This window comes from Callospermophilus lateralis, chromosome 16 (assembly GCF_048772815.1).
Source record: "Callospermophilus lateralis isolate mCalLat2 chromosome 16, mCalLat2.hap1, whole genome shotgun sequence".
Taxonomy (NCBI): domain Eukaryota; kingdom Metazoa; phylum Chordata; class Mammalia; order Rodentia; family Sciuridae; genus Callospermophilus; species Callospermophilus lateralis.
In genome coordinates, this window is record NC_135320.1 from 69,782,105 (window position 1) to 69,926,283 (window position 144,179).

General features: G+C 35.7%; 3 protein-coding genes and 1 pseudogene across 3 annotated transcripts; 2 read left to right on the forward strand and 2 right to left on the reverse strand.

Moving 5' to 3' along the window:
- Positions 1-13,159: 13,159 nt before the first annotated feature.
- On the reverse strand, positions 13,160-103,968 carry Eif3h (eukaryotic translation initiation factor 3 subunit H). The gene is made up of 8 exons (XM_076835905.2): positions 103,809-103,968; positions 83,301-83,457; positions 28,269-28,436; positions 26,652-26,751; positions 25,260-25,409; positions 17,601-17,721; positions 14,979-15,111; positions 13,160-13,417 (listed from the first exon to the last, which is right to left on the reverse strand). Exons 1-8 carry the CDS (start codon positions 103,938-103,940, stop codon positions 13,320-13,322), a joined length of 1,059 nt encoding a protein of 352 aa, XP_076692020.1. The 5' UTR covers positions 103,941-103,968; the 3' UTR covers positions 13,160-13,319.
- On the reverse strand, positions 77,243-78,200 carry LOC143381885 (large ribosomal subunit protein eL6). The gene has a single exon (XM_076835678.2). The coding sequence runs from the start codon at positions 78,154-78,156 to the stop codon at positions 77,290-77,292; it is 867 nt and encodes a 288-aa protein (XP_076691793.2). The 5' UTR covers positions 78,157-78,200; the 3' UTR covers positions 77,243-77,289.
- Positions 103,969-108,374: 4,406 nt separating the features above from the next.
- On the forward strand, positions 108,375-109,047 carry LOC143381963 (inositol hexakisphosphate kinase 2-like; annotated as a pseudogene).
- Positions 109,048-118,874: 9,827 nt separating this feature from the next.
- Utp23 (UTP23 small subunit processome component) lies at positions 118,875-124,394 on the forward strand. The gene is made up of 3 exons (XM_076836122.2): positions 118,875-119,140; positions 123,102-123,276; positions 123,907-124,394. Exons 1-3 carry the CDS (start codon positions 118,953-118,955, stop codon positions 124,288-124,290), a joined length of 747 nt encoding a protein of 248 aa, XP_076692237.1. The 5' UTR covers positions 118,875-118,952; the 3' UTR covers positions 124,291-124,394.
- Positions 124,395-144,179: the final 19,785 nt, after the last annotated feature.

Consider the following 144,179-nt stretch of genomic DNA (forward strand, 5'->3'; position numbering starts at 1 on the left):
TAGCTTTCCTGTGGTGCTAACCCTCCCCAGATCTTGGTGACTTAAAACTATGGTATACAAATAGGAGCTCTGTTTAGATACCCTGGTTCCTCCTTTTCATCTTCCTCAAAGGAGGAAGCTAAAAAGGCTTCTGAGGACAGAAGGTGTGAAGTTTGATCTCTGATTCTGGAGTAGGTGAGGCCTGAGTTGGCCTCAACCTCACATCTCCCAGGAACACAATGGCAGGTTTGGTGGAATTGAGATGCAGGGACCTGCGGTCCTGTCTGTAGATTTGCTGTGTACTGAGACTCTCTTCTTTCATCAGCTCTGGCAGACCCAAGTCAGCTGGCTTTTCAAGCACAATGCAAAGCCCACTTGCTGATCCATTCTTGTCTCTGAGGACAGCTGGAATTCAGCAAAGATGTGGCATTTTATTATTTTCTGTCTTCATCTTATCGCTGTGACTATGTCCAGAATTCTCTGTTGTGGGCTTGTTGTTTGAGCGAGGGAAGCAGAAAATAGTCTATTTTCATGTCATTCAACCTCTTATTTTGTTTTAATCTGTATCCACTTTTGATAAACATTAAAATTATTTAGTTTCTCAGATTTTTTTTTTTTTTTTTTTTTTGTTAGAACAGCAGGTTATCCCAAATGGCCAGGAAAGTTCAACTGAGCTTCATTTTGGGTAGTTCACTTTCAGTAAATGCCCAGATGGGGCAAATCAGAACAGGTTCTCTTTAAAAAAAAAAAAAAAAAAAAAAAAAAATCATAATATAAAACTAGAGTATTAAATAAGCCTTTTTCAACTGCACCTAAGACTCCTACTCCTTTGCCCCCACCTGCCACCTTAGGAGATTCTGATGTGCCCCAACAGTTGGCAACCACTGTCCTCCACGGGGGATGAGGGATGTTTTGCTCCAGCTCTGGACAGGTCTGTGACAAATGATTCCAATCATGTAGACAGGAATTCATTTGGGTTCCAGAACACCCCTCCACTGAGACAGCCTTACCATGGGCCCCTCAAGGGACAGAACTAACCAGCTCATGAAAAGCAGGAGAGACACAGCTTGGATACTGACAGCTCACCTCTGACTGCCTGCAGCCTTCCAGCTCACAGCTCCGATGCTGCCAAAGTTCTTTCCCACCGGAAACAGCATCTGGTTTCCTGATTCGGGGTCTCCTTTGTCAAAGCAGGTCCTCTCCCAGCAGGACCTTCAGTCCCTGAATTACTTCTGAAGCTTAATTGGAGTCATGGGTCTGAGAAGCCCCAGTCACCCTGAGAGGAAGGCAGTCCTAGGGAGAGAGACCTTGGTCCCCTGACTAGGGCCCACCAGTTGTGTTGGCCTGAGTCCTGCATCTAGCATCCAGTGGCTGTGATCTGATCCAACCCCATAACCATATCAGTTCCTCAGTTTCCCCACCCATAAAACTCTGCTCTGAGACTTGGAGTCTTAACAAGCCTGAGCCTTTCCTGGATAAATTAACCAGGTGCCGGAAACATCTGTGGCTGGAAGCGGAATCTGCTGTATAAACAGAAGAGAGCATTCTCATACACAAGGCTACAGTGAAAGCTCAAATACCAAGCCTGACTGCATCCTAGCTGTCTGAAGTCGTATCTCAGGCAAGTCAACTTCTTCTTTAGTCAAGGTTAAATTTAAAGTGACTCACCATCTCCTGTACCATGCTCAATGCTACTCAGGACAAAGGGTTTTCTGTAAAAAGTGGAGAATCAGTGTTCCTTGCAGCACTACAGCACTTTCCATCTAAATCATATAACAATTCTTAAAAAAAAAAAAAATCCAGAATAAGGTACATGCCATATAGTCAAGGACAAAACTTGTCTTATTCGCTACCATATCCCCAAAGCTCAACACAGTGCTAATTCATGTTAAAAGAACTTGTTGCATGAATGAACAATTAATAATTCTGGAAAAATAATACTGTATGTTTGGACAGGATTTTAAACAAACTTTATAGCATCTGTCTCCATATTCTCCTTAGTGTATGAGTTTCTTAGGACAGAAAATACTAAGTTGTGTGGTAAACCAGTTCATTAAACCTCAAAGAAGTGAACCTGACATATTCAAGTTGGTAAACTCAGAATCAAGACTTAAGTCTCCAACATCCAATCAAGGCTTCTCACCTTTACAACTCACTGCTTCTGTCTATAGTTAGGGGCAGAAACCTACAGTACTTGGCCAAATCCAGTGAGGAATTTCTGATTTTTCTAAATAAAATTTTACGGAACACAGACACACCCACTTACTTACATATTGTCTACGACTACAATCCCGTTAATATAGCAGAGTTAGTAGTTGCTATAGAGATCACATGGCCCACAAAACCTGAAATACCTACTACCTGGTCCCTTGCAAAAACAGCTGTCTGAAACCTGCTCTATAGCCTCCTTTCCATGGGTGGAATCCCATATGAGTTCTAGGGGCTTCTGTTAGAAATAAGGGCTCCCTTGGGGGTGGGGATGTGGCTCAAGCGGTAGCGCGATCACCTGGCATGCATGTGGCCCGGGTTCGATCCTCAGCACCACATACAAAGATGTTGTGTCCACCGAAAACTAAAAAATAAATATTAAAAAAAAAAAAAATTCTCACTCTCTCTTAAAAAAAAAAAAAAAAAAAGAAAGAAAGAAGGGCTCCCTGGGTATTGCTGTTTGGTCATGCAGCCCACACAAATACCACATCATCTTATTTAATTCTCCTGGCAACGCTATGAGGTCTGCATTATTTATTACATGCACATATAATGTAATAATAAAATTGGCCTGAAACATGAAATGGCGGGAGGTTTTTTTTTGGGGGGGGAGGAGGTTTGTAGGTTTCATATTGGCAGTTTCATATAAAGCAAACTAAGATTATCATCTCCATTTTTTAAAATATTTATTTTCTAGTTGTAGGTGGGCATAATAACTTTATTTCATTTTTTAAAAATGTGGTGCTGAGGTTTGAACTCAGTGCCTCACATGTGCTGGGCGAGCACTTTACCACTGAGCCACAATCCCAGACCCATCATCTCCATTTTTTTAACGATGGAACAAATGAGAAAGTAGAGTAACTGGCCCCTTGGCATAGTTAATAAGTGAAGTTAATTTTAGATACTAGCCAGCTCTGTGTCCAGGGCAACTACTTTATATTTTTCTTATTAAAACTTTACATTTCATTTTATATGTTAAATGTTTTGTTAATTTTGAAGTGGAAAAAAAAAACAGTCAAATTGTGTTTAACCAAGTCTTTTTCAGAATTTATTTGACCAGAAAAGTGTTTTCCCCTCCACAAGTAATATCTATGAATATTACACAAAACTAGTGTTCCTTGGAACAGACATTGGGAAATACCTCCACTCCTCCATCCCCGTAAATAACCTACCACATTTCATAGGTACTGCAACACCATTCCCAGTGGTACAGCAACACCATTCCCAGTGGTACAGCCATCTCCTGCCTCCCCAGAATGCCCACATAATTGCTCTGGGCATGCCCAATTTGAGACACTGTAGCTTTCTCCACAAGCAAATGAAATTCCATTTTCACTAAAATAAGCCGAATGGTCCATGCCATTGCTGCAGGCTAATTCCATTTATAGAAATAATAAGGCTCCATCCTTGTGTGGCCTGGGATGTTTATTTCATACACCCATATCTCCCATTTGTGATGCAAATAAACTGCATCTTCCATCAAAACTGCTCGCTCTTCCTCTAAGTACAAGTTCTTTGGATTTATGTGCTGAATCAGTTGCAGGCTTTTTTCCAATAGTAGCATCCCAAATCTGAGACTCTCTTCTAGTCCAGGTCAATTAAGTGGCATGGAATATGCTCATCTGATTTTTTTTTTTTTTCCTTTTTTAAAGAGAGGACCATGACTTTCTATGTAAAGTTGAAATTCTGGGCTCCTTTTACTACACACTTTCTTTAGCAATAATATAAGACCATAACTTGTCACAAAAATCCATTCCTCCCTTTCCCACTCCAAAAATATTAACTTGATAGGGAGGTTAGAAATCTATCATAACCAATGACAGACATCTATGCACAAAAATAGCAAGTCTTGAGTTTAATATTTTATTGCCATATTTTGAAACAACTGGCTAGGCAGCTGCTACTGTTATCTTCCAATTACTTCTCATTTTTCCAGAGTTTTAAATGCATGCTGTGACAAATTAAATCTAAATTTCTATATGCTCTTTGAAAAAAATGACTATTTCAGAAAGCACTGCACGCACACACATACACACACACACACACACAAATTGAGATGTAAAGGAAGAAAGGGATACTGGCAGAAGATGAAAACATTATTCCTGATGCTCTAATAGCTTCTTTCTATCTCCTTAAGAGATGCAGATTTGCTTCCCCTAAGTGGTCCAGGTATTCTCGTTTTGAATAAGCTTTTAGTACCAAGACTTTGCAGTTTGCTAAAAATGCACTTTTCCCTGCAATTTTATAAAGGTGCTCAGGAAGAAAATCCTTCATCATGCATGCTCTCATGTCTAACACTCCATCAACAGTGCTCAAATATACAAGAAATCTCTTAAAGAATCAATGGATGGTATTTTGAGGGATATCAGATCAAATACAATTGCACATGATTCCAACAGAATATCAAGGCATAGAACACTGTGACTATTATTTGCCAACATCAACATACTTTTCATCAGAAAGTATGGGGCTTGTGTTTAGAAATTACACTTTTGCTAGGAAAAAGCTCACATATTCTAGTCTTGTTTTCATTTTTTATCTGACTCCTTAATCCTGATTTGGGAGAGCTGAGGCCGAGTGTAGGAAGCAGATTGTCATAATCTCTTTCCTCCCACTGATGGGATTCAACAGATTTCAAAACTGAACTAAGGTCACTGAGGCTTTGCTCAGTGTATGGTTGATGGCAGAGTATCACTCACTTGCTATCCTTTTTGACTTAGTACCTATATGGCCAATGCACAGTGACCACTGTAGTCAGCAAAGCCAGGTCCATGAAGCCCTGTCTCAGGTTCCTGGCATATGAGCTCTCTGGACCTGTGGATCTTTCCAGATTTTGACCTTCCTCTACCTCCTCCTCTTCTTCCACCTCATCCTCATCTATCTCCATGGCTTGACTTCAGTATTCCTCTTAACCTCTAGGTAGAGGCTTATAAAGATTTATGGCATTAAATCTTCCCAGTATCATCTGGCAACTTTAAAAAATATTTCCAGACCTTCAGATTTGATTTTTAAAAATTGTTCCAAGCAATATAGACAGGTGCCAGAACCACTGTTCTAGAGCAAGCTTGGGCAAGTGGCAGAATGGCCCAGCTGGTGAAAATACAGGGAGTGATCAGCTTCCATCTTAATTTACCACATCTGCAGTAAGTCCTAAGAATTTGCATTTCCAAGTTCACGGGTGATGCTCACTCAGGCCACACTTTATGAATCACATCTTGGTTAAGCCTCTTGAACATCAGGACCCCTGACCTTTCAACTCCAGTGCTGAGCAGTGACTAGCACATGTTACTGAACAAACATCATCAGAAAGTGCTCTAAGAGTGATATGAATTAAGAGCAAAGCCCACAATGATCACCTTTTTCTAAGTGTAAGTTTGTAATTCTACTTAAGTCTCACAGAAATGCTCCATGTGCAACACTAAATCTCACTTGCCAGATTAGTGGTGAAAGAGAACTGAAGGGTGAGAGCAATATCAAATTTATTTATTTATTTATTTAAGGAAGCCTGCCTCTCCTATTGTTTGGCTGGCTGGTTGGCCAGCTGGTTTTTCTCCTGGAAGTAATGAGAGGTACATGTCTAGCACATAAGAGCACAGAAGAAGATAATCTTTTGTCTAAGTGTGCTTTAAACTGGAAACAGTGATTTACTGTTAACACTGAATATGCTCAAAATTCATGGAGGATTTGCATTCCCAGCTTCTAATCACTTCTCAGCAGAGCCCCCCAAATTGCTACAGTCCATGGATACAAGATGCAAGATTGTCATCTGAGATTTGCCACATCAGGGCTTCATCAAAATGCAAAATCAACACCTTCCCTTTCTCCCTTCCTACCCCAGATGATTTCTGAGTTTCTGTACATTTGTGAATTCACAGAAGCATGAACAGAATGACAGGAACATCACAAATGCAAATGTCTTTGTTCCTAACAAATTACTTCAGTTGCCCTTCTTTTCTAAGTTAGGGAGTGGGAGGGAATGGGTTACCATGGCTAACTCAATGTTAAGTTTAGAAGCCAGAGGCAAAGGTAACTTAAAGGTTTTCCAAAGTTTTGTTTTCTTTTGGGTCAAAAGTAGCTCTTAAACATATATACACAAACCTCAAGTATTTTTTTTCAAATGCTGATTTGTGCTTTAATAAAACTGACATCTGCATCTCTAAAGAAATACTTCACTGTCAGAAGAATGTAGCTTTATTTTGTTTGCTTGAAATGTTTTCATCTCAGACCAAATTTAGAATACCCTGCCACCTGTTTATACCACCAATGCAAAAGCTCACCTCTTCCATCCACTTCCCAGCTGGATCAGACAAGGCAGTGGGGAGATACAAGAGGTTTTTAATTAGCTCCTAACTCCTGTTCATTCTTGAGTGTGCAATCTTTGTGCTTAAAATGCTGCAAAAAAAACCCACATCACAATCCCAACGTGCATCAGAGTGCATCTTGCAAACAGAAAAGGTCAGTCATATAAGCAGCAACATTCAAGTTCTTTGAGAGATGCTGAGGCACAAAATAATACAAGAGAAGGGTGAGTGATCTATTTTGTAAACCATACCTAGAACTCTTGCTACCTATTTCCATATTTATGAGTGGAGATGTGAATGGTGGCAGAGATAGGGCCACCTAACTCTGTTTTAAGATTCTATTAACATATTTGCAAAAATACTTTTACAACCCTACTGCCTCTTAATGCTTTACCTCCTCAAATCTGTGTTGAAGCCTAATAGCAAATAAACTTGGCATATACAAAAGTTTCATTTGCTGCCAGTTGAAACAGAAACCAATTCAAAATTGCTGAATAAAAAAAAAGTGGGGGCAGTGTTATTAAGACTCGGCATTTTAATGAGATCCAAGGGCAAGAATCTAACCAGGACTCAAAAAGGGACTAGAAACAGAAAACCCAGTGTTAGAAACTCAGGAAGCAGATTTACCTCTCATTCTGGCTGCTTCTTCCTGTGCTATGTTACTCAGGCCCAAGTTATATAATCATCAACATGAAGACAATCTCTATGAAGGAAATGAGCCTAGCTGGACACTCGAACACCCTTAACTCTTATCAGAAAAGGGTCACTGATTGGTTCCATTATAAACATCCCAGTGGGAGCTCACAGAAGCAAAGACACCATGTGAATGCAAAAATATCCTGAAATAGGAACTATTTTTCACAATGAGGAAGATGCTGTGCCATGTACTGGTAAGAATAAGATGATGATACAGGAGCACAAGACCTGACCTCCAGCGCAGTGCTGCTGCCTAGTGTGTTAAGGGCCAGCCATTCATCACCACCTACCTGTCTGAAAGGTGGTTCCAACATCCTGAGCAGGAGCTTTCTCACTCCTTCAGTACTGTTAGTACCAAGTACACTGGCTTTCTAATGCATTTGTACTCCTTCCTCATTCCAAATGAGAAAATATACGAGCAAGTACTTTGTGAACTGTAAAATAATATACTAATGAAGGAGATTGCTCTTAGAACCTGTCTCAAATACAACGTAACTTGTCTATTCATTTTCTTCTCCAGGTACCTGGATTGTCTTTCACCATAATGGAGCTCCTTTTCAGCATGTATGAAATGTCAGAGATGGTAAGCCAAAACAAAACCTCCCATCCTTTAAGTACTTATGAGATATTTTATGTAGGCAGCACATGCATTTTGTATTTCTTCGGCCCATTGCCTCCTGAGAGTGCATTTCTGTTATAGTACAGTGAGCTAGAAGTGGAAACCATCAGCTGCAATTCCTCTCTGTATCTCATTAGAGGTCTAGTTTCCCCTTAATGCACATGAAGACCTTTCATTAGCAATAATGGGAGCTGCACGCATCAAAGAGAAAAATAGACCCTCACCATTGTGATCTGAGATGAGGTTATTGGGACACTTGCCTGCCTGACTGGAGAATTATGACATTCAGACATGAATGATTGGATCAGAGAAGAAATTAAAACCTTTGTGATTATTTTAAAAAATGAAATGCAATTTTAAAACCTCAAAATAAAGGGCAAGAATCAAAACCAAAGAATTCATCAGCAGACTGAAATTAGGCGTTAAGAAAGTGAATGCCAAATGACAAGATAAACAAAGGTGGGAAAAGATGACCCAGAGGATTTGACAAAATAAAAACCATTTCCAATACACACAAAGTAAGACATTGGCAAGAGACCACAGTCCAAGAAGAGAAGGCAAGGATCATTTACCATCAGAGAGGTAAACACTGCCGAAAGTTAAACAAATCCTTGCGTCTATGTCTACAAAGGAATATGGAAGATGCCAGATGGCTGTTTTGGAGACGGTCAATGAAAAAATATTACTGAATAAAAGTGACTCCTGAGTTTATGTTTTTAAGTTGACAAATACCAAGAGCAATATTTTCCTACTGCAATCAACTTTAAATAAGGACATTCGTAGAGTGACCATTTTGTATTAGAGGTCAGATGAGGATGTTGAAGAGTCCCTTCGCGTTTGTTAAATGTAAAAACATTTATTGGATTAAAGAAGAAAATCATCTTTTCTTTAATAGGACATTAGAGAATTAGAATTTTTTCTTTTTTTTAATGAAGAGTGGGGAAAGCACATAGAAGAAACCAAACATATATATGAAACCTATTTAGAAGGACTTCCAGTAAGCCCTAGAGGAAGCACAAATTCATCACATTCACTACCCTTAATTCATGATGGTTTTAAGGAAAACTTGTAAGACTCTGAGATTGTATTCAATCTTGGACAGTGGGTTGTCCAGGAAATTCAGTGAAAGGATTGAAAAACAAGATGACTAACTCATAATTGATCTCAACATCCAACCTCAGGGAATCAAACTGCGATTCTAGCAAACTAACCGCATGACAACTGAAGTGATGGTTTAACAGCCTCTGAGAACACGGAGGATATAAGTACTCAGGTTAAAAAAAAAAAAAAAAAAAAAAAAAAAAAAAAAAAGGTCTGGGGTAGATCAAACAATTCCCAAACTTGAAAACCATTCCTGCATCCATGGACTATATTCCTAAAATGACCACTGAGGTTTCTGCAGTCATGCTGGGTTCTGCTAGTAGCAATGAGCCAAATGGAATCCATTTATGTAAAAAGTCTCAAGGCAATGGGAATTAGGCCACAGCAGTATGCTCCAGTGATCTTAATTTCCCAGCAACTCTGGCTCCCAATCCCCCACACTACCCTGGCCTTGAGTAATTTGGAGATCAACCCCTGTTCCAATCCATCTAAAAGAGGTTTGGAGTCTAATATGGGAATTGCTGTCCACTGCACATGTTCTAACTTCCACTACAGCACTCCTAGGCTATAAGGATTCAACAACCATGCATCCTTCTCCACCTTCGTCAACAGCAATAGGATCATATCTCCATTCTTCCCTTCACCCCATTTTTACTACCCAAAGTCACCACTCTATAACCTAAGTGAGGAAGGCATTCTGTTGAGATGGCCTGAATTACTCTCCAAGGTATCACGACTAATATTAATAAGCTCAGAGACAGAATCTGCATCCTATTTATCTTTGTAATATTGGAAATGCTTGACATATCATAGCTACTTGGTAAATGCTTGTTAAATGAAAAATAGAAAAAGAAGTACATAACTGTCACCAAAAAAGATGCCCACAGGTTGGGATTGTGATTCAGTGGGAGAGTGCTCATCTAGCACATGTGAGGCCCTGGGTCGGTCCTCAGCACACATAAAAATAAATAAAATACAGGTATTGTTTCCAACTACTTTCAAAAAAAAAAAAAAATTTTTTTTTTTAAAAAAAGATGCCCAGTGAGAAGGAAAAAAACATTAAAGGACAAATGGTATATTACATAATTTGAGAAATGTTTACAATAAAAATGAACTTTACAATTAAAATAGGCATTTTATTTTTCCCCTAAACATAACATTCTGGTATCCATATACCAGAATCAATGCCAACATGGTTTGAAAGAGAAGATGACAAAAGCTTTCTAAAGGCTGTTACAAAACCATAGCAGTACAATGTAGTAGCATTTTAGAAGATACAAACATTTAAATATGTAGATGCTATGAGAAACATCAAGCTCCATTAATTAATATTAGATAACCACATCTCAACTTCCAAGCTTCCAAAAACAGAAGGAAACTTTTAAGTTTACATTCATATTAAAAGAATAAGGGGATACAACAATTCTACTTCTGGGTACTTACCCAAAATATTTGAAATCAGTATGTTGAGGAGGGATCTGCCCATACATGTTCACTATAGCATTATATGCTATAGCCACATTATGGAATCAATCTAAAAGTCCATGAATGAATGAATGGACAGAGAAAAATGTGGTAAATATACACAATGGAATACTTAACAAAAAAAATTCCTTAAAAAAGGAAGAGATCCTATCATTTGCAAACATGAATGGAATTAGTGCACATAAGCTTTATAAGATAAAGCAACATAGAAAGACAAATACTACATGTTCTTAACAACTGAACTCATAAGAGCAGACTGGTGGTTACCAGAAGCTGAGGAATAGAGAAGAGGAAAACCATAGCCATAGGCACAAAAGTCTGTCAGGGATTTTGTTGTTGTTGTTGTTGTTTTAATAGATATTACTCAGTGTGGTGAATCCAGCTAATAGCTGAATATTATATAATTCAGTCACCGGGAAGGGTGGATCTCAAATGTTCTCCTATTAAATGTTTAAGGTGACACATTATTGGCTTGATTTGGTCATTTTGCATTGTATTTCACTCTTGTGCCCCATAAATATGAACATTTATAATCTGAGCATATATAAATTTGAGAATGAATTTTAAAAATAGGGCATTTCAAGTAGGCTAAAGCAGGTGTATTCGCTTAAATAGTTTCATTTAAGATTAAGAACAATGCCAGGGCCTGGGGATGTGGCTCAAGTGGTAGTGCGCTCACCTGGCATACATGGGGCTCTGGGTTCGATCCTCGGCACCACATGAAAAAATAAAGATGTTGTATCCACTGAAAACTTTTTAAAAAATGCTATTTTCTAACATTTTGTAAAGTATTATAATGATTATAGGGTTAATATCGAATGTTTTATATTCTTAGTTCTTAACATTCAATTTCCCATTTAGTTGTTCTTGCCTTTTTCTCTTAGATAAGTGAATGACTTATTAGACCTAGTACTTACTTGGTTCATGAGATTTTCTCATTTCAACTTAAAAAAAAAAAAACTGCAAATATGTATAGAAGATGAACCACATGTATTTTTCCCTGAAAGATGTCAGAATATAACACTCAAATCAAATGCTGAACAAAAGCTATTTTGTAAGAATACATACAGTATGTGGCAATTTAATTTTCACTGATGTTTTTCTTGGCAGTTTTCCCCACATTCGTAATTTCTAATCAAAAATTACTGAAATCATCCATTAAGTGTGTACTCAGACATTACTGAGTTATAGGAATCTAGACAATCTTAAGGTATCATAAAAAGAATCACAACTTTAAGAAAACATTGAGTCAGTTGTAAAAATTACTCTCACACCATGAGAAAAATAGTAATTAAGGTTACATTTGACCCGATTTTCGTTCTATTTTTATCTCTGAGTGCTTTAACTCTAAAATAAAATTCTGAATCCAGGATATTAGAATGGAGGGAAATGAACCAATCGGAGTACATAGTCCACAAGGGCAAGAACTATTTCTGGTTTTGTTTATCAATACATTCCCTCTGCCTAACAGTCAAATACGTGTTGACTCAGATAAGAAATCATTATAGGCAGGAGTGCAAATCAGGAGAGCCTTTCTTTTTGGTTTTGTTTTGTTTTGTTTACTGCACTGCTAGGGGCTGAGGCCAGAACCTCCCTCATGCTAGGCAAAGGCTTCACCACTGAGCTACCCTCAGCCCCAACAGACTTGTTCTTGAAGGCAATTTAAGTAAAAAGCCTTAAAATTTTATACTCTTGGACCAGTAAATCTGCTTCTTTAAATTTATACTAGGAAAATAATTATGTAAGTAAGCAAGTACTTAGAATCTAGAACATTCATGACCCAAGCTTTAAAAAAAAAAAAAAAAAGCAAGACCCAACAAATAACCCCATAACCTGGTTTGCCTAGAGTGTGCCTCTTGTCATGAATACCTGCTATGCACCAACTACTATCCTACTTGCTGTATCCCAACCTTCAGTGAACTTAATGCTCAGAACCATCCCATAAAGTAATATTTTCATCTCATGTGGATAAGCAACAGAGAAGTTAAACAATTCAATCTAGCTTCATGATTCTATAGCCTTAGTGTTATCTTTAAAACAATGTTGAAAAGAAGGATTTCTTAACTTTCCTTACTCTTTATCCATTCCTTTGATAATCTGCCTCAAGAACTGCCATCTGACAGTCTTATAAACAACACCCCCACCAGCTAGTGTATCTACCTAATTTTGTTACAAAAACATGGGATCTTTAATAATCTTTCAAATATAATATTATATCTTTTTCAATGTACTATTGTCCTACCAATTTCTCCTTCCCCATTCACAACACTTGCTGTTAGCAGAACTGTATTTTGTGTTATGAAAAGATATGAAATCCTAAATATAAAAACGTATACAAAATAAATCTCATTTTCTTATAAAACATGATCCTCTGGTGAAACAATTTTTAAAAAATATTCCTGTGCATATTCTATGAGTATGGAAATGGTTTCTTGAAGAATAAAAAGACAGACTAATGGGAGAAATGAGATAAGTGATTCCATCCCAGAGACAAAAAGTGTCAGGGCAAGTGTATGAAACCTGGGATTCAGGGAAGCATCTGGAAACCAGGAAGTATAAACATTCACTGCAGGTGCCAGGGTCTCCAGACGGGAGATGGAATAGGCAGCCCCGGACCATGTGGCCAAAATATAGCACTTGAGAGGAGCAAAGTAGTAGAGCTTGCAGGTCTGAACCTGCTGGAGGCCTTGTTTTATCTATGGAAATAGACAACTATAAACAAAGTAAAAACAGGATAGATAAAATATGTGTGAAACCAAATGAACAGCAATTGATTTTTTTAAAATTTATTATTAGTTAGAAAGACATTATAGCCAAAGACAGCAAGGAATCCTCTGAGCTTTTCAATATGCAAATACAAATTCTTCCAATAGTTGCCCTAGAGTAATCTCAAGTGTCCACGATACTCCTTTTCTGAAAACTTCATTTTCTTAGTTGTTGTATTCTTGAAGAGCCTGGGCCATGAAGAGTTTGCCTAAGTTTTGGGCGGTGAACTCCTTGATGTTCTGGCAGTAAGTATTAATCTGGCCTAAAAATTTGAGAAAGAGTCTTAATGTTCTCCAAGTTGTAAAATGATCTAAAATGCTAGTCAAACAAGAAAATCAGCACAATACAGAATTCACCACAATTGTTTTTAACCAAGAATTTACAAGAATCAATTCTATTTTTCCATAAAGTTTAATAAAGAACATAATTTCTTTTGAAAAGTTGTTATCTTCAACTCTTGATTAAAATGAAGGAAAACTAGCTTTTTTTTTAAAAGATTATCAGCTGTAAGGATATATTAGGTATCAATCTGCTGAATCAGTACCAGATCTGATCAACAGACAGTACTCTAAGAAATCAGAGAAAATATTACTGTGTTAGCAGGCAGAAAGGAGATATATGATCATAGCATGGCAGAGTAGCCACATCCACCTGGTTCAGACATTGAACAGGTACAGCAGTTTACAACCTGCACTTTAGACATGTTTTAAGGTCCTTTCCCTGAGTCAAAAGCAGAAACTCCTCCCTGAAGAATGGCTCTATTACTGTTTTTGCATCTAATCTGATGCAAAAGCTATTCATTTCTTGAAAGTATAAGCACTACGGTTTTGTCTCTATCAGGCCTCAAAGAAGAACTATATCTCAGTTTCTCAAATATGTCTGTACTAGAAAGTTAAGGAATTTGGATTTTTCAACCACTCAAATATCATTATTAATAGAACTGAAAAACTAAGAACAGCTTTTCTTTGAGTACATTTTTTATTAAAGTTTCTCACAGACAAAAAGACAACTGACTTAAATAGTATCTAATAATATTTTATAAAAATAAGATTATACAGCCATATAAGAGTGTGAATATTACACATTAAAACCAGCCTATGGTTGGGCATAGTGGTACATGCCTATACTACCAGCAGCTAGGGAGGCTGAGGCAGAAGAAAAAGTTTAAGCCAGCCTCAGCAACTTAGCAGGGTTCTAAGGAACTTAACAAGATCCTATCTCAAAATAAAAAATAACAACAGTTGAGGTGGGGATGCAGCTCAACTGTTAAGCACCTCTGTGTTCAATCCATGGTACCCGCCCCCCTGACAAAACAAAACAAAAAATAAATCCCAGCCTCTAGCATAGGAAATAGACCTTAACCAGAGTGATAGACATATGCTAAGTCTCCTCAGAAGTTCACCCAGAATTATATTAATGTTGCCATGATTTCAAAGGGCAATATTTTCTTCAAATCAAAAACTTCCATTCAAGTACCCCAATCTAAAGTAGAAAATAAAAAGGCACTTGAAGCTACATGAACCTCCGCATTATTGAGACCATAAAATTTTTTTCTTCATTTTCATGAACGATGGAAAAGCTTCCCAATTTAGAAAGCTTGAAAATGTTTAGATATACACCAAGCGAAGAACTGAAAGGACCTAAGAAATAAAATACTTATCAATTCTTAAATTTCAGAAACTATACCTACTAGACTCAAATTCATCTAACTATTTAAAATACATTAGCTTTCATGGGCTATGTTTCTGTCTGTAAAATTTCTCATAGTCTTCTGCTTCCTCAAGAACAGAGAAAACTACATATCATGCTTTACATAACGATACCTGCAATGAGTAGCGAATCCATCCTGGCAGGAGCCTGAAGTGGCTTAAAGAGTTTGGACAGGTCTTCCTCAGGAAGTGGGGGTTCTCCTCGACTCTGACGTTGCATATTCTCCTGCTGACGACGCTGCTGATACTAAAATTTAAAGAAAAATAATTTGATTATTTTTCTCTGAGGGGGGGTTAAAAAAAAAAAACTCTCTCACACGACCAACAATACCCCATTGCTCTGAATTCTATTCTATGTTTAATAAATGGCAATATTTAAGAAGCTAAATATGGTAATGATAGAAGAAAATATAGATATATTTATATATTTTTGTTTTAAAATAAACTCCAGTGTCACTGTGAGCTCTAACAGTCTATATGATTTAGAAAACAAAATTGGTTCTGGAAGTAACAGAACTAAAAAGAGGCTCATGATCAGTAATTAAAAGAATACAGCATTCTGGACAAAGGGGAGAAATGGTTCATCCTAACTTAAACAACTAAATAAATACACTATGTGCAATTTTATCCCTATTGACATAAAATAATAACAACACCAATGATGTTATTACCATCAAGTTCACTGTCTTTTTTTTTTCTTCTTGGTATCAGAATTGAACTCAGGGCACTCGACCAGTGAGCTACATCCCCAGCCTTTTTTAAAATTTTTGTATTTTATTTAGAGACAAGATCTCACTGAGTTTCTAAGTGCTTTACTGTTGCTGAGGCTGGCTTTGAACTCAAAATCCTCCTGCCTCAGCCTCCCGAGCCGCTGGGATTACAGGCGTCCACCACCAAGCCTGGGAAGTTCACTGTTTTTACTATTCTTAACAGATGGTCTTGCATGTTTCAGCCCTGTAGCTAAGAATGAATATTAACTTCAAATACTTTCAAACTCTGCATTCTACAATTCTCTGAAAAGAAGGTGAGGATACGTATATAGATTCTATAACTATAAACTTATATGTCAAACAATTAAGAGCTCGTTGCTGTGAATGGCTCACAATGCCAGTGAAACAATCTTCCACACACGGTCTTTTAAAAGGTCAGGTAATAAGAAACCAAGGTGGGCTAAGAAAAACTTAAAAAGTCTTGAACTCCTATGAAAACCAAAGGCAATGACAGTTTCTCCTGAAGAAGAGGAGAAATTTGCTTTGCAGATTTCTTTCTTATTATGGGGTATGAAAGTGAAGGTGAGATACATCTAAAAAGGGTTATGAAAGATACTAGTAAGTATGAATAAATGTTAAATGCAAAAATCTTAATACATTATAACTCTGAAAAGAGTCCCAAAGATTGGCTTCTAGTATGAATTACCTCATGGGTGACAGATTATCAATTTGATAGCTCAAGTGATTCCCACCCCCAACAACAAAACAGCAAGAGAATACAATCAAACTGGGACATTCCTTTCTCATAGTTTAGAAATCTGCAGCTATCTTCACTTAAAGATACTTTATAGATTTACATATATTCTCTCAATTCAAGTGTAGCAAAATTCATTCATTCATTCATATTTCATGACATATATGAACCTGGCAGAAAAATTTGTCTTTCTTTGACTACATAAGTCTCCGAAGCACTTAGCTGTGCTTCGAATTTTACAATTGACAACACTTTGTTTAAAGTGCATTTTAATGAACACAGCAAATATAAATACTACTGCCAGGGATAAAGATTCTGAAATCAACTTATCAATCAAATGCTAAGAACATTTTAGAGCAATACAGTCCCAAAATAATATTCCCAGAACTATGAAAATCATGTGGTCCTAAGGCAATGTTAATAAAGAAAAGGTTAAATGGCCAAAACTATATGTATGTGCATATGAGAATATTCAAGTAATTCTATGATTTTTGTTGGTATTATACTATCTATTTCACAGCAGGTGGTCTATTATTTCCTATCAAAATTGCTTGCTCTTAATCACAACTGCTCAGTTTTTTAAATGAACTGAAGATTGCTAACTATTCTGCAATGAACCACCACCAAACCAATTATAGTTAGAGTAAAGAAATGAACTGTGACACTCTGGAATCTCTTTGTCTCCAGTTTTCTCCATAAATATATATCTTATTTGCATAACCTTGAGCTTAATATATAAGCTCTCTTTAAATCTGGTGTTTTTAATTACAATTTGTAAAATATTATTTACTAAAGAGCAACCTTTTAAAATATATGATACAGAGTTGTTAACTAACAGTCAATGTTTTTTTCAAAAAATATTTTTTAGTTGTAGGTGGACACAATTCCTTTATTTTATTTTTACGTGGTGCTGAGGATTGAACCCAGTGCCTCACGTATGCCAGGCGAGCGCTTTACCACTGAGCCACAACCCCAGCCCCAACAGTCAATATTTTACTAGAGATAATTTAGATAAAATTAAGATGACTCTCTTTCTGATACTAAGGTTGCACCCAAGGTTACTATACCACTGAGCTACAACCCCAATCCTTTTTATTTTTTGACCGAGTCTCAGTAAATTGCTAGGGTTGGCCTTAAACTTGTAATCCTCCTGCCACAGTCTTCTGAATCTCTGGGATTACAGGTGTGCACCACCACATCCAGCCTTTAAAATGACTATTAAAACATCACACCTAGAAGTCAATGTATATTGATTTTTTCTATAATACCAACCTGATGTTTCTGCTGCTGTTGCTTACTAGTATTCCTCATGTATGTGTTATATTTGACTATGTCTTGGCTCATTTCATCCACTCTGTCCATCAGCAACTGTAGATTCTTCCCCAAATGATTGCTGAAATGCAAAGTAAACACACTGATATGTCATACTTTAAGCTATGACTTTGCCACTGTTCTAAATAGTCAGATGTTTAAACATGATCTGCCTTTTGTTAAAAGAATTAGAAGCACACATATGCATTAAAGCAAGGGTAGAGGTAAGAATCTGAGTCAGCTTATTATTAAACGTATGTTATCACCCACAACTATAATCTCAGGGCTGTTGGAAATAGCTCAGTTTCTTATTGTTGACAGCAAAAGTAAGTTAAATAGGAACTGTTAAGCATATCTAGAGCGACATCTATAATATATACTTTCAGAAAACCAAGTTTAACTTGAGAGTTCAGTACTACTGAACCCTTTTCCTTAACATCCCTACCCCCACCCCCGTGTGCCCCAGAGTTTTAAATCAGTAGTCAAGCAAAGAGCCATGCAAACTTGTTAAGATTTCTGGCACACCATTTCTTTATCTACCTTATTCTAAATGAGCCACATCATCTGGCTCCTCATCTCTGTTCTTTCCTAGAATCTGTAGTAGTATATAGTCTTTCATACATTTTATCTCTAGAAATATTAATTCCAGCTCAGTTACTACAATCTTTTCATAAAGTAATGCTAATAATTGATACAATGACCACCTTATTCACCACCTTCTGCCTGCCAATATCTCCTATCACGCTAAAGCATGGACATCTACTATGAATGTCTAAATAGCTGACAAACTATAGTGACCAATTCACTACTTTCAAACAGGTATTTACTAAACTATTATGTGCCAGTCTCAGTATTAAAAACCAAGGAGACAATAATAAATGATGCATACAGGATCTTAATCACCTTTGAAATTAAAACTGATTAGAGATAGAGCAAGGCAGGTGGGGAGAAGAAGAGAGACTTCAGATAGCATGGTCAGAATATCTCTTTGAGAAGATGAAGGGCTAAAAGCAAAAGATTAGGAGTCAGCCAGGTTTCAAGTATTCTAGGAAAAAAGTACAAAGGCCAAAGTTCTGAGGTGGGCAACAAAAAAGCAGATCTGATTTAATTTTAAAAGTGGGGGAGGGGGTGGGAGGAGGGGGGAGAGGGAGAAGAGAGGAGGAGCAGGGAGGCCAGGCATGACTGGAGCACAGTGATTTGGCTAGGGAGGTCAGACAAGCATATATGGAAAGCCCATTAGCACCACACAACTTCACAACAAAGTGGTTTGTATGAATGAGACCACTGAAACATACTGAATTGTACTCTCGAGCTGTGCATGTCTGGGCTTAAATCTTAAAATAATCACTCTGTTGCTATGCATGTAGACTGAAAATACAAGAGCTAAGAGTCTACTGCAGACAAAATGTGGAGAAACTGAAACATTCATATGCTATGATGGGGATGTAAGATGATATTACTGCCATGGAAAACAGTTTCATGGTTCCTCAAAAAGCTAGTTACTATTATTAATAGTAACAGACAAATGTGAATGGTGAGAACAGGAGGTCAAGGAAATAAAATCTATAAACTGGGCCTACTGTGCTGACTCCATGTGCCTTCATTCAAAAAGCAATTAACCTGTGGCCTTCCTTTAGTCAACAGAATACACTACCTTCCTTGGCAAACAACCTGTTACCTGTAGGAGAAACGCAGACCCAAAAACTCCTCCCTGATAAGGGCACAAGTTACCCTGAAGGAGGTTTCTGTGACCATTATATATACCAAATTCCAGAACTCAAACAGGATAATTAAAAGCCAAGGCCCTAACCATAAAATGTGTAAGAACAAGTTCCAATGAGACCCCTTTAGCAGAGGCCAAAGTGACCCAGAGTTGCCGTGGATCTTTAGCATGTCAAAATTTTCCTTCCCCAGGGAAAGGCAATGGGAAATGGGAACTTGAAAGTCGGATGTAAAACCGCTGTTAGTCAAAGGTCAAGGGGTGGGAACTTCTCTAGGATTCCTCAACAAAACTGGAGGGCAGGAAGGGCACACTATCCCTTTCCTCTCTGAGAGGATCTACTCTCTCCCTTGAGATGTCCCACTTTTCCCTATCCCTTCTAATAAACCCATGCCTACTACTGTGTTTCATTTGTAATCTTTCCAACAGAACACAGAGAACTGATAACTAAGAATATTTATGGTCACTTTAGTTCTGAGGATGGTCTTGTTCTGCAACTTTATGACCCAAGCAATTCTCCTGAGTATACACCCAAGAGAGACTGAAAATATACGCTCACACAAAAATTTGTACATGAATGCTAACAGCTATATTATTACCCTTAAAAAGCACAAAGTAGAAACAACCCAATGTCCATCAAATAAATGATAAGTGAATAAACAAAAGTGGAATATCCATACAATAAAATATTATTGAGCCATAAAAATAGTGAAGTACAGAAGCATACCACAATTTGAATGAACCTGCTAAATATTATGCTAAGGGAAACAAGCCTAACACAAAAGGCCACTGTAGGGCTCTATTTTATGAAATGTCCAGAATAGGTAAATCCATAGAAACAAAGATGCTGCCAGGGGATAGGAGGATGGAAAGTGACTGCTTAAGAGGTTCATGGTTTCTGCTTATAGTCAAAAAAGTATTCAACAATTAGTAATGGTTGCACAACATTGCAAATATACTAAAAAACACTAAGATGCACATTATGCATAGTTGTTTATCTCTATTTCAAAAAACTCCACCACCACCACCCCAAATCTGTTGTGATATTCCAGAGTAATGGTGGCTTGCATTGGGACAGTAGCAGTGAGAACAGATGAAAGTGAGTAGAACTAAGAAATACTCTGGAAACACAACTGGTGATTTTTATTTGATAACGGGGTACAAGAGAAGAATCAAGGATGGTGGCCAGTTTCCTGGCTTCAGCAGTCAACTGGCTGGATGGTTATTACATTCGTAGAATAGGGAAAGACAGAGGAGAAAACAGAATGGGAATATTGAAACAGAAAGAAAGTAAATCCACTTAAAATATGGATTCTACCTGTACCCTGAAAAAAAAAAAAATCAGAAAGTTTGGGTTCTTTCTTAAAGAGCAGAAAAGAATACAGAACTGGTGTGTAAGTGTGTGTGTGTGTGTGTGTGTGTGTGTGTGTAAATTACCTTTTTAATCCCAGTCCAGCAGTACCCAAACAACCTTGGCCCAGTAATTTGGCCTAAAGACTTCACCTGTCTAGGAATCAAATACTTCTTTAGTATTAAATTTTATTTCATATTTATCTTATTCCACTGTGATTTTTTTCCAATCATTTTTTATTTTAAAATGTTTCTCCTTCTCTGGAAACCAATTAAGTACTTGTTTCTGTTTTCGAATTTCTTAACAGTCTGATTTTAATCCACCCAGATTCAAGTTATTGGGTATATGGTGCAAGATGAGGAATTAAAACAATTTTTTCTAGTAGCTAACCAAATATCCAGATCCACTGATTAGACAGTCATACTGCTTTCCCAAATAACTTCAGGATTAAACAATACTGTATCTCACATTCATTCTTTTGGCATGTACCGAGCATACAGTTACTCTCCCAGTCACTCTGCCAGATATTAAGAATTAAACTATATGAGATTTTGTTGCACTCAAAACATTCTCATGAGAGAGGAAAGTAAAAGTAAATAGTTAAATAATGGTGGTCAAGTGCTCTAGCAGACATTCAATGGATGCAAAAAGGACAGTTTGGTAGGATCAAGTGAAACTACCCCACTCCAATTATGTGACAATTAAAGTCTGAATTGTTGAAAAGGAGCTAAGGGTAGCTAGAAATACTGAGTATAAGCAGACCACTCAAGAGACTCCAGCATGAAAGGTGTGATGCATTTAATGAACTGCAAATAACTCAGTATAGCAGGGAACTGCTTGACTAGAAAAAAGAGATTTATCAAACTTGGGGGGGGGGGGGCCGCAACCATAACACAGGCCCTTGGAAACATGAATTATAAGTTTGGATTCTATTCTAAGCATTATGAGAATCAGCCAAAGATTTTAAGCAAAGAAGTAATATGAGCATCCAATTTGCATTTAGCACAAGCATTAAAAGAGGAAAAGGTTAAAAGCAGGAAGTTAGGGAATTGTGAAAGTAATCACGAAGAGAAATAGTGATGCCTTGGTCTGGGGTAACAAAAAATCATAGAAATAAGATGAAATCACTCCAGGAATGCACATGGGGGAAGATTAACTCTGACAAACACTGATATTTAGGGATGAACAAAAAGAAGAAATCACTGTTTGAAATAAGAAGTAACCCATAAGAGTTGTAGTTTCATAGGCTCCAAAGAAAGAATTCCAGGACGAAGGGGTTCTCAATTCTATTAAATGCTGATGAATCTCATGCAGTAGTATGGAGACAAGAAGTTTTTTGTGACAGAGTTCTAACAATAAGGAATGGAAGAACTCTGAAAAATGTCAGAGTAAGTGGGAAATGAGGAAAGACAGTGACAGAAAATTCTATTGATGGGGGCTGTAGCTCAGTAGCAGAGCACTTGCTTAGTATGTGTGAGGCACTGGGTTCAATACTATCTATGTGAAAGGTTCATGGATGGATGTTCACTGTGTTATCCTTTCAATTTGAAGTGTTGAGCATTTAAAACAATTTAATGGGAAAAAAACAAGTCAATAAGGATAACAGAAAAGTACTAGTATAAAGGAGAACTAAAAAATCTATAAGGAGAAGACAGATCGAATGAGGTCCAGAGAAGTCAGGACAGAGTGGGTCTGACCTCAGGAGGCTGATCCTTTCATTTTCACCAATCAAAGAACTGAAGCCTAACAAGCTATATTAAGTATAGAGATGCCATTAGCTACATGACTTGTTGTTAAGTCATTTATGCCATTGAGTGAAAAAGGAAATCGGGTAAAGGGAAAGCTCACCACCGATCCTGTGCCTGGGAGCAGACAGGAAAGCAGTGACACTGGAGAAACACATAGAGGAGAGGTACAACTGTCAGCAAAGGAAAATCTATTATTTGTAGAGTCCTTAAAACCTTAGCATCGAGAAAAGTATTACTAAAATAGGGACCTCTTTTTCCACTAAAAATGTCTTTAGAACACTGCCACAAGCACAAATACGTGGGCTTTAAAGATTTCATAAGAGTGATATTACACTAATGCTTCAGATATTTAAATATTTAAGTCATGTTTATATCTTACTGACTTCAGAAACAACCAATCAGAAACATTCAACACTCCTCACCATAGAGGCCTTGAAGGGCACCAGAAATTAACAATTGATAACTATTTCATCAGTCACAGAAAATCAGAATCATTATCAAGAGCAATTTTGTGAAAATCATTAACTAGAATACTCAAAAAGGGAGTTACTATTGGTGTTTCAATAACATAGTCTTTCCTTTTATTGCCAAGGAAACAAAGAGCTGAAAACAGATAACTTAAACAGATGTGAACCAAGACATAGACTGCTAAGTCAGCTCTGGCTACAGTATCAATCTATGCTTATTATCCTTAATGTAGGATGCTCACCCTTAGTTTAATTTTGCTTAAGGAAAAATAAAAACAATCGCTTTTTATGTGTGAGAAGTTAAAAGCTTATGTTATACATTTTTTAAAAAACTAATGAAGGCTACTACTAGAACTTCCATGTAATAAAATTTAAATATAAAGTTGGGATTTTTAAAAATGAAAGCAAATCATTCATAGCATAGAACAAATCTGTCAGGTAAATCAAAAAACTGGTACCCATATATGGTCATGGAAAATATCCTCAAAGTGTTTAAGGAGTTGCATAAAAATAATTTCTGAAGGTTTTTAAATTTGTTAGGACTGGCATGATTACCATCATCATGCTACTAACATTAGAAACTAAAAACTAAGATGTACATAGGTGTATTTAAGGCTTTTCACATAAAAATATGTAAGATAAACCAATAATAAAATAGTTTTCTAGATCTTAGTTGCTACGGTAAACTGAGAACAGTTTCTTGGCTATTGCAACTGCTGCTTTGGACAAATGGATATTCTAGACCAGCTCACTTGTAATATGGAAGTTTCATAAAGGATATACTTATTTTGTATGTTCAATAAAGGAGGCCTGGGAAAAGGTGAAGACATGAATTATATAAGTAATAGTTTTCATGTAGTAAATTTTAAATTATTATGTATTTTTGTACTTACTACATCAAATTGTAACCCTGAATACTGAAAAAGGTTCTTAGCTCAATGCTTTAAATACAGGTGTACCAAGTGTGTTTGTAAAAGCAATAAAGAAATATGACCTCCTAAAACAGACAAACTTAAGGACTATTATGAATATATGTTTGCAGTCAAACAGAACACTCTTTGGTTCCAAATTAGTCTTACAACCTGGCTATATCATTTAGCACTCCATTTACCATTCAGTTTCCATCTCTGCCCTGTCGAAACTTTTTAGTGGCCTTTGTGATTAACAGATGCAATGGAAGGTGGCACTTCAAGCATAGCCCTATTCATACCAGAGAACAGAGAAGACACTATGGTGTCTGGTCCTTCTGAGTTCATTATCTTCCTTGCATTACATGTGGGAAGAAGGAACTGGTTTTTGTGTTTTGTTTTTAAATAAACATCTGTCTAGAGTACTGGAAATCTGATAAACTTCTGTTTCAAACCATTGCTGAAGAAAACACAACTCTCCTTTCAGACAACAAATATATACTGATTGATTTCTCACTCTGCCCATTTCACATTATACTACTGCCAACTGCCTCCTCCTCCTCCAACAAGAACAACAAATCACTAACATCAAGCTTAAACTGCTATATAGAAGCTATATAATGTGACTGTTCACATTTCTGCTAAGAGTAAGAGACTGGAGGCTGGGTGTGGTGGGGTTGCTCAGTGGCAGAAGGCTTTCCTAACATGTGTGAGTTCCTGGGTTCAATCCCCACTATTGCAAAACATTAAAAATTATAAAAGTTCAGGGTGGAGTGGGACAACACATTAATTCCATAAAGAAAACAATCTGTCTAGCATTTTAGCAATTTAATAAATATTACCTTACCAACTGATCATCAAAAGCAGTCACACTGAAGGAAATCATGTCACTCACCTGTCTGATAGCAAAAGCCAGAAAGTTCAGAAACTCTAAAATTTTAGTTGAATACTCAAATAACTACAACTTTACTACAAAGAGAGAATGCATCTGAATCTGGGCAAGTGCAATCAATAAAAGAAAGCAGCATTTCCATTCTTCTCCTGAGCATTATTAAATATCTAGACATAACAGCGTAAGCCTCTCAGGACAGTGTACAATAAATAAAGCTGAGCCAAATAAAAAAGTCCTCCCCCACGGGTATTTACCATATCAAAGTGCAAATGAAATAGCAAGGAAGGCAGCAGTAGGTTCTTACAACAAGAGCAATTAGTATTCAAACAATGTGTTTGTTTCACTTTATCAGTTTGGCAGTTTTCCTGGGATCTTAATAGGGCCAGATAAATACTACATGCTGTTACATAGATCTTAGTAATCTCAAAATGTTCTTAAGTAATTTTTATTCTTGCTTCACAGGGAAAGTTTACGTAAAAGAATTTTCTGCAAAATGTGATAAAAAAGGTATTTTCATTAGGCAGAGCCACTTACCTACTAGCAAGGCTGAGCAATTCATGTTTATCTGCTACAGCTGACTTCTTCTCAAGCTCCCACATTAGGACATTGATCAGATGTGAATTTTTAATTACAATCGGCACTTCTTCAAACATGTGCTCAAAGGTGATATTTGCCTTTTTCAATCTGTGAAGCATGTTAAAAATATTTTAGACTGGTGGTCAGAAATAAATGTTAAATTAACCATTTCATACATTTACCTAAATACAAGCCTTCTTCAGGATTCATTAACAAGGAAGGCAGCAGGAGCAAAAAATATATATATATATATTGTGTGTGTGTGTGTGTGTGTGTGTGTGTGTACACACACGCAGGCATACACACTGCCTGGCTAACAGTCAAGCATAAATCGAGTGAGCTGAGTATTGACTTTGAAAACAATCTAATTTTTTAACTGTAAGCCCAGAAAATAAACTGGCAAGAAAACTATTCTTCAAAATCAAGTATCCTTAAACACTTCGTTGATAGTAAAATGTAATGTATATAATTATAATGAACTAACAAAATATGTATTTGTCACAGTAAGTTATGCATCTAAAATATTTAAAATAAATATCTAGAAAAGAAAAATATCCTGTTTTTGTAAAGTTTATTTTTTAAGTGTGAAGAACTAAAAAGATTAACAACTAGTTGAAAAGTTACAGGAGACTCCACAAACAACAGTGTAGGAAACGGCTTCTCAGAGTTAGTTGTAACTCTATGTACAGAAATTGTTCACGAATTACCTTTTCTTTTTAAAACTGTATACCTTAATTTTTTAGGAGCCAAATAAGAAACTACAGATAAATTGTCCTACGTGAAGCCATAATCATTAACTCTGATTTCATTTTAAAACAAATTCTACAATTAACAGAAATAATAGATTTTAATATCCAATGGCATTAAGTAGGATCACAGAATAGCTCCATTAGTTGATTCACTGCATACCTGTCACTCACAAAACTTCCAATCAGCCACATTTTTTTACTGAATCCTTAAAAATGTTCGTATCCTTCCCCCCTGTGAAAGGTGAGCATAGGAAACATGCAGGTTGCACGTAGTCTAATGCAGAGCTTACAGTCTGACAGCCGCTGACCACTCTTTCCATCTCCCTTCTATCTTTTACTTCTTCAAATACGATAGCTAATTAATTCCCCTTCTAACTGAATTCACCTATGGTGAGAACAACAGATGAGACACTCCATAAAGAATAATCTAAACGTGGTAAGGGAGAAATCAAGTGTCACTCAGCATGCAGAAATCTACAGTTCGCATGGCAAAAGTATTACTGCAGCACAACCAAGCATTCAATAGATGTGGCAAATTGACAGTTTAAAAGAAAAATACTCAGACCTTTACCATATGCCTCTTGGGCCCCCAAACACTTACGCTTCAGGGGAAAAATCCTTCTCTTTACAAACTTCCATTAGTTTAGGAGTCAATCTGTATGCCTTTAAAGAGAGAGAGCCTTGAGCAGTTTTTATAGGATCTCAAAAAAAAAAAAAATAGAGAAAATAATTACTAAGGATTCTAATGACATCGATTCTAGGCACATTCTATTATTTATCACACTGTCTTTGGAAAAATGAAGATCAAAATAAATAATGGCAACACAACCTGAAGCACATTCAAACCATTTCTAGCAAACAGTAAGCAAAGATGCAGTGGTTGTTCTATCCTACTTAAAATCAGTAGAGTAACTTCCTCCCTTAAATAAAAACAGAAGATTCCAAATATAGTTAAGATATTTTGAAATCCCTCATCTAGAACCAGTAATCTTGCTGAAAATGAAACATATCTTATTCTATACATCTTGTATTAACTCGGGAAAATACTAATAAGTATTAAACAACAACAACAAAAAAATCATTGTATGCACTACTATAACTTCCTTAGTCGATGAAAATGAATAGCCCTGCAAACAAAATTTATACAACCTAATAATCACTGTTCACATCTTTAAATTAAAAGATAGTTAAAAACAAAACCACTACAACAAAGTGCTATCACAAAAGTGTCCTTTTTTAGTTTTAGAAAACGAAGTTTTGTCAAAACTAACTGCTTAAACACTCCATGAGTAAGGGAGCTTAGCACTTGCTGCATGATAATGGCTCTGGCATGCCAATATTCAACTAAAACCTGTGTTAACATTCATGTTGTCTGAAACTTAACACAGTGAAACTTTTAGCAATAGGTGATAAAATGAAAACCAAAATAGATTGAAACAAGTGGAAAATTCATCAAGGTCTGATGATGCAATGTTTCCAGCCAATATAAGTACACTTTAACAACTTGTTCTTTACTGTAATCCAATTGTTAACATACTGAAACAATTTTGGGGCAGCTCATAAGATTGATCGTATTCATTAGTATTTTTTCTGACAGATACTCAGGACGTTACATTTACTTCTCAGCTGGAAACTATATGCAAGTCTGCCAGATATGGCAAACTGTGAGTGTTTGGGGAGGGGGAAGGCTATAAAGCTGTTAAATTGCCTACAGTTCTGATACAGCACAGAACATCTGGTCTGGAGAGCTTGAGGAAACACCATTAAATAGGCCGAAAAGAAAAAAATCTTTGTGCTAAGAAACAGTCCAGGTTTTGTACGCTGCTGTCAGAGGTATTAAAAAAAAAAAACTTGGCACACTGTGTTATGATTGGTCAGTCACGTACAGAGCCAGACACTCCAGCAATCGGGGTTTGTTAGACATCTGGTCTAGTTCCACCAGCCCCTTCAATGAGGGAGGGGAGATGGAGGAATAAAAATGAAGCAGCTACTCCAGCATTCCAAAATGTACACATCAGGGCTCTGATAGCAAGAAAAATAAACAGAAAGAAGGAAACCCTGTCTAGACTTAGCTGCTGCTGAGGCTGCTGCAGAAACAGAGTTGGTATTTACTTGAGAAAGCCTGCCAGGCTGCTCTTAAAAGCATAAAGACAGAAAGTAAAAATAGGAGTAATAATATTAAGGGAAGAAAAGAATAATAAAGGAAACTCCGACTAACCATAAATAAGAACAACAGATTCTTCAATGGCATGTTGGTAACTGAACTGAGAATCCAAAAGCGCCCGGGTGACAAACGAGCCATAGTACGTAGACTGGTACCAGCCCACATGGAGATGATCAATGTTTACATGTCGAAGGCTCCGCATCATTTCCATCTGATATTGGACTAGATGATGAAAAGGAGGGGAATAAAAGAAAAATTTTAATGATACCACCAATATTAAAAATAAGCCTAATGGAAACAAATTTCTACATTTATTAGTCATAAGGAACAGGTTTCCAGGGGGAAAGTCATTCGGTTCACACATAAAGAGAACGAAATTAAGCTTTCAAATCACTTCAAATCATTGGGACTTTCCTTTTTCACTAATGCAAACCAATTTGAAGAAAAAATAGTATTAAAACTACAATAATAATGTCTTGTTCTAAACAAAGAATTACTAAATGTGGTTTACATGATCTTTTTGAAAAACTGAAAATAGTAAAATGTTTAAGGAAAACAATATATAATTACTAGACTGGCTACTTGTAAGAAGTCTCATCTGGACCAATAGATGAGAATAGTTATCAATAGTTGTCTCTTCTTCAACACACCTTTTGGAACTGTGAACTTAAACCAACAAGAAAACTAAGGAAAAATAATCAACCACCACTTATATATAAACAGCATATAGACTATAGCCGATTTAAAACTAAGAATTCATTTTTGCCTTCATCTGGTGCCCCCTGCTGCATACACTAAATTTAATTTTTTTTTTTTTTTTGCCTGTCTTCTTTTGTGTTAGTGACACTACGTTTTCATTAGGGTAGAGTTATAGTTTAATCATCACATTCAAAACAAAAAGATTTAACGATTTTTACTTTCATCAAATCAATGACTATAATATATATTGTTAAAGTACACGCTGAACGTGTAACAAATGACATTAAAAAAGCATTACAGCCCCAAAATGCATAACAAATACATAATGAAGAAAAAAGTTTTACAGTCAATATTCAAGTTACTTCAATCATAATGACTGAATGGCCATGTGAAGTAACCATATTTGCTTAATTCTAAACCTAAGCAGCTCACTTTTAAAACTCTTAATCGGGTTTTGGTAAAACTAAAGTTTTATGCCTGGTTCCTTTAGTCAGAGCACTATGACTTTACAAAGCAAACAATAAAAGTATCTTCCTGAGATGCATGATCTTATTTTGCAACACTCTCTAGTGGGCCGAGAAATTATAAATCTGTTTATTCCATGATTATATCTCTCTTATTTATAAAAAATGGCAGTCAATTAATCAACTATTTTAAAATTATGTGTTTTTCATTTTTCTTTTTAAAAAATAGGACAAAATTTTAAGCCTATGGCAAAATTGCAACAGAGCTGGAAGGTGTACTACTGTAAAGATGTACACTAGGCAACTGTTTTGAAACCAGCAACTCTGTTTTGAAAGCAAGTTCAATCATTCATAAAAAGGGAAAAGGTATTAAGATAAAGGTAGTTTGCCCCCATTATTTCCCAAGCATTCATTTAGGTAATAGGTGAGAAGTGATACTTATACACAAGACATGTTTACATACCAGTGTTTCTGCATATTTATAATTAACACATTGGAAAACAAAGCCTTAAAGCTTATGTTATATTTTAAACCATGATTAAAAACTACAGCCCTACAAATCTAGTTTATAGACAGTATGACAGCCTGAAGCAGTATAAAACTGATGATGATTTACATTAATTTTATCTTATTATTTTATTTCTCTAGCATATAAGAGAACTGCTTCTTCCTTCAGCTAGTTTAACAGATTTGTATTAACCACACAAATTGGGACTGAGTTAGAATCATTGCTATGGTCTCCTTCTGTTTTAAAATATCTAGATTATCTTAAAGTAAAAATTACAGATTTGGCTAACAAATTTTGTCAAATTTAACTTACAAATGTAAAGTCCCAATATTATAAGTAAAACAGAAGCAGAAACTAAATGCTATTTATCTCAAAGGGAAAGAGGTCAGGAAATGAGGAGAGATTACCAAACAACTAACAGTATAAATACAATTTTATAGGACAATTTAATTTAAGAATATCACTACTTGCAACATGTGTCGGTGTGCAATTTGGCTAACATATGCAGAGGGTAGTCTATCACTAGTAGAAAAAAAGATCTGGAATCTAAAAGTGAAGGAAGGGTCTTGTGCCAGTTTTGACATCCCCTCTGTAGGTATCCTGCTGTCCAACTGATGATTCTCTGATGTTTAGTTTTACCATAGCCAAGGAGAACTTGAGAACCCAAGTTCTCAAATGCTGGGATTCCACATTATTTCAGCATTTGGATATGCTAACTATAAACAAGAATTTGTCTACTAGGTAAAACAGGGCCTCTAACATGCCTTATGATTTAAATCAAGATACATTTCTCTGAAAAAAATATTCTGCAATCTTGTTAAGACTCCCTTCAAATAACCTAAATATAACACATTTTATAAGCACATTTCCAGAATACATGAGGGAAAAACAAACCAGGGGGTGGGGGGAACCTTCCAAGATCTTTCTAGTTATTTCTTCAAATTCTTTCTTATCCAGTGTCTTACCTAATTTTACACACCCTCCAATAAGAACAAGAATGAAAATGAGTATCCTCTAAACCAAGGAGTCAGGAATATGAGGCCTGTATCCCCACGGCTGCTCAAGAAATAAATAAATACAGCTCCTTGTATTTATTTCTGGGAGTTCAGAAATTAGCTTCAGTTCCTGGGAAGAAAGAGGGAAGCATGTACATTTTCTTCTTCTATAGCTTAGAAAATGACATGCCATATTTTCAATGTTTTTAAACATACTTATTTGTAAGTCATAAGGGTTTTGTATCTTAAATGAATAACAAAATTAAAGAGTTAAAAGCAATGACAGGTTAAGTTAATAAAACTGCTTTTAATCTCCAGTGTACTGTAATATCATTATTTCACAACAAAATCTATATTGGGCCTATTCTAGGAGAAGTTTTAGGACATTCTCTATAATGATTTGAACTTTACTACCTTGATAATAAGAATCAACAGATAAGGCAAAAATCAGGAAAAATAGTGGCTCTACTAAAAGTTCTGTGTGGAGGGACCTAAAAGTCACTCTTAAAAAGGTAGGGAAGGGCTAGGTGTGGTGGTACAAACATGAACCAAACTCAGAAAGCTGAGGCAAGTGGACTACAAGTTCAAGGCCAGCCTCCACAATGTAGTGAGACTGGATCAATAAATCAATAAATCAATCAATCAATAAATAAATAAATAAATAAAAGGCTGGGGAGTATGGCTTAGTGATAGAGGGCTCCTGGTTTTAATTACCAACCCTGCCCCCCCAAAAGGTGAGGCCTGGGGTACTGAAGCACCAAAATGAGGCTGGAATGCACTAATGCCCAGTGAGAAACATGCACTATTTGAAAGAAGGTACTTTGATTTTTTTTTTTTAAGTGGTATTGTTTACACTCTACATAAGCTAAGGAACAAGAGATTAAAAAAAAAAAAAAAAAAAAACACTCACAAACAGCCAGGTGAACTGCTGTATCTCTACAGACTTGAGGTCTGTGGCTATGTTCTAATGTTGATGTAGATGTGGGACTTTCATCTCCCTTCACTCAGTTTTTCTTCCTCCTCCCACCCAAATTTTCAGAAAGTACAAAAACAGCTCTTGGACAAGTTTCCTGGTAAAACTAAGTAGTAGTAAGAAATAAACAGCTGAGTGTCCACTAAACTATACCAAAACTGTGTTCCCAGTAGCCACCACTAATCAACTGAGCTGACCTGCCACACTGACACCTATTTACCCCTCTGGCCTATAGAAGAAATGAAGAAAAAATCATGAATTGGTGACATGCCAATCAGTTTTACACAGTAAATGGAAATGGTCATTCCAGATTTCAATCTCCAAAACCTCTCTGCTTTTGTGGTTGTGCTGGTCTCTCTTGGAAGTTACATGGTGGTATAGAGCAGGTAAGGCAATCAGGAGACACAATTTAGACACTTGGGCAAATGAAGGAGCCTATGATCCCTGCAAGTGTCTGTGATGATACCATGTCACAGCCCACAGACTCTGGTAAAAGTGAGGGAATACTATCTGCCTTCTTATATCTAGTCAATATTTACTTTTCTAGCTGGAGTTTAAAGGAGGTTATAAAAGACAGAGATAAGGTTTATCTTATCCAGGGAATGGTTCACACCTCAAAGAAGAGAATCACACCAAAAAAACAAAAAGGAAAAAAAGAAGAAAAAAAAAAAAAAAGAGGGACTCCTTAATATAAAGAGCCAGAATTCCTTACTGCTGGATACATACAGGTTAATGAAGAAACAACCATTTATTGGCAACTTTGCAAAAGTTGGTCCAGGATTAGATGGGCTTCCACTTTTGTTCTAAAGTTCTCATATTTAACAGAAGCCAAAGTGACAATTCAGCCAATGACATTCATTTCTTGAGTTAATCATTAAATATCCTGGGGGAATTTCCCAAAGACAAATGGCAAGGGGGAAATCCTTTTGGAAAGGGGACTATTTTTAAATTTATAAAAATGTTCAACAGAAAGGCTTACAATCTTGTAATGAAAAGTTAGGAAAGAACCTTTTAAACATTTTTAGTTTAAAAAGTAAACGCCCTACCAACTTAGAAGAAGCAGCAAGTAGCAAATAATTATAAAGACAAATTGGCAGTTACTACCAAGCCAGCTCAAATTACTGATACAAAAGCTACACTTAGATGCAATTGAGGTGATACTACAAAATTTGGAAGGATTATAAAAATGAGCTAAAGTTTTATAAATCTTTTCAACCTCTACAACTGTTTTAATAAGCTAAGCCTCTCCCTAGCAAAGGAGAGACTGGTTTAAAACAGTGAATAACTGTCTGAAGTCTGGCACCAATATATTCATATTCACTTTTTCCAGTATCTTCTTTGCAAAATGGTCAAATTTAAAGTGCTTAGAGCTAAAACTGTCTTAACTGAGGCAGACTGCCCAATAACTATTCTTTTCAAAAACCCACCACATTTGTTGGGCTTTCTCTTGTTTTATCTTCAAATATGCAAACACTGAAAAATAATATGTTTTCTTACATTTAAATGCTGTTTCTGGAGCTACAGTGGCAATCAACCAAACTAGAGTATGAGTCTGCAATGCTCCTGAATATCACTGGGAGTGACAGATGAATTTGAAAATTTTCAGTTCAGAATAACCAGTTTTCTTTTCACCATCAATTTCTCAACTTCCTTATTAAAAAGTCAGCTTTTTCAATTTTATAATTTAAAGTGAGCCCACATGAAATGCAATTTTTCATTACAAAAACAGGAACAAAGAATTGCCACAATTTAATAGTTAGACTGGGAAGAGCTAAAAGACAGTAAAGTCGTGGAATATTCAAAATCAAAAACTTGAGATCTGCCCAACAGGTTAAGGAGAAAAAAAAAAAAAAGATTTATGATGTGATATTAGGGAACTCTTATAAGGACCAAGTTTTCTAAATTTTAAAAACTGAAAACAATTTAAAAACCCAGTGTCTTATTTCATGAGCCAAATAAATCCAAAATTATTTAAAGATATATTACAATGTAACAATTTAATAAATATGCATACTTACTACATCAGACTTCCTACGAAGCAGTCATCTACACATATAATCTAATTAGTCCTCAAAATAATTCTAAGGTGATCATGATCATTGAAAACCTTTTAGAAGCTGTTTACCATAGCTTTGACTTCAATATGACTTCAGAATCTGGTTCCAAGTGTAGAATAAATTATTTCTGAATCAATAAAAGTACAACACATAGATACAACAGAAATATATAAAAAAAATTTTAGGTTTTCAGAAACCACATCTTTTGCAGTTCGATCACTATATTTAACACTACTGGAAAGATTTTTAAGTGGTAAAACTACTGTCAAAGATTTTTAAATACCAGAGTAGATAACTATCACAAATATGTAATCAAATTCCTAAAACATCGCATTTTATGAAACTATTTGAAACCTGTGCTAAGACTACATTGAAAATAAATACTGGCTCAGATCAAAGATGACCTGCATCAGCATATCAAGTAAGGGAATAGTACACACTCTTTGCAGCAAAGAAACAAAACTCAATCAGGAAATGCAAATGGCTTAAAAAGCAAAGATGCAAACAAAATCCCACTACTTCCCTGAAACGAACGAATGATTTCAACAAATATGACAGGGAAGCAGAATGCATAAAATCTCCTATCTGTGCTGGCATGAGTGCTCAAGCAGGACTTTGAAGAAAATAATTACAAGTCTCTACCCAGCAGCACCATGGGACACCAGTGAGCACTCTTTACGCGGTGACTATGAAGGCTCTGTGCCATTATTTAAAAGACAAACTTTATTCTGTGCTTTCCTTTACATATCAGACTTTCTGCCAAGCCACACATACGTTTCAGGCAGTGTTCAAAGCTAGTGGCAGATGTAGATTTAAGCAAACAGAATGTGCATTTGAAAGAATTAAATAAAGTCTACTTTGGGTAAAAGAGAATTATGGAATACACAGATTTCTTAAAACCTCCATATTTTCTTCACCCTTGTTTCAATTAATACATGTGTTATTAATGCCATTCTGTGACTGCTTAAGATTTTTGGTAACAGTTCAATTTTTCACAATAAACTGTCCAATATGAATTCTACTCTACCTAGTTTTAATGTTGTTTCAAGAAGTCATCTACAAAATAAACTGATTCTTCCTAGAAAATAACATGAACATCCTATCCTGCAGCACATATTCTTAACCGAATCATGAAACACAGTAAAGAAATCCTATTTCTTTGGGGTTATAAGAATTTAAAATACATATACATTTATGCCCTTGATCATGAAAATACATGCACATAGGTGGTTTGTAGAAAACTGATATGTTAACTGTATGTCATTTGATATTTACTTACACAAACCAAGAGATTTCACCTGGACAGACTCTTCTTACCATGAAGAATAGTAACATAAAAAAAAAAAAAAAAAAAAAAACTTATTGACCACTGCTGCTTCTTGCTATAATTAAGGGTACAGTATTTTAGCAACCAAAGGAGAATCTCTGAGTTTGGGGGTGGGGGAGGATATTAAATAGGCTCTTTCATGAGAACAAAGAACATCTCTGTCATATTTGCAGCAATACAGGAGGTACTAGATTAGTGCTGGCTTAAAATTAGGTGTGGAAAATATTCAAACACATGACTGTTACTAACTAGAAAAGGTTACAATTATTAGGAAATTCTGTTTGTGTGTGTGTGTGTGTGTGTGTGTGTGTTCTCTATTTACAAAGGACTAAAAAGTAGCTTATATTAAACTATATGAAATAATTAGTAATACCAGAACAAGTCTAGATGAAAATAAAGAAAGCAGAAAAAGAAGGTGAAGCATAGACTTGAATAAAACCAACCAGGCCACAGATACTCTGATTACAATTTGCAAATCTGGCTCCCAACATTCCATCAATCAAAGCAAAAGGAGGAAATATGGTCATTTACCTTATCCAAAGGGGGAAAAATACTACATCTCAAAGTAGGTAAAACCTTTCCAAGTACTTAGACCTAAAGAAAAATTTTCATGTTAGGCTTCAATGAAAACTGTTCTGTAATATTGTGAAAAGCAGAAGGCATTTCTGCCAAAAAAAAAAAAAAAAAAAAAAAATCATGCTTGATTTGCCTTTTCTATAAAAAGGCTGGGTTTTTAATGTTAAAAAAAAAAGACCTCTTAAGTACTTTTTAAAACACAGATAACAGTTAGTACAAGTTCTAAAACAGAGAGAGAGAGAAAAGAAAGAAGGGCTACCAAAATGAATTATTAAGTTTCATTCTACAAGGAGCTGTCAATTATCAATCTCCAATTCTTAAAGGGGGTGAGGGGATGCATCATAGTTCTGAGCACTACAATTTAAAAAAAAAAAAAACACTCATAGGAGGTACTATTTGCTATTTATACAGTAAAGCGTGGTGATAGACGTTGCACAGGGTCACTTCATTTTACTTATTCTGAAGCCATTTACTGAGTACCACTTGTGCTAGAAGTCTGATAAAGCTATAGTAACATCATCTTCTAAAAGGTATCCTAATTAATGTGGTTGCCCAATGGACTAGTGGTTAATACATATGTCTCTCTGGGTCTTAATTTCTCACCTAGAAATTAAATTTCAATTTCTAACAATACAATAATAGCAATTTCAAAACTTACCTACTAATCCAGCCCAGATGACTCTTTGCTGAATGAGCACTTTTGGGGGGGAAACCCTAAACTACACAGGATAAATTACAAAGAGACTTTACCAACTCTTGCCCTGCAACTCTGGTACTTCTACATTTTATCCCTAAATGAGAAGGCACTGAGTCATCAATCTTGACTACGTCTCCATTACTCAGGTCATACAGTCATTTCTTCTATGAAAAATTTGTTTGCTCCAAGGCAAAATCATTTAGAGCACCTCTAAAATTTTTTAATAGTGGAGAGAATGCTCTCAAGATGCTAAGAGGGGAAAAAAATTATATATATATATATATATATATATATATATATATATATATATATATATATATATAGAAACTCCCTCCTGCTAAAAAGAAGGACTAGAAAGAAAAATGCTAAAATACTAATAATAGTAAATAGTTCTCCAGGGAAAACTGTTTGGGGATAGACAGATAAGGATGGTTAAGAGAATAGTTCTACAAAATGGGCTCACTGTGCTGATCCTTCACATACTTTCTTGACCCCCTTATGCTTTCTTTGCCAAAAAGCAATTTGCTTGCAGCCTTGCCTGGCCTAAGTGACAGGATACGTTACATTTCTCAGCAAACTACCTGTTATCTTCAAGGAAATGCAGGCAGGAAATAACACTGATAAGAGGAACCCAAATTACTTTGAAGGGAGAGACTTTTGTGATCCTTTTCATAGACCAGATTCTGGAAGATAAGGATAATTCATCCTAACCATAAAACCTGTAAAAATGATTGAGAATTCAATTAGAACTAATCAGCATGGACCAACGTCATGGCAATGGGAGCATGAAAGTCTGATGTCACTCAAAAGTCAAGAGGTGGACCTGGGCAGGACTCTCTGGAAACTTCCCTGAGACCCCCCAATAAAACTGGAGTACAATAAAACTGTCCCTCTCCTCTCTGAAAGCATTCCCTATCCCTTCAAAAACTTCTTACTACTCCGAGCAACATGTCGGAAATCTTTATGACTTGATCACAAGAACTGGGTTTGAAAGGAGTCTTCACACTGCCTCAGTTTCCTAGAAGGTCTTAGCTCTATTCAAAACAACCAAGAAGTTTTTACTTTTCTTATCATTATTTTTTCATGAATTTTCCAATACACAAGATATCAAAGTACATACATAAATGTTGACAGGATTTTTCTGTCTCTTATCACCTTGCCACATTTTCTAGGTCACCTAATAACCTGGCTACTAGTGTTCCAAACTGTTGAGAGCAGGAAATGGGATAAGATACTGGGCTACTCAGAATCTGAAGCTACTAACCTAGTCTTTACCACATATCATCTTCTAAATTACATTAACTATGTAACTTATAATAAATTACCTCAGTCTAGATCTCCTCTATTGCAAAATGGGGAGGGGACAGAATCTACTTCCTAAGGTAATTAATAAGATTAAATGAAATAATTTACAATAAGAGCTTGGTACACTAAACAACCTCAGAAATACCTAAGCAGGTTATCAACATCACCTATTATTCAGGAATATTATTTAGATTAAGCAAGGCATGGGCACATGCCTTTAATCCCAGTGAGTCAAGAAGCTGAAGTTGGAGGATCACAAATTCTAGGCCAGTCTCAGGCAACTCAAAGAAAAAAATAAAAAGGGTTAGGGTTGTAGATCAAAGATAGAGTGTCCCTGGATTCAATCCCCAGTACTGCAAAAAAGGAAAAGAGAGATATTTAGACTCTTGAGGAGATGATACTACTTACTGGAATCAAAGAAACTATTTTTGGAAAATTGAATTTGATTAATTTGACCACCAGGAGTTAAAGCTCCCCTTTTATCATCTCCATATTGGAGATACGGGTATGTTAGGAAAATGGGGAAAGAGAAAGAAGAGTGTATGTGTGGCTATAAAAAATAATTTCTATAAATTTGTTATATTCATTTCATGAAACAGAATTCGTATGTACAAATATGAGCATAACCAAAACACAATCTACCATGATAAAGAATTACAAAAGGAAAAAAATATACTTTTTAGATACTAAAACTATAAGCTAATTATATTCAGTACAATAAAGAACAGATTCAATAAAGATAGAGACAAGCTACAGAAAATTAGATTTCAAGAAAAGGTAATCTTGGGTGTTCTATTATTATTGTGTATATAACATTATAATTGCATTGTACTATATAAGTTTCCATCTCCTGATTCCATTTATGACTTCCAAAGAGAGGAAATAAACTCCCTGCCCCATCCCCATAGTGACTTTTAAAAAAGAAAAGTGAGGGTGCAGGGGATGGAGAGAGACAACAAAACCAAATAAAAATAAACCCACTGATGATGGAGGTGGAGCTGGGAAGGAGTGAGTGGCAGTGCCAGCTTACCCAGAGGACTGAGTAATAAATGTTATTGGAAACACTGCCTACCCAAATGAAGTAATAAAGTAAATTCATCAAGAATAACAAACAGATTTATAATGTGATGGATACTGCATATAGGGTTGATCCACTCCTGCAACCTCAACTACCCAAAGATTGCTCTACCTTCAAATACCAAGAAAAATTGGATTTAAAAATCAATATTAAAGATGCTATATAAGAGTCTGAGGGACATAATATTTTAGGAGCAACCTAAATTGCAATCTAAAGATGAGAAAGCTGGCAAAAATGGAAAGTGACAGGAATTTTATAATAAATAAAGTTAAGAAGGACAAATAATGTCACATAATTTAGTTAACTCAGAAAAATAGAAATATTTATAACCACATACTCCACGCACCCTTTCTTGTCCCCACCTCTTTCCCTGCATGCTTCACTTCTTCCAAACATATTTTTATAGAATAAGGAGCACAAAATTCCAATCTGGGAAAAATGATCCAGCAGAAATCTTTATGGCAGCTCACAATAAATCTGAGGTTAGAAACATATGACTTATTTTTAATGAGGCTATGCTACATTTGCTGTTGTGATCTTATTTTAGAAATCAAATTCCAACCCAGGAATCCTCACCCTGGGATTTCAAGGTAAATTTCCCCAAAAACCAATATGCATAGGTACTTCTGTGGAAAAAGCAACCAAAGTTTTTATCAAATTCTCAAAGAATTTCAAGATCTGAAAGAGGATAAAGTACAGTGGAGAACAGGCCTAAAATGATTCAGGTTCTCGTGGAACTTCCATTCCTCAGTATGGATGTGGGGGGGGAAATGTAACAGACTAGGTGTAGGTGGTTATCAATTTTGTTTTCAAGCAGCCAAGAAACAGCACAGATCAGCAATGAGATCACCAAATATATACCTTAAAGAAGGGTATAGATGAAAGATTCAGAGAAAATTTCAGCTTTCAGATGGAGATCCAACAGAATATCAGTTTCACCCCTGTCCTACCAAAAGAAGGAAATGTATAAAGGGGAAAGCTGGATGAATGCTTCACCTAAATACTTTTGTGATCCAGAAGTTCGTTTCCCAGGGTAGACACTCGCCTCAATTATCTACCAAGTTCTATGACCAGGACCAGGGCTAGTAAACAAAGGCTACTCAAAAGACACAGGACAATGATTCCAATAAAAAGATAGCCCTTACATGTGAAAAGAATATATGTGTATAATTGGGGGGGAGTTATTCTCTTGCAAAAATGTCTCATTATTAAAATACTCTTAGGACATATCTTACTCTGCCATTATGAATGTGCCTTAGGCTAGGCAGACCACTCTACAGCCATACACTAAAGATCATCCTAAAAGAACTCACTACTTCTATCCAGTTGTGGAGTTTTTAAACAGATACCTTTAAAAGTCATTAGTGAGAATTGTCTAATCAGTTGTAATTATGTAATCTGAAGCTCTTGAAGATACTTTTTTTATGGTGCAATTCTTTGATTCGAGAAAAAAGAAAAACAGTGTATGAAGGAAGTAAAAATTATTGAAAAGAAAATTATTGTATAAAGAGGTTAGAATTTACAAAACAGACAATCTCTTCTGCAACTGACAGGTGGGCTCCTGTCAGATGTTTGAAATACAATTAACTTCTATGGGCCACCTGATAGAAATAAAAGGAACAACTATAAATACATAAGGAAGTATAAATGACTATTATCTCAGATTATTTGTTTTCTTGCCCCTAAAAAACCTGTTCCTCACTGCAGTACCCACAGATACTGAGCCAGCAGTATATTCCAAGACACGTGTAAATGTGTTAAACATGGGTCAAACAATACCCATTATATAAGAAGCTAAATTTAATAAGTGTTCTCTGCAATGTTTCAAAGCATTCCCAAACCAGGTAATATCACCTAACAACAACAAAATCATCCTTTTTCTTCAAAGAATATATATATATATATCTTTTCTTTGCAGAAAAGATTACAATACTCAGTTAAAGGCATGAAATGGATTACATGTTTCCTCCTGATATTTGAGGGAGAAAAATCTGAAGCAGTAAATTCATACATGTATTCCTCACATTCATATGACAAGCATTTATTCTGATCTCTAGTGGACCAGAGAGACCTTATAGGTGCTATCAAGCATAGGACTGTGAAGACAGAAAACATTCCTGCAGCTGCTATTCTAGGGAAGAGGAGCAAATAGGACACATAAGATGACAGCCAGTGTTCCTGGATTTACCTGAATGCTTAATGTTTCCCTAAGAAAATATATGGGTAATCCCATAGAGTTCTCCATGCCTGTAAAGTGAACAAACTACCTCTGTCGAAAACAACCAGGAAATCAAGCAGAAGAGTCAAAGGCCTGGCTTCATACTTAGCAAAATAATACAGTGCAAGAGAACGGTTACAGGCTAAGGAAACAGGAGACCTGAATTGTAATCTCTGCTCTGCCATTAAATACAATAAAACAAAATTGAAGAAGAAAAAAAAAACTCCAAATAATCAAACTGTCCTTAAAATATAGTTTTTAAATCATCTAATTTTAATTTATGCTAAATAAAAATTATTTAATGCTATTTACACAGCATCAGTGATAGCAGTTAATAGCAGTACAATGGTAATATTGCATTTGTTAAGTGAAAAAAGCTGACATTTTAAGAGGTAAAGCCAGGACCAGATAAAAAGAGGCCATGAGTGATATTCCATCTGTTTCTTTGCTAAATATCGAAATTAAAGTCAATTATTGCTAACGTGCCTTCAGGTGCTAATATTCCACTGAAATAAACGGAAAGGGCTGGTTTCACTAAAAATATGATCTGGCCAGAATATCAAAATAACCCTCACAATAGTGGCCAGTGGTCAGTAGAAGGGAAGCAGCAATGTGAATTAAAGTTTAAGAAGTGACAAGAGAGCTGAGGGATTATAGCTCAGTGACAGACGTTGCACTTAACATATATAATGCCCTGGGTTCCATCCTCAACAAAACACACACACACACACACACACACACACACACACACACACACGAAAAAAAAAAAAAGAGTTCTAGGCTAAAGCTGAGACATATACAAAGAGTATATGTGAGGTTCCTCAAACAGAAAACAAGTGACAGAACAGCCTGAAGAGGAGGCCTCTCAAAATGTAGTATTAGGGCTGGGGCTCAGGAGTAGTGCACTTGCCTGGCATGTGTGAGGCACTAGGTTTGAGTCTCAGTACTGCATATAAATAAAATAAAGGTTTAACAATGACTTTAAAAAAAGATTTTTTTTAAATATGGAGTACTAGATTTTTTTCCTGAGGCTTAATTTTATTTCAAACAACCAAGTCCTCTCAAATTGTATCATTTGCACACCCTTTAATGGACATTTGGTCTTCATGAAAACCACCAATTTCAAGAGTGATGTTATCCCAATTTTGGTCACATAAATAAAATTTTATTAAAAATTAAAAAAAAAAAAAACTGTTGTGTATTAGTGACAGGAATGATGTGTATCTATCCCAGGATTTTAATACACAGCCTGGAGACAGACAATTTGGATTATAAGTTTTATATCTATGAAGCTTGTTTTTCTCACTCCATTCTTCTAAATTAGAAGCTCTTTTCAGACACAGGTCACCAGCTAAAACAGCAAGCATTTGATCACTGTCAGATAATCCCAGATGAATGAATGAAATAAGAGATTTCAAAATTATGGAAATTGCACACTAAATATCTAAGGAACACACTAAAACTGAAAATTGATATTTCAATTAGGGAAATTATGGGGATCAGATTCTGATCCTTGATTTAATTAAGCATTAGGAGCTATTCATATCCCACTGCAGTATTTAGATGCTTTTAAAAAATATGTCCAGCCATTTCATCAACTTTGCCCTCCAATAAATTAAAATTATCAAAGCTTAGTAAAGTGGAAACACTTTATACCAATCCCAGTATCAAAATCTAAATGTTAAAAAACTTCTATTTTCACTCAGAAATCATACTGTCAACTTTTCCAGGTAATTATATGTTTAGTTAAACCATTCCCCTTTCACAAATTTATGAAAGAATGGAAATAGCTTTATTGGAATTAACTGGGAGATATAGATGAGGTCAAAATATAATATCTTTAGTTTAGATTCATGTGGGCATCTTTCTCCAAATAGGCAGTGTAGAGAAGTCTCTTAATCTCCTGCCACACATTTTTCCATTTAGCATACTGAAAAATGAATATCCAAAGATGAAAATTTAAAATTTATTGTTTTCACTATTCCCTTCCATACTGAATTAAAATTAAAAAGCATATTACATTATTTCAGCAATTCTAAAACTCCACTGAGTATAAAAAGGAAAGAGGTCTAGCAATTTTAATTATAAAACACCATAGATTAAAAATGCATCCCAATTTCATAGATGTTCAGGTGCAAAAAAAGGGGTCAAGTGGTAGTTCTAAAGCAAACAAAGCTGTTCCCCATAAAAATACAACTGTAGTCTGTCAGCACTGATTCCAACACACTTTTTCCATCTATATATCACAGTTCACAATATTAACTGTTAAATAAAACCTCTTCTCTTGAATCACGGATTTTCCATAATGAGTTAAAAAAAAAAAAAAAACAACAACAAAAAATAAGTAGCACTTCTCCTTCAAATAAGAATAACAAATATACTTAGACCAAGTTTGAGTCTGAATATTTAGTAATGTGTGCATTTGGTAGTGCTTTTACATACTGCATGACATTTATTAGGCACTATTATTCAACAGTCATTCTGTAAAAGAAACAACATAGATACTCTGCTTTCTCTCCAAACAAAATATTTGTCATTAACTTTGTAGATGGTTTAACAAGATTCTCTGCAATAGTGTGATCTGTACTTGTTCATGCAAAAAGAAAAGGGACTTTGAATGATGCCACAGGTAGTGGGATTTTTGCCCATCCTTGGAGAAATAATCCTCTGGAAAACACAAAATGTTTTACTTTACATATGACTTAGAAAAACTTTCTTGATTACACAACTATCATTGCAGTTTACTTTTAAATTATATAAATATTTCAATGGCAGTATGCTACTACTTGACAAAGTTTCCTAAATTGCCAGAAGACTAGAGACCATAGGCAAGTGACCCAAGAAGCCAATAAAACCTGTGTTCAGACATGTCATTGTAATTCCTATTCACATTTATTTGTGTAAATCATCAAATCTCTAGATTCTCATTGCCAGCAGATAATAGATCAACATTAGAGGGATAAGGTTCTCAACACAGGCACTAGTAACATTTTGAGTGAGATAATACATTGTAGGAGAGCTGTTCTGTGTACTGTAGGATGTTTCACATCTTTACCCTTTAGATGCAAATAGAACACACACTTCCCCTCAGGTTGTTAACAGTCAAAAATGTCTCCAAATAGCACTCAAAATTCCCTAGAGAGCAAATGCCAATTTCTATGAAAACCCCGACTTAGTTACTAAAATTCAACTGTTGTGTATTAATGTATGCAACAGGTGTAGAAATGTTAACTGAAATTATCCATTAACTTGAATAATACCCAACACAAACTGATCAATTCACTATCCTGTACAGTATACAGACAACCTTTAAGAATTTAATAATTATTAAGAATGCAAAAATAAAAACTCCTAGGAAAATCATAACCCTGTACTTCAGTATATAGAATATGATTGTTTCAACATCTTTATCCTTTTCCTTTGAAAACATCAAAATTTGAGGGAGAAGGTAAAGGTTAATTTTTTAAAAAAATTGTTTTAACTGCCATTTTAAACAGTAAGCAACATAATCAGAATGTGATATAGGCCAAGAAGATGCAGGACTTTTTAAATGGTTAGATAAACTAACAACAAATACATGGTACAGTTAAGATCTTGAATTGGTGGCTAACTATAACACCAAACTTACTATAACTTACTATTAAAGAAGGGAAAGGAGGTCCCTTCACAAGTCTGAAAAAATACAGCAGTACTAATATAAACAGCATGCTAGAGGGAGGCTAGGAATGTGTTGCTCATCTTGCAGGTGTTGGCTTAAAAGTCTCTCTCTTTTTTTTTTTTTTCCCCTGGAAACTTTCCCAATTTGCTAAGTCCAGGTTAAATACCTCTACTTTGTGTACCATATTTCTATTTTTATAAGGTCTCCCCACTATTTTATAATTGCCTTGCTTGGCTTACATTTTCCCAAATAACCCACAATGCCCTCAGTACCAAGTAGATGTTGCCTAGTAACAGTGTGTGGTTGAGTAAAATCTTGCTTTCCTTATGGTATACAAAAGGAATAATAACACAAATGTACACAGATAAGAATACAAAAGAAAAAAATCATTAAGACATTCTAAAGTATTGCAAAGACCCCAAGTTTCTGGGAGTATCAATGAGTATTACATATAGAACTGTCTCTAGAAGGCTGAATCAACATTTTACAGCTAATTTTTACTTGCCTTTTTCAGAAAAAAAAATACTATATTAAAAAAAATGTTTTAGATTATGTCTAAATCCAGAATTGTGGTACAGTGAGCTTATTCAAATATGCAGTTCACAATTCAATACTGTCTGCAATTAAATAAATTGAACTAAAACAAAAATGTAATTTTTACTACAAAAATGTACAGCTTACTGAAGGAGAAAGCTCCAAGATGGTTAAGATATGTTTAACTGTGGAGTGACATATATGTTCCAGTGTTTCTGGGTCCCAGTTTATTCTTGTCATCCTAATGTCCATTATTTAGCATTTGTCTGGGATTAAAGTAATCTTTTTCTATGATAAATTATATGATCATAGTTAAGTGACACTCTCATATACTGAGACCAACAAGCCATAAAGAAAAAGTTGGCATTAATAATAGCTTCCATTTACCATGTATTATATTTCAATCAATAATCAGATTGTTCCCCTATTTCATATGTAAAATGGGAATTAGTTTCTCCAATTGTCACATGAATATAATAATAATAAATAAACAACAAACACAACTAAAGATTAGACTTTCCCAGTTACCAAGCCTAGGTGCTTTTCAATATACCAGAAAAGTGTTCACATTCTGTAACTCTGATTGCTTTGATAGAAATATAGAGTAAGATTATAACTCAAAATTCAAAGAGAAATTTTTTTCAAATGGTCATTAAAAATTATGTATAGGGGTGAGGGAGCTTGGTGTTAGAGGGTATGCTTAGTACACACAAGGCCCTGAGTTAAAGCCTCAGCACACACATAAACAAAAATTGCTTATAATAATAAAAATATTAGAAAATTACCTAATTTCTAATGATAGGAAGATATTCAGTAAACCATGATACCTTCATATCTTCAAGAATTCACAGTACAGCTTTAAAAGTGATGGTGAAGATCATTCAATAACAACGTATAATTTAATGTGAAACATATACAAAAGGTAAAACACTCTAAAACTTAAAGTGTATTTTTAAAGAGGGAAATACACCAACCTAATAAAAATCATGTTAAAGATGATACGAAATGAATTATTTTCCTTGTTTCTAAATTCTCTGAAATATTTTTCCAATAATTTTATCACTCAAAAGCATATTTAAAAATGATAAATCAGCAAAGGCTAAAAGTTTAAACAGTACATTTTGTTCTCTAATTTATAATAAAATTCACATGCTCACAAATGAGATAGTTAAGTTTAAAGATACAGATAAGATAGGGAGAGAAAAAGCAAAAGAGAGATGCAAGAATTTCAAGAGGTAAACCAGATGTTCTATGAACTGCAGAAGAGAGTCCAGGAGACAGAAATTCATAATGTCAAAGGCTATATTTAGATTGAAGAGCATAAAAGTAGGGTCCATCTAATACAGAGCTGTCCATTACACTGAAAGGATCAAGCCACACTACACTTTAGTGAAAACTCAAAATCAGATGAAGGATGCTGAGCTTAAGAAAGTACTATCAAGACGAGAAGACTGCTTCCTCAACCATTTTACTAGGAAAAGAAAGGGAAGTTTGGCAATTAGGTCAGAAGAAGTTGGCATAGAGATCAGAGCATAATTTAAATGAACATTATCTCATCTGAGGTACTAAAAAGTTACTAACAGTGACGAGCACATACCCATTTTATTTTATTTTATTTTTTTGCTGCCGCTATCAAGTCTTCCTTCCAAGCATCTCTCTTCTACTTTACTTTTATACAGATCAGGCAATGTTATAGACACTCCCTCTGAATTCTCAAAACCAGATGAACTCTTTAAGATATTTTAAGATATTCCTACCTCCAGACGCTGACTAGTTCCAGTTTCCTCACAAAATACTTTTCAGGTCTGTATCACATTTCCAGAAGGTAAGAGATGCGTACCCTAGTTAAATTACCCTAGTAGATAAAAAAATTTAAAAAAAAATTGTTTCAAGTTTGGTCTGTGACTTATTAAATTTACCTTCCCTATGGAATTAAAATGGGAGTTTCTTAAGAATATATGGAACAGCATGAAGACACTTGGAGCAGGAAATGTTCAGTTTTTGGGGGGCAAAAGTCTTACCTTCCAATTAATTGCCTTTTATTTCAATTCAACGAACTAATCAAGAGAACATATAAAATGAAACTTTAATGTGTGGTTTGCCATGGTTGTGACCCATGAACTTTTTCATAGAGTACTCTGCTTAAATGATAATCATCTGACACTAAATTATGACTAGTATATTAAGTGCCTGTGCAGAGAAAATCAGTTAAACTTCCATGAATGTTAAAGGTCAAAACTTTCAGAGTTCCTACCATCTAGTAAACAATAATATTTAATAGATGGCAACATAAAGTACAAATTTCAGTAGACATCTGCTCTTCTATCAGCAATAATGGTTAATAAAGCCACATCTCACACATTAAGCAGAATGACTCTTCATTGTTGCTATGTCTTATATATACTGAGTTGATTTCCTTAGTATAGTTAGAAACTTATCTATTTCATTTCTATTTATTCCAATTTTGCACTTTACTTGTGCATTAATCTACTTGGGCTACCATAACAAAATACCATAGACTGGGTGCCATAAACAACAGAAAATTTTGCCATTTATTTTTTAAAAACAAACAAACAACAGAAATTTATTTTCTTACAGTCTGGAACCTGGGAAGTCTAACATCTAAGTGCTAGCCAATTAGGTTCTCTTGAGGGACTCTTCCTGGCTCGCAGGTGGCTGTCTTCTCCCTGCGTTCTCACAGGACAAGAAATACCTAGCTCTCTGAATCTTCTTCTTATAAGAACATTAATCCTATCAGATGATGGCCCCACCCTCATGACCATAATGACCTCCCAAAGGCACACTTCCAGATACCATCACATTGGAGGTCAGGACTTTTGACACATGAATTTTGAAGGAATATAAACATTCAGTCCATAACAACTTGTATTTAAATTTCTTTGTTAGTGACTATATGTGTGCATGGTGATGAATGACAGAAAAGTAAATGTTTTATTTAAATAATAAAAATTCTGAATAAAAACAGATGTTCCTAGAAAAGGACTATATAAAAAAAACAATACAAAGCTGGGCAAAGTAAAAACATAACTGCTGGTCATCATGTAGATGCTGTTTTGTAAATGCTAAAAGGCCACATATGCACTTAGTGATTTATATAACCTGAGCAGGTTACATCATAAAAATGATTAATAATAGCCTATGTTTATTCTTGATTTACTTCGACTAAAAGTAACAGAAACCTTACTTACATTTATGTTAATACTCCCAACAGTTCTAAATTGGCCTTACAGTTGCTATCCCCATTTTATAGATGAGGAAAATCTAAGAACTGCCCGTTATAAAAGTACAGTTTTAAAATACAGAGTTTAGAAAGAAAATATGCTAAGCATGGTGGTGCATGCCTGCAATCCTAGACACTCTGGAGGCTGAGGCTGAAGATCAAAGTTCCAACCAGTCTCAACAATTTAGCAAGACCCTGTCTCAAAAAAATAAAAAGGATTAGGGATGTGGTAAAAAGTTCCTTAGGGTGAATCCCCAATATTTTTTAAAAAGAAAGAAGAAGAAGAAAAAAAAACTGGGGACATAGCTGATTATATCCACTATCAAATTCTTTTAGTTGGAGTCCCTTCTAAAGTAGAGATTTAGAATGTACAAAATTTTAAAGCAATATTTCTAAAAGAATAGACACCACAATTATGTCTTTTCTAATGTGAGCTTTAAAATAACCTTGCAGCTAATCTATTCCTATTATTCCAAAGAACCAAGGTGTTACATTTCTGTTTAGCTACTACTGTTGTTTTTACAAAACAGCACTTCTTATTAAAACTGCTAGGCCATTACTGATGGAAGGAAAAAAAGAATTTGGGACATCACGAAATCTTTTCCAGGCTCAGAATTATGACCAGTGCTAAAATTGAAAAATTGAAGGAAATAGATAAGAAAATAATTCGTTTGAACTATAAGCATACACTACAGGAAATATGCATAGCATGAAAACAACACAGCATTTTACAGTGTTTATAACAACATCCTGCAGATGTTATGATTAAGATATCCACAATTTGTTCAATTATAAAACATTTTAAATTATCAAATTAACAAGAAACTCATTATCTGCTTCCAATGCTTTTTTTTGGAAGGAATGTGTAAATCATAAATATTTGCGCAACAGTCAACAAAGAATGCTACTTTGCTGCTTCATTAAAGGCACCTCCTGAAATATATTTTTTCTGAATTTTTGTATACAAAATGTAGATGCAATATCAATTAGAAAACTATTTATAAAATGTAGCTGCAGCACAGCTTATTTGATGTCACATAAATCACTCAATCTTTCAGCAATAAAAGACTGTGGTCTCTTCACTCCCTTATCTGCTTAAAATAAACTTTGAGTTCTGATTTCTTATAGTGTCTGATATAAGAAACTAACCAGGAGGTTGCCTTGAAGGGAAATGGAACATCTGGTGAAATAAGCAATGTGCTCAGGATTATATCTCCATGCTAAGCAATAAAAGCAAAATGGAATTAAAAAGTACTAAGAAGCATGTTCTTCAGCCACAGAGTACTTTCTTTTTCTCAGCAATGTGCTAACAACTGAGCCTCATAAAGTACTTGGAGAAATATTTCTTGTAAGTATACACTTCAGTTCAAAACACGTAGCTGGTTCAATACTCTGCTCCTACCATGTGATTGCTGATTGCATCCCTCCCCCAAATATAACAACCAAGGCATTAATCAAGACAGGATGTGTGCTATTTCTTGTCTGTGATTCATCAATCTATTCTGCTTTTTTTTTTCCAACTCACCGATTAAAAAAAAAAAAATTTTGGATTTGAAGATATAGGAAAGAAAAACTGAGAACATCCAGATGAGCAGAAGAGATGGCATTTTTAAAAAGGCATACCAAGCTCAGCAGCTTTTCTTCTCCATTTATGTTTAACTTTCAATTTTCTACCATAAACAGCAACACCAAAATTCTATGTTTACTTCAGTATAAATTGCCTTACAGTTGTGACACTTTTAAAAGCCCCTACTGTGCCATGAATGGTTCCCAAACAAGGAAAGATCTGCACAGCAGGAGAGGAACCCACTTAAGATTTTCTGACAGCTGTGAAGAATCAGTCTCCTGAAGTAACAGAAATCAACTACAAACTGAAGTGTTTAGAAATAAAATATTTCCATCACTTCACACTATCAGCTACTTCCATTAGTACCCATAAGAAATTTTAATACACTAAATTTCACTGACAGTAGAAGAGAGAACACAGTTACAGGCTAATCCCACTATTAAGCATCAATGAAAAAGAAAATGAATATTTCAGCCTCTTCAATACTGGACCAAGCCAGTAATCACAAAAGCTTTAGAGAAGAGTTTATAAAAAATTTATGAAAACATCACTACTTAAAAAGTACAAAAGCATTTAGCATCTTATATTATGAATTTATGTCAAAGTCAACGATTAGCACCATGAAGTAAATTTTGTGTACTGAGGTAGTTTTGTGAGTGGGTATCTCTCTACACTTGCTAAGCAGAAAAGGTAACAAAGTCTAAAAATTTTGGATGTAAAAGACAGGGGACCAACAAAGTTTAAGTCATCCCTTCAAAAACAACACAGGCAGAGTATGTGAAAAGATATTCAAAAGCTACTTAAAAGTCAATCCCAACTCCAGTTCTGGATGACTTCAGCCAGTATTTTCTGAGTACCTATCTGTTTCTACATAATATGGTAAAAAAAAAAAAAACTAACAGCCAGTCTTGAAATAAGACACAATCCTTGCTTTTAAGCAGAGTTCACAACAGGTAAGAAAATCACATAAATAAAGAATACCAGGTGAAAAATTCAACACACAGAGTACAGAATAAATGCAAAGGAGACTGTGGAGGCAGTAGCATAGGAAAGCCTTCTCAGAGGAAATGATGCCTGTGCTAGGTTTTGAAACATGGCTAAAAGTGTGTGAGGCAGAATACCAGAGTGGTATTACAACAGAACTCCAGTGTTTTTCATTATTGAGCAAAGGCATGAAAATGTATGGGTGTTGCAGGGGAGGAGAATCAGGGTAATCTTTAAACAATCTCATAATGTGAAATGTATACAAGAGAAAGAACAAGAAATACAACTGGGAAGGAATGCCTAGGTCTATCTCAAAGAGACCTAGGCCTCGGAGACTTGGACTTCACTGTGCAAGAGAGGAGTTTTAAAATTGGAGAATGATGCTCAAACTTCTGTTTTAAAACATCACTTTGGTATTAAAAAATAAATATTAAAAAATTCTCTCCCTCTTTCTTTAAAAAAAAAAAAACATCACTTTGGAGTGAAAGCTGGACTAAAAAAGAGGAGGCGTGGACAAGAAAATGTATTAAGAGGCCATTGCAATAATTCAGGCAATAATAAAAGCCTAAAGTTAGGTAAGGTGGTCAGGTTGAATGAAGAGTTAACAAGAAAATTAGACTATGCTCAATGCTCAACAATTTTACATGTAACTTTTAAAGGGGCTCATTCAAAAATAAGTAGGCCATCAGAAAAGCATGAAAATTTCAGAAGGCATTTTAGGCTGCAAGCAGTATTAAGGAATACATACAAAATAATTTCAATCACTAAGAATCAATAAAATTTACAGATTTAAGAAAATGGCTGTTAAGTCTACATCATCACTGCCCCCAACTGTGAAGTTCCAGCAAACAAGAAAACAATCATAATTTGGTATCTTAAAATTCACCAATCAACAGTTCAACCTGAAAGTTTTCAAATACCATTAATACAATTTATAATTGCATTGTTGTTACTGCAACACCTGAAGACAAATAAATGTACAAAACATAGTTCTATTACATGCTTTATGAAATGCTTTCTACTTGTTTATTCATTCACTCATTCATTTCTTAAACTACAAGACCCAGGAGACATTAATTTGAGGTATTTTTTTAATAGGGTTTTAAAATTCTATCATTTCCAAAATATTTTTTCTATGGCTGCTTTCATTTCTGGAACAATTTTCACATCTACTAAAAAATCACCTAATTAAGCAAAAATACTAACAATGAGGTTTGATAAGTTATTTATGTACACCATGATTCCTTTTTAAGATACTTCTTAGGGAAACTCAGTCACAAAAGCAAATCATTCATTCATATAAACAACCTAAAAGGTCCAAGACACCAATCTAGGATAAATCAGTTCTATTACCTGTAAATACCTGTAATACAAGGTAAGGATAAAATCAAAATTTTAGACAGTGAAATACGAAACAACAGTGTTACTGTCAATGCAAAGAAATAAAACATAAAAATGAATACCATACTCACAAGCCCAATTTATTCACAATTTTTCTCACTTATAATATTCACATTAGTGGGAAAAACTAAAGAAACATCTGAATTTCAAGGGAAATTTTCAAAAAAAAAAAAAAAAAGAAGAAGAAGCAAAGCAAAGCAAATCAACAAGTAACGACTGAAAACTTACCACAAGCTGGACAGTACAAAAATGCAAAAAATACTCACATAATAGCTTTAAATACAGAATGATGTCTAATCTACATGGTATTTATAACTTATGCATGGGTTGTAAAATGGCCAACAGCGTAAGGCAATTTCAGGTTACAAGTATTTGTTCATATACTGAGCTTTTAAAAATCTACAAATTCCACAGCAAAAGTGGGAACCATCCAAATGACCATTGAGGGTAGAAGGAAAAATGTGATATATTCATATAAAAGAATAAAGCAATAAAAAAAATGAACTAGAAAGGATGAGCCTCACAAACATAAGGGTTTAAGAAAAAAACATACAAAAGATACAGTGTCATTGCATTTATAAAGTTCAAAAAAAATTCAAATTCACAATGTATGTAAACCCAGCTAGTAGAACTAAAAAAGGATTAAGCTTCATCAAAGTAAAAATAGTAGTTAGTTCTAAAGGGGGAGGGGGTTGTGATCAGGCAGGAACCACTCAGGAAGATTCTGTGATACTATCATGTTCTCTTTTTTTTGACCACAGAAATGGTTCTGTAGATGTTTATAACTATTCATTAAGCTGTACATTTGTTTTATGTACTTCTCCTATCAATATCTTTTGCAATTAAAATATTTGTAAATTGAATATGGAAAGTAATATTTTTAAATGATGCGAAGATCTCAAACTTAATAAAGTATCCTGACATTTCTTTAAAAATGTGTAAATGGTACAGTTGCTTTCGATGACAGTCTGGCAGTTACTCAATTACATGTAGACTAACAATATGACCCAGTGATTTCATTCTAAAAATATACTCAAGAGAAATTAAAACATGATGTCCACACAATCTTTCATACAAATGTTTATTGCCACCTTATTTACAATAGTCAAATATCCATCACCTGATGAGCAAACTGTAACTAAGTAATGGAATACTACTTGGCCATAACAAGGAATAAAGCTATGGTACAAGATCAATGTAACATTATGTTTAGGGAAATAAGCCTGACACAAAAGGAAAACTATTGCATGATTCCACTTACATGAGATACTTGGAAAAGACCAATTCATAGACATAGAAAATAGATCTGAGGTTACTAAGGGCTGGAAGGGCCAAGAGAATGAGATGTTGCTTAATAACCAGAGTTTCTGTTTTGGATAATAAGAAAGTTTTAGATAGTGATGATGACTGTACAACTTTGTGAATATAATTAATGTCTCCTAATCATTTTATTAACTGTAAATAATTTATCAGAACAAAAATGTACATAAAATAATAAATGGATATTGATATGTACTATTGTGGGGCACCAATAAGAAAATAATAACATGAACACAGGAACTACCATTTGACCTAGCTGTCCCACTCCTCTATATTCAAAGGACTAAAAATCAGCATACTAATAATAACACAGTGACATCAATGTTCATATCAGCTCAATTCACAATAGCTAAACTGTGGAAGCAATCTAGATGCCCCTCAATAGATAAATGGATAAAGAAACTGTGGTATATATACTCAATGGAATATTACTCAGCATTAAAAGAGAATGAAATTATGGCATTTGCAGGTAAATAGACGGAGTTAGAGAATATCATGCTAAGCAAAGTAAAGCCAATCCCCAAAAACCAAAGGCCAATGTTCTCTCTGTTAAGTGGATGCTAATCCATAACAGGGAGCAGGGAGGCATGGGAAAAATGGAGAAACTGTGATTGGGCAAAAAGGAGAAGGGTGGGAGGGCTTGAGGGCAGGAAAGATGGTAGAATGAGATGGACATCGTTACCCTAGGTACATGTGACTGCACATAATGGTGTGACACTATGTCGTGTACAACCACTGAAATGAAAAGTTGTGCTGCAACTGTGTAAAATAAATCAAAATACATTCTGCTGTCATATATATCTAATTAAAATAAATTAATTAAAATAAAATAACATGAACATATCCAAGAACAATCAAGGAATATGACATCTAGTGGCTTCATGATACCATATCTACCCCTCCCACATATGCTGATACATTCTTATAAAAAATAATCCTATCACTTAATATCTGTTTAAAATTATTTCTACTTTTGCCACTATTACTAAAAATTGATCATACCAATCTTTAAAGGAGACCAAGACCCAAATCCTTCTTCATACTGACCCTCAATTTATTTATTTATTTTTCTCTTTTTCTTACTATTCTATTTGCTTTAAGGGAAAGCAAAGAGCAGAAAAACCTCTGCTGTCCACTAACAATAACTGCAGAAGTAATTGTTCTACTACTGAAAATATGACAGCATAAAGCAATCTGAATGAAAGGCCAATACTATGCAAAGGAAACAGCTCCTCATTTCCTTTATCCTTCCTACCAATAATAACACTTGTTGGAAATAAACTAGAAAAAACACCATGAAGTTTAAAAGTTCTAACAGCTGAAGCAGTCACTAAAAAGACTATACTAGTATACAAAAAGCTTATGAAAGGGAGTACTGGATTTATTAATCCTTTCAGACTGCTATAACATGACTTACACTGGGATCTCATTATAAATGTTTTTCTTATAATTCTCTATGTGTAAGAAAAATGTCTAATATTATTATACACAGCAAGTATTCAAATATTAGTTCTGCTCTCTGTACTCATTTTAAATAAAAATAAGTAAAAACAGGTAGAAAATGCTTTAAGTATATTGTTAAATAAATAAAAAAACCTACTACTCTCTTTGTAAACAAACACAACATGAGAGCAAGTATCACGTCTAAGTCCACACTAATTTTCACCCAAATTAGTGATCGTATGTATGTCTCTGAGAGAATGCACTCAACCCTAATGCTTATTATTTAGATAAGCTTTGTTGTTTTTTTTAGATCAAAGCATCATTCAGTAGCCCTAGAGGAGATATAGTTTACTACATTACTAAGTTTGAAGCCAATTCCTAATGAGAACAATGCTGGTTAAACTATTTTGTTAAGAACAACTTTCATTTAGAACAAATTTTATTTAAAGTTGTGTTAGAACACCTTTCATTTTCTGTGTATAAATAACAGTCCATTTGTAGACAGCAATCATGATGTACACACACACCACAACTCAAGAAGCTAACAGTGTTTATGGATGACTCCAGTTGAAGACCAAATGTACCTATTAGTTTTGAATTACTCCCTAAGCCCTGCACACCTAGTTGTTCTCTTCTTTGATGGGGCAAGGTATGCTTTTAAAATCCCCAAGGACATTCCAAATAGAGTGTCCATTCTTTTAGTTGTTTAACACGTACTAAATTATCTTGCCTAATATACCATATATTTTTCAGTTATTTAAATTCTGCTTCAATACACCACCACCACCAAGATCTGTAAGAAAGGAACCTGAGAAATTCCCTTCTAATCAAAAAAAAAAAAAAAAGGAAAATATCTAAAGTTTTTATTTTTAATTAGGAGGAGGATCGAGGAAGAGAAGGAAGATATACAGTATTTCCCTTTTATTTGTAAAATACTAAATGGAAAATTCCAGAAATAATCTGTAAGTTTTAAAATTGCATGCTATTCTGAATAGCATGATGAATCTTGTACCACCCCACTCATCCCACCTGGTACATTATGGCGCCTTTTGCCTGGTATATTCACATTGCATATGCTACGGGTTCATTAGTAAGTTACAGGACTGACTGTTGTGATAGCTGATACATTGTTATAATTGCTTTATTTTATTATTAGTTATTGAGGTTAGTCTCTCACTGTGCCAATTTATAAATGAAACCGCATCAAAGGTATTTACATACAGGGTTCAGTACCATCTTGTACCATCTGTGGTTTCAGGCATCCCTACTGAGGGTCTTAGAATGTATTACCCAAAGATGATAAGAGACTACTATGTACAAAATTTTGCAAGCACTCTTTAAAGGCTCACTAAAATCCAACAAGTTTACCACAATTTCAATAATGTAAAATAAACTAACAGAAGGGAGAAAAGAACTATTCAGTTTATAAAGACTTAGCCAATATTCCTCTCAATGGCAAAAAAAAAAAAAAAAGAGAGACTATGTTACATATTTTTTCAGGATTTTGATTTTTTATAAAAGCAGCAATATGGTAAAGATCAATTAAATATTCTGATATTCAGAAAAGATCATGTAGTCTATTAAGTTCAACTAAAAGTAATTATTGTTTTAAAACTGAACCTAACTAGAACTTAGGCAAAACATTTACAGAGGGTTTTGGCACAATAAATGACTAAGACCTAATTAAAACAGGATTCCACATCACAATTAAGGCGTACTCAGAAAAAGTATAATCTGTCCTTAAAAAAAAAAAAACCCATTCCTGTCATTTGCATTATAATTTTATCTTATATTGTGGCACTAAGACATTTATTTAAAAATAACTGTGTTCATATGATCATGCTTAATGAATCAAGTCTCTAAGCTAAAATATTAAAATAGTAGTGTGAAGGAAGAAAATCAAACCAGAGTAGCACTGTTTTGGGTACTTACTATCAGGTCAGGAGGCCACTATAAAATCAAGTTTCAGACACATCCCCAGCCAAATTTTCAAAAGCCTGCCTGCACACAGATATCTGGATACATGCTGACCTTTGGAATAGGGCTTAACTGCAATTCACTAGCTTTAGTTAACCACTTATTAAAACCACTGATCCCCCAGAATTACCTAGAGATTTAGACAATATCCAGTCTCTTTCTTACAAGAAATTCTTTTTAAGATTCAATCACAATTCCTAAGGAAAAAATCATCATATACCATGCAATTTTTAAATTTTGAATATGGCCACCATTTTGTAAAATTTTAAGCACATCAATAAGGCTGTTTGAATGGTTCTTCCAGATAGTAATCCTAATTAGCCCCAAAATAAATGTAATTTTATTTGTTCTTCAGTGAGTTGATTTTAACTTTCTTAATATCATATGTGAGACACTGAGGAAACATTAGGCTTTCAACTCATTTATGACTCATTGAGAAATTATCTTTTTAATAAACCCCAAACTCTTCTGACATGAAGCTTAAATTAACTATATCTTTATATCAATGCCATACTCTTTCTACTCCAGAATAAAATTAGTTTATATGCCAAAGTAACTTCCTAGAGAAGATTTCTTAAGGTCCAATCTTTGAATACTCAATAGTTCTCATCCACAAAAGCATACAATTAAGCAAAACTATTTTGTCTTGAGAACATTAACTAAGCTTCTGGCCTTCTGTGACAATAATGCAGCAACATATAAAGAAGTCAAAATGTTAAATTTAGTTGTGTTATGTAACCAATTAGGGCTGAAATAGAACCAAAAATAAGAGTCAATGTTCAACTTATGGGAAACTACATTTTTAATCTTAAAACTAAGCCTCATTCTGACATTAGAAAATTTCAATTACTTCTTGTTCTTGACTATAAGCAATGGCTTACTAGAACAGTCTTTCTCAAAGTGAGGAGTGCTATTTTTCAAGGCTATTTTTTCTAGAAAAAAAAGTTTTAATCACTTTTCAAATGGCACCATCCACATGATAATAAATACAGAATCACAAGGCTGCACTGATAAGTGGATGCTGAATGTGGAGCTGGACAGCCTGACAGACTAATTCACTAAGATTTCAACCTTGAGTTGGAAGCAAAAATAAGTCTTACTGTCAAGAGTCCATTGTAGCACAGTTTAAATGGAAATTTACACATATGCTTCACATAAATTTTTATCTTTTGAAGCCCTGATCCCAAGAAAAAGACTCAAAATAATGAAGTTCAACCAACAAACATGAAGTCATTTACACTAAAGACAAACACTAAGCATTAATTTACCAAGGAAACACCATGAAGTTATCACCATCTGAACGGGCCAATGCAAAAAATTAATTATTTGATCACAGATAATTTTGAAATAAAAGCAAAGTCATAAAAGCCAAGTGAAAAAATAGTTAACCAAGCCAAATGCTTATCAACACCAGTCAGGGCTGGCAAATTTGCTGGCTCTCCTTCTCTGTTCTACTACTTAAACGTTCCTAAGGAAAAGAAACAAAAGGGAATTCATTTCTTTCACCAGTTACCTTCTGAATTAAATTGGAATTGTTGGGGTGACCACACCCTAGCCTACATCCAAGCTGCTGCTGCTGCTGCTCCTATTCCTCAAAGCCACTTTAAGATGTGAGACCCACTCCATGATGTCTCATACTTACTTTTACTCCCTTTACCTGGAAACTTCTGGCACAGCCTGTCTCTCTTTCTCTTTTGTGGGGCAGGGTATTGGGGACTGAACCCAGAGGCATTCTAAAACTAGGCTACATCCCCAGCCCTTTTTTATTTTGAGACAGTCTAAGTTGTCCAGAATGACACTGAAGTTGTGATTCTCCTGTCTCACTCTCTCCAAGAGCTGGGATTACAGATGGTTGGTTTGTTTCTTTTTCAGGGCCTAAACTTTTTATTTCCTCTTGTTAAATATTATCCGGGGAGGGGAGGGGAGGGGGGATAGTAGAGGATAGGAAAGGTAGCAGAATACAACAGTTACTAATATGGCATTATGTAAAAATGTGGATGTGTAACTGATGTGATTCTGCAATCTGTATTTGGGGTAAAAATGGGAGTTCATAACCCACTTGAATCAAATGTATGAAATATGATATGTTAAGAGCTTTGTAATGTTTTGAACAACCAGTAAAAAAAAGGAAAAAAAATATTATACTGTTTAAATTAAAGATTCCAAATTTCAACTTGCCCTGATTATTTTTAATTATACAATGCAAATTAGTATATTCAATAAATCTTGATCTTAAAATTTGGTAAGCATAATCTTCATTGATTAATTTAAATTATGCTCTAGGGGAAGACAGACCCTATATATTTTAAAAACCTCCAGGCATACAAGGAAGTAACAGCTGTACCCAGTTCTTAACATCTTACCATTCATTAAGTGCTTACTAAAAGGAAGCACTGCCTTAATGTTTTATGTGCATTCTTTATTAATCCTCAGAACAATCCTAAAGGATAGAGAGTACTATCATGCTCCAAATCAGATCAGATTAAAATGTACCTTGTGTGTTTAAATTCAGAGCCTATGGCTCCATCACTACACCACAGGACCACTATCATCACTGTTAGGTAGCTAATACTTAAAAATAATTATTACAGTATTTATTTTGCCTTGACTTTAACAAATAGATCAATTTTTAAAAATCTGATGATTAATTATTCAATAACCAAGATTATTATATATATTGAATGATACATATATATGCATACACACACACACACACATATATTCAAAATGGGTATAAGTTGAAATTTTCCAATCCTCATAAACCTTCCCCACAAATCACGTTAACTGCCTGTCACAAATGCAAATTATCCCTTTACTCACTAGACATTCATTCTAAATTCAAATAATAATTTTTAAAATAGATATGAGCATTATCATGATACTCACAAAAGGACTTCATAGTTGCCCACTATCAATGGTATAAAAGCCAAACTCCTTAACTAAAATGATCACAACTTATATACACCATGTTGTTAAGTAAAAGCTAAACGACTCTGAATATGCCCTGCATCTGTGCCTATCTTTGCTTATGCAATAGCTTCTATTTCCAAACCTTTGTCCACCACAACACTCAAAGAAATCCTAAACTACGAGGTCAAGTACTTCTTCCTTCATGCTGCCAAACCCCAAGTTTTCACTGTTTAAGTTTCTATTCTAGTAAGAGGTGCAAAAGACACAGTGGGCACATCAGGGCAAGGGAGAGAGAGAGGTAGGGCTATTAAAATGGGTACATATAAATTCTTACAAACACACACACACATTTTCACTTAGGTGAACTATGTTTCAATTTTCCAGCAACTTCTGTGATGAATAAAACACCAGGAATTTGACTCCTCTATGCTCAACAAACTTTTTATCTTAAATCTCTTTAAACCAACTAATTTAAATGAACACACAGGTGGTATGATTATTCTCTTCTAAGGGTAGGGTCTTTAAGATCAGTAGTAAATGACCATGTAGACTTTTTTTAATGAAAATAATAAAATAGAAGATAGAATATTTTAGCAGTCTTAGTGGCCACTGATAAGTCTGGTCCTGTAATAAAAGATGCTTAAATTAACTGCCAGTGCAGAAAAGCAGGTTAAAAAAAAAAAAAAACATTCATCCATCACAGGATGGTGACAATGCAGCTGAAAGAAAAATATCAAAACAACTTATCCATAGTCTTCACTTTCCTCTTAAAGAAAAATCATCTTTAATTTTTAGCTACTACTTAGTAAAAAAAAAAAAAACCAAAAGTCAAATATAAATATGGCTTATTGTTCCTGCTGTTAGTGGGTCAACCAGCATTCTCTTAAAGAAAAGCAAGATTCACAGAGACGGAGCCAGGAGGCATCCATAAGAAAAACTGGCATCTACTAGGAAGGTAAATTTAGTGTGGTTGGGGTTCAGAGAGTCCATTTATAATGTGAAAGCTAGGTTAAACATGACATTGGTAGTTTAAAGCACCTTTTTTGAGAACTGGGAGGGAATTTTTCTATCACTGCTAATTTACTTACAAATTACATGCTTTCCCAAGTAAGTCCACCCTTCTAAATATGGTGTATGCCCAAGACATTCAACCAGCTATCTTTAATCACAAAACAGACTTCTGCTCTAAATTTACATTGTTAAAGTGTTTTTCTGATCAGTTCTTCAAAACTAGGAAGAAAAAATACTTTTTTTTTTTTTGCTAAAGTTAAGAAAGAATATATTCCTGAATTTCAAAAAAAATTAAAACAAATTACATTTTTGCATCACTTAATTCAAACACTGTTAATACTGCCCCACTACCTACCTATATGATTAAATTTAACTATTTTATGTTTGTAAGTAATTCACAATCTCCCCTTTTCAATTCAATCTATTTGATAAATATTTTACTGCACATTTAGCATATTCCACTGTTTGACATACAGAGGAAACAATAAATAAGTCTCAGTCCCTGAGCTCAATAAGCACCATAAGAAGTGAATAATGAGTGAAAAGACACAGTCTCATCATCCTCATAATTCATAATATTAATTACTTGGGTATTTTTCATACATCTCTAGAAATTCTCTGATGTTCCTCTCACCAAGAGATGGAATTTAAATTTCCTTCTTAGTGCAGGCTGAATTTAGTGACTCACTTCTAAAGAACAGGGGATGGAAAGAGAAAAAGAGTATAACTTTTCAGTGGAGAAACCTATTAATAACTGACTAACCCAAGTGACCAAGGTTAACATCATCACCAAGACATTGCAAAATGATAAACCCCAAATATGATATAATGAGAATGGGCATCGTAAAAAAATATTAGACAAACCAAAACTGACAATGTATAAAATAGCTGACAAAAAAAAATGTCAAGTTTAGGAAAAGACACTGAATAGAAGAGACTAAAAGATATGACAAGTCAACGCAATATGGTATTCTAGATTGGATACTGGAACAGAAAAAGATCACGAATGACAAAACTGGAAAAATCTAGATCAGGAAAGAATCTGTAGTTTAGTTAATGATGTTATGTAAGTTCTAGTTTCTTAGTTTTGACAAATATACCATGGTTACATTAAGATGTATTAAGAGAAGCTAACTGAAGGAAGGGTATGCCAAAACTCTATACTGTCTTTGCAACTTTTGCAAATCTAAATTACTTCTAAATAAAAGCTTTAAGAGTATGTGTGTATACATTTCTTTCTGATATGTACCTGCGTGGGATAATCTATAAAAGCATGCAGCCAGGGTATTCATCAGGGACATGTGTGTGGAGTCTGCAGACAACATTTAAAGTCCTCAACTATGGCAAGGAGTAATTAATTAGCTGGGGTGCAGAAGATAGAACAGATAATCACTACAGAGAAGATAGATTTTGAACTAATGGTTCAATACAGCTGGCTGAACAGGTAGAGGAAAAGAGAATATTGTCAAGCAAGAGAAGGTCAGAAAGAAAATATAACCACACATCTTTAGGACCCAGCTCAAATCCCATGTAGATTAGATCAACCTTGCACTAAAGTGATGTCCTCCCCTAAAATCATTTCTTACACTAGTCATTTGGCCATAATTGTTTACCACTGAGTACCCCTAATCCAAAAGTACTACACTAGAAAAGCTCTGATAGACGAAAATGGGGGGGAGGGGATGTTGGGGATCAACTTGGGACCTCATGCACATTAGACAAGAACTCTAATAAATTACATCCTCAGGGGCTGGAGTTGTAGCTCAGCCCCTGAGTACTTGCCTCATATTGTGAGGCACTGGGTTTGATTCCTAGCACCACATATAAAGCAAATAAAATAAAGGTCCATCAACAAAACAAAAAAAAAAAATTTTTTTTAATTACATCCTTAGCCCTGAAATTTGAAACTTTTTTTTTTCCCCCGAGTGTCTTGTCAGTGCTCAAAAACATTTCAATTTTGGAGCATTTCAGATTTTGGAATTTCAGAGTAGGGATACTTAACCTAAGTTGATGCACAATTTCAAAAAATACAAAAATATTCAAAGTCTAAAACATTTCTGGTCCCAAGCATTTCAGATAAGGAATTTTTAACCTGTACTGACTTATGGTAAGTTTGTCACATTATTTAATTTTCTCTACTTAAATTTTATCTCCAAAAATAGATTGCAATAGGAGGAACCAGCCAGGTATAGTGACACACACTTGTAATCCCAGCTGCATGGGAGGCAAGGCATGAGTATCACAAGTTCAAAGCCAGCCTCAGCAACTTAGCAAAGCCCTAAGAAACTCAGTGAGACCCCATCGCTAAATAAAATATACAAATGTGCTGGGGATATGGCTCAGTAGCTAGAGTGCCCCTGGGTTCAATCCCTGGTGAAGGGAGGGAGAAAGAGAGGGGGGAAAAAAGGAGGAACCGAGTTTCACATAACCCTGAAACTTATCTTACCAGTTTCTACCTTACATCATGCCTTGGACAATGTCTGACATAGTGGGGATTCAATGGATAATAGATGTATAATATAAACTAGTCATCAGAATATGCTATTAATAAGAAATCTGATTTAAGTAAGGTGAATCATGGAAAGGGTAGGGAACAAAGGTACAAACATTTTCAAATTCAAGAATCAATAACAAAATTATTTTATTTAAAAAACTTTGGAAGTCACTTTAGGGGGATTAAGAACAAAAAGACACAAATGGTTCTGCCTAACAGCATTTCCTTCTAACAGTCTGATGCTCTGATCTCTTCCAACTCCTGACAATTAACAATCAACAAAAAGGTATTCTACAAGGTGTAAGAGTATAGGATCTGCCTGGCCACAAGGGCACATGCCTGTAATCCACCAACTCTGGAGGCTAAGGCAGGAGGATCACAAGTTTGAGGTCAGCCTCAGCAACTGAGCTAGTGACATGGTCCAGTGGTTAAGCACCTCAGGTTCAATCTCCAGTACCCCCCCCCGCAAAAAAAAAAGTACAGGATCTAGAATCTTGATTCCATACATAGTACAAGTGGCTCTCATATAAGCCTCCGTGAAATGGGAATAATAATGGTTCTCATAAACGAGTGACTGGGATTAAATAAATGCATGCCAAGTTAAGTGTTCAATACAATGTTTGGCACATGAAGTGATCAAAAAATGTCAGCAATTACAAGTGTGGTTGGAATGCTATCATTAACAGTACATACTTGTGAAAGATGAAAAAAAAAGATTAGTGCCTCCTCCATTGCTAACTTCTAGGTCTTTTTTTATTTACTTTTCAAAGATGTTTCCCAACTTAAAAGATAGAAAATTTCCTACTGCTATGCCCTTCTTAGTAGCTAGTAAGAAATACCTTAATAGATAGTAAAATTTTGATGCTACTATTAATGAAATGGCAGCTATTTTGTTCCTTAAAAAAAAAATAGTAAAGTTAGTAAACAAATATGAAGAAAAGGTCTTCAGGGTCAATAATCAAATAAACAGAACAACTACTGCAGAAAAAAAAAATCAAAGGAATGATCCTAACATTTCAATACTTCCTTTCCTAATTTTTAATTTAAAGATACTAGGCTGAAACATTTCAATTATGCAAGAGAAAAGCAAACTATTTAAGCCTCTTTTAGAGAAAATTATATCAGGCTTTTTTTTCTTAATTTAAGTAATCTCATAGATTTTATGCCATGTACAGCTCTCACACTAGTTTATTCTAAGTTAGTGGCCAAAATGGTATTTATTCCAAATATAAGTCCAGACAACTCCTTTGTAATAAAGGGTACTTTGCAGTAGAAATCAATTACACAGATAACCCTTTATGGCACTGTCCACGGGAAACATTGACTGCTGTTTCAAATATTCCTGATGTTGAAGTGATTAGCTACAATGACTATTCTCACAGAACTGTTAGTATATCCTAACCCATCCGTATAAATTTAAATATTCAATATTATTTCCAAGATGCTATAGTATATAAATAAAACAATTTCATCTGTGTGGAAAAGTTATCTATTAAAACAAAGAATATACATTAGTACACTATCCATGTTATTCAGATATTAAAATATAGTAATAAACACTATAAAATTATTCAAATTATTTCATCCAAAAGAGATGACTTTCTCATTTTTCAACTAAGGCATTCATGCCTCAATGATTCCTTAGGTCATAAAGATTCCCAAGATAATGTGAGAAGTCAGACAGTAGAGACTTTAACCAAGTGACCAAGGTCAGCATCACCAGTGATGTTATATAGGTATCATGTACCCTGCCTGATAGACACTCCATAATGTGATTTTTTTTCTCCAAAAATCTGTAACTACAGTCTATACATGAAAAAATATCCAACAAATAGTTCTCAGAATTGCCCAGATAATGAAAAATTGTGGCAGACCAGAAGGGGGCTAAAGAGACATGACAATTACTTGCAATGTAATATCCTAGGCTGGATCCTGGAAAGGCAAAGGACATTAATAGAAAAACTGGTGAAATCTGAATATAAATCTGGAGTTTAATATACTACAGTTATATAAGAAGATAATTCACTATGTCCAACATAATTCCAAAACAGTTTATGAAAAAAAAACAAACCCTTTACTAAACTGATGGCTCCAGACACACTTGTGACGGTTATCTAGCAGTCATGGATAAATTTCTTGGCATTAACACTATAACAAATAAGACAATAACCAAGCTGGGTTTCCATAAATATTTCAAATATCAAATGCAACATCAGGCAGAAAAGTCCTAGATGAAGTCACAGAATCATAAAGAACATGACAGTCATGGATTTAGCTAGATTGCAAATAGCTTGAAGTCCTTTACTAGCCAAATGCAACTTAACGAATTAAACCCAAATTCCTCTGAGGCTCTGAATGGTATAGTCCCTTGTTTCTCATTATTTATTCAGACAGATTGGCAGCCTCTGAAAGTTCCCAAACCATATCAAGCTCACTTCTATGTCCTAGCTTTGTACTTGGTCTTCCTCTTCTTAACTCAGCCTACTCTTTCTTTTTCTTCAGGTGTCAGCTGACTGTACCTCCTTCCTATCCAGGGACTCTTTCAACACCCTGTTTAAGGTAAGAGCACCACATTGCTCTGTTTATCTCTTCTACAGTACTTAGAACAGCTTCTAATTACTTTGATCAGTTTAATGTCTCTCTCCTCACCTGTTCATAAGGTTGCCCCTCAATATACTGGCAGAGTACCTCAGTTGGCACTTGTTAAATATCAGTTAAATGAATGAATGAATTCAATAACTTGTAAAAACTATCCTTGAGACAGGGTACAACTGTCTAAGGAGTCCCATCTCAGGAACAGACCATTGCGTTTGAAGAGTGGGATAAATCTTTTTCACTTCTACTTCTATTTGGTATATTTAGCTTTGTTCTTTGGGGCTTAAAAAAAAAAAAAAAAGATTAATCCATTCTCTAATGAACAGCCCTAAAAATATCAGTTTATATCTGTTTTATATTGATCATTCCACAATTATATACTCCTAAAATTTATATATTCCTAAAATCACCCAAACTTCTAAATTTTAAAACCTTAAATATTTCACATTTTAGTAAAGCTGGTACTGTTGTTTAGTGTAGGAAAACCCCTTCTGGTTATCAATAGCTTACATTTATTGTATCCATCTGCTCTATAATATATACATACCATTATTACTGAAAAGATGCTTTTACAAAGTATTCAAAAGAGAGGGGATGACAAATTTAATTCTTCTAGAATGTCAGATATTAAAGCTATTTGATAAACTCTTAAAACATGAGGGAACACTTCAACTAAATCTTTTGTCATTTCTCCAACCCATATCTAGTTTTATCTTCTCATTCTTGTTCCTAATTATCCTTCTGTTGTTCTGTCCCCAATTCACAAAACATTGATTTTATATGATAACATCTCTGCTGGAGGATCAAGAATGACTCAGCTACCTTGAGTCTAAATTTCAGTTTCAAGTGATCAAAATTCTGCCAGGTACAGTGGCACACACCTGTAATCCCAGCAAATGAGGAATCTGAGTAGGAGAATCACAACTTGCTGCCCCAGCAATTTAACAAGGCCCTGAGCAACTTAGTGAGAACCTGTTTCAAAATAAAAAACAGAAAAGGCTGAGGATATAGCTCAGTGGTTAAAGCATCATTGGGTTCCATTCCCACTACAAAAAAGAAAAAAAAAAGTTCAGTCTTCTAGAACCTGACCCTATTATTTCAGCCCATTCTCCAAACCAAGTCTCTGTACCAAATGACAAATTCTGTGCATTTATTAATTTTGTTCCTAAATCTATTCTTTATATGAATTTATTTCCTGAATCAACCACAACTCTACAACTTAAAATACAACCCCTACTTTCCAAAAATAAGTTCTCAGCTCTCAGTAAGCAAACTTTGTTATACTCAAATCTTTCCCTATTTCTGATAACTTTTCTCCTTTTTCTCAGTGGGGAAAATAAAGAGGCAACTGACTATCACTCCCATATATTCCTTTTACTACCAACAGCAAATCAAAAGAAAATCATTGCCAGGCACTGTGGTGCATGCCTACAATCCAGCAACTTGGGAGGCTGAGGCAGAAGGACCCAAACTAGCCAGATCCTGTCTCAAAATAAAAAATAAAAAGGGCTGGGGAATGTAGCTCAGGGGTGAAGTGTCACCGGGTTCAATCTCCAATACCAAAACAACAACAATAATGGCACACAAAAAAAAGACTATTACTATTACATTTTTAAGTGCCTTTAACCAGGTACAACAGGATATGGAAGCTTTAAGCTAAAATCCTAACAGTTTATAATAGGGTACTCAAATATCAAAATGGTGAAAATTAATGGGAACATAAATAAAAGTACAACACATTTTACATATAAATTTTCAGAATTACACTAAATGATTACTCCTATTATGCTAATGACAACTGTACCTAAAAATATTAAATCTTCCCTGTCTTCCCTTTACTAGTTAAAATAAATATTTATTTTTCTAAACCAAAACATTCACTAAATACATAACAGAGATACTATTAAATACCTGTGAAAGACAATTTCTATAGTAAGAAAATTACAGAAAGGAAATTCTATTGATTTTGATGTCTAAAAATTTCATTCATCTATATTAGGCTAACTTAAGTTTAAAGATTTCAAGTTCAAAGGCAAAGTGAGGCAATTTATCAAGCAAATTAAATTCTGTGATTAGTATAATTCATTCATTATGGGTGAAGTAGTTAAAAAATCTTTTCATGAATTTTCGAAGATGTTCATCAAAACCACTTAATACCAGCTGAAGAGAAACTGATAGCAGTAGTACATTCTCAAAACATGAAATATATATTTTAAATGCACATATTTATATCAAACAAAATTAATTGAATTATACCAATCATCCTTACAGTACTCCTCTACCATATGAAGTGTAATTATGATCCAAGCAAAAACTAAAAAGGAGCAATGTCAGATGAACCTGATACTCCACTGCTATGCTTTCAAGCTTTTAATTTTATGTTTAACAGGTTTTCTTGTTCTAAGGTTCTCCTAGCTGTTGAACTTGCACTTCCTCCAATTTTGGCTTGACCAGAGTCTTTCTTTTAAAAGATCTCTTCGAAAAGAAAAAAATTATGGTCTGAATCGCAAAGATGACAAGAAACCTTAGCAATTTAAATAGACAAGCCTTGAAATAATATTGTGATCAAAGTATCAAGCAGCCTAATAAAATCCAGGTGGCTCAGGCTTATCATATATGGTACTCATTACCACAATTGCACTATTTAATCTACTTCCTGGTGTCAAAAAAACTTTGTTATTAATTCCCCCAGTTATAGATCTGCTTAAGTTACCATGTTTGCTGATAAGACAACTTTGTTTAAAAAAAAATTAAAAAGGAGTTGGACTCATTTTAAATGTTTTAGAACTAAAGCTATCCTTGCTAAAACCACAAACCCCACAGTGGCTTTGTACTATTAACCAACTATACATAGAGTTACATTAATTTCTAAGGAGGTACCAGATGATTCATGGTTAACACATTTTTGTAAGGGTTTACATGTTTTATCAAAAAAGCAACCATGTACACACAATAAGAACTGTTTTACAAATTTTTACAATTCAAGTAAGAGACACATCTGCCAACAATAGTACACAGGTTAGATTCTGCCAGTTAATGCCTCTTACTCATATAAAACTTCATCATTGACATGTCCCCTGTTGGTTATAACTTTTCAAATTTTGAAGTAATTTTACCATTGATAGATCCCATCTTTTTTTAAAGTAGTCAAATGTTCTCAGCAAATGTTTTACAGCATAATACGTTCCCAAAAGATTCTATTTAAGCAAAGTAAAAATGCTGTAATTATTAAATCTACTACATTTGTCAAAAATTGGAATAGCAAAAAGATTATATTGAAAAAAATCAAGAAAAAAATAATAAAGGGAAGCTTGATTAGTTTTTCCTGCTAGATTTACCTATCTCAACCACGATACCATGACATACAAAAAGTAAATTGTGAGAGCTATTCATAGTGTACGCTTCCATTTTACAGACAGCTAGTTATACTGGTTACAAAGGAAAGTAACTAACTGCTCAATGTTCCATGAGTGGCACCCAGTGTTCACATAGATTCCTTACAGCTAACGGATCCATTTCCTTTCCTTGCTCTTCTCTCAGAGTCATTCTGTTTGCCCAGATGGCAGAAACAGCAGATTGGGAGCATTGCACAACACACCACTTAACCATACTGTGTACGCAGTAAAGAAGGAAATTCACATGACAGGCTTTATCAGTATTGTCTGTTTAAATCATCTGCAAAGCAATGTATTCTAGAAAGTCTTCCTGTATCATCAGTCAGGCACTGATTTCCTCAAGCAAAGTAAACCATTCATTCAAACTACTATTTGTAATTGCATTCAATGGCATTTAATAAGAACATATTTTCCCTTCCCTCCCTTACTCAGCCTAGTCTATACTTTCAATTAATCTCTCCACATCATGTACCAAATACTAGAGGCTATACTGATTCTCAACAATTTAAATGGGTTTAGAATGCGTGATCCGGCTGTATATATTCAACTATCAATAATTTTCTGATGACCTAAAATTTAGAACTGCCCTTATGTTTACTGAGTATCGTGTGTGTGTGTGTGTGTGTGTGTGTGTACACACACATAGGAAATTTTCTGAAATCCAATATTAAATTCAATAATCATTTGATTCTAGCTGTGCTGATAGCAAATGATAACACCAAGAAATAATATTTTAAATAAATACATTATACCTACAAAGTCACAACTATAGGCATCTATACCACAATGTTCTGACAAAAATATAATTATGCAACCTTCCTAAAACTGTGTATTACATTTTAGATAGCCATGCTATAGGGCCTCTGGTTCTGAATGAGCCACTAATTTAACTTTAGGCTTCTCTTGGCCTCAGTTTTCTATTTGCTACAAGAATTACAGAAATTCTTATTGTGATCCATGTTGCAAATGTGAAAACTGAGGCTGAAGAGAACTAACATTACAACTGGTGGTAAATCAGAACTTTAGTCAGAACTCAGTCTAGATTTCTTTCCTTTTATGCCTTTTAGGAAAATTTGCCAGATTTTTAAAATTTTCTCAACCAAGAGCTACAATGTTATATACAAATATACATTGTTTCCATAATTGATTACTAGTGTTTTTTAATTTTTTTAAATTTAGGCTTCCTATAAGAGGAGACAATCTTCCAAAAAGAAAAAGAAAATTTTTATTTAAAAATATGGATTCTGGTAAAACATCAGCAGAACAGTCTCACTATTAGTCACATCAAATATTTCCTAAAGGACCAGAGAAGAAACCCAAATATGCCTAACAGTGATCTTCATAGTTCATGCAGTGTCTGTACTGTCCTATTCCTCATTTTTATCACCGGAAAAAAGGACAACTAACCATTAAGGAATAATACCACTATTATTCATACAGCCCCTCAACTACTTCTAATACTGACCTTTTTTTTTTTGGGGGGGGGGGTTGCTAGAAACTGAACCCAGAGTTTCACACATGCAAGGCATGTGCTCTACCACTGAGTTACATCCCTAGCCCCTAAAACTGAATCTTTTTAATGTCTTATGTCACCTGTGTTTTCAGCATGGAGGTAGGGTGGTGGTGGTGGTGGTGGTGGTGGTGGTAAAGAGAAGTTAAAATTAAAAATTGTAAAGAGAAATAATTTATCTAACCAGGGGTCTTAGTCATAGATTTTTACACTGTCTGAATATACTTAAAGCATTGGATGCTGCTACCAAGTGAAAATGAATAAAAAAATATAGTTTTCATATGAAAACAAAAAACATACAAATTTATAAATTTTCAAAACCAAAACTACAAAACAAATATACCAAGAATAATTCGAATTACAATCTTGAAGACATATATATCTGGAGGTATGCATTTACAACCTTAACTCATTCTCTAACTACATAAATATACTTTAGACACCTTCATTTACATAACAACATAATTTTCATTTGTTATTTGATTCACTAATATAGTGCACCATCAATTCGCCCATGTTTCAAATCAAGTACACTACTTAAAACACCTGAAGTTATTTAAATAACAAGCATTTTTAAGAATAGTCATAATAAGAGATACAGGTAAGCAACAGCCAGTGAAAGAGCTACCAAGCTCTCAAATATGGGTTTAATGAATAAACAATAAAGAAAAAGCCTAGCACAGTAGTGAGGCATGCCTATATTCCCAACTACTCAAAACACTGAAGCAGAAGACTGCAAGTTTTAAGGCCAGCCTGGGAAACATGACAAGACTCCCATCTTAAAGAAAGTCTGAAAGATGGAGCTCAATTGGTAGAGCACCCTGGGTTCAATCTCAAAAACTGAAAGACAGGGATGGGGGGCACAAAAGAGAAGTTAAAGTCAGAGCAGAGAAGCCTGGAAACTACAAAGGCTGAGGAAAATTGACATAAGTTTACTGCTGCTACTGTTACTACATTGCTGAGAGTATCAGGCCAAAAGTCCAAAGAGTTTCACTTAGAGTTGTACTGCCAGAATCCAACTGCCATGGATACTGGCACACAAATATGTCTCTGCAAGGTCATCACCTATCTAATTCTATAAAACAGAAGCAAGATAAAATTATTTCTGCAAAGATGACTGAAATACTTTGATGATCCTCTCATCAATCAAGTAGGGAAGAAGGTTTGTCTATATACTAAAACATGAGATCTGCAGGATAGATATTAGACGGGGAGAAAAATGTGCATAAGGAGGAGGAGATATGAAGTTGCATTATAAATTTACACTGTTATATTGTTTCTAAAGCTATGAAAACTTCAATTAGAGAAAAACAAATATAAATCAAACAGAACACATCACTGGCATGACTAAGATATCACTTTGGAAATGTAGCATTCACATTAAAAACATCTAATCTGATTATGAATCCATAAGTTTTTAAAACTTGCAGATTAGGTAGTATATTTAGTTGGAGAAGTGAAATTGGGCAGCACTTCTGGGCAAATAGGAAGCGAGCCTGAACTTGTTCATTATGAAAATTTTGGGGGAAAAAAGAAATGACAAGGATTTTTGGTTACATACTATAACTGTGGTTTTCTAATATTTTAATTAGTGTTAAATAATTCATTTTTAATAGTCATCACATTACCTTGAAGTTTAATAGTAAACTCAAATATCTTTACCTAAAGTTATTGTAGGTCAAAAGTAAGACAGTTTTTATTCAATTAAAATTTAAACCACTGGGAACAGTAATTTAAGGATTACATTTTTAGACTTGGGAAACTTAGGAATTTTAAATACTATTTAAGTACTGTATCCACCTGTAATTTTCAAATCTTACAGTATTACTTTAAGTCTGCACAAAATTTGAACAGGTTTTACTTGGCTTCTTTCCAAACCATAGCACTTACACTTTGGGGACCAAGGGAGAGAATAGTGTAAAGCACTTTAATTTCTTTAAGCAGAAAAACCTTTTACCTTGACCACATTTTCAATAGTGTATCCTTCCATTCACAGGAATTTCTCAACTCATTAAAACAAAATAATAAAAGGAACAACTAAATTTTAAAACATGAAATAAATGCAAAAACATTTTTAAGACTTTTAAAACGAATTTAGACTTTACTCCTATTCTTTTATTTAAAATCTTGAAATATCTAAACTAAATGAATAAAAAAGACATAAATATATTAGAACTAATGCTTCATATATGGATTTTGCTTCTCATATTCCAATCACTTTTATGAACACAAAACTAGATATTTAAGTTAAAATTTCAACTCACAAACTGAAGGATTTCGGCATGATCAAAATAATTTAACCAAATAGTAATCTAAAGTTTACTGCCCTGAATGAACCACTAAATCATTAAATGTGAATGGCTTAATATTTTCAAAATACCACCATAAGTAACAACAAAAAGATCAGTACCAGGGGAGTACAACTCAGTAGATTCTAACATCTGCCTATGTGGTTTCTAAAGTGTAGTATTTACTAAATATCTAAAATTTATTAGTCATTTTATTAAATATTTTCAATAAAGCTTACTACACTATGGATCCCAAGTTTCAAAAAGACAATAACTTTATTCAGGAGTCCTTTCATTTATCAAAAGAGCACTATACAACTCTCTCTACCTAGATGCTAGAGTAGCAGCAATGTTTAAAAAATATTATCAAAGAATATAATTATGTCTGAACAATAAAGATGATAAATCAAATGTACATATTAGTTTGTTCTTTATTTCTAGGGATGCTTGTGCTACTTATAAAAGTCCAGAAAAGTGAATAATTAGAATAAACTCGCAAGACATAACTTAAAATTGCAACTGACATCCATTTACAAAAACCAAATTTTACTTGTCCTGTGAAGGTATAACAAAAAAGGAGTTCATAGCTGATGTGTGTTTTCATATCTTAATTCTGCCTCACAAATTTTTATTTACACACTTGTCTCTCTCAAAATCTTTCAAGGCAGTAACCAGAATTTGGAATCTTTGTAACTTTTCCACTATCCACTCAATATAATTTGCTGAATAAATACAAAACTGAATTATGGTAGGCTTAAATTTTTTTCTGAGATATTTGAAACATTTTATCCTCCCTTCACTGAATGCCTGAGGTCACTAAGTAAAAATGTTCCTATTCTTCAGTAAGTTCAAAGAAATACCCTGAAACTGTCTGTCTATAATTTCTAACATTTCTACCAAGAAGAGCTCTTTTTAAAAAGTGCAACAAAACAGACAGGGTCTTTTGTTTGTTTGTTTGTTTTTAACAGACCGCTATGATCACTGGCTAATCATACAAATGGGAATAAGAAAGTTAACATTACATCTTTCCACAAAATGTCCCCATCTGTCCAAAAAGTATGGAAAGCTTTCTCTGTCCTGACTCAACTCTTCCCTGAATTCAAAAGCAATATAAAGTCAAAATACTACTCATCAGCTAAGTTTCAAGCAATTTTACCCTGGATGTGGACTTTGTGCAAACTAAGAACAAAAAGAAAGGAAAGAGATACCTGAAGTAGCAGGTAATTAAGCATAGATTTTTCTCCCCAACATAAATATGGCTTACTTATGTAGAATACAGCAAATAATAAAACTACACAAACTTACTCTCCAAACTCAGTTATACAAAAATAATATTTATGTTGGGGCTGGGGTTGTGGCTCAACAGTAGATGCTCGCCTAACATATGTGAGGCCCTGGGTCCGATCCTCAGCACCACATAAAAATAAATAAATAAAGGCATTGTGTCCAACTACAACTAAAAAACTAAATATTAAAAATAATATTTATGTATGGAAAACAACTCTGAATACATCTTATTTCAATTCATATTTGCCAAATCATATTTTAGCTGTTGAGACCCGTTTTAAGATTCTATAGTGCTGCTTTCCTTTTGAAAGCTTAATGATAACAATATAATGTGCAGAACAGTTTACACTAGTATTTCTTACTCTAACACCAAACTTAATAAAAAATAAAACAATTTCTCCTACTGAAAATTTACCCAAAAAAATAAAAATTATGTGTGTATGTATCACTTCAATGTGTTATCAATTAAACATGCTGCAAACATCAATACTAAGTTAGGCATCATTTCATTCCCCCAGCTACATTTCAGTAGCATAATAGCATTCATGCTTCTTCTTGAAGGTCTACTTTGAGGGCCAAGGATCATCCTTTAGGACTAATTTGAAGCATCCAAAATTAAAAAGAGAAAACTGTTCACTCCAAATATATTGCATAAGATTTGGCTCTTATGGAGAAAAAAAAAAGCTGCTTATATCACCTGCCATATTAAATTGATTCAATCTGCTAACAAACAAGACAGTGAGTTATTGAATCTGTGTTTAATTCAGTGCACTTTATAACATATTTAAAGATTTCAGTTGTATAAAACAGTATCTGAATCTTATCAGATGAAAATATTTTTCCCTTTTAGCAAGCTTCGGGTTGCATGTCTGAGAAAACAAATTAGTATCCAGTTCTTCTAAGCTTGATAATAGTGCCCCCTAATGGGAATTTTAATATGAGTTTTTCTGCTCATTTTTTAAAAGCATATATTCTCTAACATGAGCAAATTATCTCAATTTCAACTAGAAAGGAAATTATGTAGCATAAAAGTTTACCAGGATTTAAACCACTCAAATTTAAGAATTACTACATTTTACAAACCACAAGTTGTGAATTAATAAAGAGAAAAACAAGAAACTTCATACCCCAACATTTTTCTAGGTTTTGAATCAATTCATACAACATAATCCAGTCAGCACTATACAGGTAACCCTATAAGGAAATTATCTTTCTCACTGTTTTTGGTACTCAGTAAGTGAGCAATGTGCTAAATGAATTACAGAGTTAGACCACAGCAGTTCAGAAGTTATTCAGTACCACGATTCCTGAAGGAAGTGATGAGATCCTCACTCAAATATTGTGCTCATACCAGTACCTTTCCATAACACCTAGTCACAATTTTCCAACTATGAATTTAATGCCTTCTTCCCTATTATCTATAGATGGTTCCCCTAAATATTAAAATTAAATAATGTAGCTTTAAAAGAAAAATATACTAAAGTTAAAGCAAAAACCAACTATTCTGATACTTCCCATGTTTGCCAGTGAAGCAAACACCCAATAACACAGTATTTTCCTTTCAGTGTTCACAATATAGTCTAGATTCAGTATATATATTCAAAAAGCAATATATAGAAGAAATAAAAATACACAAAAAAGCATCTATTTATAATGGAAAGAAAGAACTGCCTTATCCTCTAACAGACAAGAGAGGGAGAATATAAAGATATGTATTAATCATAGGTGGTCAAACTTCAAGAACCACCAAGTAATTTAGGCTTGGGATCCAAAGGATCACTGTCAGAACTACTCAACTGTTCTACATGCCACTGCAGGAGAAATACAGGCACAGAAAATAAAACAATGTGCACTGTTCCAATAAAACTTTATTTACAAAAGCAGGCCCACAGACCCAATTTAAAATATTTGCTAACATTTCATTTGCATCACAGATTTAAAATCTCCTCTTTACAATAAAGCACCAAAACAAAAGGGGGAAAAAAATAAAACCTCATACCCCCGTGGTGTTGGGGGGGGGGGAGACTAAGCAACTATATAATTACTAAAATTCTAAAACAGTCCCCTAAATAAATACTGATTTAAAGGGTATAAAATAATGGAAAAGCAAAGGGCAAAATGGTAGGCCTTTTTCAGGATATAAAATAATCAAACTGTAGGCCTATTCTAAGATACATTTTTATAATAAAATGTTTGTTTCATCTAGATTTGATTTTTTAAAAATCCAGTCATTGCATTCTAATGCACATTAAGAGAATAAATGGCTTAGGTGAGAGAACCTAAAATCTAAGCCTTTTGCCAAAGGCTATGAAAAAATACAGGGAACTATACTACATTTTTCACATGTACAAGACAGATGGAAAATCCCACTTCCTAAAGGTAAGATCATGAAAAGCAAATTTACTTGTTTCGCACAAAAAGTGGATTTCAGATACAGACTCATGCTGCCCTACATTCGATGTTTCTCTAAAAGTCTAAGAGCAACATACTATTGTGGAAAAATCATAGGATTTTTTTTTTTTTTAAATGTAGCAGTTATTTAATTAGGTTCTTGGTAAGAAATTTAGAATACCAATTTGTGAGGATAAATTCCATTTGTTAGAGCAAAAACGGATCGCATGTAGCCCTGGAGCTGAGGGATAGCTTTGATTTTGGGTAGAATTTGTGTGTCCACAGCTTTCTGATCAACCTTGCGCTGCTCTGTGATTTCGTATTTCTCTTTCTCTGTGTCGAAGATTTCACCTTCCTGGTGTCGGGGCTTCCTCAACTTCTTCTTCTTGAAGTAAGCATCAGTGAGATGTTTTGGGATTTTCACGTTGCTGATATCAATCTTTGTGGAGGTGGCAATAACAAATTTCTGGTGTGTTCTACGCAGAGGAACTCGATTGAGGGAAAGAGGTCCTGTCACAAGTAGCAAGCCACTGCTCAGCTGCTTCAGGAAAACCACTCTCTTGCCTCTGTGTCGCCCAGTGAGGATGATCAGGATGGTCCCAGGAGTGATGCTGGCTCGCAGCTTTCTCACGTGCTGACTGAAGGGTTTCTTGCCGTGGCTCAACAGCTTCCGTGGCACATCTTCAGTCGGGTAGTATCTAGGCATTTTGCGAAGCTTAACCACCCTGGTACCACCATTCTTGTCACCACCGACTGGTTTTGTAACAGTAGCAAGAACCTTCTCCTTCTTCTTCTTCTCAACCTTGGACTTAGCAGCAGTGTACTTCCTCTTATACATGGCCTTTCGGGAGTACATGGCAGATCGGGAGTATCTGCCAATTCCTCTCACCAGGACAGGGTTCCGGCTGCAGTGGGGCTTTCCTTTCTTGGGTTTCTTATCCGTAGAGTCTTCCTTTTTATCCTTGCCAACAGCATCAGCCTTCTTGGCTCCAGGTTTCTTCTCCTTAGTGTCTGGCTTCTCAGCCTTTTCACCCGCCATCTTGCAAGATGGGAAAGAGAACTAAGTACCGGGCTTCCGGTCTATATGCAATGAATAAAATCATAGGATTTAGACCAGGCAGTCACAGGGTTTCAATCCATACTCTACTGATTCTTACAATGATTTTGGACAAGTTATTTATATCACTAAATATTGGTTTCCTAATCCAAAAATGGGATTGAAAAAAACTGTGCAGAGTAACATCTTATTATAGGAAATATACCGATTGTACCCAATACACATTGATAATTATTATCTAATGCTCTCTCCTTATCTCAGGGCTATTGAAAAAAATTTTAATGAGGTGAGTTGTTTTGTTTTTTGTTACTAGGGGATTGAACCCAGGAGCACTTAACCACTGGCCACATCTCCAACCCTTTTTATTTTTTTATTTTGAGATAGGGTCTTGCTAAGTTACTTAGGGCCTTGTTAAATTGCTCAAGCTGGCTTTTAACTTGTGATTCTCCTGCCTCAGATGAGTCACTGGAATTACAGGTGTATGCCACCATACATGTGGCTTTAATGAGCTTCTGAAAGTATATGTTCATCAATTATCTCAAACTTATGAGAGATTAACTTCCAATGATCAATATCTAAAATAGTCAACATATTATTGTTTATTTGTCATAACTGCACTAAACATTATTTCTCCTTCATATTCTAAACCAAGAATTTTATACCAATAATAATAAATACCTGAGAAAACTGTGCAACAGTTTGTTTTTTTTTAAACAGAAAACTGTGTAAGCTATTTTGGTATGGCATCTACTCACACCAAGTAACAAAACAAGTCACTTCAAGTAAAGCTCTTATGCTTCTTTCCTGTAAACAAAAGAAATTGTATTAATAATTGCTAGTCTTCCAGTCCTAAGTTAATGATTACTGAATTATAAATAAGCATCCCCAGATATATGTTGTTGGGTAGGAAAATAAGAGATATCCTAATATCACCAGGAAGAGCAGGAAGAAAAGATTAACATTAAACAGAGACATGAGGTGGGAGGGAAAGGGAGAGAAAAGGGGAATTGCATGGAAATGGAGGGAGACCCTCATTGTTATACAAAATTACATATAAGAGGTTGTGAGGGGAATGGGAAAATAAACAAGGAGAGAAATGAATTACAGTAGATGGGATAGAGAGAGAAGATGGGAGGGGAGGGGAGGGGGGATAGTAGAGGATAGGAAAGGTAGCAGAATACAACAGTTACTAGTATGGCATTCTGTAAAAATGTGGATGTGTAACCGATGTGATTCTGCAATCTGTATTTGGGGTAAAAATGGGAGTTCATAACCCACTTGAAGCTAATGTATGAAATATGATATGTCAAGAGATTTGTAAGGTTTTGAACAACCAATAAAAATAAATAAATAAATAAAGTGAATGTCAATAGAAAGCATCAAGTAAGACTGTACAAATAAATTTTTAAGAAACTTAAAAAAAAAAAAAAAAACAGAAATCTCAACCTTAATTGCATAGGAGGTATAAACATACAGTAATTCAGATCTAAGTATAGCCATTTCGGGGGAAAAAAAATAAAAGATGTATTCTACACAAGCATATTAAAAATCAAGTATTACTACTCAAAAACAAAAATAATCTTAGTTTTTAGAGGTATTATTCAAATGAAAACTGATTTGCACACAAATTACAATACCAAGGGTACTATAACCTTAGCAAAAATATACTTGAGGCATTATAAAGATGTTAATTCAAATAAAATAAATAACATTTTATCAATTAAGTTATAAAGAAAATGAAGAGGAAATTAAGAAAACAAGCCAATTTATAGTAGCATCATAAACACAATATTTACAAATACACTTAACCCAAACAGCAAAGACTTGCCAATACTAGTCAAAGCAACCTACATATCCAATGCAATCCCTATCAAAATTCCAATGATATTTTTCATAGGAATAAAAAAAGACATCCTAAAATTCATATCGCATCTCAAAGAACCTTCAACAGCCCACACAATTTCCAATAAGAACAAAACTGAAGCCCTCATACTTTCTGACTTCAAAAAAAGTTCATTAGAGGGCTGAAGTTGTGGCTCCATGGTAGAGTACTTGCCTTGCACATGTGAGGTACTCAGTTTGATCCTCAGCACCACATAAAATAAATAAATAAAATTAGTGTGTTCATCTACAACTAAAAAAACATATTTAAAAAAAAAGTTTCAGGGGCTGGGATTGTGGCTCAGCGGTAGTGCGCTCGCCTAGCACATGCGAGGCGCTGGGTTCCTCAGCACCACATAAAAACAAATAAATAAAGGTTTTGTGTCCAACTACAACTAAAAATAAAAAATAAAGTTTCATTACTAAGTTGCAGAAATCCAGAAAGTGTCATGCTGGAATAAAGACAGAATATTAACCAATGCAACGCGACAGACATTCCAAAAATAACCCCTGGCATAGGGTTGATCTTCACCCAGGGTACCAAGGCCTCTAAACTGGAAAAGACAGTCTCTTCAACAAATGGTGTCATAAAAACTGGAATACATATGCAAAAAAATGAAGTTGGACACTCCCTTGCACTACACACAAATTTTTCAATAGCAAAACCCATCATTATGTTCAACTATAATACACCAATTAAAAAATGGAAAAAATTATTCAAAATGGAAACACCTAAACTTAAAGAGTTGAAAATTAAATTCATAGAAGAAAATATGGGAAAAACTTCCTAATACTAGATTTGTCAATGGTTTCTTTAATATGACACCAAAAGCACAGCAACAAAAACAAAAACAGACAAATGCAACTAAGCCAAACTTTAAAACTGCACATCAAGGAAACAATCAACAGAATGAAAGGCAACCTGCAAAACAGGAAAAAATAGATATTGCAAACCATTACCTCATAAGAGATTGAAACCCAAAATTTTAAAAGAACTCCAAATCAAGCACAAATTCAATTTTAAAAAGGGCAAAGGTCTTGAACAGACATTTCTCCAAAAATTATACATGAGTCAACAACAAGTACAAGCAGGCCCTCCATACTCACGGGAACCCCATCTGTGGATTCAACCAACCTCAGATTAAAAATACTTGGGAAGAAAATTTGTTTCTGTACTGAACATATACAGACTTTTTCTTTATTATCAAAATAATACACTATTACCACTTACATTATATTAGAGTCACCTAGAGATGATTTAAAATATATAGGACGATGTGTACTAGTTATATATAAATGCTACTTATTTTACATAAAGAACTTGAACATCCATGAATTGTGATATTCAAGAAAGGTCCTGGAACCAATCACACATGAATAACCAGGAACCCTATATGAAAAGATGTTCAATATCAGTATTCACCAGCAAAATATAAATCAAAATCACAAAATTGCCTCTCACTCATTAAAATGACCACTATCAAAAACAGGAGATAACAAATGTTCTGGAATCCACGTGAATAATGGGTAGGAATGGAAAGCAGTGCAAACAAAACAGTAGAGAAGTTACTCAAAAAATTAAAAAGAAAGGAATGCAGACAGCTCAATGGCAGAGTACTTGCCTAGCATATGCATGGTCCCAGGTTTAATCCTCAGCACCAGAAAAAAAACAAATAAATAAAAATAAAATTACCATATGATTCAGCAATAACCTTCTGGGTATATGTCCAACAGAAATGAAAACAGGAAAAAAAAAGAAAACAGAATCTCAGAGATATCTGCTGAACACCCATGTTCACTGCAGCATTAGTCACAATAGCCAAGAAGTGAAAGCAATCTAAATGTCCATCAACAGATGAATGGATAAAGTAAATGTGGATATAAATACAACAGAATAGAACAGGGGGGGGGGGGGTGGAGGGGGGGGGGGAGGAAGAGGAGAGGAGGAGGGGGAGAAGGAAATCCTGTCATATGCTATACCACAAATGAACTTTGCAGATATTATACTACATAAAATAAGCAAGTCATAAAAAGATAAATACTAAATGACTCCACTTATATGAGATATTTAAAGTGGTCAAACTCAAAGAACACTGTTTGTTAAGGGCTGAGGAAAGTAGAAAAGGGGAGTTAAAAAGTTTCGGTTGCATGATGTGAAACAGCATACTGACTAACAGCATGGTACATACTTTAAAATTGTTAAGATGGTAAATTTTATGTATTTTTATGCCACAATTTCTTAAAAAACCAGAAAACTGTACAGAAAATGAGCCTTGAAAGTTCAAACAAGTGAGAAATTATTTTCAACTAGATTTTTTTTTTAATCTTTTAGGATGTTCACCTTGACCTCTGGCAAACTTTTAACTACTATAGGCCTTTGATAACAAAGCAATTACATCTGGAGCCCAAAAATAAAATGCTTCTGAAATGTTACAAAATCTTCCTCTGAAGCAGAGAGCTGGACTCATCTTTCCTTAAACACTGTCCAAACAGAATAGAATAGATGCTGGACACACAATGATGATCCACGTCCTTCACAATGTTAGTTATTTGCCAAGCTGATTTCATAATGAGAAAGTCAACATAAGCACAGCTCCTATCCTAGTTACAATAGTGTCCCCTTATCCATGATTTTGCTTTCTATCTCACCCTAGTTCAACCGTGGACTGAAAATACATAGTATGTGGAAATTTTCAGAAATTAGTACATGAATTTTATTCAATTCATGATATTTTATAATATAATATGTTACTATAATGCTGAGAAGTGTAGCTCAGAGGTAGAGTGCTTGCCACATATGCATGAGGCCCTGAGATGGGTTCCTAGCAGGACAAAAGAAAAAAAAACTGCTATACCTCTTCTATTTTATTTTTAGTTATTATTGTTAATCTCTTACGTGCCTAATTTATAAATTAAACTTTGTCATTTGCATGTATGTATGTATACTATCTGCAATTTCAGACATCCACTGGGAGTCTTGGAATATACATCCTTTAAAAATGAGATGGAGATTACTATATTACAAATGAGAATCACAAACTCCAATTAAGAAAGGCAAAAAGTAATCAATATTTTTATTTAAATTTCATTTCCCAGAATCTGTATAATTTTTCCAAGAAATTCAAATCAAGTGATTTAGGTTCACTTGACTTTCAACAATGGATAATCAAAGTTTACACTGAGAATTGTATTAACAAGCATTTGTACAAACTGCAAAGACACAAACTTGAAATGAACATCTTTACCTTCATCAAACTCAGCATCATCCTCTGTGTGCTGGGGGAAAGGAAAACAGTTGGTAATTTCAAGCCGATCTTCTACAACTAGGCCCAAAAGCACTCCTTGAACAACCTCAGTTCCTTGTCCTTCTTCTTGATAATGTTTTATTATCTTTAATACTACCTAAAAGAAAATACAGAAGGGAATTTAAAAACCATTCCTAGTTTACATTTGTTTTTTTTCACTCTTAAAAAAAATCTAAAATTATTCTACTGTGTTTGCAAAGCCACAAAACTACATATATAACAGGACTAAACAAATGTCTTAGCATTTCTTTAACTTTACATAAGTAATAAAGCTCATATAAAGTTCCTAGATACTTAATTATATTAATGAGGTCACTAAGCCTGTTAAAATCAAAGTAAACAGAGATGATAGAACACATGGGCTTAATGTAGATCTTCAGACAAATTCTAGAACTGATTCCTAAAGAGCTGGTTTCTACATATACAGAAGGGACTAGTAATGACTAGAATCCAGCATGGTTTCACAAAGAAGCCAGATTAAAATAACCTTATTTTCTTTTATAAAGAATATAAAGTTGAAAATTAATATATATTAAAACAAGTTATTGCAATTCATGAAAAGACATCATTATTTCACTCTTTCCAACATCAAGTAAACTGTTATCAGTTCTTTATAATGACCAAAGAAAAAAATTACCAATAACAGTACCCAGCTGAGATGGGAAAAAGCACAGGTTTGATTATCTAAATATAACAATGTGAGTAAGAGAACCCAGAAAGGGATAATGGTAAAAGAGAAAGCTTAAAGCCCTGTGATGAGGACGAAGTTCAAATCTCTCTAAGCAAAAGACACTCAGAAACCACCTTCCAAACAGAGGTGGGTTATCAAGATACTAGGTTTATTCTCCCTTTGAAAAACAAACCTCAAGACCACTGTGTTAGTTTCAAGAAAAAATATTTCAAATTTAAGAATAAATTTTCTCAGCATTCAAGACTGTCCAAAATAAAGTCTTCAGGAAAGAGGCAATTACCAAAAAGAACTGATGCAACTCTAATATTCATGATCTTGCCATTTTATAATCTGATGAAATAAAACAATCAGGGAAAAGAAACATGTTTATCAAAACTAAGCTTGCTCATTCATGTTGACATTTTGTAGTCTTCCTACTTTCCTATATACATATTAAGCTCTGGAATCTTTATTTCAAAAAATAAGGTAGTAAAAATGTTGGGACTAGTGTCATTTAGATGTGAAGTACAAAAGAAATTCCTACTTAGAAGTAATTAATTAACATATATATGTATATTTTTGTTAGTCTACAGAGATAGCCAGGAATTTGCCATATGTGTATTTAAATGTGTTTTTGACTGTTTTTAGTGCTGGGATTTAACCTCAAAATCACAAGTTCGAGCCTTTTTACCTTTTATTTTGAGATAGGATCTCACTAAGTTGCTTTGCTAAGCCTGGCCTCAAACTTGTGATGCTCCTGTCTCAGCCTTCTAAGTCACTGGGATTACAGATAAGCACCACCATGTCTGGCAAATGTGTATATTTTTAAATAACGTACATTAGTGGTATCTATAAGTGACACAGAATCCATGTTCTGCTCATTGTCTCCACTTTTAAAAATGTTTTCATAAAAATGAAGGATGTTTTACTTAACATCATATCTTCAAACCTAAAATAGGCACTGACACAGGAAAGAGATTCAAAATATATTTTACTCAAGGAATAAATGATAAAAATTTATTGATCATTTATGATATGTCAAGCACTCCACTAAGTGTCTTACATGCAATGAATGACTCATTTAATCCTCACAACCATCCTATGAAGTCAGTTATTTTCCCATTTTGTATAAGGAAGAGATAATTTGACACACAATTATTAAATCTAAGAAGTGAGATTTAACTTCTGGCTCCCAGGAATTTTTAGTTACCTTCACAATTGCTATTAACTTCAACTGCTTCAAACATGTTTATAACGAAGTTGAAACACATAAGATGCAGTGTCAACAGCTCTATAAAGTCCTTGTAACCAGGGCTGCAGAAGGGATTCATACATGGAATAGGAAAAGCTCAGTGTAGGACTAGTGGCCAAGAGGGAATGGTGCTCATTGTCATACTGCTGTGCCCTGGTCACTGAAAGTAAAATAAAATCAAAAACAGACTGCCAGTATTTCCAAAATAAAATGCAGTTTTTAATCTTTAGCAACAAATGCTATCCTCACAAGCCACAAGATAGCAATGTTCTCCCACAAAAATCTTGTTCTCAGGCTCACCTGTCTCATTTCCTCTCCCTCCAACGAACCATATGCCTCTGTCCATAAACAGTGTTGAAGCATTTTTTAAATTCATCTTATTTATTGATGTCATGCTCCCTGCTCTTACTTTTAAAAGTGGATACAGGGAAAGAGTAATAGTTCTCCAAAACAAAAACATACTCCCATGATATATTTTGTTTATAGTGTCACAAATGATCCTACACACTCAAGAGCTTGCCATAACTTGGTTCTCCACTTAACAAAATAACCTGAAAAGCTTTTTTAGATAAATAAAAAGAGAGCCTCATTCTGTATACATATTAGAGACATCTGGGGACCTTTATAATTAACCCACCCCTGGAACTCAGGGTTAATTATCTGAGTTGGGTTCTTATATTGTGTTTTGGGAATTTTATTTATTTCTGTTTTGTTTTTAGATTCTCCAAGTAATTCTAGCTTCCTACATCATTCTAACTTTAATGAACTAGTATGGCGCAGCCTTCCTTGGTTTTTATTTTGTTTTATTGTAACACCTCAGGGGATCTCAAGGCACACTACTGATTAAACTACAAGTTTTCGTTCCTCTGTTTTAAGAGTCTTCACTGATAAAAGTGAGAACATTGAGAAATACAGAACAAGAGTGAACATTTTTAAAAGCAATAAATATCAACCATAAGGAAATTCAGCCCTAACTGAAACATTCTCTACAGTACAGAAATGAGAAGGAAGGTAATAACCAGCAATCCATATTAGAAGCATACCAAGTCTTCTAGTACCACAGTAAGTCTTAGGTTTTATGGCCTGATCCAACAGTTAAGACTCATGAACTAGCACTGATGAGGTTTCTTTACCCTATAAATCAATGGGTAAATGAGGATTCTTCAATAAATTATGCTTCAAGAGACAGAAGTAAACTGGCCAGTAGAAACCTTAAGTACTAAATCCTACATTTTCTGAAACTTTGTCACATTCTGGATCCGAATGCTTAAAACTACTTGATTTGCCCTGCATAGTAAGCATGGATTTCTGAATAGTCAGTTGTCTCTAGAACTATCTCAAAGATTTGTGAGGTTTGCATGATCTCAAATTGGGCCAAGAATCCCAACCTGCAGAATAGTGAACAGATGTCTCGTTGGCTGAAACTGCCCTAAAGGAAACTTTTTTCTACTATTGTTTATTATTCAGTATAGACTATTTGAAAAAGCAAAGAAGACCATTAGTAATCTCTAATGAACACAATACTACTGTTTAAAATATGAAAGAAAGAAAACTGTTTCAAAGTCTAAAAGCAACAAAGGACTTCCTTTTTTTTTTTTTTTTTTGGTGTGTGTGTGTGTGTGTGTGTGTGTGTGTGGTGCTGGGGATAGAACCCAGGGCCTCATGCATGGTGAGGCAAGTACTCTACCAACTGAGCTATATCCCCAGGCCAAAGATTTAAATTCTAAGAAATATTCTCAATAATCCAGGATAAAATATAAATGTCAATCTAAAATATCCAAATAAATTAATTACACAAGAACTCAAATAAAACTAAAATTTGAAGAATTAAGAAGGGTAAGTAAAATCTTTTATCCTTCCTAAGTGGAAGATTGAGCAAAATCTCTAAAACCTCCCTATAGAAATCAAAACCTTTCACTATCATAATAAACAATTGAACTGTCACCAAAATACAGATTTTGCTGTTTGATAATTATAATAACTTCTAACAGATATGATGTCACTAATAAACAGTAACTACAGAAAGAGTTTGAAACTTTTGGCACAGAATCACAAGGCTTCTGTTCAACTTCCTTCCAACCATTATAAATCAGGGGTTCCCACACCATCTGGCTGGATTTAACAATTGGCTCCAACAGCTCACCAAACTCAGGTAAACAAGCTGCTTAACATTTCTTGGTTTATTATAAAGGGCTTTATAAAGGATATAGATGAACATGAACAGTAAGATGAAGAAATGCATAGGACAAGGTATATGAATCCAGGCTCTGGACCTGGCTCCTCCAAGTATTCGGAAACCAAAGGCTCATCAAACATTATTCAAGAATTTTTACAGACCTTAACGGATTTATTCTCTAGCCCACCTACCCTCCCAGAGGTCAGTGAGACTCAAAAATTCTAATCCTCTAATCACTTGGTCTTTTTGGTGCCAGGTACATTCTAAGTCACCCCAGTAAAATAGACTGAAGGGGCTCAAAAGACACTCCTTATCACTCAAGAAATTCTAAAGACTTTAGCTCTGTGACAGGTACCAACAAACATTATACCACAGACCCTAAAAATTAAAAATAATTATGGATCACAAGGAACTTTTATATCAATAATTAAATTCAAACGGAATTGTAGCCCTAGCAACTCGGGAGGCTGAGGCAGGAGCATCACAAGTTCAAAGCCAGCCTCAGCAACTTATTGAGGACCTAAGCTACTTACTTAGTGAGACCCTGTCTCAAATTATAAAATAAAAAGGGGAAGGGAGATGACTCAGTAGTTAAGTACCCCTAGGTTCAATGCAATACCGCGCCCCCCCAAAAAAGAAACTCAAACTGAAAAATGTTCAAAATAGTTCTTAAAAATAAAAGCAAACATATTACATACTAATACACTACATTTTAATGAAAATAACTATTTTTCAAAACAAAAATAATCAGGATTCAAAACTGAGTTCAAAGTTTCATAAATATTAAATTTAAAAAATTAATCAGAAGAATCCCAATGTTTTACAGTTTTGTATATCTTTTTAATGTATGGCTTAATAGAAAACAGGTATCATCTGTTTTTGCATTTCATCTTTTTGATGTCACAAATCACAGATCATCTGGAAACCTCCATTAAACACTGGAAAAAGAATGAAAGTAAAATTGGCAAAAAATGCTTATATATTATTATTAAAATAGTCTGAACATTGGAAATTCTTTAAGATAATGTCCAAAATGCCCACACTTTAAGAACTTCTATTCTTGGACTAGACAGAGAGGGAAGGGAGAGGAGGTGGCACTGGGATAGGAATGATAGTAGAATGAATCGGACATTATTATACTATGTGCATATATGATTATATGATCTGTGTAACTCCACATCATATACAACCAGACGAATGAGAAGTTATACTCCCTTTACAAATGATGTGTCAAAATGCATTCTACTGTCATGTATAACTAATTAGAATAAAAAATATATTAAATTTTTAAAAAATTGCAAAGTATCACCTTAATACTTTTATTTGGTTACATGTTGACATGATACTATTCTGGTTATATAGGGTTAAATAAACTACAGTATTCAAATTTGAAAAAAAAAAGAACTTCTAAAATGACAATAAAGAAAACTGATGTGATTACAGTTGTGAAAAGTACTAGGAAGAAAAGAGAGAATGTAATGAGGAGGGACAGAGAAGTAGCCTTAACTAGGGGATCCAGGAAAAGACCTCTTAGTTATGAAACCACAAAAGAGAACAAGCAAGTCAGCACTGTGAAGAGCTGGATGCAGATATTACTTAACAACTATGAATTTTAAATTGTTTAAATAAAATTTAATATTTACTTTTCATAAAGTACGATGGCACTCTTTCATGTTTTTCTAAAAGCACCAATAGATAATAATAAACCTAATCTGTTGGCAGAAGCAGTCATATCTTAAGATAACATTATAAATTCATAATTATCAATTTCATATAATTTTATTAGTGAGTTAGGAAACAATATATTCATGAAATCCTTTCAAAAAAAATTTAGTATGGCTTTTAATTAGCAATATTTCTAAGACTGGTGTCAAGGTTAATCTTTCCCTGCTAAACACACCTATGAAGATAACATCTAACATTCTTCTAAAAGATAATAAGTCTGGTAAGGTTCAGAAGTAAAAAGGAAACTATTTTAAAATGAATCTGAGAATTTCAGGCCTAGTAATATGCCAATGTGAAGTATCTCAAACCTACTCTACCCCTACATACATGTAGAAATGTTGGATAAACTGTGTTTTAAAAGTTTAAATACATAGCCAAGCTAGAAAAGGAAATACAATCAGAACATGTAAACCCTGCAAGTTAAATGCAGCATTGTCCAAAGGCAAGTCCACATACAATCCACAAGAGCCAAGGAACGAGTTGTACCCCAATCTCTGCGCCTGGGCCCAATGAGTCTTGAATTCGTCTTGAGTAAGGGGAAACTAAAATCTTTTCAAAAAGGTTCAAGAACTAACACCTTTCTCAAAAGCTTGAATTCTATAAAAACTGTTGGTGAGAAGGTAGAAAACAGCAATTGTACAGTATCTCATAGTTAAATATAAACTTATCACATGAGACAAACACCTCCTCCTAAGAATCTGCCCAAGAGAAATAAAAATATATACCCACATAAAGCCATGTTTACAAATGTTCCTAACAGCATTACTCACAGTAGCCTAAAACCAGAAGCAACCCAAAAGTTCACCAAATGCAGAACTATAAACAAATTTTGGCTTATCCATTCTAGAGAATACTACTTCGCAAAAAAAAGGGGTCAAACAAAATGTTATGTACTATATGATCTCATTATAAGGAATTCTAGAAAAAGCAAAACAGGGCTGGGGTTGTAACTCAGTGGCAGAGAGCCTGCCTCTCACATGTGAGGCACTGGGTTCAAATCCTCAGCACCACGTAAAAATAAATAAACAAAATAAAGATATTGTGTCCATGTATAACTAAAAAATATTAAAAAAAAAAAAAAGGCAAAACAATAGTGACAGAAAGTGGATATAAGTGGTTGCCTGGGGCTAAGATGAGAAGAAAGATACTGAATGCAGAAGGGTACTGTGGTGGCAGTTACACAGCTATTTACAATCACCTACGTTCATCAAACTGTACATTTGTATGTATTACTTTAACTTAAAAATGAAGACTTTAAAAAGTCTGAAATAATTCAAATATGCACCCACTCCCAATTTTACTCTCTGAGTTCAAAGATCCCTAAAATTCTATAAGGTCCAAAAATGTAAGTTAAGAATCACTACTATATCCCTACATTATATATAATACATACATACACACATATACATATGTATACACACTCAAGTTTATAAGACTAGATAATCAAGAATATATTAAATTATATTAGGATACCTAAAAACAGTATTTTAATGCTTAATAAAACTAATAATCAGCTTCTAGAAAAACCTGCTGCTGATGTAAAACTGGTTTATCAAAGAAATTGGATATTCAAGTATTTACCTTCTCCCATCAAAAAAATGCTTTAAAATAAATTCAAAATACCCATTAACTCTACATCAAAAAGTTTATTTCTCAAAGAGTCAAAGCCCTAAAAAGAAATTCACACTTAAAGGTCATGGGTGAGCTTAAAGATATCTATGAATTTCTTAAAATCATCAGCATTATTGTGTCCATGAATTTAAAGGCATTTTTCTGAGGACAGAAACAAAGTTCCCTGGCATTCCTCAAATGTCCAGAGATCCTTAACACTAAAAAGTTAAAAAATTTAAAAACCAGCAATAAAAATCTGTTGTTTTTTAATGTGAACAAACATCATCTTCAACACCTGTTAACTCTGAATTCAAATCTCTTATTGCTGTGGTTGCTCTTCAATTCCAGTGCAGATGTTAATGAACATATATCTCCAAATTATCACATAATCTGTAACTGTACATACCACCAATGTAAAAGAGATAACTCTTAGTAGCAGTCAGTTTTCAACAAGCCAAGAGAACTGTTCAGAAGAAGCATTTAATGAGCCAATTCTAAACAACACAGCAATTCAACTTTGTATGAAATTATTTATATTAAACCTCCATTAGGAAAAGCAGCAGGTTTGCTATTGTCTCTGTAATAGACATAAAAAAGATCTGTTGAAAAACCAACTAAAATAATTAGACTTGAGTTAAAACTGTCAAAGCTATACTGTTATTTTTAATCTGCTTTTATAAAACTGAACTCATTGTGAATGTTGAGGGGTGCAACCTGTGTGCCATAGCTATAGCAAACAAAGCACTGAATTACTTGTTCATCTTTTTAGATAGTTCAGATTTTTTTAAAAGGCTCAAATTAAGATGCTAAAACTAAAATTAAGTAAATCTAGTGGTATTTAGTGACCACACTACTACTTTAGTCAGTTTTGTGTGTTTTGTTTTGCTTTACTTTTTGGCAGTAGTACAGGGGACTAAACACAGAAGCATTCTAACATTGCTCTTTTCTTTTTTTATTTAGTAACAGGATCTGGCCAAGTTTACCAAGACTCACCTTGAATTTAGGATCCTCCTGCCTTAACATCCCAAACTGTTGAGATTACAGGCAAGTACCACCCCTGGCTCAGGAAACTACTTATTTTTTATATGGTTCTATAAATATTATTACACTAGTTACAGGAAGGAGCTATTACTAAAACAGTGTATAAAAATCACTTATAATAATGCTTCCAAGCTATCAGTAAATAAGCTATTTTCCCCCAGTCCATCACAGACCAATACTTCAGTTAATTTTGTTTTAAATCATTTATTAGAAAAGTAAAAATTTTTAAAGAAACAGTGTGCAACTGTCACACTAGGCTATTACAGCAGTATGAAACTGCTATGGAAGCTTCTAATGACTCAGTTTCAATCCTATGCTTATCTTGCAGACCAGCATTCACAAACCATAACCCACACACTGAATACCACAAAACCTGCAACATTAGTAAGTAAATAATTCTTTCTTATCTTAATTTATGTCACAAATATGAAGTTTCTCAAATACACCATTATCAATAGACGGGAACATCAAATTGTTTTTACTACCAAGCTCATGTTTTTCTCTCTGACCTTTATTTGGGGGGAGGGTGCGGGAGGGTAACTGATTACTGAACCAGGGATGCTCTACACTGAGCTATACCCACAGCCCTTTCGTATTTTTTTAGACAGTCTCATTAAGTTGCGCCCAGGCTGGCCCAGAACTTGAGATCCTCCTTACCTCTCCACAGGGTAAGACCATTACTTCCTTAGCTCTAATACTATTTTTTAAATAATTCTTAAATTGGTGATGGACCTTCACTTTATTTATTAATTTATTTTTATGTGGTACTGAGAATCGAGCCCAGTGCCTCACACATACTAGGCAAGTGCTCTACCACTAAACCACAACCCTAGCCCAGCTCTAATACTATTTTAAATTTTTAATTTATAAGGAGTAAAAACAATTTTATTTCTGCAGCAGAGCATCCCTTTGAATTATCAGCTAAGACAAAGAGTAAAATATTCATCCAGGGAGTAGCCCAGCTAAAAGCCTAGCATTCAAGCCTCTAAGCACTATCCTCTCTTTGTTGTCTAGTACACAGTAATTCTAGAAATTCTTATTTATTTGTGAAAATAATGTTTGAGTACAAGAAAAATCTTTAGCTAAAAGCTTAAAAATAAAATCTTCTGACTATCTATACAACTGTGCCCTCTGGTCCATAAATATAGTAAAAACTAGTAGCAAAGTTAAGAAACTGGATACCAGAATACAAAATAAAGCCTGAGTGACAGCTCTGTGGCTTAAGAATACCTTATCTATCCTAGCCTCACCTCCTTACTATAGAATAAAGCAGACAATATCTATCTCTTAGCACTGTTGCACATATTAAAACCTAATAAACCCAAAGTACCTTGCATACAATGCCTAAGAAGTATTCAGTAAATATTAACTACCACCATAATAACTGCTATTATTACAACAAACAGTGCACCTATTCTCATTCACTATCCATTCATTTGCCCATCCAATAAATATTTTAAAAGTGACTAAAATATGCTAAGTACATTCAGGATACTGATATGTGGGGTACTAACTGGAATGTTTACTATCCATTCCTCAGAGATTTTCAGCCTACTAAAATGTAAATTATAACATTAAAAATCAATCACCTTGGGCTGGAGTTGTGGCTCTGTGGTAGAGTGCTCACATGGCACGTGGCACCAAATCAAAATTTAAAAATATTTTTTTAAAAAAATTTTAAAAAAGCAATCACCTATCCTGGAATGGTGGTGCATCCCTGTAATCCCAGCAACTTGGGAGGCTGAAGCAGGAAGATTACGAGTTTAAAGCCAGCCTCAGCAAAAGCCAGGCACTAAGCAGTGAGACCCTGTCTCTAAATACAAAATAGGGCAGGAGATGTGGCTGGAGTTCAAACCCTGGTACAACGCACCCCCCTCCCCGAAAAAAGGGAAAAAAAAAAAAGTCAATCACCTAACACAAAATTATCCTAGAGTTATCTCTTATAACAATCTTATAAAGACTAATGCCAGAAAGTGTCAGAACAAGATTTTTTAAATCTGCATTTAAAAAAAGTCAAGAATAGAATTAAACTGGGATGGGCTATATATAGCTCAGTAGCAGAGCACTTGCCTAGCATGTGTGATGAGGCAGTGGTTTGATCCTTAGCACCGCATAAAAATAAACAAAATAATTAAATAAAAAAATGATAAAGAATACAATTAAACTGATTTACTCAAAATATTCTATATGGATGTGTATATAATTTCCCTTTAAAAGATCATTATCTCAAAAGAAAGGGCAAGGTCCATTCCAAGATCCTCTTTTTATTTCTTTTTGAAATAAAAATCAAAGCCCAAACTGCACCAGTTGCTGGCTAGTTGAAGAAGGGGTCAGACAGGATACACAATTAATAGTTGGTTTTACTCCAGTTTTATAGCTTCTGGGAGGTAAGGCCCATAGCATGAATTTCTCACATCAATAATCGTCAGAGAATAGCTATTGCTATAGAAAAATTTTATTCTCAAAGAAAATGTGATACCACAAAATCTCTCCTTAGCATATTGTGTAAAGTCAATATCTAGACTTTAATTTAATTCTGGCTTCTTTTTTTTTGACTGATCTGTGAACTTGGCAGTTTTCTTATTTGGTTAAGCCTAGGTCATTTTTTCTAATACTGAACAAAGAAGGTAGTTTTGGCCAAAATGTAAATTCAAAAAGCAGAAAACTGCATTAGTCTTAAATTAACACATTTTATGGCTCAAGTGGGATAGGGGTTCCATTTCATAACTGGTTGAGTCAAATAATAAATTGGATTTAAATCACTGCTGCTAAGTTTTGATGTGAAAGAAATTTAAGTAACTTCAATAGGAGGGAAAAAAAAAGATATTTAGCCCATGACACACATGGGACTAGGTACAATGCTCCAGTATGCTTAATCAATATCACTTCTATATTATTTCATTTTGGAAAGAACACATTTCATTATTATTTTCTTGAACTTAATGATCACTGATGCTCCACATTTTTAAAGTTTAATCAACTAATAATTGTTGGGAAAAGAGGGAGAAGGGAAACACAGTTTGAAGAAATTCAAAAGTGGGCTGGGGATGTGGCTCAAGTGGTAGCGCGCTCGCCTGGCATGCGTGTGGCCTGGGTTCGATCCTCAGCACCACATACAAAGATGTTCTGCCTGCCAAAAACTAAAAAATAAATATTAAAAAAAAATTCTCTCTCTCTCTGTCTCTCTCTCTCTCTCTCTCTTAAAAAAAAAAAAAGAAATTCAAAAGAACACCATTTGTCTCATAAAATTCAACTTAGGAAAAATATAATGATGCAATTAAATGTACAAATACACAATCACAATTTAAAGTTAACTGCTAAAGATGTTTAAGTTTCCATGTTTATTATCTACACACACACACACACACACACACACACAAAAGAAAACCAACCTACAAATTTTCCTCTCCAAAAAAAAAAATCGTAACTGCTATAAATTATGTATTTTCTAACACATTTGATTTCATTATATCCAGGAGCACTGACAACTGCTTAAATAGAAAACCTTTAGTTGATGTGGAGGCCTTTTAAGTAGGCAGAATTTGCTAAAATAGATGCAGGGGGCTAAAAAAGAATAACTATGGGCTGTTGTAGTGTACACCTGTAATTTCCAAGCTGCTCGGGAGGCTGAAGTAGGAGAATCCCAAGTTTGACGCCAGCCTTGGCAATTTAGCAAGATCCTGTCTAAATACAAAAAAAAATTTAAAAGGGTGAGAGTATATCTCAGTGGTAAAGGGTCCCAAATTCAATCCCCAGTTCCACAATAAATAAATAAATAAATTCATACTTAACATACATAAACAAACTGTGACTGAGAAGAGGTAGCTGGAAAACAGGGATGACAGTCAGTAAGAGTTTCTTTTTACTATCTTGTCTTCTGTATTTTGATTTGTGTAGTATGTGCCCATATTGCCCAGTATATTGTCTTTACAATTAAAGACAGACTTAATAAATTAAAAGGGCTTCTACTTTCCAGTATTAAAACTGTTTATAGCCAGGCATGGTGGTGCATGCCTGTAATCCCTGCCAGCCTCAGCAACTTAGTGAAGCCCTAAGGAACTCAGCAACATCCTAGCTCTAAATAAAATATTTAAAAAGGGCTGGGGATGTGTCTCAGTGGTTAAGCGCCTCTGGGTTCAAAAACAAAAACAAAGGACAGGGGCTGGAGATGTGGCTCAAGTGGTAGCGCGCTCGCCTGGCACGTGTGCGGCCCGGGTTCGATCCTCAGCACCACATACAAAACAAAGATGTTGTGTCCGCCAAATACTAAAAAATAAATATTAAAAAAAAAAGTTAAAAAAAAAAAACAAAAACAAAGGACACTATATAGTAAGTCCATAAGGTCTATTCATCTTTCTGGTCAAAAAATCCTTCAGAATGTATACTTAAGATTATACATTTCTGTATAAAATATAAAATGGCGGGGGTCCTCCAAAAGGAAAATATCATGAGTTTAACTGTTTGAAAGGCTACCAGTAAAACAGACTTAAAAATAATGGCTACAGGGGCTGAGGCTGGGGCTCAGCAGTAGCACACTTGCCTGGCATGTGTGAGGCACTGGATTCAATTCTCAGCACCGTATGTAAATAAATAAAGGTCTATCTGTTGAGAGCCCCAGCGGAAGGGGCTCCAGCAAACTTTCAGACTACCAGCTGATGATTGGCTCACAGCGGCCCCAGCAACATCTAGCAACATCTAGCTGATTGGCTCCTCTGCGGTGATGCTCATTGGGCTGTTTCCCTGCCCTTTCAGACCACGGAGCTGCTCATTGGGCGACTTTTTTGGCTCCGCCCATGCGACCCAGCCAATCGGCCTCAAGAGCAGGAGGATTGTGGGAGGAAGAGGCTGGGTTGGGGTGTGTGGCGTGTGGGAAGCCGGTGGTGGCAGTTGGGCTCTGAGGGTTTTTTTCCTGAGGAGCTGTTTTGTTTGGCGTGTGTGGTTCTAAAAATAAAGTTAGTTCCTTTTGACAAGTGGCTCCTGAATTGTGCCCAGCCAGACTGCGGCATCTATCAACTAAAACAATATTTTTTAAAAAAATAGTGCCTATAATTCCTCAATTGATGGCTGAAAACACCTAGAATATCAGGCAATAACACTTGGTTTTATTTTGTATAGAATGCTGATTTTCCAAAGAGTTTTTGAGATTTAGGGCTACAGCTATTCCTACTAGATAATTTATTCAATAGTATTGTGTGTGATGGTTAAGTACAAAATCAAGCCTATGAGGCCAGTTACATAGGCTTTTGCAATAGTTAAGGAGAGCTAGAAATGAATAGCACAGACAATACAATGATAAATTTAAGAACAAAAAAGTGATCTTAGGAGAATCTAAGTAAAACCTCAAGGAACAATCAAAGATTAAGCCAGAAGCTTGAGACTTTTCCAGATAGGGGTAACACTAAGAAAAAGGAAATATTTACTGAGTTAAATCACTACAATAAGCATACAAACATGCACACTTAATTTTAAAACGAAGACTTTCTAGTCTATGTATTTGTTAAGCACAGGAAAAACACCAGAAAGATAAACCACCAAATCATAATGGTGCTACCCAATTTCATGTTAAAAGCTTTAAAACTTTCTTCCTTATGGATTTTGTAGTTTCCCTAAGTTTTCTTACAATATAGATGTACATTTTTCTTTCTAAAAATTTATTTAGCATATATGTATTGTGTCAAAGGCAAACATTTGCATTTACATCAAATGAAACTAGTTGTGGACAAGGATAGAATTATACAAAGTATAGGGTAGAAAATTTTTATATAATCATCAGGATACCTGCATACCTGTGCCATTTAGGGACTAGTTTATTTATTATTTTGGGATAAAACAAGATTTTTTAAAGTTTATCAAAAATAAAGGTGATGAAAAAAATACAGATGTTCAGTCTCAAGAGTAAAAAAATAATTCATTATTTTCACTAAGTTAATACTAAGTTACCACTACTTTTCTGAATCACATTTTTTTTCTTGTATGCTTGGGCTTGATACCAATATTAACAAAAATACAGCACACTACTCCAATATATTCAGGTATCCATTTCAGCCTTTTCAGTTTTGATTAAACAGTACGGTTTACCATCAAATAGATGGGTATGTATGTTACACTGTACTCTGGTACTTAAACTGCACTGGGTATAACACTTTATAGAATGATCTTCTAAAAGTAATTTACAGGAAAAAAACTATAGCTATCTTCCCTTGAAACTATCTCATACCTTTCCAAATAAAATAATATGCAAGTATGATAAATATTTTACCAAAACAAAATTATGAGTTAATTTTGAATTGAAAGCAAATGCACCCAAATTTTCATGTAAATGCTAAAATCAGAAGCTTTCATCCAAGAAAGCTTGGCAGACACAATAAAAAGTGAGAAATATGACCAGATTTAAGAAACCTAAATTTAGAAAATATATGTTCTGACCAAACAAGGAACACTGGATTATATGTGTTCAACTTAGCTTCTATTTCTCTCATTTTGACATTAATCAAGTCGAATAAATCTGTTTATCAGAGTTTCCTCATTTATAGAGTGGGAATAATGGTTCTTTACATCAGAGCTCTTATGACATCAATGCTATGTAATCTACAGTCTTGATTTATGATGGTTCTACTTATAAATCTTCGATTGTACAATGGTGTAAAAAAAGTGATAGCAGTTTGGTTTCAAACTTCTAATTTTTATCTTTTCACAAGTTAGAGATATGTGGTGAAACACTTTCTCACAATGCTGGGTAGCAGCAGTGAGCCCTACTGCCAGTCAGCCAGCCAGCCAGCCAGCCAGCCACGAGAGCATAAACAAATAGGCTACAGTATGCTATGTTGCTAATCCAAATGTTCAGTATAATGGGTGTTATTAAATGCAATTTTGGCTTAACATATTTTCAACTTACAATGGGTTTACCAGGAGATAATACCCCTGTAAGTCAAGAAGCACTTTATAAAGTACCTGTTACATAAAAATAAACATCAATTCCTTAAAATGTATGAAACAGATGAAATAATAGAAGAAAAATAAGGATAACAAGACGTGATCTGAATTCAAGCTCTAGGATAGGCTGCATTATGTCTTTGAAAAGCACTCAGCTTCTGTAAGAGGATGAATCATATGTATAATCCAAATAATACTAGTCCTATCAGTTAATGGAGGTATACCAAGATACAATAATATATGTCAAATGACTTTTTTTTTAATAAAATAGTTATTATTTACAAGTAATAACATCTGGGGCTGGGGATGTGGCTCAAGCGGTAGCACGCTCGCCTGCCATGCATGCAGCCCAGGTTCGATCCTCAGCACCACATACAAACAAAGATGTTGTGTCCGCCGAAAACTCAAAAATAAATATTAAAAAAAAAAGTAATAACATCTTCCTTGTCTGAGCAAATAATAAAACTAAGCAGTCAAGATGTCAGGCTGTGTACTTAATTTAATCCTCATTCAAGAGTGTACTTACTCTAAGGTTAGAAATAATCCTAACAAGAATGCTTAACTGGTTTTTCATGTATAGTAAATAAAAAGCTAGAAGTCAAGGGCATAAGAGATAAATTTAACAAACAAAAAGCACCCAACCTAAACTCAATGACACAGGACATTCATTATATAAATACAAAGACTAGGACTACCCTTTGGAATTTTTTATTCTTTTTAAATTTTTATTGCATTATAGTTACACATAATATTGAGGTTCATTTTGACATATTCATAAATGCATATGATATAGTTTTCTCCATGTTAATTATCAAGATGACCTTCTTCCTTCTCTTCCTCCCTCCCCCTGATCACCACCTCTACTCTACTGGTCTTCCTTCTATTTCATTATTTTTTAATCAATGCATTACAATTATCTATAAAACTGGAATTCACTGTAATACATCATACCTGCTCCTAGTATAATTTGGTCAACTTCATTACCCAGTTTTTCTCCTTCCCACCGGCCCCTCCTGCCTCCCCTTTGGTCCACCCTATTTTTGAGAAATACTGTCCAATATGGGTCAATAATTTACATTCTTAATGATTATACTAAGTCACAAAAAAGTGAGATTATGTTCAATATTCTCCACCTATAATAGTAGAAAATTACATAATATACATCAGAAGGATTTATAATTAAAATGGTTAAAATGTAAAAGCTTTGGTGTTTGAAAGACTTTCAAGTTATCTGACTGAAAAATTCATATGTGAAATAAACTATTTATTCTCCACTAAAGCCAGATTAAAAATACTGTTAAACATTCTTGTGCAGGGTCTTATAAAAACTGGGTGCTCAATTAACATGAGTGATTTTCTTGAAGATGAAAGTCCAACGAATAAAAAGATGAAATATGAACAAAGCTCATAAAACTAACTAGTTTCTGAATATTCTCAATTGTGTACTCCTTTCTCACCAATATTCTATTAACCGTATTATCCTACAAAGGACTTACTCAGTTTGCTCTCATGATTCATTTTCAATAAAACTACCACAACAGAATTATATTAATTCATTCAGTGTTTGGATGCCTCCTATATGTCAGGCACTGTTCTAGACACTTGGAAATACTGCAGTGAACACACCTGAAACAGATTCTGCTCTCAAGAAGACGATATTCTACTATGAGGAAACAAACAAGCAACAAGTAAATGAGAGGTTCAGAAAATAACAAGGGTTCAAATGAGAAGACATGAGTTGACAACTAAATGACAACAGAGATATATGTAACTCAGGCTTTCCCATTAATTAATAATATACTTGACCTTATTTACAAACCCATAGGAAGAGACACTAACAATAAGCTAACAATATACTAAAATGGTAAGATAACTTCTTACAAATATAGGAAAATAAAGCTTAAAAGGTGATAATTTTTTTTTATTCATGACAGACTTTTTTACTTGCAAAATAAAAAGTGTTAACAAACAATAAAATCTGTTACTGGGTACCACATGATAAAAGAGAGAATGAACAATTGCAACAAAAGAACTCCAACAATCTCTTTGTGCTTGACAGCAGGACTATTCAATCTGTTTTCCAGAAATATTCCATCATAAAACCTATCATTTTAAAAGGTAACAATTTTTAATGGCAATGGGTTTTTAGCACTGGAAAGATGGAGGATACAAATGTCTTACACCTCAGCCTACAAGAGTTATTATCATTCAACTGAAAAAGTAACTGACATGTCTGATCACATACAAAGATGAATACATGCTGCTATCAATTATAAAAAGTTCAATGAAAGGAAGTCAATATGGACCAGACCAAGTGTTTCTCAAACAATATTCCACATATAACCTGATTCAGATCGAGAGAGGAGGTTGAGAATTTATGATATTTTTTGTCTGCATTTCTAACAACCTCTCAGGTCAGGCCAATGCTGTTCTGCATCTTACTGTGCATGGACCACACTGAGGAGTAGAGAGGAGCTAATGAACTGAAAAAGGGTAAGATTCAAATTGTTCTGAGAAAGTAAGTGGGTTTTACATGGAAAGTTCAACAGGAAGGAGCTTGATCTTGTCTACAAAGAGAGCACTTAAATAGAATAAAAATCTACTCTTCTACTCCACAACACTATACCAAACATGAGACCCTTTCAGGAGACAATAAGAGACACAACAAGTCTACTGGAATGAAAAACTGTGAGTGATAGTATTCTAATTTATTATAGTAGAAAGGAGAGAAGTCTAGCCACCAAAGGTAAAAGAGGTGTAGAACACTGGGTCTCCTCATATACTACTGGGGACAAATGTGAAGTGGTACAACTGCTTAGGAAAATAATATGACACTACCAAGTAAAGTAAAGCTAACTAGAAACATCCTAAAACTTAACAATCATGATATGAAATAGACATATCTCAAGACTCAAAACATGAGAAAGAGAAACTATACAACTCAATTCATACTTTATTCATTTATTTATATTAATACTCAAAACTTAATTTATTTAGAAATAATCTGGTGAAGTTGTAAAAAAATCAAAGAAAGCTCACAATGGTGATTCACATAAAGTGAAGAGAAAGGAGAGGAAGAGATGAAATGGGAAGAAAAGGGATTCAAAGATACTCTCAATGTTATATTTTCCAAGTTGAAAATTAGTTAGCAATGTTTATTTGTAAGTATTTAAATTATATAATATAAACACTATTCTGCCTATCTGATATTTTTATGTCATTGACAGCTCTTTTGCTAATATTATCATTGATCTTTTTTTTAATTAATTCAGGGAACTGGTGATGGCAGATTCTACTAACAGTGAAATGAAAAGAATAAAACATTACAAATTCAGATGGCTCTTTGACTTCAATAGAAGTGCTTAGCACTTAGAAGAATGTTCTAAAATATTTGCTGAATAAATTACCTCCAATAAATAGATTCATGCCACATACTTGTTGCCTTTTTCAACTCAAGAAACTAAATAATTCAAAGGATTATTTTGAAGCATAAGCAAATTTATTAAGAAATAAGTTCCTAAGAAATGACTTAAACATTTCCCTAGTGAATAAGTGGAATTTACTTTTGCAGGTATAATTCAAGTCCACCCAATAATTTGCAGTCTCTAAAGATATGTCATTTAGGGGCTGGGGTTGTAGCTCAGTGGCAGAGCACTTGCCTAGCATGTGAAGGCGCTGGGTTCGATTCTCAGCACCGCATATAAATAAATGAATAAAATAAAGGTTCATCAACATCTAAAAAAAATTTTTTTAAATGTCATTTATTCCAGAACATGCATCTCTCCTCCAATAAGCAGTGAAAGCCCAAGATGTCAGTAAGTAGAAGATATATTATTCAAAATATTATGGAAATGAAGAAACATTCCAAAGTAATCCTTTTGCCTGCATCTTTCAAACTCTGCCCTCCAAAGACACTGAACTCAATGATAACCACAACTAACTCGTTTAAGTGATTGGTGAAGATCACTGTTTTTCACTTAATCCAAACAAGAACCCTGTCATAGATAGTTCTCATCCCCACTTGACAAATGAAGAAAGTGAGGCTTAGAAAAGTTAACCTTGCCAAGGTCCCAGAGCTAGTGGATGACAGAGATGAGAAGACTGAAATAACTCTCAAAACCAGGCCACCTTTTTAAAACCAGTTTACTTATGTCAGTTCAAAATTTCAGCTATATGCTGGATCGAAATTATCAGTAATTTCTTCAAACATAGCCCCTGAAATTACAACTTGCACATGAATTTAAAAACCCTTCCTTATTATAAATGTCTAATAGAAAATAACAAACCTTTAAAAACATGAAAGTTACCTAATACGAAGGAATCCAAGAGAGGAAGTTTCTTTTTAAGAAAATCAACAAGAATGTTTTTAAAGTTAAAAAGTCCTACAAATGCACTTTTGTAGTAACAATAGAAATAAAATTTCATGATTCTAGATCTGTCCAATTCCTTAACCAAGATTTCCATAAATGTCCTAGTTCATAAATCCTAACGACTAAATACATTTTAGGCTATTCTCTGAGGCATTTTATATAGTTCAGAATTAACACCACAAAAGACTTCATTATGATTATTCGGTTACAGGTAAGTGCTGAACTACACTAGAGTGACTACAAGGTAAATCTCTTGAGAAGCTACAGGTGTCAGAAGCCCAGGCAAGGAAACAATGTTGTTTCCGTCACTCTCCCCTTTTCAAAGCCCTAAACTAGGGTCTTAAATCCTTCTCCACACCTTCCGTCAACTGCTGGCATCCAGAAGCCTGTTTTCCAAATCTTCTCTCCCAGACATCTCAAAACAAGACCAAGTATGTGTCACACACATACACCCTCAGACTTCTTATCTGTCCCCAACTGCCCCATCAGAAGCCAGAGATGGCTGTATTGTCTCCCGAACAAAAAGTGGAAAGGTAAGAGCAGGGAACTAGGAGAAAATCTGGGACCGGCCTTACGAAACCCAAAGGGAAGGCAGCGAGGACAGGGCGAGCGGGATCAGGCTGGGAACTGCGCTCCGCACGTGGGCCTGTGGTGACAGAAGTCCACTCACCAAGCCATCTATCTGTACTTGCTTCACGGCTGAATCTCCAGGGCCGCCTTTGCCTTTGCCCTTCCCTACCACGCCGGTGGTGGAGCTGGAAGAGGTGGCGGTAGAGCCTGCGCCTTCCTTACGGGACGCCATCTTTCCAGCCAGACAGGAAGAAAGAGAAACGTGAGTTGCCGGAAACGGAAGTACAGACCTTTCGTGACGTTATTTGCAATTTGCCGTTGAGGGGCGGAGCCAGTGAGAGGCCAGGATGGAGTCACGCCTTCCCTCTCTTTGGCGTCCAGACCTTCTTTCCCGGAGGACTCTTGTGCTCATGCGCACTGCCGATCTTCCGTTCGTCTTTAGCTCAATGAGGAAAGTAGGACGTTTTGTGTTTGGTTTTGTTTGGTTTGTTTTGGTTTTGCGGATTGAATCCAGAGCCTCGCACTTGCAGGCTACCGCTCAACTACGTCCCCAGCTCTTTTTATTTTATTTTTTTTATTTTGAGACTGGGTCTCCCCAAATTGTCAAGGTTGGCCTTGAACTTGTGATCCTTCAGCCTCAGCCTCTGGAGTTGTTGGAATTACAGGCCTGTGCCACCTTGCCCTGCTACACCTTTTTAAATGTTGAATAGGTCTTAATTAGGCAGAAGGCATAATAAAATTATTGTTTGCATTTCTGTAGCATCTCTTATGTAAAAATGATTACAGTCTGTTCTTTATGCTGGGAATGTGGCTCAGTGGTAAAGCAATTGCTTAGCATGCTCCAGGCCCTGGGTTCAACCCAGAAAAATATGTAAATAAGAATAAATTCCCATTCTTGACCTTCTGGGGGAAAATTATGATAGTCTTTTTTTCTGGGTAATTATAATAATCTTTTTTCCTCTTTTTTAAGTTTTCTAAATCATTTTTGAAGGTCAAAGCAAAAAAATATATATAAAACTGCCTGCTATAGTTTTAAGTGCATATGGAAGAAATATTTAAGGTAGTCATACAAGGACAGCGAAGGAACATATATGTAAGTAAAATTTCCACAGTTGAATCAAACTAGTAAAATGACATGACACCAAACTGTAACAGTTATACTACCAAGAGAAGTCACTAAAAAGCTTTACAAAGAGATACACTAAAAATACCATGGATAGATTAATATAAACTATTAAAACATATTAATTCCCAGGAATGCAAGAAAAAATACAAAAACAAAAGGAATAGAAAAATGAATAAAATTGCAGACCTAAGCCCAAACATATCAAATTACATTAATATAAATGTTCCTAATGTACCAATTAAAAGACAATTGGTAGAACATGACTTAATCATTACTGTCTACAAGAAGCTCACTTCAAATCTGATGCTTTAAGCACATTGAAAATAAGATGATGAGAAAATATAGCAAGCAACCAAAAGAAAGTGGATACAACAAAATTCACACATAAGAAAATCACCAGAGGCAGAAGGAGACAATTGTGATAAAATGGCGAATCTCCAAGAACACACAGCAGTTCTGAATGTGTACACCCCAACAACAACTGAGAATTTATATGAAGGAAAAAAAAAAAAAGCAGCACTGAAAGGATAAATAGACAAATCCGCAATAGCAGTTAGAGAAGTTAACTCTCTTCTCCCAACAATTAACAGAACAACTAGGGAGAAAATCAGACTATTAGAAGCTCAACCAATACCATCCATCAAGATCTAGTTGCAGAATACTCAAAGTACACAATGTACATTCTCTTCAAGTTTCCATGGAACATATAGATCACTTCCAGAACTATAACAAACTTTAACAAGTTTAAACCTCAATAAAGTGATATCTGAATTGAAATCATTCAGCGTATGTTCTCTAGCCACAACCAAGTAGATTCAAACAAGAAATCAAAGTATTAAGATAACAGGAAAATTTCCAAATACTTTAAAACTAAACAATACATTACCAATAATTCACAGATCAAAGAGGAGGCCCCAAGGGAAATTAAAATACAAACACCCATCCCTTTCCCTCTCTCTCCGTCTCTCCCTCCCCGCCACACACACACACACACATATACATATATATACCCACTAAACTAGATCAATATGGAAATATAAAATATCAAAATTTGTGGGACATAATCACAATAGTATTGAGCGGCAAATAGCTAAATGGTGTGTGCAGCAAGCAACCATTAATCAGAAGAAAGCAGAAGTGGCCATATTCATATCAGATATAGCAAAATTAAGACAAAAGAAAATCAAGAAATGTTTCAAGTCAATAATCTAAGTTCCCTTAGAATCCAAGGGGAGAAAGAGCAGAATAAATCTAAGATTTGCAAAAGAAAGGAAATAAGAAATTAAATCAGGATACTGAATATTCTGAATGTATTTGATCACCTAACATGGTTGTTCACAACCATTAAATTACATTTCTGCTTCCCTCAGAAAGAGTTTAATACTGTAGGCATTAATTTCATTGTGGATATTCATTTCCTGGATAAAATAAATTCACAATGTATTCCCAACAATATGTTCTTCATAATATGTCACAGGATTTAAAGATTTTAGTGTCGTTCTATATTGTTGGAAATGTTTCAAATTTAGTTAAAAGCAAAAAATGAAAAGATGCTGAGATCCTTCCAAAAAGAGCCACACACCCTGCCCATATGTGATAACCACATGGAAAAAGGAAGGAGAGGATGGTCTGCCATACCTGTGTGGGAAAAAAGTGAACAAATAAACTGTCTACCCAGTTTTGTTTTGTGATATCACTCTGCCCACTAAGAAAACATGGCCCAGTGAATGCCAGGCTGTGACCTGTCTCCTCCTTAGAACCAGCCAATGTTACAACTGCTGCTTTCCCTCATTAAGCAACGTCTTAAACCCTATTCAAGCCAATGAAATGAAATCAATCAAGACACCAAATTTAAGCCAAACAATTTTTTAAATGTCACTTTATTCCTATTCAGTATTCAGATGAGTCAAAGGATTTTTGTTTTTATTTCAATACACTTCTACTCAGGTGTTACCTGCTTTCAGACCTCTGTGGAAGGCATGGTTTCTTTGACCATCTGGCAGTCTTGGGCCTGAACTGAGCAATGCATTCAGCAATGGAGCAAAAAGACATGGAGCATTTTTGCTCAGGGCTTCCCAGCCAACCTAGCATTAGACCAACTTAGCATCTGTTCCTGCCTTGGTGTGAAGGAACTTGATAGAAAGTAATATGACCTGTCTATTTTCTATACTTCCTGGAGGAAATTGTGCATTCATGGCATAGAATGAGGTGGAGGATACTCTCCAGTACATATCAGAAACAAAAGGAAGCAACTGAGAAACTGATGTGACTCCATTTTTGAGAAACCAGCCTCTACCTCAGAGCAATGCCTGTCCAAGGAAGGGGGCGTGACCCTTGTCCTTGGAAAAACCCACAGAGCACTCCTAGGCACATACCCACCCTGCTGAGTTGTTTGTCTGTAAATAACAGGAGAGATCTGCAGTGCCAGGTGTCCCTGACTCAGTTAGACTAGGTAAGGACCCATAGCAACTCCCTAACAACCACCAATCAGCATGAGACAAAGAAAATACCTGGGATGCCAGATGACCCCCCTCCACTAGCTTATGGTGGTTGATAACTGTTGGGAAAACATGTAGTTTAGCAAGTACACCCCTCATGGCCTAAACCAATCAGTTAAAAGGAATCCCCCTCTTGTACTAACCAATCACCCCTACCCAACTTGTTCCCACCAGTGAATGTGCTAATCAATGTTAAGAGTTGTTGTTTGATTTTCCTGCGGTATGGAATGATTTGCTGTGTGATGTTGTGACGCATAGAGTATTCCCCCCAAACCTATAAAATCTCACTGGACAAAGGACCACTGTGTGGGGAACGGTTATGAGTCCAGGCTCAAGCTTGCAATAAAGACTCTGTGTGATTGCATCGGATTCAGCTCCTGGAGATCTATTGGGGTCCCAGGAATCTGGCATTACACAACAAAGCACCATTATCAAATGAATACATTGTAACAAAACATTGTATAATGGGCAGACAGAGAGAGAGAGAGAGAGAGAGAGAGATTGTATAATGGCTCTATATTTTAATCTCTTCTGTGCAGATTATCTTCTGGTAAAGAAGCACAAAGATATTTTCTTCCTTCTTCTTTCTCCTTCTCATTCTTTTTCTTCTTCTCCTTCCCCTCTTCCTTTTCCTCCTCAGCCTTCCCCTCTTCTCCTCCTCCCCCTTATTCTTCTATGTTTCTTTGAGCTAAAAAATCAGACTAACAGTTTATTATCTTCATCTGTTCTCTTAAAAAGGATATATTTTTATGTGATTGTTATGGCATCTCCCAAAACATAAAATTAGCCACTTCTTTTTTAGGGAATCACGAGTAACCAGGTATAGGAAGAATTAGGAAGTCTACCTTCCAACAGTACTCATGTGAGAAACAATAGGACTGAGGCGCCGCAGGACCGGTCTGTGGCCGCAGAGCATTCTGGCCTACACAAACCTAGGAGCGCAGACCAAACAGAAGGAGGATCAGACAAGACAAGCGATGGAGGACGAGCTGGCCGCAGACCCTGCTGCCTCCCCGTTTTCCCTGCCGTCTGCGTCCGGAGGATGAGCCCAGCCTTCAGGGCCATGGACGTGGAGCCCTGCACCAAGGGCGTCCTGCTGGAGCCCTTTGTCCACCAGGCTGGGGGGCACTCTTGTGTTCTACACTTCAATGAGACGACCCTGTGCAAGCCCCTCATCCCGAAGGAGCATCAGTTCTACGAGACCCTCCCAGCTGAGATGCGCAGATTCACTCCCCAGTACAAAGCCCAGCACCTCACACCCTCAGTTTTCAAGCCCTGGTGTCTCTTGATCACAGTAACCCATAGTCCCCCATGGTGGGGACAGTGGGGGAAGACTTTGGGAGGATTTTACCCAGAATTCTTGCCGCCTGCTTTTTGTCCTCCAGGAAACCAGAAGCCCTGGTGATTAGGACAAAGCCAGAGTTCCCTTGTTAGCTGGCCACCCTTGCCCCTTTTTTCCCTCTGGTCCTTTTCCCCATGGCCACAGGGAAGTGTGGTCCCCTGAAATCCCCACCTTGGCTCCTCTGCACCTAGAGCTGGGGGCTACTTCAGAAGTGTCATCTCTCTCAGCACGCATTCCCCTGCAGCAAGCAAGCGGGCGGGCAGCAAGGACTGAGCAGATTGAGTGATCCTGGGGCAGAGAGGCCTGGGAGGAAAGGTGTTCAGCCAGTCGGTTGTAAGGCACTCATCGGCACCTGCTGAAATGCTCCTACTGACAGCTCCCTCCTCAAAGACTGTCTAATTACACATGGCAGGTTCTAGAGACTCAAGGGTGGAGAGCTGCTTTCAAGGCCACAATGTGTCTGTCCTCCTGGTCCAACCCTATCTACCTTGTATTTGTTTATTTACTTATTTATTTATTTTTGTGACAAGAAACTGCAAAGACTAATAAAAAGCATAATTGAGAAGGAAAAAAAAAACAGTACTCATGTGAAAGAATCAAAAACTCTCAGTCTATTAAAATGGGTGAAAAAAGTCAATAACTTCCCATCTCTTGCCATTATAATTGATGGACTCAGTCTAGATATGAAAATTAAACATATGAGCTGAGTGCGGTAGCACATGCTTGTAATCCCAGCAACTCGGGAGACTGAGTCAGGAGTATTGCAAGTTTGAGGCAATTTAGCATGGCCCTAAGCAACTTTAGCGAGACCCTGTCTCAAAATAAATAAAAAAATAAAAAGGACTGGGGATGTGGCTCAGTGGTTAAGCATCACTGGGTTCAATCCCAGTGCCAAAAAGAACAAAGAGAAGGAGGAGCAAAAAAGAAAGAAAATTAAACATGGTAGCTTTCATTCACTCTTACATAATAACCTGAGCTAAATTAAGAAAATAAACTTAAAAAGAGGAAGGGTTAGGCCAAGTGTGGTGGCAACACCTATAATCCCAACTACTCAGGAGGCTGACACAGTAGGATCACAAATTCTGCACAACTCAATGAGATCCTGTCTCAGTAGAGCACTCATGAGGCCCTTGGTTCGATCCCCAATATCTATCTATCCCTCTCTGTTTCTCTCTCCTTTCTCTCTCTCTTTCTCTCTCTCTCTCTCTCACACACACACACACACACACACACACACACAGAAGGGTCTTTTTTGGCCCACAGTTTTATTCCCTGTTGCTTTGAGCCATGGTAGGAACATGAGGCACAGGAGCCTGCTCAACTCATGATGACAAAGAATGAAGGGAGAGGAGAGGAGGGGGAAGAAAGGCTGGGGTCCCAGTCACCCCTTTAAGAGCACACATCCTGTTGACCTAACTTCATTCACTAGGACCCAATACCTCAAAGTTCCACCACCTTCCAATAGTGCCACAGGTTGCTGACCAATTCTTTAACATATGAGTCTTTGGGAGACACTTATTGAAACCATAGCAAACATATAAATAGGGTGAACCTAAAGTTCAAGATTAAATCAATACACTTTTCACTTTGGCAAAAAAAAATCATTTGACTTAAAACCCTAAACACTCAATGTTTTAGTCAAGTTGAAAAAAATGCCTCTGTGGCTAGAACTGTGGCTCAGTGTGAGGTGTGGGGTTTGATTCTCAGCACCACATGCAAATAAATAAATAAATAAAGGTTTGTCAACAACTAAAAAAAGAAGAAAAATGCCTCTAGGAAATAATTGAAAAAAGCTAATAACAACCATTCCTTCGGTGTCTCAATCTCTTCACTGTGTTGTCAGCGATAAAAAAAAAAAAATGATGTATGTGTTAAGTATCTTAAAATCAAGGTGTTCATGAAGATAACTATATAATCAACATCAAAGCCTTAGAAGGATTTTGCCTTGATTTGACAAAGATTCCATCAAGAATGCTTTGGACTTAAGTAACCAAAACCAAAGAATAAAACATTTTGAATTAAACAAAAAGGCACTGTACTCTATAGCCTACCAGGGCTTTTAGGGAACAGGGCAGACTGGAAATGAAGCTACACAAAGACACCAGTTCCGTACCTTTATTATTCTCTCCACTCTGTCCTTTGCAATGTCTTGGTTCTGTCCATAGACTGTCCATAGATTACCACTGTAATCTCAAAATAGCTGCCAGTAGCAGTTAACACAATACATTTTTTTGTTTGTTTATTGAGACAAAAACTCTCCCCCAATCATAGAAAAATCTTCATCTTTACTCTGAGATCAGTTTGGGTCCTGTACCTCCTTTTGTGTCCACATGTGGAATGAGACTGTGGGAGGTTATACTTGGAGGAGCTAAGCAATTTGTTCAGCTTGATGAAAGGAACAACAGAAAGGGTAAAGTCAGAGCCAATAAAAAAAAAAAAAAGTTCTTTAAACATAAAACTCAGCATGTGGGCATTATCTACATGTTTGCTACAATAATAATTTTTTAAAAAGACATTTGACCTTTTATGCCAGTGTTTTGATTTATGACTTACCAACTTGTATTACAGCAAAGTAATCTTGCATTGAAAAAGTTTGAGTGACTTTTATTTTGTATAATTATGTAATTAATACCTTGTATTGGTGTAATTCAATTACAAATACTAGACTTTGAAATAATAGTCTACTGGATTATTGAAAGCATGTTTAATTTCTTGCCATCAGGAGTTCAGTTTCTGCCCTGTAGTCTTCCTGCTGCTTAAAAATATATACGAAACCATGAGTGAAAGAGACGTCTTCAACATTTTGTTAAATATAAACAAATGGTGTTTTCAGAAAATCTGTTTAAAGGTATAATCTGACATAATTTTCAATATTTAAACTCCTTTAAGTAACAGTAATAATATTTGCTTACCTTGAGTAATTTTATAAGTATTCATTAATCTTCTTTGATAGGTTAAAATGAATGGTCCCTTATAGCTTGAACTTCTCTACCAGTTTCAGTTACAATTTAAATAAATTTCAAATGGCCATGTTTGTTGCATCAAAGACATTTTTCTCACTGGTAATACTTCTTAACTTTTTGATCTGCTCTGCTAATGTTTGTTTTCACCACTTGAATACTATTAAACATTGTATAGTAAAATGCCAACTATTCAAATCCCTTGTAGTGAAACACTGAATTCCTTTAGATTTACCCAACTTGGCAGTATTCTATGTAAGTATGGTTTCATCTAAATAAACTATTATAGCAAACTTGCTAGTCTAATTTTATAGTGTCATCAGACAAGAGTTATTTGATGATACGTAGTGGTGGGCAATTCCTGGATACTGTCTGGATTAGAAATGTCCTTGACAGCCAGGTGCAGTGGTGCCCACCTGTAATCCCAATGTCTCCCAAGTTGGAGACCAGCCTCAGAGGTTGCTCATTGAGGTCCTAAGCAACTTAGTGCCTCAAAATAAAAAATAAATAAATAAAATTTTAAAAACTGGGGATGTAACTCAGTGGTAAAGCACCCATGAATTCAATCCCCATTATGGGGTGGGAGAATAGGGAGAGCCTTGACAAACAGAAACTTCCTTGAAAACTTTCTAAGAGTCATGTTCTCCCCTTTGTTATTTGACTTGAAGGAAGAGCAGGGCTCTTAGTGGCAGGGCTGATACACAGAAATCCTGCTTGGTTTCTTCAATTGACAAAGGGTGTCTATTAGTCAGAGTTCCTAGGTGAACAGAATCAACAAGAAGTATGATTATAGAAAGGAGATTTATTAGATTGGCTTACATAGTCAGAAGCTGGATGATCCATAGTGGACGTCTGCAGGCTGGAGAACTGGAGGAACCAGTAGCCCTGCAGTCCAAGAGGCTGAGGTCCCAGAACAAGAGGGATCAACAGTGCTACCCTAGTCATAGACCAAAGGCTTCTGGAAACACCCTGGAGAATCACTGGCAGAGTCTGCTTTGAAAAAGTCAAAAAGCAAGAGTCTGATATCCTCAGGAGGTCACAGTAGCAATTAAGAACCCTTCTAAGAAGAATCAAGCTTGCATCTGCTCTTGCTTCCTTGTTCTTCCAACTTTTATTCCATCCAAGCCACCATCCTGTTAGACCGTGCTGTCCAAGCTTAGGGAGGGTCTCCACTTCAGTTTGCTATCCCACATGCCAATCATTTCCAGACACACCCTCATGGACACACCCAGAAACCTATTAATCATTGGTGTCTCTTAATCCAATCAACTTGACATTTCGAATTAACCATTACAGGGTAACATTAATATTTCCTTGCTGTCCCTTGCCCAGACATCTGGGGTTCTTATTTAGCTAAATTTTCCCTACTAGAGATGTATCCTCCTGACATAATTTCAAATCAAATTGCTTATACTTTCGAAAGAAATGAATGTCAAGATGGCTTCCATAGGATGTGTAAAGGATTTGGTTTATTTTGCTTTGAAAAATAGTCTACCTTTTACAGCCATCTTAGAAACTAGAATTTTGAACCTGTTTAAAGGAAGGGCAATTGTATTGGTGAATACGTGTTAACATTGAGTTTTCATCAAACACATCTGGCAATATAACTCTCATCTTCTATATCTTTATAGAGCAAACTTGAAATTTATCATTAGAATTGGATTTGGCTGCATCTAAAAGAAATAACATACTTAAAACCAAAGTAGAAGTTTATTTATTTATTCATGTAAAACATATCCAAGGGAAGGAAGTCTAGGTTTGGAAAGATGTTGCAGCCATCTAGCCTCCCTGTCTTAACTGCTTTGCCAGTATTTGCTCATGGACCCATAGGCTGCCAGAGTTCATTCATCACATCCCAATTCCAGGGATTAGGAGGGAAGAAGAGGAAAGAACAAAAGTGCCCATTGCCAAGCTAAGTCAACTTCCTTTAGTAGCCTTCCTAAAAGTCCTTGCAATGCTTACATATCTTTGGCTAGCACATTATCATACTTAACTGCAGAGAGAACTGGAGAATGAATCCTTTTATCTAGGCATCACTGTCCAAAAAAAAATCAGGATCCTATTGCTGCAAGGAAGAGAGGAGCTGGGCAAAGCAGTTCATGCTTATTATTCCAGTTACTCAGGAGACTGAGGCAGGAGGACTGCAAATTCCACCTCAGGTGAGGCAACTGAGTAAGGCCCTGTCTCAAAATGAAAGAAAAAGGATTGCAGATGTAATCCGATGTTATAATGGATTCAATTCCCAGTACTAAATTTTTAAAAAATTAGAAGAAGGAAGAATAAGAGGAAAAGGGAAAGTGGAAGAGGAAGAGAAGGAAGAAAAGGATGAGGAAGAGAAGATAAGAGGAGATAGTAAAAATTCACATTCTGTATCATATTTATTATATTGTCATGTAACCATTAAAAATAGAGAATGAGATCTCTGCCAATGGACCTTGGGGAGGTGTGTATGAGCATTTCTACAAGGATTGTGAAGTGAGAAAAGCAAAATGTATAGAAGTGATGGAATCTGATTCCATATTTGCATAAGAGTATCTTCATGTATGGATGTGCATGTGTATGCATGTGATATAAGTGTGTGACCATGGAAAACTGCAGAAGGATGCACAGTAGTTTGTTAACTTGTATCATATAGGTAAGAGGAGAGGGAATGAACACCTTTTTACTCTTCCACTTAAAACAGGATGAACTTTTCCTGTTTTGTAATTAAGAAAATTAAAATTATTAAAATGTGATAACCTTTAGATCTAACTTTACTAACTTTTCTGACAGATATGAAATTTCACAGTAAAGCAGTCCACAATGGAGTCTATCCTAGGAGATCTCAGTGAAGAGCTTCATACTTCAGTACAAAGCAGTTTCCCTAACTTGTTTTAATATATATATATTTATTTAGCTAAGTTGTTTATTTAGAGAGAATGTTAATTAGATAATTTAGAAAAAGTGTAGTAATCTTTCTGATGAAGGTAAACAAATATTTATAAACATTTAAATATGAGTATAAGGCAGAATAACATTACAATAGATATTTTAGATGAATTTTCTAATGCTTATGGAACTGAACAAAACCATACTTACATTTATGAAGTGAAATAGAATAACCATTATAAATTGTATTTAATGTTTATCCGTTTAATTCCACTTAGGCTATAAATCTTTCATTGAAAAAAAGTTCTATGTGGGAATTAGTCACACCTTTCAAGAATAAGTCATTCTCATGTCAGTTTGTCTTCATCAAAATTTCATGAAGAAAAAAATCCTTGAAATCATGTACAACATCTCATTAAAAATTATATTTGATCCAGACAGAATAAAGAACATGAAAATCATGAAAATAAATAAATAAATAAAAGAAATCTCTACCAACCTCAGTTGAATGTGAATGTGTATTTGGCATAGAAAATGTCCAGTATAGTGACCTGGTCACTGAGAAAAAAGCTAACAGCTAGCAATACTAAGACATTACCATTCCTGTACTGTAAGACTAAACAAAATAATGACCATTAAAGGTTTTAATAGCTCTTCCTGTAAGCGGCTCAGGTGATCTATGAAAATGGTATGCTACTCTCTTGATCTGGAAAACCCCACAAAAATCATGCAAATCAAAAGGTTCAAATCTTGGTGTTTACTCTAAGAACACACATGAAACTGCACAGGCCATCAAGGGTATGCATATCTGAAAAGCCACCAAGTACGTTAAAGATATCACTTTAAAGAAGCAATTTGTGAGCTGGGGTTGTGGCTCAGTGGTGGAGCACTCGCCTAGTGCATGCAGGGCCCTGGGTTTAATTTTCAGCACTACATAAAAATAAATAAAATAAAGTATTGTGTCTTCTTTAAATATACGTATATTTATAAATATACATATATTTAAAGAAGCAATGTATGCCATTCTGACATTACAGTGGTGGAGTTGGGAGGTGTGCCCAGGGTTTGGATGTCAGATTCTCTGGTCATTGAACATATCCAGGTGAACAAAGCACCCAAGATGTGCTGCCATACTTACAGAGCTCATTAACCCATCCATGAGTTCTCACCGCCACATTGATGATCTTCACTGAAAGGAACAAATTGTTACTAAACCCACAGAGGAGGTTGCACAGAAAAAAAAGATATCCCTAAAGAAACTAAAACAAAAACTTATGGCATGGGAATAAATTCAGCATAAAATAAATGCAAATAACATAAACAAAATCTAATAATGATATTATAATAATTTTCAAAATTTTTGATTTAAATTTATATCCAAATAATTTATTCAATAATGGCAATATTTGACTTCTGCCTTGGTGATGGCCAAATATTGATTTGCCATTACTAGTACATTTGGCATCTGGACAAAAGTGTATTAAGTGGATCACTTAATAAAAATATCATACTGGATAAACAGTGATACTTTACTTCAAAAGGTCATGAGGAACACTAATGAGCATAATAATGACCTAGGAAGATATTTTTAATAAATGTCACTTCCTTTCCAATACTGTATGCACCACCTGCCCATTAGTAGAAGAAAACTCTGGCATTAATACAAAAAAAAAATTAATGCTGAGGTTGCTAAGCTCTATGGTACAATAAGATATTTTGGAAGAAAGATCACATTCACATAACATATATTAGCATATTGTTACAATTGTCCTATTTTATTATTAGTTATTGTTAATGTCTTATGATGAGTTTATAAATTAAACTTTATCATAGGTATGCAAGTATAGGGAAAAAACCATAGTGTATGTAGTTTTTAGGTCTATCCACAGTTTTAGGCCTCCACTGTGGGTCTTGCAATGTATCCCCTGCAGACGTAGGTAGAATATTGTAGTACCCTTTTCCCTCACCACTTGTTCTGAATCAGAAATGGGCATTTAAAAAATGCACAATAAAAGCTTTTCCTACAAGTCCTGGGATCATGTTTTAAGAAACACTGCAGTAATATAAAATTATTTTCAATTTGATAATCAACACTCTAGGCTGTCTTCAGATTTTCATCAGAAGGGTAGTTGTGCAAATTGGTACTGTCATAAATGCAAAGCTTGAAAAAATTATGCTGTAGTTTAGTAAATTTAAGCAAGAACAACAAAATAGAATGTGGCTCAAATCCCTAGTGTTATACCACATTTTCCTTCATATTGAAAAGTAGCTAAGGAACTGGTAGACAGATCTGTGAGGCTACTTTAAAAAAGGTTTTAATTGTTTTTTTTTCAGGCTGGAATGGTATCATTTCTCTTTTTGTAGGGGGAGGATAATTGGAGGGGGAGTTGGCAGACAGTGATAAAGAGAGGATTCAAATCAGAACATAGTGGGCAATTATACTTAAGGACCACAAATCCAATCCTACACTGATTTTTCATGGCTTCCAGTTCCTAAATTTATCTTCAGTTCAATGAAAGCAGCCATCTAAGTGATGGGTTGGGACTCAGGTCAGGACTAACTTTATAGAAAACCTTAGTTCCAATTTCATAAACCTATATATTGAAATAAAAACCCAAATGCAAACAATACATTTCAATCACATTGTAAATCATTTTTCTGTAACAGTTCTTTCAATCTTCAGCCAAAACTGGAACTGGGACAAATTCCAAGCCAGGACAAAAATGAAAAATTCCATACTCCCTTTCCTTTGATTATTTTACCTTGAAGTGGATACTTAGCAGATATCCACTGGGGAACTCGAAGTTTTCTGATTCACTTTTTTTTACTAATCAAATTGACCAAATAATTTCTAAACCTTCAACCAGTTCTGTACCTTCCTGTTACTAGCCCGGTGTATAGATTTCCCCTGTCAGAAACTAAGGACATGAAAGTTGTCCTTAAAATGGAACTAAGGCCTGGCAATACTGCACCTTGTGACCCCAGAGACTGAAGCAGGAGGATTCTAAGTTCAAAGCCAGCCTGTGCAACTTAGCAAGAACCTGTCTTAAAATATAAAGTACAAAAGGGATAGGATATAGTTCAGTGATAGAGCAACATTGGGTTCAATCCCCTGTAACCCTCTCCCCACAAAGAAAGTTCTTCCAGGACACTTCCTATGAGTGATTAAAAATGGTCTTAAGGGGAGGATGAGATGCAAAACAGTGGGACCCTTTACTGAAACATATGGCTCCTGAGTGGGATTAACTTCTATGGGGTATAGTAAGAATGTGTGAACCTCAAGCTGGTGACCTACATTCCTCACACCCAGGAACCACATGCCCTTAGTATAACTTTTTTTTTTTTTTTTTTTTTTGTACTGAGGATTGAACCCAGGGGCATTTGAACATTGAGCCACATCCCAGGGTCACACTGAGTTCTTAGAGCCTCGCTTTAGCTGAAGCTAGCTTTGAACTCGTGATACATCTGCCTCAGCCTCCCAAGCCACTGGGATTACAGGTGTACAACATGGCTTCTGGCATTGTGCTTAACTTTTTTACAGGAAAGCAGTCACTACAAACCTCCCAAGCCATGGCTGTCCAATACAGACTTTTTGGTTGTTTTTGTGGTACTGGGGATGGAACCCAGGGCACTCTACCATGAGCCACATCCCCAGACTTTTTTTTTTTTTTTTTTTAAATCATGAAAGGAGGGTCTCACTAAGTTGCTTAGGACCTCGCTAAATGGCGGAGGCTGGCCTTGAACTTGTGATCCTCCTGCTCCAGCCTCCAAAGTCACTGGGACTACAGGCATGCACCCATCTGCCCTGCCAATATTGGCTTCTTTCCTTTTCTCACTTGGGAATTATAAACATGAAGGGCAGTAATAAGGACACATTCCATACTCCCTTTCCTTTGATTATTTTGCTTTGAAGTGGATACTCAGCAGCAGATATCCACTGGGGAACTCAGAAGTTTTCTGATTCACTTTCTTTATTAATCAAATTGACCAAATAATTTCTAAACCTTCAACCAGTTCCTGTTATTATCCCGGTGTAGTTCACAAGTTTCTGGAACATATTTGAGCTCAACACTATCACTTAACTATTTTTATACTGCCAGTCTTTGGAGGCTTGCTACGTGCAAAATAATGAATTAAACGAAGTGAGATCACTATCAGGCCGAAGTCAAGGGGCGCCCCGGCCAGGAACCGCGCGCTCCAACGGTTTTCCCGCGCCGGCCCGGGCCCCGCCCCCGAGAGCCCGCCCCTTAAAGCGCGGGCACGACGCTCCAAGCGTCCGATAGTCTGTGAGTGACGTAAGCCAGGAGGCCGGTCGGGGAAAACCCAGGCGATTGCTTCCGGGGCCATAGGTGCTTCATTTCCGGGAGGAGCCGGCACTGCGGGACCCAGGCGTGCTTAAGGCTCGTGCTGCGGTGTTCGGCCTGGTGGCCTCGGTCGGAGTAAGCCAGCCATGAAGATTACCAGGCAGAAACACGCCAAGAAGCATCTTGGCTTCTTCCGCAACAATTTCGGAGTCCGCGAGCCGTACCAGATCCTGCTGGACGGCACCTTCTGTCAGGCAGCGCTGCGGGGCCGCATCCAGCTGCGGGAGCAGCTGCCCCGCTACCTTATGGGGGAGACGCAGCTGTGCACCACCAGGTGGGCCCGGCCAGGAGGCGCAGGGATTGGGGGATGTGCTAGAGGCCTGCGTTGCGAACCCTCGAAATATAAAACGCCCCGCCCACGAGGAGTTGATGATAAGTGGAGGCCCCCTGGCAGTTGGTCTAAAAGTCTTCATAGTAGGCAGTTGTGCAGCACCCTGCGAATATCAGGTGTGGCTAGCCTGGCGAATAAGAACTAGTGTTTGGCAGTCAGGGAGACCTGGCATCGAATCTCGGCCCCACTCTTACCAGCTCTGTGATTTCGGCCGCGTTACTTAGCCTCTCAATTTCACATTGCTCAGATGCAAAAATAGAGATTATAAATACTTATAAGATTGTCTTAATGTCATGTAGAGCATTTTTCAGCACACACACAAAAAAACTCCTTTAAATGGTTGCTGGTATTTGCATAGCTGGTTAACGTGTATCGTCCATCTAGTTCTTTACACATGTGCACACACAAACACAGCTTTTACTGTGTACACTGTATTTTTTTGTCTGCTTTATTTACATCACACTATTTGATGGACAGGTTTGCATAGGTGGAATTTCTCAAGCAGCGCCGGAACTGGGTTGCAGATACCCTCAAATTTTTCATGCCCTTAGTTTTCAGTGCTGCCAGATAATGTCTTCAATAGCCTGGGCCTTTGAATTCATTGCTTCAGGCTATGAGCATTTTGTTCAGTTAGTCTTGTGTACCACAGAAATATTACCATTTAAAAAATTGTTTTGGATACCGGGGATTGAACCCAGAAGCGCTTAACCACTGAGCCACATCCTCAGCCCTTTTTGAGACAGGATCTCACTGAGTTGCTCAGTCTGGCTTTGGATTTGAGAGCCTTCTCCCTTAGCCGCCTGAGTTGCTACATTATAGACATGCACCACCATGCCCAGCTAGAAATATTACCATTTTTATAGCATAGTACCATGAAATTAAAAAGGTTGAGAAGTTCTGCATGAACATATGTAGTCTACAGCATTTCTTTTTTCAAGAATTTAATTTCTGGAAATTTTCAACAACACAAAAGTAGAATAATGTAATGAAACTATCACCTATCTTTTGCAGTCATCAACATGGCCAATCTTGTTGACTCTCCACTCCCCCTTTATTGATGGGTTATTTTATTTATTAACTATTATTATTGGGCTTGTATCATGAAGAGATAAAGAAGTCTTTTTAAAATCAGGATCCAGCGGGGCATGGTAGTGCATGCCTGAAAAAAAATCCCAGCAGCTCAGGAGGCTGAGAGGAGGATTGCAAGTTCAAAGCCAACCTCAGCAATTTAGCAAGGCCTTAAGTAACTCAGGGAGACTCTGTCTATAAATAAAGTATTTTTAAAAAGGCGGGAGTGCTGGGGATGTGATTTACTGGTTAAATGCCTGTAGGTTCAATCCTCATTTCAAAAAAAACCCCTAGGATCCTGCTGGGTTTCTGTTCTCCCGACTAAAAGGCTCAGGGGTCACTCCAGCTAAAACTGGGCTAACTGGGCTGCACGAAATAACCACACAAGAGACACAAATACCTTTTTCTTTGGGGTCGCTGTGACAGCTCCTCTGACCTTAAGAGTCCACAGAAAGAGAGAGAGCCGGAGCACGCACTGACACCTTTTATTGAGGAGAAGCTATTCAAATGAGGCAAGGGGTCAGGTTTCAGGAGGCTGAGTCTATCTTCATGATGTCCACTGTCAGCAGGTTGACTGACACCTGGGTAGGCCACACCCAAGGACACAGTAAGAGAAGGGGGGACACACAAGGCACTTCCATGGAAGATTCTATCCTAAACAGGGCAAGGAATTATATTACAGAGGAACAGGTGAGCATAGCTTCACCCATGGGGCTGTAGCAAGACACACCCATAATCCGACCCTCGAACCAAAGAAGGTTGGGGAAAGCTCTGCCTCGTTTCTGTGACTGAGCGCCTCAGCACCCAGCCAGGGAGTGTGACCCAGTCATGTGTAAGGTTGGTCTCCCACAGGATTCAAAAAAGATATATAAATTGCTTTCATTCTACAACTCTTTAAGATTTTCAAAATTATAACAATTTATCCTTCCCATTTTTTATTTTTGACATGTTTTTGAGATACTGGGGCATGCACTTGCTAGACAAGCAGTCCACCTGCACACCTGCAATCCCAGCAGCATTGAGGCTAAGGAAGGAGGATAGCAAGTTTGAGGTCAGCCTCAGCAACTTAGCAACACCCTGTCTCCAAAAAAAAAAGGGGGGGGTGGTAAGAAAAGGAAAAGGAAAAAAGAAATAGTGCAAGCTTAAACCTGGGAGATAAAAGGCTTCACCCAAAATTTTTGTGAGGAGACTGCTGAAATAGGTAGAACTAACCAGCCACTGATGGGATATGGGTAGGAATGAGGAAGAAAGGTCAGTTATGATTTCAGATTTCTACCTAAGATGTCTGAAAAAATAATGATTCCAAAAGGATACCAAATCTTAGAGGGGAAATTTGCAGTTAGGAAAGTAGTTTGATTTTAGACATGCTGGATTTAAAGAGCTGATAGAAGGACAACCAGGAAGTATTCAGTAAGTCTGCAATTCCTGAAACAGGTCAAAACTGATTACTGGAAAAAAATTAAATCATCTTTCTTAAAAAACAAAATGAAACTAATGAGATGATAGAGGAGATGAAGCAAGGAAAAGTCTGGCAAGGACTGGGTAAGGTTGAGGAAATCTCTGGCTCATTGGTGTTCTCTCTCTCTCTCTCTCTCTCTCTCTCTCTCTCTTTTTTGTTAGTGGGAAGAAGTGCCTGAGTAGCCTTTCTTATTAAAATGTTAATACAAGTGGGTCTCCATAACTATGAGTGCGCCATCTGTAGATTCAAGGAACCTTAGAAAACATTTTGATGGAAAAATTGCATCTGTAACAAATGTGTAGAGACTTTTTTTTTAATATTATTCCCTAAACAACGTACTATAACAACCCTATATAGCATTTACCTTATGTTAGGTGTTAGAAGTCTCTAGAAATGGTTTAAGGTATACAGGAAGATGTGTTTAGATTATATGCAAAGACTGTGCCATTTTATAGAAGAGATGAGTATTCCCAGTTTTTGGTATCAGTGGGGATCCTAGAACCAATCCCACAAAGAAATGAAGGATGACTGTACTTGGTTCTTCTATAAGAGATGCAGACTAGGGGATGAGAGAGGAGCTAGAAATTTTTAAAAAATTAATATCACTGTGTTATTCCAATTTGGGTAGTTTACACATGAGACTTTGAGAAACATTGACTTATATTAATATGAAAATGCAGACTGAAAAGAGGTTATGATTTTAAACATCCTCATGACTTGAGAATTTTTACTTTTCTGAGTTGAAAATATACAAATTTTGAGAGTATACACATTTGCACTTGAAGTAGAAGCCTGTCCACTGGCAGCGAGCAAGGGATCTGTTGTCAAACTGTTGGATTTATGTCTTGGCTTTTCTACAGTTGCTTGAATTGGAGTGTGTTAATTGAAATCTCTCAGAATGGGAGATTTATTTATTTATTATCTATTTATTTATTTATTATTTATTCTCTAAAATAATAATAATTTTAAAGTAACTTCATAAGTTATTTTGAGATAAAGCAAGAATTTATGTGAAGAACAATTTGAATGGGCTGAAGATATAGTTCAGAGGTACAGTGCTTGCCTAGCATGGACAAGGCCCTAAATTTGATTTTCAGCACTGCAAAAAAGGAAAAAAAAGCAATGTGCATGCTGTCAGGCACATAATAAGTACTAAGTAAATTTTAGCAATTATATTCTTTCTGCTTGGCCCATGCATTTTCGAAGTCTTTTAAGATTAAAATAGCTACCTTATGACAATTTCAAATCATAATGGTATAGTTTTACATTTAAAAAAAAAACTTCAGTATTGTGTTTTATACTTCCTTTTTTAAAAAAGAAATATCTTTGTTATAATTGTGGGCTACTAATAGCATTTTTTTTCTTGTCTTTTTTCAGATGTGTGTTAAAGGAATTAGAAACATTGGGAAAGGATTTATATGGGGCAAAACTGATTGCACAGAAATGCCAAGTTCGAAATTGTCCCCATTTCAAGAATGCAGTGAGTGGATCAGAATGTCTGCTTTCCATGGTTGAAGAGGGAAATCCTCATCATTTTTTTGTGGCAACACAGGTATTTTTGAACCACAAATCAATTTTAACTATTTCTGTATTTTTAAGTATATGGAGCTTTTTGTAATCAGAAAAAATTTGCTGAAAGTGATTTAAAAAATATAGATCTTCATTTTCAGTCAATAAAAGGAATTGTCATTTGAGACTATGCGAGAACCTGCAGTATATTGAATTTGCTCTTGTCACTGAAGTTTCTTTTTTGAGAATGAGGAATTATTGATATAGAAATGTGTGATTTGTTTTAGGGTTCTTCAAGGGAAGATGGTCAAGAAGTTCATATGCACACTGATTTGCTTAAATATTTTCTTCCAGAATTATAAACTTACATAGAGGCAAAGCTGAATCTAGAATCCAAGTCTTAATTTCTGTTTCTCTTAGCACTTTTCTTCCTTCCTTCCTTCACCCTTGACTATTGACAAATCCAGTTCATACTTCTGCTACTTACACTGCTTGATCTCAGTTTGTGTTTTCCTTCCTTTATTATAAAATATACCCTTAGTGAGACACACTGATTTAAAAAATATAATTTGTGTTTTATTTTTGGTGCACCCCTATTAAGTTCTTAGGAGCCTATATAAGTTACCTTAATTGACATATTTGAACTAAATAATTCTATTTTTCTTTTTAATAGGATCAGAATTTATCTGTGAAAGTAAAGAAAAAGCCTGGGATTCCTCTGATGTTTATCATTCAGAACACTATAGTCTTGGACAAACCTTCTCCCAAAACAATCGCCTTTGTTAAAGCTGTAGAGTCAGGTCAGCTTGTCTCAGTGCATGAGAAAGAAAGTATCAAGCAACTCAAACAGGAACAGGGGTTAGTGAAAAATCCTGAACAGAGAAGAAAAAAAAAGCGCAAGAAAATAAGTGGCCCCAATCCTCTTAGTTGTTTGAAGAAAAAGAAAAAAACAGAGGACACAAAATCGCCTGCTTCTAAAAAGAAAAGAAAAAGAATAAGAATTCGGAACAGATCTACCTCCAAAGTACTTTCTGAGAAGCAGAATGCAGAAGGATAATGAATTCTTTGGATACTTTTAAAGACATTCACGTGTGAAAAATTAATTTACTTTAAAGACTATATTTATGATTAAAGATTAAACTTATTTTTATAAATGAATAATGACCCATATGCTTTTTCCTAAAATAACTTATAAAATTGAGTAGTTAGGTTTAGTTGTGATAGAGTGCACTTTTTTCAGTGGTTTTGATAGAGATTTTTCATTGTAAAATTATTGTTTCCTATCTCTCCCAAATGTTATATGCAAATAGGTTTTAAAATCAAACAGTTTGGGGCTGGGATTGTGGTTCAGTGGTAGAGCGCTCGTCTAGCACGTCTGAGGCCCTGGATTTGATCCTCAGCACCACATAAAAATAAAGTTATTATGTCCAACTACTTCTAAAAAATAAATGTTTTTAAAAAAATCAAACAGTTCTAAAAGGCTTATGACAAAAAAAGAGGCAGTTCCTCAGATATACAGAGGAAATTTCCTCTTTCAACTTTAGAGTTCACATTTCCAAATTATATGGATATTGCTACCTTCTATCCATTTGACCTACTACTACAAAGAATGGAGATTGTGTTACTTTGACTCCTCTCCCATTTTTCTGACACATATTTTAGTTTTTGTACATCACAAATTCCATGTTTGTATTATTAACAACTAGAGTTAACAGACTTTTCAAAAATATTCTCTTCTGAACTAAGTGGTATGCTATGATTACATTTGTTTATTATACCATTATTTCTGACGTTAATGTCCTCTTTTTTTCTTTTTTTTTTTTTTTTTTGGCATCTGACTTAATTTTACAGTATTTGCCATTAACAATGTAAAGGACTTTACAGTATAGTTTACCAAATGGTTATTACCAGGTCATTCTTTTCCCCTGGATTACTCAGGTACCAATGTGCAAAGTATTCTCTTGAACATTTCCTTGTCACCCAAGTATTCTTTGCCTTTATTCAGAGGATTTTGTCACATTCTTTGCCTACGTTCTTTGTTTTATTCATCCATATTTTTACCCTAAAGGCGCACAGAGTATGTAGGAAATATATATTTTGATTTTTTTTTTTTTTTTTTTTTTTAATTTGCAGTGCTGGGGATTGAACCCAGGGCTGTCCACATACTAGGTGAGTGCTCTGCCTGCTGAGCTATATCCCCAGCCCAGTGTTTGATTGGCAGTGTGTCTCTTGTCATCTTTGTTGCACTGATAATCTAGCAAAGTATAGGATTCCTGGTTGAAGATAATTTCATTCACATTTCCTTAAGAACCTCTCAATTATTTATAAGTTGCTAGGGGGAAAAAGTCCCTTTACCTTCTTTGAGTTCCATTTGTCCTATGGGTTGATAATTTTCTTTTAGATGTAAATGTTAACTTCTACAGCAAGAATCCCAAAATAGCATTCTAAGATTGTATTGTTCAAAGTGTACAAAGATTCAAATGTTTTTGCATTGTAAGATTGAATGTGTAAAGTTATTGGAAAAGTGAAATCTGATCAACAGCTCCTGACTTGGCCTTGATGTCACCTTAGAGCAGTGGTTCTTAATCTACCTTCAGAGCATCATGATGAGGTACAAAGTACATCATGAATAACTGATTAATAGCTAAACTGACATTTCTTATGAGAATTGTAATTCCTACAGAAATGTTATTTTCAATTGAGGTCAAGGATACTTTGGGAGTGTCCATTTCAATATGCTAAAACGCATATGTTTTAGGCATTCATTCTAACAAAATTATCTATACTCATTCAGCATTGATCATCTATTAATAGTCTGAACTAGAACTGAAGAGCTGGGAAAACATGTTTATGCAGTAGTTATTAAAATATTAAAATCATTAGTATTTTGAAACTGATTAATTACATATTTTTCTGGTAAAATTACCTTTAAAGTATCTCATGTCCTTGTACTATAGTTCTTTAGTGAATTCTACCCATTTGCTACCTCCACTAAAATTCGAATCACGACTTTCTCTCTAAAATTTGGTGAAGGGAGCCCTGGTACTATGCAGATGAGATTATAACCCATCTTGTAGTTTTGGGTAAAAATGTTGAGAATCTTTGCTGTAAAGAGTAGTTACTAATTTTATTGGGCATAACACTTTGGAACATTGAAACTTTACCAACCTAATAAATAATGTTTCTGAAGACCATTATCTCTTATGAATAATCCAAAATAATTTGCAGTTATGTTTAAACAGGATTTGGTCAGATTCCCAACATTTTTACAGCCTTTTGGCCTCTTCTCATTCCCACAGAAAAACTGAAGTGTGAAAGGCAGAATTATTCTCTTTCTCTTTATTTGAGCAGAGTTAGGAGCTTGTATTTTATGTTTGCATCTAGGTAAAGCAAGGTGGTTGTGATTTGACAAGCTTAATAGTTTTTCATGTGCAAGTAGAAAGAATAGTTTGAAACATTTTATTGTAGCATAATTTCCATTAAGAATTCTTAGTTTAGATGTAAATGAAAAAAGAAAAAGGATTGCTTACACCAATTAAATACTACGAAAGTCCTAACCAACCACAATGCATTTCAATTCATTCCCAAGTTCTTAGTATGTGATCTTACTTAGATCTTTATTTCTTAAACATTTCCATCCAAATATTCCCTAATTAGAGGATCATGGAAGTCTTCCCTTAGAACGTCATGAAATGATTACCCACCTCCCAAAATTTAAATAATGCTTACTTACTATCCCCCTACCCTTGCCATTGCTAACTAGATTCCCAAAATACCACTAGTCCACATTTAAGTTTGTTACTTTGACTCAATTAACTAGTCTCCTATTCAAGTGTGTGTGGGGGGGAGGGGAGTTATGATGATCAAGTGACAAATCAACTGCATTATAGGTCAAGTTTCAATCTAATAGGCTCAGTAGTTTTGTGAGCTCATCCCGTGTTTTCCCCCAGTTCCAGAATATATACTAGTTAACAGCTGGTTGTGTTCCCATATTGGCTCTCTCTCATTTATGGACCAAGGGTCATTAGGGTAGAGAAAGTTAAGTGGGAACAGTTGATTTCTCCTTCCTGCCAGATAGTGACAAAAGGTAGACATAATGGAGTAATTTCCAGGATTACTATAGTTATCACATACTTGAATGAGGCGGAAGTGTTGATTCCTATTATATCTTTACCTATTGGGCCTGGGCAGAAAGCAGATGGACCTTAAAATAGGACTGGATTATTTTAACATTAATTAGAGGTGGTTTATTGGTAGTTTTTCCAAGTGTAATACCTTTGCTAGAACAAATCAACCTAGTATGGGAAATGCTACCTCTCCCTCTACCAATTTGCAAGGACCACCAAAAGAACTTTCCTTTTCCTTGACAGGATCAATAATATGCCTTTGGTCTTGCTCCATGTGTATGGCAGCTTACTAGCTCAGCCATAATACAGTCTTCAGAAATTTTGAACATCTTGACATTTTGCAGAATATCACACTGGCCCACTTCATTGATGACATTGCACAAATTGAATTGGATGAACAGGTAGTAGCAAGTGTTTCACTGGAAGTAGCAAATGAGAAATGTTTAATCAAGCTTTATAAACAAAACTGCAGATGGGAGATAAACCTTATGAAAAGTAAGAGGGCACCCACCTCTGCTATGTATACGTCATTTACAGTGCCAGTTTGGAGATGGTGCTCTGAAAGTATGGAGGTTCGTTCTGCAAGATGAATATAAGCTTTGAATCAGAGACCAATTGTTATGGATTGGATTTGGAACATCCCCTTAAGCTTCATGTATTGCTGACTTGGTCCCCTGCTAGGGGCAATGGTGAGAGTGGTGGAAACTTTAAGGGGTGGAGTCAAGTTGGAAGAAGTAGATCACTGAGAATGCGCCTTTATGGGGTTTATTTCCCTGCCCTCCCTTCTGTCTCCTGGCTGCCATGTTGCTCTGCTGCACCCTATTCACCATGCTGTTCTCCCTCACCACAGGTTCAGAAACAGTGGAGTCAAATGACCAAAGACAGAAGCCTTTGAAACTATGAGCCAAAATAAACCTTTCCTCATTTCAGTTGTTTTTCTCAGGTTTTTTATCACAACAACAGAAAGCTGACCAACACACACAGATAGTATTTCTCTCCTATAAGATATATAGGTTCAGAAATTAAGGAGTAGAAGTAGAAGTAGCTCCTCTCACTATTACATTTTGTAACCAACAAACATCAGAAATAATTCCTTCTATCTAACTGCACCCTTGTACCCTTGACCATCCTTTCCCTGTCCCTTTCTCCTCACACCCTTCCTAGACTCTGGTAACCACTGTTCTATTATCTACTTCTTTGAGATCAACCTTTTGACTTCTATATATAAGTGAGAACATGCAGTAGTTGTCTTTCTGTGTCTGACTTATATGTAGAAGCCAACACAATTTCCTTTAGATTCATCCATGTTGCTACAAATGGCATAATTACACTTTTTTTAATGTCAGAAGAATATTCCATGTGGATGTGTACCACATTTTCTTTATCCATTCATTAGTTATTGGACTCTTAGGTTGCTTCCATTTCTTAGGTATTTGTAAATATTGCTATAGTCAACATGGGAGTACAGATGTCTCTTCAACAAACTGATTTCATTTCCTTTGGTTACATACTCACTAGTAGGGACAGCTGCATCATATAGTAGTTCTATTTCTAGTTTTTTGAGGAAGCTTCATACTGTTTTCCATGATGACAAACTTACCTTTCTACACTCTGCCTTGTGCTGCTGGAGCTGCAGCTTTGTAAATCACAAATCTCTGGTGGCAGCTACTCCTCGTGAGCTTCTGTCAATAAGGGGTTCTAGAGTCAGGACCTGGAAGGAGGGTAGAGGAAGAAAGGCTTGCTCCTTCCTGGTGATTCTGCTACTTGTGGCTCTAGTGAGTGTCACCTCTTCATTCGATCAGTAGCCCTTTCTTACCAAAGTGTCCCCCAAATCCAGTTTGTAACACTTACAGAACTAGATTTATTGTCTCAACCCACCTCCCATCAGAGATCCAGACAAACCACGAGCTGGTTGGAGCTCATTCTTGTGAGATTTCTCTGGTATCTGGTCTGTGGGACCTTCCTCTGAGACGGAGGACATGAGCATGGATGAGAGCCTGTTTTCTCAGAGGTTTCACCTCCACAGGCCTCCTTATCCAAATATCTCAATTTTAATAATTCTAGCCCCTCCCCTTTTCCCCTTGACCTAAGGGGAGAACCTTCTTCCAGCAGTTGCTACCTCCAGAATTCTTGATGCTTTTTTTTTTTTAAAGCTCTTTGGTTATTCACTGAACATTTTACATCTAACTAATGTTTGTAACTGGTGTGATCTAACATAAGGTTTCTAATTGGCCAGTCATGCTTCTTGTGTCCATTCCAGAGCTTAGAGCAGAGGGTCAGCTCTACCTAAATTACAAAGACTGAGATTGGATAAGGGGTGGTCAACTCAAAGAAAAATGGGGTACTATTACCAAGAGAAGCATAGGGGGATCAGGCAAAAATCACATCTGAATGTCAGGTCAATCTTCAAAAATTATAAACTGTGTCTCAAACTTTCTTTCTCTTTCTAAAAAAAATTGTATTTGTTCTTTTTAGTTATACATGAGAGTAGAATGCATTTTGACATATTATACATACATGGAGTATAACTTCTCATTCTTGTGGTTGTAAATCGTGGGGTAATTCTGGTTGTGTATTCATATATGAACATAGGAAAGTTATGTCCAATTCATTCTACTGTCTTTCCTATTCACACCCCACTTTCTTCCCTTTCATTCCCCTTTGTTTAATTCAATGAACTTCTATTCTTCTCTCCCCATCCCTATTGTGTGTTAGCATCTACATATCAAGAGAACATTCACCTTTGGTTTTTGGGAATTGGCTTATTTCACTTAGCATGAAAGTATTCAGTTCCATCTGTTTACCAGCAAATGCCATAATTTCATTCTTCTTTATGGCTAATGTTCCTGTGTCTCAACCTTTCTCTGCTCCCCAAAAACCTTCTAAATTGTGAAGGTGAAAAGATAAATCACAGAATGGGAGAAAATTTTTGCAAATAATATATAATTTATAACTCATAAAGGACTTCCCTCTAGAATATAGAAAGAACCACTGTAATTCAATAATAAAAAGACAATACAATTAAAAATGGTCAAACGATATGAAAAATATACAAAACACTGATAAGCATGAAAAGATGCTCAATACTTCTAGTCATCAAGGAAATGGAAATCAAACCACAATGAGAAGCCATTTCACACTTAGTAGAATGGTTATGATCAAACATGAAACAGAAATAACAGGTGTTGGAGAAGAGGTGGAGAAATTGGTACCCTCATGTATTGCTGGTGGGACTATAAAATGGTGCAACTGGTTTGGAAAATGGTCTGCCTGTTTTCCAAATAATCAAACATAGAATTACCACATTATCCAGCAATTCCATTTCTAGTTATATATCCAAGAGAAATGAAAAGAGATATCCACATAAAACTTGTACACAAAAATTCATAGCAGCATTACTGATGATACCAAAAGTGGAAAAAAACAAATGTCCATCAATGGATAAACAGAAGGATGTGCAATGAAATATTATTTGGGAATAAAAAGAAATGATACAATATAACATGTTTGAACCTTAAAAACATGCTCAGTGAAAAAAATCAGTCACAAAGAATTAAATATTCTATGATTAAATTTGTATAAAATTCCCAGTAATAGGCAAATCTATGGATAGAAAGTAGATTAGTTGGTTATTAGGATTGGAGGAAATGGGGACAAGAGGGAAGATATGAAGTGTAGAATTCTTTTCATAGTAATGAAAATATTCTAAAGCTGATTGTGGTGACTGATACACAGCAATGTGAATTTATTAGAAGCCATTGAATTGTATTCTTTATGATTTTTTCTTGGGTTGTATATTTTAAATGAGTGAAATGTGTATTCGGTGAATTATACCTCAACATAGTTGTTTAAAAAGCACTGTATACACAGTAGGCATGTTACATATATTCATGAATTAGTCATGTAAACAAGTAGATTGAACAAAATATACTTCTGCATTTAGATGTATTTTAGGGGTAACTAAAGGAGAAAAGAAAATGTATGCAATTGTTTCCAGATCTTTCAAAGGAAGGAAAAAAGCAAAATTTACTGACAATCCATGTGGTTGTTAATATCTCATTTCTTTTTCTCTCATGAGTTAATCTCAAGTGGGTCTTTGCCAGCTTGCTAATGCTCGCTGTCCGCCACCTGATACAGTCAGAAAGCTGCCATCTGTTTCTTTCAGATGCCAGAATGTTATAGATTACCCACAGGTAGTAAATGTTGAAAAGATAAATCTTCCAAACACTCATCATTTTGCACAATTATCTTACAATGATGTTTTGATCACCTTGATGTGAAAATGATACTCCCATGTGATGAAATATTTTGATCTCCAAATTGTATCAGCAAGTGTAAATCTTTGATAGAAAAAGCAACATGAACAGGATGTAGCTTAGTTATCTGAAATAATAATGGTCAGATTGCCACTTGTGCAATTTTGTACATTCAAAAGGGGAGGATGTGAAAGGAAATGCTCTCAAAGTTTAGAAGACCCACGTTTGGTAGTAGCATGTACTGTCTCCATCTGAGGCCACTCAGATAGCTGGCCAGGTAGGTGTACCCCTGACCTTGACAGCTCTGTGTTTTTATGTCTCGTCATCACTCCCTGAAATAACACATTTAGATACCTGGACCCCTCACTAGGATATTCTTTGGTTAAAGTTCAAAGACATTGTTTTATTTTACCATTGTTTTGTAGTAATGCTTGATGTCATTTATAGTATGTTGTGCCTAATAAATACTAAATGAGTGGTTGAATGAATGAATCCAATTGAATGAAATGAAATTTATTATTGTCACCTGTATCACAGAGTCTCTACCCTTCCTATATCATGACTGTCTGGATCATAGACTGGTGTTCTTGTTTTTACATAAGACAAAACAGAGGCTTTGATGCCTACATAGCACACACATTGCTCAAAACATTTTTTTCTGGAGCACTTTGGCAGTTAGGAAAAGGAATCTTGAATTTAGGTGAAAAGGAAGAAATATGTAGAAATACATTAGTTGGCAAAACATCATGTATCTAAACTGAAATATTACTAACTTCATCTACCTCTAAAAACTATTTAATACTTTCTAGTCGCTCTGCTTTATGAATTATTCTGGTTGGGGTAATCTGAATGCATGTGTACATGTGTATTTGCTCGGTTGCACATAAAACACCAATAATGTTTTAGAACAAGTGTGGTCAGAGCGCGTGGCCACCTGCGCCCTGTCCTGACCCTGGCAATTTGAAAGCTGTTTCCCAAAGATTACCACTAATTCCAAGGGGACAGAAGATCATGTCCTTGCTTTCTGTCGAGAGAGAGAGAGAGAGAGAGAGAGAGAGAGAGAGAGAGAGAGAGAGAAAGGCTTATAAGAGAGCCATCATCGGATGCACGTCCTTCCCGCTGTGTCATTGCCCTTTGCTCTGAGGTACTCTCTGTCCTGGCCTCCTGGGAAGAAAACACGTAGCCATCCCCCATTCTTTCTCACTGCAGTGAAAAAGCACTGTAGCTTTTCTGGATGTGATGGCCTATCATTATGCGCCCACGCCTACGGTGCTGCCATGCACTGGGTAAATCCATTCAGGACCTTCGGAGAGGTTGGTTGGTTTGGGTGATTTTGGTGACCTGGTAAAAAAATGGGAGGAGAGGAAAGTGACTCTGCTGTACCTTAGAAAGGAAAAAGGAAGTCAGAAATAAGTACCTTTATTATCAGTGTGAAAAGCAAAATGCTGAGGGACAGAGATTCCCAATCTTTGCCATGCACCATAATCCTGGGAAATAGGAAAAACTAGACAGATATGATGCCAATCCAAGAGATCTGGATTCCCTTAGTCAAAGGTGGGTTCAGGTGTCTATGTAATTTAAGTGTTCTCCATGGATTTCTGATGGGCAGTCTAGTAGAAAGCTCTGGTGTAGAAAAGAACTTGAGTTTCGGATTCAGGTCATTCTAGGTTCTTCTTAAGCTTCTCTCTATCTCGGTTGTCTGGGAAGATGGAGTTAATATGAATTGTAAATAAGTTAGTGTCTGGCCCCTAGTTCATGTTCAATAGTTTAGAATGGAGTACTATGCAGCCATTAAAACTCATATTTTAGAAGGCTATTTTACCAATTTAAGAATATAGATGTTCCCTCATTCTCTCTCCTCACCCCTCCAGCAAGCTTTAGATGTAACATGTACATCTGGCCATTCTCCTTCCTAAGGACACTATGATTGACAGCAGCATTTCTTACCCCTTGGCTGCAAGTTTATCTCTAACAAAATCTTTCAAAAAATTAAATGAGACTCTCAAAAGGACATAGGTAGATTCTGGAATCATTTAAAAACTCCTCAAGTGATTTTAATATAAATTCAAGGTTCAAAACCACTTAATTGGGGCTGGGGTTTTGGCTCAGCAGTAGATCGCTCGCCTAGCAAGTACAAGGCCCTGAGTTCAATCCTCAGCACCACATAAAAATAAAATAAAGATATTGTGTCCATCTACAACTAAAAACAAAAACCAAAAAAATACTTCATTGTCAAACTTTGGCATTCAGACTCATTTGAGTTTTTATTTAACAAATCTCAACTGGGTGTGGTGGCACATGCCTATAACTTGGGAGGATAAGGCAGAAAGTTGGTGAGTTCATAGCCAGCCTCAGCACTTTAGCGAGGCCCTAAGTAATCAGTGAGACTGTGTCTTTAAAAAATAAATAAATAAAAAGGGCTGGGATGTGACTCAGTGGTTAAGCACCCCTGGGTTCAATCCTGGTATGAAAAACAAAAAAATCCCATATTTCTGGGTCTTCAGAGAGCCTCGTTTAGAAGTGTGGAGGAGGACCTATGAATCCACATCTTTAACAAGCTCCTAGCAACTAGGACCAGCACCTGTCAGCATCATTTGAGAGCTTTTTAGAAATGCAAAGTGATGAACCCTACTGCAGAAGAACTAGTCATAATCTCTGGGATGGGGTCCAGAAACCTCTATATTATTGTTGTTATCATTGACTTTTTTTTTTTTTTTTTTTTTTAATAAAGATGTTGCTATGTTGCCCAGGCTGGTCTGTAGGCTCAAGTGATCCCTTCCACTTCAACCTCCTGAGTAGCTAGGAAGATAGGCATGTGCTATGTTCCACTGTTCCTGGGAACCTCTGTTTTAGCCTGCTTTTCAGGTGATTCTTATGCATGCTAAAGTTTAGGAACCACCTGTGTTCATTAGCACATACTAAAGTGATGTTACACGCATGTGCAGATATGTCACAATAAATTCCACTCCTATGTATAATTATTATGTACCAATAAAAAATTTAAGCAAAGAGATTACTTGAAGAGAAGAGGGGCAGCAACAGGAATGTGGGACATCACTGTGATTCCGCGTGCCCAGGTTTGGATCAAGTGTGTGATGGTAGACCCAGAGTCTGAGGCCACCCTGGCAAACCAAAAGGATTAGACATGAAGGAGAGGCCAAGACATCTAAGGAAACTCAGAACACCTTACCAAAAAAAAAAAAAAAAGGAGAAAGAATGATAAGCCAAAGAGCTATTTTCTACAAACACCTATATTATGGAGTTGTTTTGAGGATGAAATATAATAATGTATGTAAAAATGCTTTTTGGTGTCTGACACATAGATATTTTGTCAATTGTGGGAATTATTTTTATTAAAGCAGCATATTATGGGCATTCAGTGTAATTAAAATGGGAAATAAAACCTTTATGTTTCTGAGGTTTATGTTTAAGTCTATGATCTATCTCAAATTAATTTCTGCCTAATGAGTGAGTTAGGGGTCAAATTTCATTTTTTCCCTATAGATTTATCCAGTTGTTACAGCAACCTTTTAAAAAGACTTTCCTTTCCTAATTAAATTAACTTGGCTCCAATTTTCCCATTTTGATTACATACTTCTAGAGGGCTTAGGCTTTGTATTGTGCTCCTTTGTATCTGTATTAATTAGGATTTGGTTCAGTTCTGAATAATAGAGAGCCAAAAGACAGTAGCTCAAACAGATACACCAATTAGACACCCTAAATAACACACCATCCCCAAACTCATTGGCTTAGATGATAATCCTTTATTACTGTCAGCTACTTGCTCATCTGGGCAGAGCTGTACTGCAGAGTTCTCAGGTTGTGGTGGCTGAGCACTGTGGATCCCACTGAAGGTTTTGGTTTGACTGGAATGGCTTCTGGAGGGAGGGGGGTCTTTTTTTTTTTTTTTTTTTTGGTACTAGAGATCAAACTCAGGGTGCTCTACCATTGAACTTGAATCCCCAGCTCTTTTTATTTATTTTTGAGACAAGGTCTCACTAAGTTGCCCAAACTGGCCTCAAACTTGCAATCCTCCTGCTTCAGCCTCCCAAGTTGCTGGGATTACAGGTGTGCACCCTGCACCCTGAAGGCTGCTTCTGGCTTACTGCTCTTCTGTGCTTGACCACATTGTCAAAGTTCACTCATGGACTGACATGACATCTTCAGCTCTAGCCATTAGGTAGGAGGAAGGAACAAAGTAGGAAGGGGACAGATGGCGCATGTCAACTGTCCTTAGAGAAGGCTCCTAGAAATTGTGACATGTCACTTCCACATCACAAGGACATGCTTTGTTGCAGGGGAGACTGAAAATGTAATCTTTATCCCAGTTAGTCATGTAGTCAGGTGATCAGGGAAACTTTTACCAAGAAGGGAAGGATAGATATTGGGAACAAGTAACAACTAGGACAGCTCACTTAGCCCAGAGTATGGGTTCAGTAAATACATGTTGCTCTTATTTTAATGTATGTACTATAAAACACTATTTGCTATTTTTTGTGTGACATAAAAGAATAGTCCTTAGCAATAATAAGATCATAAGAAAAATACTTATAAAAATTCAGTGATTTGAATTTGTTATAAGTGCTTATATCAGGTCCAATATTTACGACTGAGAAACATTTTTCTAAAAAAAGTATTCGGTCTGTACTTCTAGACTTAATGCATTGCCTTCAGCCGACAATTAACTGAATTAGAATTAGAATTAGAATTAATAAAATTGAGAATCACAATGGGGTACCACCATAGACCTCTTAAAATGCCCAAATTAAAAAAAACAAAAACAAATGTTGGCCAAGAAGAGAAGCAAGCGGAGGTTTCAGAAGTTGTTGACAGTAATGCAAAATGGTACAGGTACTTTGGAAAATAGTCGTAAAGCTAAACATTCACTTATCAATATCCAGTGATCCCATTCCTAGGTGTTTATTCAAGAGATATACAGATACATGTCCACACAAAAATTTGTTTATATCAGCTTTTACTCATAATCATTAAAATCCAGAAGCAACTGCTGCATACATATTCATTGCATATCCTTGCAATGAAGTACAACTGGTTCACAAAGATAAATTAATTACTGATACATATGGCAAAAATGGGTGAATCTCAAAAGAATTGTGCTAGTGGAAAGAAGCCAGAACCAAAAGCTACAAACTATGTGATTTCATTTAGATGACATTCTGGAAAGAGCAAAACCACAGGGACAGAGAATAGGTCTGTGGCTGCTGCAGGCTGGGAGCCACTAGAGCAGACAGATTATTAAAGGGCACAAGGAAACATTTTGAGGTGATGGAATGCTCTTTATCTTGATTATGGTGGTGGTTACAGAACTGCATATGTTGCCAAATTTCATGAAATTACTCACCTAAAGTGGGTGAATAATTTACCTCAATAAACCTGACAAAATCCTCTGCTTAATTTTTTTTTTTATCTGCCACCACCTTCCCCCACCCCTCCAAAGTTATACAAATTTAATAAAGCTCAGGAGAGAAAAGTGATTTAGGTTTAAATTTATGGATGAAACTTTTTTTAAAAAAATTCTTTAAAAGAAAACAGTGGAGTGAGTGAGTTATTTCCACAAAGACTTATATACAGCATAGAATTAAATCTAGCTTCAAAGAATTAATTACTTTCACATTTTGCATTTTAGACTAATCTCTGCAATTGCACAATATGAAACATATAAGCCTCTTTGGGAGAATGCCTGTCTCTCAGCATCATCTGATACTGACTCAGACAAGTTACAGTCCACTGGACAGCGAAGGGCTAGAAGAAATTGTTTTCATAATGCAAAATGACATATCCTGGAACCATGGAAATGATATGAGGAAATTCTTTAAGAGTAATTGTTCTGTTCTGGTAAAAGAGTAATAACCTCTCTTTCACAGACTTAAGATGCAGTTCTTTGCTTTCATTACCACCTTGGCTTACTCAAAGAACTACCTGGGTGGAGGAGATAAGGGCTCCAAGAATGAGCTATCAGGGGAGTGGAGGATACAGGATGAGTGTTGTTTCTGGGTGGGAGCTGCCCCATCCCATTGGCAGTGAAGAGCCATTCTAGAAAGTAGAGCCAAAATATGTGCACTTTGAATAAGTCACATTAGTAATTCTGGGGAGTGTGGAAGGAAGAGTGGGGTAAGAGTGGGGTGGATAACGGAGATGCTTATCCCACTAAGGAGACCGCTGCAAAATTCCAAGTGAGAGACCATGGTATCCTGAAATGACAATGAGGGGAGTGGATAACTTTGAGAGAGATGGTAGATGACATCTTCATCTGCAATCTACTATTCAATCTACAATCTACTATTGAATATTTATTGAAATTACAAATAGTCGGGGTAAATTTTTCACTGAAATAATCCCTCGTATTCACTCTGTGGCTAAAATTAATAATACAATCATTAAAATTAGACTTCAGGATAAGGTTTGAGGAAGACGCAGAACCTTGGAGAAGGATCAGTCTTTTAAAATCTGATTTAGAAGCTGTGTCGGTGGCTGGCTGCAGCTCACTTATGTGACGTCACCCATCACACTGTCACTTCTCCACACCCTTCTGTCCTGCATATGTCCTCTTCCTAATTTCACTCTCAGGCAGGGTTGTGAGAGAATAAATGGCCCAACATTTTTAGGCTTGGAGGGAAAAGGCCCGGTGATGGGGACACTGGCCAAGTCTCTGTGAGGTGCTGTTCTGAGGCTGTCAGAGTGGGAAGTTGTGAACATATTTCTTATAGAGAAGAAGTATTATCGAGGGAATAGTAAAAAAAGACTGCGCAGTAAAAAAAATTACAAAAATTTGAGTTCATTGCATGTTCCAAATCTCCACAATAGGTAGAGTTTTGGATTGTTATAAAATGGTATGAAATACGGAGCCATGTTATTGCAGAACTAATGACCAGGTCTGGAATCCCCGGGTGCTCTTGCATTTGGCGCCACCGCATGGCCGATGTCTGCTCTGTCTCGATATCTCAGAACAGTTATTTATCACCTAAATGTGTTCCCTTTATTTTCTGGAGCAAACTCAATACTAGACAAATACCAGGGTGAAAGGCACAAACTGGTACCGTCCCAAGCAAACTAGAGCACATGGTCGCCCTAATTCTCAGTCCTGCATCTGGTTGGGACTTCCAGGAACCTCCTGGTTATCTGATGCTTATTTCTTCCATCTATTATTGGAGCATAAAACCGGGGCAGTGAGCATCCATCCTCTGCCTCTTTGCTGCCAGAAATGGCTGGATGTGTGTTTTATTTCATGGCTTTCCCCGGCCTTTCTCTCTATTGTTCACGGCCACCCAGAAGATACAGATGTTAACCTGGGGATGGGGCCAACACAGGATTCAATGACCACTTGCCTTGTGTTCATATTGTCATCACCAGGCTTCTGTTTTTCTATATTTTATTGATAATCAACAAAAAATAGCAAAAATTGCATAAGTAAATCATCTTGAGTATTTGTATGCCTTTGTATCTTGAACACATACGTTTTCTCTGTATATGTCTTTTTTAGTTCCTAGCACATAATATCATCAGTATCACTTTCTCACTAGACGGTGAGCACCTTGAGTAAGAGCCAGTCCTTTTTTTTAAACTCTTTCCTCATTATTTCTTATCACAGTGCTTGGACCTTGTCTAGCATTTGTTCAATTAAAATGAAGTCTAATTTTAATGATTGTATTATTAATTTTAGCCACAGAATGAATACGAGAGATTGTTTCAGTGAAAAACTTCCCTCAACTATTTGTAATTTCAATAAATATTCAATAGTAGATTGTAATACACTCCTCAATCATGACAATATTTAATCTCTGATCTTCTTGGCAGTGATCATAACAGGTAAGCACTGTCATACGAACCTGATAAGAGCATGAAATTAATTTTTGGCAATATTTTTAGCTTCTGAGGAACAAACTAAGCTAAGGGAACTAATTTCTGATTTATTCATTGGCTTCACAGTTAAAACTTAAGATTTTTTTTAATTTTTATTTTTTATTAGTTGCTCGAGACAATACAATGATCTTGACATCATACATTTGATTCAATGGGGTATGAATTCTCATTTTTCCAAGTGTACAGATTGCAGGATCACATTGGTTATACAGCCACGTATATACATACAGCAATACTAGTGTCTGTTGTATAAAACTTAAGATCTTTAAAAAAATACTTTTGACCTTGGTAGGCAGTGTCTGTTGTATAAAACTTAAGATTTAAAAAAAAATACTTTTGACCTTAATTAGGGCGACCATGTGCTCTAGTTTGATAAAGGTGGCATTTTGATAAAGGTTTAATACCTCTCTTGAAAAAACATCCCTGATTTGTAGGAGTTGCCATTCTTTTTTAAAATTTTAATTTTCATATTTTTTATTTGTTCTTTTTAGACATACTTGACAGTAGAGTGTATTTTGGCATATTATACATACACAGAGTATAACTTATTCTAATTAGGATCCCATTCTTGTGGTTGAACATGATGTGGAGTTTCACTGGTCATGTATTCATACATGAACCCAGGAAAGTTATGTTCAATTCATTGTACTGTCTTTCCTATTCCCATTCCATCTCCGTTGGGTTTGCCATTCTATAGTTTAGATACTCTCATCATGGCTTATTCCAAACTACCAATGTGATCTCACTCCCTGAGGACCTGGGAAGAGACGTACATAATCAGTCTTTGCAGCAGGCTCTGGCTTGCCCAACTAGGTCAGTTCAGAACTGACAGGGACCTGTGGCTGATGTCATCTTGTAGTGTTCATCCATCCAACAAATATTTATTGAGCAGCTACTGTACACATACTTGGGATTCTTAGGGACAAAATATATAAAGATGGTTAGGGGAGTTAAATTCTTTTGGGGAGAGCGAGAATGATGATGAACAATGAACATATTAATAATAAGTTATATAATTACAAGGAGGCAATAAATGAAGAACACGTAAATAGACGGGGATAGGTAACAGACGGGGTGCAAGAGCTTGTAATATTAAGTGGGGTCATCTGAGTGGGCTCCTCTAAGAGGATGCCATTTGAGCAGAGATTTGAAGGAAGTGACAAAGCAAAATTTCTGGATATCTAGGGCCAGGGTTTTCTAAGCAGAGCAACAGCCAGTGGTGGGAGACTGCAATACTTGACTAATGAACTGCAGGAAGGTCAACTAAAGGAGAGCAGAGGGAGAGAGGGGAAGGGACTCTAGGCAGAAGGGGAGTAGGTGGAAGGGGATGTCCACAGGGTGGAGTGAAGGCTTAGGGAAGGCGTGTTGTGAGGACTCTGGATTTAATCAGAATGAGATGGACAGTCACTGCAGACAGAGCAGAAGGTGACATGATCTGTTCAGGTGTTAGAAGTATCACCTGAGCTTCCATGTCCAGAATAGACTCCAGCTGGGACAAAAGTGGAGGTAAGGAGACTAGTCAGGAAGCTGGTAAGGAGTCGTCTTAACCTGGACAGGTGCTGAAGGTAGAGCCAACAGGATTGGATTACACCTCTCATAACTGGATACAGGGTGGCTTCAGTTTCCTAGATAGGCCATAAAAGACAAAGGGGGTGGTTGAAGTCGTGGAAATCCATCATCTCACAGTCCTGGAGTTGTGCACTGGAAAGCAAGGTATTGACGGGGTGGTGCTCCCTGGGGGTGCTTCCTTGTCCTCCTGCTCTCCGCGGCTGCTGGCAATCCCCAGTGCTCCTTGGGCTCCAGCGCAGCATCCCACCTCTGCCTCCAAGGCACGCAGGCCCTCTCCCCTCATGTCAGTCTGCATGTCTCTCTTCTTCTTATAAGGACACCAGTCACATCTGAGTCGAACTCAGATGGTCCTTGACTTAACAGATGACCCGAGTTATATTTTTTTTATTTTATGATGGTGTGAAGTGATAAGCATCCAGTAGATACTGTAGTTTGAATTTTGATCTTTTCCTGGGCTGGTGATATGTGGTAGGACCCTGCTTGTGATACTGGGCCACAGCCCCCAGCTGGAGCTCCCAAGTCAGCCAGACAGTCACGAGGGTGAATGGCCCACACCCTATGGTGAGCCACACTGCTAAGTTGTGCTGTCCCCACAGGTTGGTGTGTTCAATGCACTTTCCACTTAAAACATTCTCAGCTTACAGCGGGTTTATCAAGACACGACCCCATAATAAATCAAGGAGCACTCATGATGCCACACTCCGAGGTTCTCAGAGCTAGGACTTCTACAATCGTTTTTGGAAGCACAATGCAGTCTACAACTGGGTAAAAATAAAAGAACTAAGGATGACTCAGGTTTTTGACATGAACATTTGGAAGGATATTGTTGGCCATCAGCCAAAATGGGAAAGGGCTGCAGATGAAGCAAATTTGGGGGGAAAGACCAAGATTTCCAAAGTATGCCAAATTACAGTCACAAAGACCATCAGCTTATTGTCCCATGCCTATAAAGAAGGGAGAGATTAAATTGTTGTGAATTTATGAGGATTCTAGCAAAATAACTCTGAGGATAACTGCTCTCATTAGAAAACCATATATATTCTATAAACAGTTATTCAGTTTCCTGAATAAAAACTTAAATTGTTTTAATTAATGGGAAGTTTCTAAACATTGCCCTTCACTTTTGTGAGAAACTGGTTTTTTTCCCCCCACAAATTCACCTTTAGTATACAGAGGGTTAAAGCATGGAGGAGGAAGAGCTCTTCGGAAATCTCTGAAAGCTTTCTGAACTCTTTAGAAAGACAGAAATGATTCTTAGGGGATGAGTCTAAGTAAACTCTTACCTCATTGTGTAAATTAGTCGTGGGCATCCACGTCATGGTGATATTTCAGTTGAATGTTCTTAAATGTTCCAAGCTTTGAATCACCTTCAAACGGTTTCGTCTTTCTTTGAACATCTTGGCATATTCCTGTCTTAGGGATTATTGTGCAGACTGAAATCAGTTCAAAGTGACATAGACAAAGAGAAGATTCTACTAGAAGTACACACAAGTGTCTCCCCGAATCCCAAGGAGGATAGAGAAGCTGGGCCTCATGAAAACCAGGAATTGGGAATTGGAAGTACAGATCCAAGGCAGCTACTCATTCCTGCTCCACGTCTTTCTCCCTAAGTGTTTTCTGGTATTTACTCCATTTCTCCCCTGTCCAGAGGGCCAGGAGCCTCTTCTCGGCTTGCCCAGGCCCCTTCTTCCTGCCTCCAATGATGCTCCTAACCTCAGAGTTACTGTACCAAGCCAGGGCCGATGGCTCCTAAATCTGTTTTCTCCAGAATCCAAATTGAAGTATTTGAAGGACAGAATCTGGGCCAGGATCTGAAATTGTCTGAGGAAGATGTCCATATTCACTCATTAAGCAAGAGTTTACTGAGAGCTTCCTTATGGGCTTTTGTAGGTCCTGAAGGGACTTCAGGGAGTAGAGTCCTCACTCTCGATGCAGCGTAAAATCCACTGTGTACACCCATACACAGGATCCTGTGGAAAAGTCCCATCCTGCGTATGTGTGTACACAGTGGGCTGGTGTTTGAGAAGGACAGACAGGCATCCTAAAGGAATATCACTTTCTGGAGTCTGCCCAATTTAGAGATGCTGCATTTGTCTGGGATAAGCTATACTTTGATTCTTTTGATTGCAATTGCAGTAAAGGGATTCACTGTCTCTTTATATCTTATCAAATGCCCTTATCACTCCCACCAGCATTTCTGTAAACTGTGGTAGGACTCACTGCCAGTTCTCAGTGTGATCATCTAGCCTTTTATTGTCATTGTCATATGAATACAGTGCTATTAAGGGCTGCATATTTCTGTCCCACTCCTATCCCCTAAACTCTTATGTTGAATCCTAACCACAAAGTGATGGTCTTCAGAGGCTGGTTCACTGGGAGCCAGTTGGATTATGAGGGCAGAGTCTTTTTACAAGGCCCAGGAAGCTTCTTCCCCTATGTGAGGGCACAGCTAGAAGTTCCACCTAGGACTCAGGAGGTGAGCACTCGTTAGACATCAAAGTTTCCCGTATCTTGATCTTGGGCTCCCAGCCTCCAGAACTGTTAGGCATTTAAATCAGACATGGTGGCCCATGCCCATAGTCCTAGTAATTTGAGAGATTGAGATAGGAGGATTGCAAGTTCTAGGCTAGCCTCAGCAACTTCGTGAGACCTTGTCTTAACATAAACGTGGCTCAGGATTCAGTCTCCAGTACCTGCTTCCCACCGATGTCTATTCTTGATAAGCCACACAGTGTTTGTGACATTTCAATATGGCAGCAGGAATGGACTAAGACAATATCCAAAACCCAAATGCAGAACTTTACAATGTAGCTTCATCTGTCACTGTCCATCCTTTTCATTTTCTTCGCCTGGTTTTAGTTTTCAGATAAAATCAACAGGAAATTGGGATAATTTTGAGGAGTAGTATGATAAATGCATTTGCTTTTCTTGTAGGGATTGTGTTCCAGAAAACACACAAAAATTCACCTTCTTCTCAAGATACTTTGAAAAGTAGATTGTAAAGAACTTAAACATGTACGTATTAAAGATTTAAAAAACAAAACCCCAAAATCTTTTATATGGTCTCGATTATTAGAGACGTTGACTTTATTTAGGAATTCTTGGTGGCAGAA

Coding starts and splice junctions, on each gene's coding strand:
- Utp23 (XM_076836122.2), top strand. CDS start 118,953: ATGAAGATTACCAGGCAGAAACACGCCAAGAAGCATCTTGGCTTCTTC. Junction 119,141..123,101: donor ACGCAGCTGTGCACCACCAG/GTGGGCCCGGCC, acceptor GTCTTTTTTCAG/ATGTGTGTTAAAGGAATTAG. Junction 123,277..123,906: donor ATTTTTTTGTGGCAACACAG/GTATTTTTGAAC, acceptor TCTTTTTAATAG/GATCAGAATTTATCTGTGAA.
- Eif3h (XM_076835905.2), bottom strand. CDS start 103,940: ATGGCGTCCCGTAAGGAAGGCGCAGGCTCTACCGCCACCTCTTCCAGC. Junction 25,410..26,651: donor AAGGATTTTTCCCCTGAAGC/GTAAGTGTTTGG, acceptor CATGCTTCACAG/ATTGAAAAAGGCAAATATCA. Junction 17,722..25,259: donor TTGCTCAGCCTTGCTAGTAG/GTAAGTGGCTCT, acceptor TTTGCATTTCAG/CAATCATTTGGGGAAGAATC.
- LOC143381885 (XM_076835678.2), bottom strand. CDS start 78,156: ATGGCGGGTGAAAAGGCTGAGAAGCCAGACACTAAGGAGAAGAAACCT.